General features: G+C 46.1%; 29 protein-coding genes and 2 non-coding genes across 43 annotated transcripts; 16 read left to right on the top strand and 15 right to left on the bottom strand.

Moving 5' to 3' along the window:
- Positions 1-16,426: 16,426 nt before the first annotated feature.
- On the top strand, positions 16,427-16,497 carry Trnag-gcc. The gene has a single exon. It is a non-coding gene; the product is annotated as a tRNA-Gly (tRNA).
- Positions 16,498-19,100: 2,603 nt separating this feature from the next.
- Positions 19,101-21,979, top strand: LOC122613877 (F-box only protein 39). 2 transcript variants are annotated; one of them, XM_043788293.1, is made up of 6 exons: positions 19,101-19,395; positions 19,461-19,600; positions 20,280-20,528; positions 20,583-20,927; positions 21,004-21,438; positions 21,631-21,979. In XM_043788293.1, the coding sequence occupies exons 1-6, from the start codon at positions 19,308-19,310 to the stop codon at positions 21,907-21,909; spliced, it is 1,536 nt and encodes a 511-aa protein (XP_043644228.1). In that variant the 5' UTR covers positions 19,101-19,307; the 3' UTR covers positions 21,910-21,979. The 2 variants fall into 2 exon arrangements, with proteins under 2 accessions (XP_043644228.1, XP_043644229.1); XM_043788294.1 differs by lacking the exon at positions 21,631-21,979 and having other exon boundaries at positions 21,032-21,260.
- Trnag-gcc lies at positions 19,864-19,934 on the top strand. The gene has a single exon. It is a non-coding gene; the product is annotated as a tRNA-Gly (tRNA).
- Positions 21,980-22,155: 176 nt separating the features above from the next.
- LOC122614896 (histidine-rich glycoprotein) lies at positions 22,156-22,344 on the top strand. The gene has a single exon (XM_043789619.1). It carries the CDS (start codon positions 22,156-22,158, stop codon positions 22,342-22,344), a length of 189 nt encoding a protein of 62 aa, XP_043645554.1.
- Positions 22,345-22,702: 358 nt separating this feature from the next.
- LOC122614758 (vitelline membrane protein 15a-3) lies at positions 22,703-23,016 on the top strand. The gene has a single exon (XM_043789406.1). It carries the CDS (start codon positions 22,716-22,718, stop codon positions 22,986-22,988), a length of 273 nt encoding a protein of 90 aa, XP_043645341.1. The 5' UTR covers positions 22,703-22,715; the 3' UTR covers positions 22,989-23,016.
- Positions 23,017-23,467: 451 nt separating this feature from the next.
- Positions 23,468-25,841, top strand: LOC122613259 (leucine-rich repeat-containing protein 18). 2 transcript variants are annotated; one of them, XM_043787353.1, is made up of 6 exons: positions 23,468-24,196; positions 24,255-24,437; positions 24,525-24,672; positions 24,938-25,249; positions 25,535-25,704; positions 25,765-25,841. In XM_043787353.1, exons 1-5 carry the CDS (start codon positions 23,866-23,868, stop codon positions 25,695-25,697), a joined length of 1,137 nt encoding a protein of 378 aa, XP_043643288.1. In that variant the 5' UTR covers positions 23,468-23,865; the 3' UTR covers positions 25,698-25,704; positions 25,765-25,841. The 2 variants fall into 2 exon arrangements, with proteins under 2 accessions (XP_043643288.1, XP_043643287.1); XM_043787352.1 differs by having other exon boundaries at positions 23,469-24,196; positions 25,535-25,837.
- LOC122613260 lies at positions 25,721-26,978 on the bottom strand. 2 transcript variants are annotated; one of them, XM_043787354.1, is made up of 5 exons: positions 26,851-26,978; positions 26,667-26,761; positions 26,471-26,597; positions 26,054-26,409; positions 25,721-25,996 (listed from the first exon to the last, which is right to left on the bottom strand). In XM_043787354.1, the coding sequence occupies exons 2-5, from the start codon at positions 26,675-26,677 to the stop codon at positions 25,843-25,845; spliced, it is 648 nt and encodes a 215-aa protein (XP_043643289.1). In that variant the 5' UTR covers positions 26,678-26,761; positions 26,851-26,978; the 3' UTR covers positions 25,721-25,842. The 2 variants fall into 2 exon arrangements, with proteins under 2 accessions (XP_043643289.1, XP_043643291.1); XM_043787356.1 differs by having other exon boundaries at positions 26,847-26,918.
- A 346-nt stretch (positions 26,979-27,324) lies between these two features.
- Positions 27,325-30,200, top strand: LOC122613257 (EF-hand domain-containing family member C2). The gene is made up of 5 exons (XM_043787350.1): positions 27,325-27,466; positions 27,525-28,078; positions 28,195-28,714; positions 28,784-29,305; positions 29,415-30,200. The coding sequence occupies exons 1-5, from the start codon at positions 27,416-27,418 to the stop codon at positions 30,063-30,065; spliced, it is 2,298 nt and encodes a 765-aa protein (XP_043643285.1). The 5' UTR covers positions 27,325-27,415; the 3' UTR covers positions 30,066-30,200.
- Positions 30,070-32,703, bottom strand: LOC122613258 (2-hydroxyacyl-CoA lyase 1). The gene is made up of 4 exons (XM_043787351.1): positions 32,515-32,703; positions 31,766-31,961; positions 30,459-31,698; positions 30,070-30,395 (listed from the first exon to the last, which is right to left on the bottom strand). Exons 1-4 carry the CDS (start codon positions 32,563-32,565, stop codon positions 30,176-30,178), a joined length of 1,707 nt encoding a protein of 568 aa, XP_043643286.1. The 5' UTR covers positions 32,566-32,703; the 3' UTR covers positions 30,070-30,175.
- A 377-nt stretch (positions 32,704-33,080) lies between these two features.
- On the bottom strand, positions 33,081-34,814 carry LOC122614776 (sodium channel protein Nach). Its single transcript, XM_043789428.1, has 5 exons — positions 34,423-34,814; positions 33,630-34,366; positions 33,450-33,567; positions 33,275-33,384; positions 33,081-33,220 (listed from the first exon to the last, which is right to left on the bottom strand). Exons 1-5 carry the CDS (start codon positions 34,812-34,814, stop codon positions 33,081-33,083), a joined length of 1,497 nt encoding a protein of 498 aa, XP_043645363.1.
- Positions 34,815-35,446: 632 nt separating this feature from the next.
- LOC122612145 (sialin) lies at positions 35,447-42,294 on the bottom strand. 2 transcript variants are annotated; one of them, XM_043785565.1, is made up of 7 exons: positions 42,051-42,294; positions 37,537-37,601; positions 37,069-37,223; positions 36,442-36,984; positions 36,094-36,373; positions 35,789-36,030; positions 35,447-35,722 (listed from the first exon to the last, which is right to left on the bottom strand). In XM_043785565.1, the coding sequence occupies exons 2-7, from the start codon at positions 37,553-37,555 to the stop codon at positions 35,564-35,566; spliced, it is 1,398 nt and encodes a 465-aa protein (XP_043641500.1). In that variant the 5' UTR covers positions 37,556-37,601; positions 42,051-42,294; the 3' UTR covers positions 35,447-35,563. The 2 variants fall into 2 exon arrangements, with proteins under 2 accessions (XP_043641500.1, XP_043641501.1); XM_043785566.1 differs by lacking the exon at positions 42,051-42,294 and adding an exon at positions 41,326-41,470.
- A 145-nt stretch (positions 42,295-42,439) lies between these two features.
- LOC122612144 (arginyl-tRNA--protein transferase 1) lies at positions 42,440-45,287 on the bottom strand. 2 transcript variants are annotated; one of them, XM_043785563.1, is made up of 8 exons: positions 45,092-45,287; positions 44,572-45,006; positions 44,025-44,197; positions 43,675-43,827; positions 43,204-43,385; positions 42,984-43,147; positions 42,770-42,921; positions 42,440-42,712 (listed from the first exon to the last, which is right to left on the bottom strand). In XM_043785563.1, the coding sequence occupies exons 1-8, from the start codon at positions 45,174-45,176 to the stop codon at positions 42,614-42,616; spliced, it is 1,443 nt and encodes a 480-aa protein (XP_043641498.1). In that variant the 5' UTR covers positions 45,177-45,287; the 3' UTR covers positions 42,440-42,613. The 2 variants fall into 2 exon arrangements, with proteins under 2 accessions (XP_043641498.1, XP_043641499.1); XM_043785564.1 differs by lacking the exon at positions 43,675-43,827 and adding an exon at positions 43,481-43,630.
- Positions 45,288-45,638: 351 nt separating this feature from the next.
- Positions 45,639-49,229, top strand: LOC122614926 (hormone-sensitive lipase). Of its 2 annotated transcripts, none has more exons than XM_043789682.1 (4): positions 45,639-45,741; positions 46,170-48,540; positions 48,602-48,727; positions 48,788-49,229. In XM_043789682.1, exons 2-4 carry the CDS (start codon positions 46,177-46,179, stop codon positions 48,938-48,940), a joined length of 2,643 nt encoding a protein of 880 aa, XP_043645617.1. In that variant the 5' UTR covers positions 45,639-45,741; positions 46,170-46,176; the 3' UTR covers positions 48,941-49,229. The 2 variants fall into 2 exon arrangements, with proteins under 2 accessions (XP_043645617.1, XP_043645616.1); XM_043789681.1 differs by lacking the exon at positions 45,639-45,741 and adding an exon at positions 45,805-45,959.
- Positions 49,230-49,749: 520 nt separating this feature from the next.
- LOC122614927 (proliferating cell nuclear antigen) lies at positions 49,750-50,858 on the bottom strand. Its single transcript, XM_043789683.1, has 2 exons — positions 50,610-50,858; positions 49,750-50,551 (listed from the first exon to the last, which is right to left on the bottom strand). The coding sequence occupies exons 1-2, from the start codon at positions 50,715-50,717 to the stop codon at positions 49,877-49,879; spliced, it is 783 nt and encodes a 260-aa protein (XP_043645618.1). The 5' UTR covers positions 50,718-50,858; the 3' UTR covers positions 49,750-49,876.
- Positions 50,859-50,994: 136 nt separating this feature from the next.
- On the bottom strand, positions 50,995-51,796 carry LOC122614928 (DNA replication inhibitor plutonium). The gene is made up of 3 exons (XM_043789684.1): positions 51,639-51,796; positions 51,186-51,590; positions 50,995-51,125 (listed from the first exon to the last, which is right to left on the bottom strand). Exons 1-3 carry the CDS (start codon positions 51,652-51,654, stop codon positions 51,022-51,024), a joined length of 525 nt encoding a protein of 174 aa, XP_043645619.1. The 5' UTR covers positions 51,655-51,796; the 3' UTR covers positions 50,995-51,021.
- A 134-nt stretch (positions 51,797-51,930) lies between these two features.
- On the top strand, positions 51,931-52,858 carry LOC122614929 (40S ribosomal protein S18). The gene is made up of 4 exons (XM_043789686.1): positions 51,931-51,991; positions 52,060-52,094; positions 52,229-52,414; positions 52,484-52,858. The coding sequence occupies exons 2-4, from the start codon at positions 52,092-52,094 to the stop codon at positions 52,751-52,753; spliced, it is 459 nt and encodes a 152-aa protein (XP_043645621.1). The 5' UTR covers positions 51,931-51,991; positions 52,060-52,091; the 3' UTR covers positions 52,754-52,858.
- LOC122614930 (phospholipid-transporting ATPase ABCA1) lies at positions 52,810-59,034 on the top strand. The gene is made up of 9 exons (XM_043789687.1): positions 52,810-53,152; positions 53,236-53,737; positions 53,790-54,932; positions 54,984-55,536; positions 55,595-56,551; positions 56,615-56,846; positions 56,906-57,091; positions 57,149-58,048; positions 58,654-59,034. The coding sequence occupies exons 1-9, from the start codon at positions 52,923-52,925 to the stop codon at positions 58,865-58,867; spliced, it is 4,917 nt and encodes a 1,638-aa protein (XP_043645622.1). The 5' UTR covers positions 52,810-52,922; the 3' UTR covers positions 58,868-59,034.
- Positions 59,035-59,716: 682 nt separating this feature from the next.
- Positions 59,717-62,580, bottom strand: LOC122613101 (putative sodium-dependent multivitamin transporter). Its single transcript, XM_043787108.1, is given in 3 exon segments — positions 59,717-61,262; positions 61,320-61,397; positions 61,400-62,580. Coding segments are annotated over 3 exon segments (1,761 nt in total). The 5' UTR covers positions 62,301-62,580; the 3' UTR covers positions 59,717-60,480.
- An 85-nt stretch (positions 62,581-62,665) lies between these two features.
- Positions 62,666-64,207, top strand: LOC122613102 (sister chromatid cohesion protein DCC1). The gene is made up of 3 exons (XM_043787110.1): positions 62,666-62,805; positions 62,863-64,002; positions 64,060-64,207. The coding sequence occupies exons 1-3, from the start codon at positions 62,768-62,770 to the stop codon at positions 64,157-64,159; spliced, it is 1,278 nt and encodes a 425-aa protein (XP_043643045.1). The 5' UTR covers positions 62,666-62,767; the 3' UTR covers positions 64,160-64,207.
- LOC122613100 (ATP-dependent RNA helicase DDX24) lies at positions 64,032-66,960 on the bottom strand. The gene is made up of 5 exons (XM_043787107.1): positions 65,456-66,960; positions 65,278-65,397; positions 64,768-65,220; positions 64,527-64,710; positions 64,032-64,467 (listed from the first exon to the last, which is right to left on the bottom strand). The coding sequence occupies exons 1-5, from the start codon at positions 66,885-66,887 to the stop codon at positions 64,209-64,211; spliced, it is 2,448 nt and encodes an 815-aa protein (XP_043643042.1). The 5' UTR covers positions 66,888-66,960; the 3' UTR covers positions 64,032-64,208.
- A 180-nt stretch (positions 66,961-67,140) lies between these two features.
- On the bottom strand, positions 67,141-69,180 carry LOC122612817 (phosphate carrier protein, mitochondrial). Its single transcript, XM_043786663.1, has 4 exons — positions 69,027-69,180; positions 68,320-68,530; positions 67,493-68,257; positions 67,141-67,423 (listed from the first exon to the last, which is right to left on the bottom strand). Exons 2-4 carry the CDS (start codon positions 68,510-68,512, stop codon positions 67,257-67,259), a joined length of 1,125 nt encoding a protein of 374 aa, XP_043642598.1. The 5' UTR covers positions 68,513-68,530; positions 69,027-69,180; the 3' UTR covers positions 67,141-67,256.
- Positions 69,181-69,548: 368 nt separating this feature from the next.
- On the bottom strand, positions 69,549-75,011 carry LOC122612164 (VWFA and cache domain-containing protein CG16868). Its single transcript, XM_043785594.1, is given in 7 exon segments — positions 69,549-72,145; positions 72,206-72,745; positions 72,748-72,786; positions 72,842-73,516; positions 73,571-74,330; positions 74,392-74,723; positions 74,788-75,011. Coding segments are annotated over 6 exon segments (4,347 nt in total). The 5' UTR covers positions 74,662-74,723; positions 74,788-75,011; the 3' UTR covers positions 69,549-70,082.
- Positions 75,012-75,603: 592 nt separating this feature from the next.
- Positions 75,604-76,230, top strand: LOC122614764. The gene is made up of 2 exons (XM_043789413.1): positions 75,604-75,615; positions 75,673-76,230. The coding sequence occupies exons 1-2, from the start codon at positions 75,604-75,606 to the stop codon at positions 76,228-76,230; spliced, it is 570 nt and encodes a 189-aa protein (XP_043645348.1).
- A 221-nt stretch (positions 76,231-76,451) lies between these two features.
- LOC122614499 (pro-resilin) lies at positions 76,452-77,566 on the bottom strand (the record flags this gene model as incomplete). The annotated part of the gene is made up of 1 exon (XM_043789065.1): positions 76,452-77,566. A coding segment is annotated over one exon (762 nt), but the record flags the coding sequence as incomplete, so codon positions are not given.
- LOC122613325 (casein kinase II subunit beta') lies at positions 77,499-78,418 on the top strand. The gene is made up of 2 exons (XM_043787451.1): positions 77,499-78,151; positions 78,227-78,418. Exons 1-2 carry the CDS (start codon positions 77,601-77,603, stop codon positions 78,327-78,329), a joined length of 654 nt encoding a protein of 217 aa, XP_043643386.1. The 5' UTR covers positions 77,499-77,600; the 3' UTR covers positions 78,330-78,418.
- Positions 78,419-92,461: 14,043 nt separating this feature from the next.
- Positions 92,462-96,660, bottom strand: LOC122613503 (dehydrogenase/reductase SDR family member on chromosome X). 2 transcript variants are annotated; one of them, XM_043787706.1, is made up of 5 exons: positions 96,555-96,660; positions 94,363-94,582; positions 94,192-94,299; positions 93,035-93,416; positions 92,462-92,977 (listed from the first exon to the last, which is right to left on the bottom strand). In XM_043787706.1, exons 2-5 carry the CDS (start codon positions 94,541-94,543, stop codon positions 92,581-92,583), a joined length of 1,068 nt encoding a protein of 355 aa, XP_043643641.1. In that variant the 5' UTR covers positions 94,544-94,582; positions 96,555-96,660; the 3' UTR covers positions 92,462-92,580. The 2 variants fall into 2 exon arrangements, with proteins under 2 accessions (XP_043643641.1, XP_043643640.1); XM_043787705.1 differs by lacking the exon at positions 96,555-96,660 and adding an exon at positions 96,131-96,402.
- Positions 96,661-97,048: 388 nt separating this feature from the next.
- Positions 97,049-99,277, bottom strand: LOC122614498 (the record flags this gene model as incomplete). Its single annotated transcript, XM_043789064.1, has 3 exons — positions 97,049-97,768; positions 97,845-98,215; positions 98,278-99,277. Coding segments are annotated over 3 exons (1,545 nt in total), but the record flags the coding sequence as incomplete, so codon positions are not given.
- Positions 99,278-105,330: 6,053 nt separating this feature from the next.
- On the top strand, positions 105,331-107,057 carry LOC122612407. Its single transcript, XM_043785998.1, has one exon. It carries the CDS (start codon positions 105,385-105,387, stop codon positions 107,002-107,004), a length of 1,620 nt encoding a protein of 539 aa, XP_043641933.1. The 5' UTR covers positions 105,331-105,384; the 3' UTR covers positions 107,005-107,057.
- A 148-nt stretch (positions 107,058-107,205) lies between these two features.
- On the top strand, positions 107,206-114,689 carry LOC122612406 (tudor domain-containing protein 7). 5 transcript variants are annotated; one of them, XM_043785993.1, is made up of 9 exons: positions 107,206-107,443; positions 108,086-108,316; positions 109,993-110,355; positions 110,428-112,929; positions 112,994-113,112; positions 113,567-113,840; positions 113,897-114,048; positions 114,109-114,257; positions 114,317-114,689. In XM_043785993.1, the coding sequence occupies exons 2-9, from the start codon at positions 108,104-108,106 to the stop codon at positions 114,541-114,543; spliced, it is 3,999 nt and encodes a 1,332-aa protein (XP_043641928.1). In that variant the 5' UTR covers positions 107,206-107,443; positions 108,086-108,103; the 3' UTR covers positions 114,544-114,689. The 5 variants fall into 5 exon arrangements, with proteins under 5 accessions (XP_043641928.1, XP_043641930.1, XP_043641927.1 ...); XM_043785995.1 differs by having other exon boundaries at positions 107,207-107,443; positions 109,993-110,466; positions 110,539-112,929; XM_043785992.1 differs by having other exon boundaries at positions 107,207-107,443; positions 109,993-112,929.
- LOC122612408 (mediator of RNA polymerase II transcription subunit 8) lies at positions 114,543-115,519 on the bottom strand. Its single transcript, XM_043785999.1, has one exon. It carries the CDS (start codon positions 115,439-115,441, stop codon positions 114,683-114,685), a length of 759 nt encoding a protein of 252 aa, XP_043641934.1. The 5' UTR covers positions 115,442-115,519; the 3' UTR covers positions 114,543-114,682.
- Positions 115,520-116,221: 702 nt separating this feature from the next.
- Positions 116,222-119,697, top strand: LOC122612774 (basic salivary proline-rich protein 2). 2 transcript variants are annotated; one of them, XM_043786594.1, is made up of 7 exons: positions 116,249-116,373; positions 116,851-117,118; positions 117,311-118,005; positions 118,081-118,172; positions 118,236-118,602; positions 118,678-119,133; positions 119,198-119,697. In XM_043786594.1, the coding sequence occupies exons 2-7, from the start codon at positions 117,043-117,045 to the stop codon at positions 119,333-119,335; spliced, it is 1,824 nt and encodes a 607-aa protein (XP_043642529.1). In that variant the 5' UTR covers positions 116,249-116,373; positions 116,851-117,042; the 3' UTR covers positions 119,336-119,697. The 2 variants fall into 2 exon arrangements, with proteins under 2 accessions (XP_043642530.1, XP_043642529.1); XM_043786595.1 differs by lacking the exon at positions 116,851-117,118 and having other exon boundaries at positions 116,222-116,373.
- Positions 119,698-132,318: the final 12,621 nt, after the last annotated feature.

The following is a 132,318-nucleotide window of genomic DNA, read 5'->3' as shown; positions in this document are numbered from 1 at the left end:
CAATCATGTCAAGTGTAATAATTTTGCGAATACCAGATACACGCAAAAACCATGCCCGCAGCCTTGGGGAGTTGGGGATTTGGAGAGCTGGAGAACTGGGAACCTGGAGAGGAGCAGAAGAGGACCAGGAGACGGGGCTTAGACCAACATCGCATGTGTGAGTGCGGATATTTGATTTATTGTCGCCATGATGCTCTGATGTACGGTTCTTTCACGCACTGGCAACATAATGTGGCATTATAATGTCGCATGCACCACGGCCATGTGGACTGTGGACTGCGGACTGTGTGGACTGGTGTTTTGGCTCTGGCTCTGCGTCCGTGTGATTTGTTATGAATTTATTATGTGACGGAAGTGGCTGTGGCACGACTAAGCCAACTTGCAACTGGTCAAGCAGGCGAGATGTTTGCATGCCGATGACGATGCCGATGGGCGCAGTTGCTAATTGGCCACGTTCACCTTTCCTCCTCGAGAAATTGTTCTTTGGAAAGAGGAGAAGTTGCTTTTGATATTTTTGACACTCTTTGAGGGTGATAAGGAGAGTGTTTCCATTTTTTAATGCAGTAAATTGATCATTTACTAACGTATTTGCTTTTGATATATACCAACGCAAGTCAAAAAAGAAATTCCTGAAAGGGTATAGCCAGCTTCGGTTTTCAAACTGAAAACTTTATTCTTTACGATTTTCTTAAAAAATGTATTTATTTTGGCAAACATATCCGAAACACTCACTGACAGCGACAGACAGACAATAACACTTCCTTGATAAGTTCTGCCCAGAAAAAAAGGGAATGAAACGAATGAATAAACGTGCAAAAGATAAGGGAATTGCCAAAAGTAATGAACGGAAATCAAAGTTGGTGTTGCGGTGCTGCAACTCATTAAAATTATACCGCGATACGAGGCGATATGATACGTTATGATTTGCGACTCCGCAAAAGGCGAGACTTTCTTTATTTCTTCCACTTCGAATGCGACTCGATCCGACTCGATCCTGGTGGTTAACGCCAGTTGTCTGAGTGCCCTGACATGGGTGCAACACCCAGGCGTGGCAAGGGATTCGCGGCCAGCTCATTTTCACCTACAATACCGCAGGGCGGCACTCAGAGAAAAACTAAGTTAATGGTTATATACAAGTATGTAGTATATACAGTTCTTCGAATTTGTTATGCTACATACAAGGGTTGCTTTAATCTTATCGTAGCTTAACTATGTAAGAAATATTTATACATACTAGTGAAATATAAATGAAAATTGTAAGAGAATACATTTCTCCAGGTGTAGGCAGCACATGTGATATGGTTTGGCCCCAGGCAATTGCTAATATGTGGCCCGATTCCGCGGATTGCACCTGTGGGGGATGTGGACTGGGATTGGGATTGGGATACCACTGGATACCTGTCACCTGGACCCTTCCACCACGCCGGCCACACGAGTCCAGCATTCAATTTGTGTTTCCATCCCAGCTCTTCTTCAAACTCTCATATGCGGGCAGCAATTTCTCCGCCTTGCCGGCTGTCCTTCTTATCAGCTTTCTTCATTTTATGCTGCGTTGCCTTTCGGGAACGAAAAAACAGCGTCGAGCCAGGGAAACATCAGCATCGCAGCCCGATTTTGAGGTCCGGCATTTGTAATACGGTGGCATATAACACTTAAGTGCCTGTTGTTGTTTTATAAGATAAACTCTTGCGGGGCCCACATGCGGCCACTTTGGAGGAGTCGGCGGATAACGCGTTCGCCAATTTCATTTACTGGCACTTTCATTAACCAACGCGAACGCGCCCCTACCATCCATGCCCAAAGAGCGAAAAGCAAAATAAAAACCAAACGAAGGTAAAAAAAAAAACACAAATGGCATCAAAGTCGAATAAAATAAACGAATTGGCGTGTTTTAAAGTTCCTGCTGAAAGTTGCGGGTTGGCCGCAAATATTTGGTCTCTCTGCAATGGAAGGGGATTTCCGCGAACTGTGCTCAAATGAAATGGGCTCGTATTCCAGATTCGGTGATTGCTATCAATCAGTTATATATGGGGAAAGCACTCGAGTGTGCTTCACAGGAATATGGTGGAAAAAGGGAAACAAATTGCCTTTGCCCATTTGATTAGGCCCTTTAAAACTCACCTAAGATGGATTTTTAAAGGTATAAAGTATCCTTGTTGTTACTAGAAAACTCTTCCCATAACCAAACTATCCATTTCAATTTCTCATACTTGACTTCCTGAAGCCATATAGAACCTTTTGAATCAGCAGGATGGAAACTATTGGTGTTGCACTATGAATTATGAGCATGCAACTAATCTTTATAGTTGGTTGTGGCATACTTTCGGGCAGGGTCATAAATAGTGGCCAACTTAAAGCCAATGCAATGCCAATGTGTGGAAATGTGTGGAAATCTGAATCATTTTCAGGCAATATTGATTTATGCGAAAAGTATCCGGGTGGGGAGGAGGGGGAATGAGGCGAGGTTATTGGTTAAATTCAATCCCAGACTCCGGGATGTGGCACTCTCTGTGTGTGGCTTATTCAAATTCAAATTAGATTATATGCAAACACCGGCCACTCTTTCACTTGCCGTTCTTTATTATTATATAGGAATGCCGGCCGAAAGGAGCAAAAACAACGACGGTCTACTAATATTTGCATAATCGCAGGCAGCTCAAACGATGCTGAGCCGAGCTGGCCAACATGCGGCAAAGCAATTATTTCTTTAAAAATAAATTGCATGCACAATTGGTAGCAATAGCAATTGCTGCAAAAGCAGTAGCAGTGGCAGTAGTGGCAGTGGCATTGGTGGTAGTGGCAGTAGCACAAGTTGGAACAACAAAATACCCACGGAGGACCACCAGAGACCAGAGAATGGAATCGCAGTTGGAATATCTGCCCGACGAATTTGGTCAGAACTTCTTTTTTTTTTTGCTTATTTGTTTCCTTTTTTATCTCCTGGCCAAAGGAAGAGGCGGGGGGCGTGGCAAGTCAGCTCGTTTTTGCGATTTGTGTGTACGCCTCATTCGTTTATTTGCATATCGATTTGGAGTTTTTAGTCCGCCAGAACCCACTAGCTGCTCCGGAGAGTTTTCCCCCCAAATACTTGGGCATGATTTTATTTGCCCACAAACAATTGCATAATTGCCCTCCATCGGCAGTCTTTTGGCCAAGCATTTAGCTCGGCCACTTCAGCCTCAAATAAGTATATATGCACAAAGCCTTAAACTCAAGTGCAAATTCAATTTTCATAGCACACTTATGAAATCTTTGTGGCAATCACTCGCCGGGTGACATAATGCCAGCCGATCTGCTCGATAAGCACGTCCCATAATCTTAGGTGGGTTGGAATGCCGATGGGTGCCAAAGTATTAATACTCCGAACGACCTGAATTCTTGGTAAAAGTTTTCAGGGCAGTCACGAAGCCATAACGCGTTGCTAAGTCTATTGTTGTTGCCGGAAAATTGAAAAGTTTTGTGGCCATCAAACCTGGCATGTATGGGTCAGAAGTGCCTTCGCCGTTTGAAACTTTGAAATACCTTCAGTTGTAATCATATTTAAGCTACAGAGTAGAGAAATCTTTCTTTCATCGCAAGAATTTTGTGGATTATTTAAAAAATAAATTTAGATTTTTAAATTGTTTAATTCATTTATGGATTAATATGTTTCCCAACCAAGTGAGCCTGTCTAAGTCTAGGGTGTCTAATAATCCATTAACCTAGCGTTGCACACATTTTCAACTGCCTCGGGAAATAATTAAAATTTTCCGAAAACTCCCCACTGGCTTTTGGGTGTTTTTCCCCCCATTTTCGTTAGCCTTGTTAGCTGCACAGTCAGCCCTTTGAGCGGCCAACTCGGAACCTCCAACTGAAGCCCTCCAAGTCAGTCACTCTCATTATGTCCGCTCGCTTTATCATGTTCCTTGTTGACATTCGCGCGGACGCAAATGAAGCAATTTTCCTGACATGCAAAACGTGCAACAGTTGCGACTGTTGCAAATGGGAATTGGATGGGGAGTGGGGTATGTGGGGTATGGGGAATGGGGAATGGGAATTGAAATTGGAGCAACTGTTGCTGTAGTTAATTTTCGTATATTTAATTCGCTTTAAATTATTGCAGAGCGACCATGACGTTGGTAGCTGGCCGCTCTTTGATGTGCGCCCCGTCACCCATCAACCCATCGCCCCGTCACCCCATTACCCGTTAGCCATTTACCATTTACCATCTACCATTAACCATTAGCCGGGCCAAAAGACGAAACGCCAAAGGTAAGACCAGCAAAAAGGAGCAGTCTGTGCCGCTCAAGCTTCGAGCTTCAAGCTTCAAACTTCATGCTAACCCAGCTCCAGCTCCAGCTCCAGCTACAGCTACAGCTCAGTGATCCATCTGTGCAATTTGCAAGGCTAATCAAAGGCCTAATGAATTCATTTCAATTAAACAAACAAAAAGCGAATCAAACCACAACCGCATCAACGGCGATAGACAGTTTGCATTAATAAATCGTTTAGCTGGGAGCTCCATTCCGTACATACATACTCGTATATCTCCGGGCCAATCCATTTGAACTTGGCATTTGTGGTCGGAGTGGAGCAAAAAGCGGTACAAAGAATCTTATATTAATTGATTCTGATCTTTGAAGTTCGGCCCATGCAGCTGCCAATCGAAGAATGGTGCTTACCTAAAAGGTTACGACTCGTGTAATTTGTGTCCTCTTTTTAATGAGTTGGTTAAGCCAACATAAGAATTAGTATGTAGTAGTAGTAAAACTGTGAGTTTTTTAATTATTGCAAATTTTACTTATTTTATTTATATATTTTACAACCCGCCCATAAATCGATGATGTCTACTTTGTGAACATTCCAGACCTTATTTACAAACAGCTTAGGTTTTGTGCACGGGGTCAGTCACCCAAGTCTCCTCGATTGCTCCCCTTTTTTGGGCCGACAGCCGACTGGCTGATAAGCCTTAAGCTGCTTAATCGATGACCAGAGAGTTGTCAAAAATAATTCACAGGCAGCGGCAGCGGCAGCGACTGAAAGGTAAATACAAATACAGGAAGACAGCCCCACAGCCCCGGCGTATACGTAATGCTATCAGTTGTGCAGATCTACCCTTTGGTGCTGCCTTAATGCTCGCTGGAGAAAATAAAATAAAATAAAAAATAAAACAAAAAAAGGGGGGCATCCGAGGAGCGGCATCCCATCGGATGGCCAAATCAGAGTCGCCTGGTCGCGGGGCCCTTACATGAGAAATATTTTAGCGTACAATGCAAAAATGGTAGCAGCTTCGCAGCAGCGTTTCCTTATCAGTTGCAACTCCGCTGACGGATGCACCCAAAAACAACTGAAACAAAAAAACAGAAAAAAATCGCAAAAATACAACAGAAACGGGGGATTAAGAAGGAAACAAAGCCAGAGGAGGAGCCGAGATAATGCCACAATGAAGACAGCATAACGCGCCGCTGTTGAAAAATCGCTGCTCGAGCCTGACCAGCAGCATCAGCAGATGGATGGAATGGATGGGATGGGATGGAGTGGAGTGGATGCGTCCGCATCAAGATAAACGAGCGTGCGCCCAGGTCCTCAGGATTGGTTCGCATAATAGTACTATATGTGTATATACAGATATATCTGCCACCAGCCACCGTAAGTCGAAAATCAAAGCTATAATAATGCATAAGTAATTTGCAGCAGCCGAGGCGGCGGCGTCGCAATCGAAAAGAGGCATCAGCCCGAGGAGCTCGTGCCACGGTTCTCTCCGTTCCCTCCTTGACGACAGTTAATCAAAATCCGCGGAAACAGGGCCAGGACAACTCAAGCACACTGCCTGCCGGATTTTCTCCATCTCCACCCCGGGCAGTTGTTTATTAACTGCGTAGCATTTATCGGCACATCGTTGGGAAACCGAGGGAAGACCGCCCATATTCATCAGTTGAGGGGCGCATCTTATGTCATTTAAAAGTTAGTGAAAATACCTTTGTATTTATTATATATAAATATTATTATTTTAGGGTTTAATCGCCAATCTGCATTGGCATTTAATTAATAGGCTCACCTTAATGATCGGAACTTGATCTGGGAACTAGCTACATGGAATTCCTGGACCATGAACTCTGCTTTGTGGCTTATGCCACTGCAACTCGCCTAACAAGTTCAACAATGGCCAAGGCTGCGGGGTGCAGTCAAATCCCGTCGCAGCATAGGGCCAAAACCAAACAATGCCACTTGGCTTGTAAAAACACACAGTGGCCAGACCTGCGGACACTGAACTAGATTTCTCATAGCACAGAAAAGAAGTAAAGAGTTAAAGAGGTACAAAACAAACAGAAAAAAGCAAAATACGATGAAATCAGGAAGTGTATTATATAATTTTATAGATACTAAACTCAACTTTGACACAAATCGGCTGAGTGCGGTCTGTAAACATGACATCTGCTGTACACGAATCCAGCCAGGAGTCGCAGCCACAACTTGGCCAAGATGCTGCTGCTGCTGCTGCTGCTGCTGCCTCGTTTAAACCGCTTCTTTAAGCGGAGCAGCAGCGCTGAGTTGAGCCGAAGTTGCTGGATGATGCTTATCGCAAAACGTTCAATTATTTTATTTGGTGCAGATGTGGCTGGCGATAAAAGTGCCTGATAGCAACGGCAACGGCATCGACATCGACATCGCCAATGCCAATGGACCATTGCAGCGCAGCTCCTCCGGGTTCAGTAGCATCGCGAACGGGCCAAGTTAAGGCCGCACTTGGTATCTGCAGTGGCCCTGCTTTGTATATGAGGTTCAATTAAAATCAGTTGGGGCCACAAAAGCAGCGGAAAAAGCAGCTAAATAATTGACACAAGAAAGCAAAGCCGCAAATTTGCCGATCTGCTGCGGCAGCACAAGAGATGCTCGAGAAGCAGGAGCGGCAGCAAAAAATGTGTCATTCGATAAATGTCCGTGTTGATGGTCAGCCTCATAAAATGGTCTAAGCCAAAGGCCACAATACGAAGGGGGCACAGCACATGACCATGGGAATAGCAAGAATAGAAATGCTTCTCTCGGGTGAAATTGTCTTAAGTGTGTGCAGATAAAAGCATATAGTTATTGGGAAAAGAGTTCTGTACTTAAACTCTGCTGTTAACATTTCTATAATAGTTTTCTGTATGTTAGAACATTCTGAAGATATATCAAATTTAATATTTACTCAACTATACAGGTTTACAATGAAAAACTCACCTCATTTATCACCTTTTAGAGTGAAAGCTAAGGCAAATATTTGCTGACAAAATTCCAGCTGAGGCCGCATTGAGCGATGCTGTTTACTAGCTGTTTGCCGCACTTGGCAGCAAAAGTTACAATTAAAATTGTTGAAGCGCAGCGAAGTGCTGACCAGAAGCCAACTGGGCCCGTCGAGAAGCCAAAGCGGATGTTGTGGGCAGCGCTGGCAATTCGTTAGCTCTTGTTGGCGCCATTGCAAGAACAATTAAAATTATTCCATTTGAGGCATTGATGACGAAGGCTTGGCCCCGAAAGTGGGGTCTGCCTCAACGTTGCTGGCAACAGAGAATGCGGAAGCGGAATGTGTGCCATTATGCGACAGCTCGATTTAGTTATCTAACAGGGCCAGAACTAAACTGAACCAAACCGACCGTTTGTGGCCAAAAAGTTCGCAGAGTGTGCCATGCTATATCAAGTGGAAGTCTTTCGGTTGCGGTGACAGCAGCTGGACCAAAAAACTCCATCCACTATAGATGCGGCATGGCTGGTGGGGCAGCCACAACAAGTTGGAGTGCCAATGGTTTTTTCTAATTCCCGCTCCGCGCCAAACTCCGTGCTGAAAACTTTGCACGCGTAACGGACAAATCAAATCTAATTCGCAATAAAATGCAAATTGCCATTAGATTAGTTTACTTGTGGCAGCCACCAAAGACACGCGGAATCCATCCTGTCATCTGTCGCGGCGTCGCAGTGACAGGTTTTTGCCCGCATCTGAAGCTGAATTATAATCTCCCTTTCCCCCTTTGGTATTCCTTTTTTCTTCGAGTGTGGGGTTGAAATGCAAGAAGTGAAAGAAATAAAAGGGCAACGCAGTTAATAACAAAGTGACGGAATAAGCGACAGCAGCTGTCGCACTGGCAAACAGCTTTCAAATGCCAAAAGGTATGCCATGTCACTGCCAAGGAGTCACTACCCCAGGCACTCCTGAATTGAGTCTGAGTCTGAGTCTGATCAAATTAGAGTCTGTGAGGGTGTGTTTGACTGACGCTCCACTCGGGATGTGGGCGTGGTTGGGGGGCGTGGCTGGTGCTGTGGGCGGTGGGCGGGCAAGGGGCGTGCCTGTGGGTGTCCAACAAGTTAAGTGAGTTCTAACGTTACTACCTCCATTTCGGTGGAATAGCTAAATAAAATGGAAATGTTTCACATTGGAGGATCCAAAAGCATTTTAAAAAATATAACGCAAGTGTTGGCAACTGAAAATAAATTATTTAATTTGATTTGTATATAATTCCTTTAGTTAAATTTTTGCTAGAAAAGTGATTCTCTCTACTTTGGCTGCTGGTGCCGCTTAGGCAGCTGAAACTTCTTTTCTTTGGCCACCCACCCGCATTGACAGTTTTCAATTGTTTGCATTACATTTTAGCCACATTTATGCAGGGATTCCGAGCGGGCGGAGTCGAGAAGAACTGGGATTTGGATCTGGGGGCATCCAGTGCTGCCAGTTGCCAGTTGCCATGTGCATGGAGCTGGAGCAGGATGTGGATGTAGATGTGGAGCTGGATGTGGAGGTCGTATTTTGTGGCTGGTGCGCCCGCCTGTGTGTTATGCTTTACTTTTACTTCGATGCACACAAAAGGCCAGGGAAAACTGTCATTGGCAAAATCTAAACAATAAGTTTGTTATTTTTGAGCAGAGCCAACGAACCGAACGAGTTCCTCTGCCCTTTTGCGATAATGCCGCACCCTTGGAGGTTCCAAGGCAATTTTCCTAGACTTCGGTTGACACAATTTTCACTTGGCCTTTATGAGTTCCTCTGACGCAAAGACCTAATTGATTTCTATTTTGCATTTTGAGACAAACTTCCAGGCGAGCAGTTAATGGGGCTAATATCTGCAATTGTTTGCCTAACATGCATTATTGGTTGCAGAAACTGCCAAAGCACGACATAATCAATTTGTCCATCAATTTCCCATTTTTCCACACTCGACACCACATAAATACCCCAACGGTTTCAGAATGTTAGGCAAATTTACATATTTGACTGCCGTGTCATAGCCAGAATTGGAATAGCTTTCATTTTTTCCCTGGCCGTGACACTTTGGCCAACACTTTTTGCACAAATATTTTGACAATTTGACTGGCAGTTGATTTAAAATTATGGTCAAAAATTTCACACTGCACATGCCGAGCAATTAAATGCAAATTGTATTTCATTTGCTTTATTAGATAGTAGGAATAGTTTATTAAAGAGCCATGATGATGGCAAAGTGTTTAGCAGAGTGTTTGTGATTTTACAGGTGAGCTAGCTAAATTATAGTTTGATTACTTTGTGCCTCGCTACATAATAATAATAAATATATAATGGAGTTACGTGCACGATGCGGTAAATGAATTCGGATTAAAGGTGTGAGAAATGAATGATAATTTATTGATGCCTTTAATTTAGTCATGAACGGAACGACCTAAGATAGATACTTCACTATGAAATGGAATTTAATACTGGTCAGTTATTGCAGCCATAAAGAAAACAATTACCAGACATATTTAGAGCTCCTTGTCCATTTGCCCACACTTCCCATTGACCTTCTGTGGGCTTCACTGGCCCGTCGAAAAATTCCGAACTCCCTCTTTGTGTTTGACATCTAGAATGGTTTTATTGGGACACCGTACTAAATTTATGCAACTCAATGTGTGCTGCCAAATTATGTACACTTCATTTCGTGTACAATAACGAAGCAAGCACACGCCATATATTTCGCACTTTCCCCGTGAACAAAAAACACAGGGAAAACCCAGGGAAAACCGAGGGAAACTCGGAAAACTCACATCAGGTGCAGGCGTTAGTTGACCATTGACCTGAACTTGGGGGTCAGTTTATTGTTCACCTATTTCAACGGCAGCAGCAGGAATGGCGAAAACTGTGGACGTGCCAATAGCTACAAGGGGATATCGTTGGATATTCCATGTTCGGTCTTATGTGAATATATAAGCACCTGCGAACTCGACAAATTCGACACAAATGTGAAAATGCGACAAGATTTATGCCAAAGTAATAAATATAAATGCGGTTTTGAGTAGAAAATAGAAACATAGGATCATTTGGCGCACACAAAGGTGCGTTTACATTGTATACTTATACGACTATATACATATATACACATTTGTATGTGAACGGACTGGGGCAGTAAATCATTGCGGTTGGGCTGGCAATTTATCGCACCACCCCCGCCCATCCATTTGGCCATATGTTACAGCAGTGTAAATATTGAAATAACTTAAGGAAGTCGGCTAGGAATTCCTTGACTGGCCGACTGGTCGTGTGGACATCGAGGCGCCCCAATAAATCACACGAAAAAGAGCATTGAACGAAGTACGTAGTACGTAGTACGTACCACCGGGCGCATACGTAATCTATTTGAAAATGGCATTGGCAAACAAAACTGCCACTCCAGCTGCCCCGTGTGTGTGTGTGTGTGTGGTGGGGTAAAGAACTCAATTTTTATACACATTTTCTCCTTTCTTTTTTTTTTTTCTTTTGCTTACCAATCAGGGAGGGCCGTGGGTGTCGGACAAAAATATGCAAAATTTGCAGCTTTCCCGAATTTATGGTTATTTGTGTTGCACCCTTAATGCTATTGAACTTGCACTTAACAAATGGATGGCATGGAGCCCAGCTCGATTCCTATCCCGATTCCGATTCAGATTCACCCAGTTGCACTCCATTTAGACGATGAAATAGCCGTTGCCTCCACTTCCTTTGCCTGCTGCCTGCTGCCCCTTGCTTTTTGTGTTTTTGGCTGTCTTTCAAAACATTTTAGTTACATTTTGTATATTGCATTTCAATATGCGTTTCTGATATGTGTCTGCAAATTGGAAAGCAAAGGCAAACCGAATGGCATTTGTGCGTGTACATGTACATTGGTTATATATTCGGCTTTGGGGGGCCAATCAAAAGTTAGTATTTAAAGCTAAAGCGAATTACTGACTGTTGTGATTAGACAGGAATTTTCCAATATTTCATCGACTTTCAATTAAATGTTACTTGTTTTGCACAGTTATTTGATTTTATTATGGGTATTTTTACTTAACTAACGTATAGGATCACTGCAGTTTGGTTTATTGCCAATTGTGCACATGGCTTATTTACTTCACCTTTATATTTACATTTAGTGTAACCTTAGTTAACCTTAAGGACCATCTTTGGCAAAACTAGCTAAATCAAAAGAGATCAAATACCAATTTGTACTCTTCTGTATGCTCTTCTTAATTTTCAATATCAATACATTTAGATTATGTTTTTATACAAGCCAAAATCAGTGTTGGCATATACTTCCGCCTCCTTGGAGCTACTTAGCCCACAATCACCCTCTAATTAAAATGCATATGCGCCAGCTAACTGAAAATAATTAGCACACAAACGCGCGCAGACAAACACACAATTAAAAGTGCATAAATATGCAGGAATTGTGCATGTTGGCAAAGGTCTTGCCATAATACAACCGAAACGAACCGAACCACTGGGTATAAAAACTAAAGGCATTATAATGTCAGGCGGCTGGCTTTTATGCACACGTCAGGCTAGCACAAGCACACCTCTACCTCCTCCTATTAGAGCAGAGGATGTGCAACCAAAAGCCCCATACCCTGGCTATATAATACCCCCATCTAACCATCTAACCATCTAAAACCGCCTGCTTGTGCGGGGCAAATAGAGCGAAACCATAATTGTTGTACTTGGCAACTTGAGTTCTCTGCACTCGCTTTTTGTGTCGTAGTCAGCAGCCGCCGTTGGGGCCATGAAATATGAATAATGTCAGTCCCAGGACCCGTTCACAGTTGGCCAAATGTGGAGGAGGTGGATGGATGGACGGATAGATGGATGGATGGATGGAGTGGCTGCTGCATGTGCTCGCTCGGCAGTGTGATGTGCGTAATATTTGCTAAACCCATTTAATGAACCCCCTTCCTAATTTCGCTTAATTCGCTGCCAGCGGGCGCTTCGCTCTTTCGGGTGGAGTTGATAGTTTGACTTGGAGAAGGTTTCGTTATTATATACCTAATGAAATGGGGGCAGGAGTAGTCAGTTTCATGGGCTCGTAACTGCAAATTGGCCGTACTTTACAGCCAACATCTCCGATGACACGAGCCGCGGCTCGGTGATGAACACGATGAGGTATTTGCATTTTAGCCCTCACAGTATAATATTTGTTAAGCCACGTGGCGGTAATTAAAATGAGTGGCCAAGTAAGGATGGCTTAGGTGGTGTGCGTGGCAACCTGCTCTGCGTTGATAAAAAGATTTCCAGTGTCTGGAGTAATCATTGCAAAGTCTATTAGCCACAATTATAGCTGAGCATCATTAGTTTTCTTAAGCATTTCAAATGCTGTGGCATTTGCTAACTTAAGAAAAGTAAAAATAGAGAAGAGAAGGATTTTGAAATCACTTATAAAGCTGTGTCAAAGTAAGCAGCCATAAATTAATACATTAATGTATAAAAAGTAAACTCAAAGAAGGCCACAGAAGCTAAGGAAGGCCAAAGAATTGAATATTTGTTTATCCGAGTATGCAATTAAATGTCGCATGTCCTATTGGGGCCGCCCACAGGATGTCCAAGGACCAACATCCTGTCACGAAATGTCAGTCGTCGTGACCCGCCGCACCATTGGGAACCACATGTCAACGCTGATGCGAAAATTGTCAAGGGCGATTCCTGCGTTAATCCAGTGGATGGTGCATACAGAATATATTATGCAAATTGCATATTAAGCTGAATACAGCATTTTAATTATATTTATAGGCCGCACCCCGAATTTTTGCAAGCTTAATATTTCTTAATTATCTTAACATTTTTGGTAAACAGGTCAGTTGCAAACAAAACGCTACTTTTTTAATAAATTTACAAAAAAATACAAATTTAAATTTACTTAGATCTAAATTTAATTTGTTATATTTCCGGTTAAGATGATTTCCGAAATCTGCTTACAGGACGAAGGACATTCATCAACCACTACAAACACAATTCTATGAAATAAATCTCATGAGCTTCAATAATCTTTAATGTATGGAAATACCACCAAATAAACCCTTAAGAAAATAAATTAAATGCAAAATAAAATATTAGGTTTTCATAGATATTAACACTTTATCTATTAATTATTGAAGTGGATTAAACTTTTAGATGTTCAACTGTTTACACACACTTTTCAAGTCGAAGAATTTTAACATGTCAAGGGAGTTGCCGATGTTCGCATGTGTGTGGGCGATGTAATGAAATCCCTTTAAATGTTTATGAAAAATTCATGACGCGTGCAAATGGCGCGAAAACAAGTTGGCCCGCGAGTGTGTGGGCCAAATTGAAGGTGGAACAGAGGGAGGGATACCAAAAGGGGGGATCCGGACGACCTGGCCATGCAGCCATTGCATGGGTGAAAATGATGGCGCCAAGCTCTGCCGGACACGCAGCGTTGCATGCAAAATATGTTATGAAAGGAATTCGGACGTTGTATTGTGTATGGCCAACGTGGTTTTTGCTGCCCTCAATGGTCTGGTGGCCAGTTGGACACGTACATCAGCCGGAGCGCCCAATAAGTGAGCAAGTGCATGGACATGGATGCCTCGGAGTGCACGTGATCACAGAAATGAATCCATTTGTTTGTTAACTCATTTTATCTCAATTATGCGCAAACAATGGGATTAAAGGATAGAACGAGAACACAAATAAATGCATGTGCAATAACGGAAAGCTTGGTAAAGTCGAACAAATTACCAATTACGGCTACCAAAGCTGTCGCAACATCGCATCAACAGCTTACTTTGATTATAGAACGGAAAAATATGTATTTTAGAAATACTTGTTGTGTAACTTAAAAATTAGAAAGTAAAAAAATGAATCTGAAATCCAGATCCATTACAATACGATATTTCATAAGCACTGATATGCATTATCCTTTTCCCATCCCTAGCGATATTTTCGTAGCATACTTATGTGGGAACGCGTCGGTGCGCAAACAGGACGGCAACATTTGAGAGAGGGAGAAGGGGAGAGCGCTCGAACAACTTTGACCGTTTCAATACTAATGAGGCTGTCAAGTGTTTTGCATAAAAAACCGACCAAAAACGAGTCGAGGTTGAGGGAGGGGAAGCGGGGGTGTTCAGTTGGGTTGCTCTTTTTTATGTTAATGGTTAACACACACGCACTGCTGGCTGTGTGTGAGTGGGGCACGCACACACAAGTAAATTAAACTAGGCAGGACGCCGTTTGTAGTGCAAGTCAATTTTTCGATAATTTGAAAAGTTTATTTAATACAAAACGTGATTCAATTACAAAACTGACCGAAAAATACACACGCACTCGGTACATGGTATGCTGGTAAAGGGAAATAGTGTGAGTGTGAGTGCGGGTGTGTGTGCGTGTGTATGTGTGCGGCAGGATGTGTATGTTTCGTTGACTCCTTGCAAAAAAAAATAAAATATCCTAGTTTTCGCTGGTAAAGCGACGAGTGTGCGCCATTTTCGCAGCTGTCCCCTGACTTGGCCATTATTGTTGCCGCCGTTCGTGCCACACAATGGCGCTTTGTTAATGTAACGGAAATGTTGCGGGGAAGTTGGTGGCACATGTTTTGATCCTGGTCATTATGCGTTTCACAGGTTTCGTCGCGGCTGGTCACTGCAATTTCACACCAGATACCTGTGAGCACTTTGCTCGCTAACTTTTATTTGGTGGCCAATTTAAATTAGGTCTCAACATTTCTTAATAACCATAAATAATAATAAATGAAAATGCAAGTCAATTAATAAATATTCAAGCTATTAAGAAGACAAGACAAGACAAGCCAAGCCACAAATATAAAAAACTTTTCCAATTAATTCAAAGTGCCTAATTCACTAAAATATTCTTCGAGGAGAGTATTAACATTTTGTTATCGCAAGGATAATTCTTTTAGCGCTCTGCCGTTGCTACCTTTTTTGTCAACTTGCCGCCAAACCAATGAATTTTTATGCAAATTGCAGTCTCCTTGCAGTTGACAGCGCGAAGGAAGCCGGCGACGCACTCCCAAAACTTTTACCCACCATCCCATCCCCGCCAGAAACACTTGAGGCATCGCCATAAATCTTTGAGCAGTTTTCGCCACCACCCGAGTTTCAACTGGAGGGTTTTTGGGGCTGTTCGGATGGGGTGAAAAAGTCTGAGGCTTGTTTACCTTGTTAGCATGGAAGGACTTGTGGGGGTGTAGACTGTAGACTGTTGAAAAATACTCGAGGCAATCAGACGGAATTTGCATAATTTGACAATTGTTTTCAAATTGCAATAACCATTTTAGCTTAATTGTTTTCCACACGCCAGCGCAAATATTCTTTCCACTGGCAGTGCCTTAATTCCTATTCATTTGATTAGTGGGCCAAAGTTGCTCCTTCTATACACATTTTTTGGGGGCAACTGCCGCAGGCAGAAACTTTTTCAATTCAATTGCAAAATAAATATTTTACAAATAATTGCTTTGCCGCACCCCCTACCCCAAAAATAAAAGAAAATATTTTTTGGAAAAAGTTTCTATTTTATACGCCACTTTTTTAATGGCCACACAATTTGCTGCGTTTAGCAGTCGCCATTTCGAGGGCGGCCAATTCCTTCCGATGAACCGCAGCTGCTGCACAATTAAAATGCATGACTATTGTCAAGGCAAATTGCTTGCTCTGACAATGGCAGAACAATTGAGTCGGTATGGAACTGGAATGGAAACGGGAAAGGAAACAGGGACGGAAGTCGAAAGGGCCATGGAAATTGCTGATGTGATTGAGCCCTATATGTTTATGCAAACTTTTTGGGCTTTAAGTTATCCACTCACCACAAAAACTTTGCATAAGCAGCAGCTGCGCTTTCGGATTTCATTGTTATTTTAGGCAGTTTGAGCTGTCACAAAGTTTGCCGGAAAATGGACAAAACGAACTTCCAAAAAAAAACCCCATGTGCAATCGGATCAAACAAATGTAATCTCGACCCAGTAGAAGGTAAGCAAACTTTTTACGAACTCCTTTAGGAATTAGTAATTGAGTTTGATTCAACATGTAAATATACTCTATAGGTAGTGGATTCTAAACGGATTGCATGAATTGGTCAATTTATTTGTTCTATTTTTCTATATCTATAAATTATTTGGAATACAGATAAGAAATATTTATACTATATAGTTAAGATAAGCCTGAAAATGAAGTGGAAATGTTTTGACATCTTGACTTTCACCAAGCATCGGTGGTTCAGTGGTAGAATGCTCGCCTGCCACGCGGGCGGCCCGGGTTCGATTCCCGGCCGATGCATAATAATTTTTTTTCTCCTTTTTAAAAGAATTTTAAGAAAGGTGCAAAAGTTATTATTTATATTCAATGAAAATATATTCCGCTTTTACATGTCATACATAATTTTCAAACACTTAAGAAACAAGGCAAATCAGTATCAGAACCAAGAACTCAAAGAAGATCAGTAATGCGTTTAGATCCAAAGGAAGTGCCCTCCAAGTAGCCATTAAAATGCAATTCACAAATGCACAGTCAGGCCATACATACATACATCAAGCTTCTTGGTGATGTCCCCCAAGCAGAAGTCAACAATTTACATAACCACATGGCAGAGTGGCAGAGTGGCAGTGTGGCATTGTAGCATAATGGGTCACACCGGGTCGGGGGGCAGTGGTTAAAATGCAACAAAATTATACATTAAATTCCGAAACTTGGCAACATCCGATGGCCAAACAATGGCCCCAAACAGCTGCCAGTGCGATGCACCTGAGCAAGGCCAGCAAAACAAAACGCCAGAACCAACAATAACAGGACTTGTTTGGCCGGCTCCTGCCGGCTTGGTTAGCCAAGCCAACCAGCCACTTCCTGTTTCCCAGTTTAAGCCGCCGTCGACCCACCGGCACGCAGAGCGCAATATCCATATGCATATTTCGACCGGCTAGCCTGACCCATGATTTTCACAAATGCGGTGCCAGAGGTGCGAGAACAATGCGGAAAATTAGAAAAGCCCCATTTATAAAAACCAAAGAGATAATTTCTATTGAGAAAATCAAGAGATAAATCTTCATTTATTCACTTATTTTATAACTAAAATTTCAATAATAAATTCAAAATTATATTTTAGCTGCAGACCGTTAAAAGGATGAAGACTAAATACCATCAGATAAATGTGTTTGCTTTGATTAAGAAAATTCTTAAAATTTTAGGGTAAATGAAAGATTAATATGGTAATTTTTAATATATTAAAGAACACATTTACTTAATGCTTTTTTCTGGTTTTATATCGTTTTTCAACTACCTAGCTCACGTACTCATCTCTAATAGCTGCAGACCCAAGCCATTAAATCGAGTTTACAAACAATTTCGCAGCCCTGGAAAACGCTACGAGATGATGGCCGGTTGCCCGGCAGACACAAATAAGGTTTTTGGGTTAAACTGCAAGTTTTTGTTGACATTTAAATTTGCATGGCAACATTTTGGTCGCCGTCCCAGCCCAGTGCAGCCCAGTACGGGCCGTCATATTTGATGTGTTCGCAAACCAAAGGCGGAAGGGCGCTTTTCCAACTGTCAAGCGGCTGGCGGTGTGCATATGTGTGTGTGCATATTTTGGCGAGCGGCGAGTGTGTTTTAACTGGTTTTAAAATTGTTTTAATTAAGCCCGTATTGCTGCGCATTGTTGCAGCTCTCGCCCCAGCTCTCCTCCTCCCAGCTCCCAGCCAGACGACTCCGAAAATCCCATGCCCATTCCGCCACTCAGCTGAGTTCATTCAATATTCAACATATTTTTAAGTGCTTGGGCGCGGAAAAATTCCGTTATCCTAAAAGTATGCAACGCAGAGAGGAAATTGCAATACGGAAAAGTTGCCGTTGCTGTCGTTTTCGCTGAATAAAAAGTAGAATGGCAGGGCCAAACAGGTGCCAGGAAAATGGCCAAATGCCTTGCTGCATTCTCCTTGGCGGGGGCCCATCAACATAAACAGCTGTTTCCGCTAAGTGTACCTGGACACTCGACCAACTTGGCCATATTACGTATACGTAAGCACAGAGCTGTGGTGTGTGTGTGTGAGAAAATGACAATGCACAAGTGGACAAGTGGAAAATCGGAAAACGGGATAACAGCTGGCTCAGTTGGCGGCATCGTCAAGGAAACGACGTTGGCATCGTTTGGTGGCCGATGGAATTTTCTTCCGCCATCCGCAGAACGGCAAAGTGGGGTCAAGTGTCAAAGGCAAAGAATAAGATAACGTCGGAATTGGTAAGAAGCTTACAGCAGTTTTGCTAAGAGGTAAGGATTGTACATTTGAGCCAATGCTTAGAAGAGTCATCTTACATATGTCCGTAGGTATGCTTTAATAAAAGCAAGGTGATTTTGTTTAATAATTTGGCATATTATTATAGCTGAGAAATATTAGAACAATGAGAACTAGCGAGTCTTCTCTCAGTGCATTATTTTTATTACAACACTTAGCTGCACATGCATCGAAACGCGGATCGATCAGATCACCACAGTTCCAAACAGCTCAAGTGTTTATTTATAATTTACACCTCAACAGCCAGCGGTGGCATCAACAAGTTGCCCCAGTTCCGTGCCACGCAACGGAGGCCCTAAGACCTTGCCCAAAGTGCCGGTGTCTAATTTTAAAATCGGCCAACGAAAACAACAGAGAATCGGAATAACAACAGTTGCCATATCTCGAGCGCAGTTCCAAGCATCAAGCAGACATCAACAAAGAAATAATAACCAAAATAAATCGGAAGGCGCTGCGAAGAGAAGACGAGTGTACCTAACAATTTCGAGCGCGAGAACTGAAAACAGTTTTTCAGTTTTCAGTTTTTTTCGAAAATAGCCAACAGTGCGATTTGAACGAATCTGAAAGAATCCCAATCTATTCGGGAGACAGTCGCTGGCCAAACGCGACGCAACTGCGAGTGCAGCGGACAGTCGGTCGGTCCAACTATATAAAAATAAACCGACAGCAAGAAGAAGCTGTCAGCGCAGGCTGTGCCAAAAAAAAAAATTCAAAATTAGAGTACATATAGTTCTGTGCCGTCGCAAGCGTTGTAAATATTTCGGAAATACGTAAAATAATAATAACAAAAGTCCCACAAACATGAGTGAACTGGGCCTGAGGCGGAAGAGCAGCGCCCAGCTGGAGGTTATGCAAAAGGCGGGCTGGAAGATCGATGGAGACGAGAAGGGTAGGCCACAGACGCCCCAGTCAGTCATCGGAATAATTCAAAGTTTTCCCCACCAAATCATCCAGCTTGCTACATAGATGTGGACGAGGATGAGGACCAGGACACCGAAAACATGATAGAGTCCAACTGGCGGTACCTGCCTGATCTGGTACTCGAGCAAATCTTTACCTACCTCACCCCCAAAGAGCGCTACTATGCCGGACTGGTGCGTATGCTGAAATATCACAAATTTAATTATTTATTATACACTAAAACTGAAAGTCAGAAACTGATATATATATGTATATTATTAATCTAGTACAGCACAAAACAGAGGTCACAATTAGAGATCGTTCTTTTAATAAATTCTTTTAATAAATGAACGTAAAATATAGAACAAAGTCATGATACATCTTTATAGAAGTTCAATTAGTTTTGAAGCCTGATTATTCAGAATTAGAGTTATTTTGAAATTCACCCCTTCACCAAGCATCGGTGGTTCAGTGGTAGAATGCTCGCCTGCCACGCGGGCGGCCCGGGTTCGATTCCCGGCCGATGCATAACACTTTTTTTTAACTATCAACAATTTCTAAAAGCTTAGATTTACGGTAATGTTTTCAAACAACATTTTTGGGAAAAAATTCGGTATGTTTACATTACTTCAGTTCAGTGTGACCTTTAAAGAGCCAAACAAACATATAAGCAGCCGCTGTTCGATATTCCAAAAGATTAAAGAATTTCAAAGCTTACTTGATTTACAACCGCACGAATAGCACGAACATTTAATAGGAATATTATTCTTAAATACATATACAAACGCAAATGTTCTTCATGGCTAGAGTTTTTACATCCACATTCTTACAAGTACCATAATTAAAGTTTCCCCATTTTGTGAACTTTTCCAGGTATGTCGGCAATGGTATAGGGCCTTCTATTTGCCAACTGTTTGGAATAACTTTTTGGTGGATGATCGCACCCTGACCAAACCGAAGTTCAACTACTATTCCGGCTGGCAGTTTTGTCTCGATCACATGCGAACCCAGTTCTGCCTCTCAAGGATCGGAAGATATGTGCGTGGAATCGAGTTTCGGCCGTGGCACAGTTTCAATAACATCTTCCAGTTCATGACCATGCTAACGTGGAACATTGACAAGGTATAAGGATATACATCTTATTAAAAACTATGATATAATTTTAAACCTTTTTAGGGCAGAGAGGTGAATCCAGATACACAGTTCATCGGCATCGGTAGCCGGATACGAACACTGGTCTACCACTTCCCCTGCAATATGTCGCAGCCCAACGATCCTGAAGGAATTAAGCTCTTCGGCACTGGAGGACAACTGCTGAGGGTGCTGAAGGAGCTGCTCCTGCGACTGACAGATCTGCACACACTCAAGCTGGTGGACTTTGTATTGGAACGATACGAGGCGAATCACTTGCTGGACGAGGTCGTTTGCAGCTGCTGCACCAAAATGAGGGTGCTCAACCTGGTGAATGTGACCACAATGCATTGCCCCATCATGCATGTGGGTCTGTTTCTCAATCTGCAGGTGACAGCGATTCAATTTCATTTCTTGCCACACACACACACAAACACACACAACTAAGCCAAATATCTTGATCCAGGTGCTCACCATATCCCCCCAAAACATAGACGATGACGTTTTGTCCCTGCTGGCGGACACCAAGTTGCGCCACCTGCACCTGCTGCAAAACTGCTACACCCCCAATCACCTGACAATAAGTGCCTGCGGCGTGAAGGCCTGGCGAAATGTGAAGAAGACCAATCCGCGCCTGCGCGTTCACCTGCGCTTGGAGAACCTGACGGACGGCGAGGTGGTGATGCAGCCGGAGGCGCCTGTCCACAGCATCACGTACTGTGCGCCCCAGACCCGGATACGGGCCGAGCTGCTCGTCCGCATGGTGGACCACTATAGGAGCACCCTGGCCATCTATGGGCACGAGCTCCTGCCGCGCTTTTCCAGCCCCAAGCCTTTTCACAGTCGCATCGACAGTTTGATGTTGCTGATGTGCCGGCAGTGCTTCAATGTTGACACTCTGGTGAGTTTGAACATGCTCATATCAAAGCTCAGTGCTGAGCTATGGCATATTTTGGAAACGAAAGCACATGGTACCTTATCTCTTAATTGATGATAGCTAATTCAGATTAAAAAGCTTGGAAATCGATGACTAATAGGTGCTTTTCTTAATAATATTGACACTCAATTAACATCTTATTATTCTATTCCCCAGATCATACGCGAGAAAGTTTCCACCTCGACGCTGTTGCTCATTGCACAAACGGCCAAGAATCTGCAGCATCTCCACGTGCGGCGATTCGCTGTGATTCTGCGCTGCGATTGGCCCAGGCATCCGGAGTGGAGCGATGAGTTCTTTAACTGGTTGAAGCGGTATTCCCGATCCTATGAAGCCGTCGAGCGGGAGATCTCACAAATCTTGGGCTACAAGTGGCGCCTGCTTAGCGATCGCGACTTCAAGCAGCTGACTGTGAATGTCAAATCAGGAGCCTAGATGCCAAAGGATTCGACGAACTTTGTATGCCTATTAAGACTTGTGATAAACGGTGTAGAGCTTTAATAAATAACCCTAATATTGAAACCAATTAACACCCTGCAAAGAGGCTATTGATATTTGCATTACTTTTGACTCTGTTTATCCATCTTGGTACGAGGTTTTCAAAAAGCACTTGCCGAATGACTTAAAAGCCAATGCATCCAAAGTAAGTGCATCAGTTTGTTGAATCTCCCAACCAGAATCATGAATGCAGTAATCGCTCTCATCGTACTTTTGCTCATCGTTGCTGCCGCTTTTGCAACGCCACATTTCGAGGTCGATTCCCACCACGATCCCCATTACGATCCGCACCACGATCATCATCTCTATCGGCACCACGATCCTCATGATGATCCTCACTACGATCCGCACCACCACGACGAACATCATTAGATAAGATAAACATTTAAAAAGGATGCAAAAAATATGAACATTTGTTCAACAATTTAAAGATGGATTAATAACAAATAAATACAAACTATAAAAAACACATTTAGTATTCAAAAAGTGCTCGGTAAATAGTGACTTACTAAGCAACCCGAAACTCATATGCAAAATAGCGCAAACGATTGCGTGAATAACTTTTGCGGGGGAAATACATCTCATGGGGTAATTCGCACCTTTCGGCAGGTGAAATTGAATTTAATTTGTTTGTCCACGCCGTGATTGAAATTCCCAAAATCGTAACGCCACCATCACAATGCTTAAAAGCAGATAGCTTCTCCTCAAGTTGGTCAGTCGGTTGCGAAATCTTGCCAAGAAACATGAAAGCTATAGTCGCTCTTCTCGGAATTGTGCTGTTCGCCATTGCTGGAGCGATGGGGACACCTGTTATAGTTGGACTGCCTCCTCCGCTGCCAATTGACGTGGGATTCGGAATACTACCGCCACCTCTACCGCCACCTCCACCGCCACCTCCACCTCCTCCGCCACCTATACCTCAGTCGTACGGATACTATTCGTACCCCCAGCACCACCACCATCATCATAATCATGGATATGGCTACGACTACGGATATGGAAACTTTGGATATTGAGAAACCACTGAGTGGGAGTATAGAATATTATGGAATTTTAGATATAATTTATTAAACTTTTTATACATAAAAAGAGGTTGTTGAAATATTGAATTTGAAATGAATAAGCTGAAACATGTTTGCTTTAGGTGTACAAACATTACTCATTTAAGTACTATGAAGATATAAAGTCAGTGGTTTTTCCGAAAAATTGATGAAAGCTCAGCTTGGTTTTTCCCACCAAGTAAACTTTCCCTAATAGATTTTATGGATGCTTGCCATAACCACTTTCCTTTGCCACAAAGCTCTTGCTGCAACAGCGGAGCTTCGAAAGCTTGCCCTTTGCATTTGGCTTGCAGCAACGACCTTGAGTGCAGCAACAACCCGAAAAAGGGGTGGGCGCGAATCAATGCACCAGGAAAATTCAATGTCAGTGCCAAAGCTCGGAAGGCATTTATTTAACCGCCTCCAAAACGGAACGGTATACTTTCGGGCATTCAGCGCATTACGTATACGCGGCGTTGGTCAGTGAAAGGCGCTATGATGGGTGATTCGCTTCGTTATTGAAACCATAAATAAGTAAGAAGAACATCAAATTCAGAGGCGATGGTGCTCGCCGCCGCGAGAAATTGCGACAGGCCAGTGAGACAAATTTAGCCAAGATAGATAGAGATTCTTGGTGGAGAGCAAACTGTTGCTGCTGATTCTAGTGGTGCTGCCACTGGGCCTGAGCCACTGGGTGGCTGTGGTGGCGCTGGTGGCGGTGGCAGTTTTTGTTTGGCGGGTGGCGGTGCCAAATGATGATCATGACCGCGTAGAGACGCAAATAAATATAATTGAAACTCGACCAAACTATAAGCAAATACGACAATTGTGTAACTGCAACGGTATCGTCAACATGAACAAAACGATTCTGCACTGGAGCTACCTGAACTTCAAGGATGTGCCAATGGATCTCTTCCTCTACGAGGATCTCGAGGAGGTCTATCTCAAGGAGAACTTCATCTCGGTGATACCCAAATGGCTGCTGAACATCACCACACTGAAGTTCATTCATCTGGCGGGCAACAATCTGAGCGAGCTGCCTGCGGACATCTATATGCTGGAGAACCTGGAGTTCCTGGACGTATCCAACAATGAGCTCAAGGAGCTGCCCCCCACACTGGGTCTCCTCTTGAGTCTCCAGCAGCTGAATGTGTCGGGCAATCAGCTCACCGAACTTCCAGTGGGTGAGTAGAATAGATGACAGTACCTACCATGGAATCCATGCACTTCCACCGTTTGCAGAGCTAAGTGGTTTGCGCAATCTGGAGCACCTGAACATCGGCAAGAACCAATTTCGCCGCCTGCCGGTGCAGCTGAGCGAGTGCGTCCGCCTCAACGAGCTGAATGTGAGCGACAACGAGGCGCTGGTCCACATCCCCGAGCGCATCTCCAACCTGCCCATGCTGCAGTCCCTCGCCGCCGATCGTAAGTGCACCCGGGCATCGGTATACGGTATCCGGATCGGATCTACCGATGCTAGAGAAGCGCTCTAATGTCCTCTCTCGTTGGCAGGTTGTGCGCTCGTCTACTTGCCGGCAGCTCTCTCCAAGTTCATGAACCATGTGCGCATCTTCCACAACACTGCTATCAACTACATACCCATGGTCTATGAGAGGTTCTATCAAAACTTTTACGACAACCGCCAGCGGAATACTCCCGTGTAAGTTATTTCACTAACTCTGGCGCTATAACAAAAATCGATCTAATGAAATTGGTACTGCTATGATGAATATTTAATGGATTTATTTGGCAGCCGTTTCGTAAACAAATTTGGGTCTTAATAAATTCGATTTGTTTGTCTTTTTCTTTAAACATGACTAAGGTATTTCTGTTCAACTATAGCAAGCAGAGAAATAACTTATTTTAGGCAGAACTTATTTGTTTACTACAGCGTTTTCTTACAGCATATCACATCCTCTTTCCAGCGCCGTTCATCGCAAGGGTCTGTTTTGGGTCCGCGAGCTGGAGACCAGTACCCGCTTGCTGCTTCCGGTGGGCACTCGCACAGTATTTCCGGTTCCGTCGGCTGACAATAGGGTATCGCTCTACGACGACTGTCTGCACGCTCTGCAGACACTGAACCGCTTCACGCCCGTCTACGAGAATGGTGCCATGCATCGACTGCTGCCAGAGCCGTACATCAGTTCCCACATCAACAACGGACCCATCGCCCGCTGCACAAACTCCACCTGCTCCAGATGTCTGTACACCTCGTACTACTTCATGGTCGTGAAAAGGTGGGTTGGAGTTACGCTAATGTTTGCTCGGCGTTTGTCATGTGGTTATTGTTTTGATACCGTCGAAACCGGTCTGCTTTCTAATTAGGAGAAATGGACCTATCACAATCGCAAGAAATACAGTGAAGACTGCCTACGAAGAGAAGTTTCCTTTCTTTGCTTAGAAAAATGTATCCATATTAGGAAAAAACTTAGTATATATTATAATTCTCGCTTGAATGTTCTATTATTTTTTAATCTTAGCTATAGAAGTTTTAGTTGTTAATGACCAATTACCCCTTTTAGGCGTGGCAGTACGTCCAAGCAGCTCTTCACCTGCAACTTCTGCACCAACCGATGCGGAGTCCTCTGGTTGAACAGCAATGACAAGAAGTACTACCAGTTGGCCTGGCGAGTGTCGGATGATGACGACGACGATGAGGCGGAGCAGATGGCCGGTGGCAAATAGAGCTGCAGTAATTGAGCTGAACACGCTGTATATAATTATTTAGTTACATTTAATTATCATTAATTAGTTTTGTACATGTCATGTAAATGTAATCGAACTACTGACAGCCAGCGCCATTTGTCCAAAGAGAAATCGAGTTCTATGGCTAAAGAAAACTCTGTTTCGGTCCTCGCTCATGAAGGTGTATGTAGTCGTCCAAGACGCAGTGCAGGGCCTCTGGAAAGGCTTTTCGACAGTCAACGCCATGGCGACCCATCCTGAAGGCATCCAAGTACCTCCCGTCCAGCGTTCGATGAGGCCTAATGGATTATATAGGACTATATCTATGACTTGAGCTCACGTGGAAGTCCACTTACCTTAACAGCCTGTGTAGCAGTTGGGGGTAGAGTCCACTATGCTCATCCACCTGACCATTTTCGCAGATTAAACGTTCCAGACAGGCACTACCATTTTGGCCCAACTGATTCATATAGCCCTCGGCGAACTTGAAGAGCAACAGCTGAGGTTCATCCACCAGCAGGCGCGCTGGAACCGTTGGAGGAGCTGGTTGGGTCAAGGGTCCCTTGAGATTTCGGGAACCATCCCAAAGCTTCCACCAGTAGATTGGAGTTTGCGGTTCATTGAACTGATAGTGGAAGTTCATGAGCCAAACCAACTGGCGCCACGCTTTTTTCTCCATAAACGGAACCGGAAATGCACAACCGGAAACAAACTGTAGTGACACACACATTATTGTATAGCGATCAATACTCAATAAATATTTGATGTCCAACCTTGATAACACCGCCATTCTGATAAATCAGGAAACGCTTTTGCCGCCTGTGATGTCGCCACGAAGTGAGATTGGCCTCCAAAGCACTCGCAGCCTCCAGAGTGAACAGGAGCTGTATAATATTCCTTCTATATCAGCAAAAGAGGAGTATGTGTCAGTGGAAACTAAAAATAACACTTCATGGCTTATTAACTCACAACAGGTTCATGTTGTAGCCTCTTGTGTTGCCTGTTCGAGCTCTTGGCAACGTTTACCGCCTCGAATCTTACAGCTTCGGAGCCATGGCTTTGTTCTACGAGAGTTTGTAAGCCGGCGAGATGGGTGTGTGCATGGTGTTAGAGAGAGGTGATAGAAAGCACGTGATCCTATGGGTTTACCTACTTTTGCCTGCCCGACTAATTAGCAGACGCTGCGACTGCGCCACCACGGACCACTGTAAACGATGGCCCTGACTTCGGAAAGTCATTGGACCGCGACACCAATTTAATCACCGATTGAAATGCTTTCGGGTTCAACGGAAACGTCGCTGGGACGTGAGTCAACTACGGGTTGGATTGCCACTTGACGTATTTGTGCATCTCTAGCATGTTAAGGCAAAAACCTTTAGTTATGTATCTATAATATAAATATATGTATTAATTTACATTCTACGTGGTAGAAGCTGACCCATACTTTCCTTGGAAACCGCTACCAGTGGCCAGTTGACTTTTTGGGCTGCCATGGTGAGGTGGCATTGCCATAGCTCCGTTTGTTCCATTTATCGAATAGCAGCGGAAATGTCGAAACACTCAAGCAGTCCAGTCCACAATTCAATTGCGTGGCGTTAACTGCCACATACATAAGTGCTTTTGGCTTCCAGGCAAATGTAACCACAACGATTTGGCAAAGAAAGTGCAGCAAAATTTGATTTTGGTTTAGCCAGAAGAGTACGAAATTATCTGTGAAAATGATGCGACTACCGGGAATGCCCATGCTGCCAGGTGCGCAGTTCTACGATGTAAGTTTTAGCACCGGTATTTATACCCTGCAATTATTAACCCGGAACTCCCTGACAGCGTGGCAAGCGTCGCCATCCGCGGCAGCAAACGCTGATGCACTACCAGGGCATCCAGATGCTGTCGGACCGACGGGAGCCGGAGCTGGTGGAGCCCAATGGCATTGTGGCCGATCCCAAGTGTCCGCCCGTGCCCGCCCAGATCAACAGCCTGTGGGCACCGAAGGCCACCACCAAGCTGCCACCCTGGCTAGCCTACGACAAGCAGGTGCTGTGCTTCAACGCCTACTTCAAGGAGAACCTGACGGAAGTCTATCACGCTCCCTACCAGGTGCGCAAGGTGAGGATCTTCTTCTACCTGGAGGATGGCACCATGCAGGTCACCGAGCCCAAGGTGGAGAACTCCGGCATTCCGCAGGGCTGCCTAGTGCACCGCCAGCGCATCCCCAAAGCTCCACCCACCGACCGCGAGTTCATCTCCATCTTCGACTTAAATGTGGACACGGATGTGCAGATCTTCGATCGGGTTTATCACATCAGCGGGTGTGACATCTTCACGCGACAATTCCTCAATCGAGCCGGCATCTTCGTGCCTGAGGCCCAGCAGGAGCCATGGTAAGTCAGGATATGCTTTTACCAAATAAACTTGCGGATTTCTAGCAAACACTTGTAAGTGAATACTCATATTGCTAAATTGAATGAAACAAAGCCTACTTTAAATTCTTATTTAGTGATCCCACAACGGAGATCCGAAAGCGTTCAGGATTGAAGCAAACGGCTCATACCAGCACCTCGGCTCTGCCCAAGAAACATTCGTTTGCCCAGTTCCTGGAGTTCGACAGGCGAGTACTTAAGTTCCAGGGATATTGGAACGATCGCAGTGAGTTTGGCGACGTGCGAAAGCTGGAAATCTGCTACTATCTGGCCGATGACACCATTGACATAAAGGAGAAATTTCCACGAAATTCAGGGCGAGAAGGACCCACGACTTTTCTAAAGCGAGGCAAGTTGCCAAAGGAGTTCTCTGGACTGCCATTGCCCGGCCAACAAACGGCCATGACATTGCTAAATGTCCTCGGAAACAGTATGCGCGATGTACGTTACGTAGCCGACCCGTTGAACACCGGTCAAAAAGAGATGCAACATTACACCGATCAGGATCTGCAGATAGGCGCAGTGCTAAATGTTTTCGGCAGGTCTGTCGTACTTACTGGCTGCGATCAGTTTACACAGAGCTACTACCGAGATAAGGTAAGGTTAAACTAATCTTACGGATGAATACATCATAAATAACTTTGCTCTCCAACTACGTTTTTAAAGTACGGCATCCAAGAGTTCTGCCCGCAACCGATTCCAGAGCGCAGTGATGTCCGGCCGTACACTCAAGGTGGCATGGGATCCCGCCGACTGCCACCATACAATGGCTGGGGCAGCCACGAGGACTCCGAGGGCAACTGCATCACCGTGGAGCCCAAACCGCCACAGGCCGACTTCAAGAAGCTCTTCAAGTACGACGGCTGCATCCTGCGCTTCGGGGCCAAGCTCATCTCGGCCATTCGGGACAATGGGGAGCGCGACTTTGTCATCAGCTATTTTCTGGCCGATGACACGGTGCAAATCTACGAGTCGTCACGTCGAAACTCGGGTTTTCTTGGCGGCGAATTTCTTAAAAGAGCACGTGTGCCACTGCCGGGTCAGGATATGTTTAGCTCCTCAAGACCCGAGTACTTCCGCGCCAATGACTTCTATATAGGACGCACAATGACGCTTAAGGATCACATTTTCCACATTGTTTCCGCTGATGAATTTACGCTGATGTACATGGAGCAACATCCCAGCGAGGCAAGTCTATCAATTGCTTTATCATGTCTATTTAATCAAGTATCATCCAAATATCATATCGTTATAGTTACAATTCTGTAATACCGCCTTACATACATTCTATTTTCAGTTCCACGTAGCAGACATACGACTAATCATGCAGAAGATCCGCGATGCAGTGCGTCCGGATTACAAGCAGTTTGTGCTACGCTGCAAACCGGATGGCGACCTCGGTGACTACTCAACCGTTAGCTTCGAAACGCTACGCTCGACTCTCCTGTCGTATCTGTCCAAGGATTGCCTGCTCAACCATGAAATTGTGACCGTGTGTCGCTTCTTCTCGGCTGAACAGGCAATGCCTCCCAGCTGCGACAGGAATCGAGTGCGTGCTGCCGCCCAACTGGAGCTGAAGCGCGCTTTGTGGAACGGCGTGGATCAGCTGAACGATCACCTCAGCCACATTAATCCGGCATGCAAGCCGTACATCAGCGAGGGTCAGGTAAGGTCTACTTTGCGAGGCTGCCGGCTGCCCTTCAGCTTGGAGCTGGTGGAGGACATACTGATGGTGCTGCAGCGCAACGGACAGAACGAGATTGAGGTGCGCGACTTCCTCGCCTTCTTCAACATGCGCAACGACCAAGTGCCCGACATTGCACCTCTCAACATTGCCTTTGAGCTCTGCCCCAAGTTGCCATTCCTGCACAAAGGCCGCCTAGTGGACTTCACATGGTTTTTGGACTACCTTGGCATAGAGGAAGAGCTGAAGCGAGCCAACAATTAAGGAGTATAGAAGGCGTATCAAAAATTGCATGTATATACAGAAAAATTCGTGGCAATATAACTTTCGGAATGGTGAACTTTTGTGCTTAAGACCTAAACGTTAATGGTATTCTACAGTTTGGACTCTGTGAGCCAGTTGAAGGACTGCGGCTTGCGATCGGATGACGGGCTGATGGCCACGTTGATGATGGTCGGCCTGTCGGTGAGCTGATTGGCCGCCTTGACAGCCGCCTGCAGCTGTTCGATCTCCGTGCAGAAGTAGCCCTGCATGCCGAACATTTTCATCATCTCCTCGTAGCGCACCTGAACTCCCAATGCCGATGGCGGTGTGCTGCAAGATAAGATTAGCCGTAAGTAGTTGTACTAGATAAACCGATAAGCTGCTAGTACTCACATCTGGGTAAGATCGCCCTCACTGCGAATGGCCTCAAAAGTGTCCTTGTCGAAACCGCCATAGATGCCGTTGTTGTTCACAATCACAATAGTGACGGGCAGCTTATAGCGCACCATAGTCTCAATTTCCATGCCCGAGAATCCGAAGGCGCTGTCACCCTCCACGCACAGAACTCGCTTTCCGGGCGCAAAGTCGCGGCAGAAAAGCGCGGCGGCCACAGCGAATCCAGGTCCCACGCCCATGGTGCCAAAGGTACCGGCATCCAGGCGGTGACGCGGCTGCTCGTTCAGCAGCATGGAGCGACCAATGTCCATGGTGTTGGCGCCCTCACTAACGATGATCGTGTCCTTGGGCAGCAGCTCACGCAGATGGTGGAACACCGCGTAGTAGTTAAGTGGCGTCTCCGTGTTCAACGACATCTTTTGCACAGTGTCCCGGTTCTGCTTGCACTTCACGGCCAACTGCTTCCACCAATCCTGCTCGTAACCGAAGCGGAAGTTAACAGCGTTCATTTGTTCGAACAATTGCTCGGCGAATGGACGGATGTCCGCCTGGATGGCCACCGAAGCCACAACTGAGTTGTGCAGCTCCTCAGGATTGATGTCCACCTGTATGAACTTCACGTCCTTGTCGTAGCGAGGAGCCTTTCCGAAATGAAGAATCCAGTTGAGGCGAGCGCCCAGGAGCAACACCACATCGGCCTTTTGCAAGGCCAGGGTGCGAGCCGAGGACACGCACTGCGGAGCCGTGTCGGACACAACGCCCTTGCCCATTGGGGTGGGAAGGAAGGGCAGGTTGGTGTTTTCGATGAAGTGGCGCAGCGTGTTCTCGGCATGGGCGTAAGCGGAACCCTTGCCCACGATCACCAGGGGTCGCTTGGCCTGTCGCAGCAGCTTGGCGGCCCTGATCACATCATCGTGCGGGGGATAGGCAAGTGGAGGAGCCGGATGGGCCGAAGCCTTGTAGATGCGGGCCTCCTCGGCCTTGGACTGCAGGATGTTGCCGGGGAAGTCCAGGTAGGCAACTCCAGGGCGTCCATAGGTGGCATAGCGCACCGCCTTTTCCACATGCAATGGAATCAGAGCAGCAGTGGCCGGACGGGCGGCGTACTTGCAGTACGGACGGGACAATTCCACCTGCGGGCACTCCTGGAAGCCTCCGATACCCTCGTGATCCTGGTTGGTGGCACCGCCAATGACGATTAGTGGCCAGCAGTTCACCTGGGCGTTGGCCATGCCACCTGGTTGTTCAATGAAATGGGATTAGTAAGGATTAACCCATGCGGGATATCCAATTCGTATTCTTACCCGTAACATGAAGCAATCCCGGTCCGGACACAACCAGGCAGACTCCCGGCTTGCCAGTCAGGTAGCCGATGGCCTGGGCAGCGTAGCAGGCGGCTTGCTCGTTCCGCATACCGATGTACTTCAGTCCGGCGGCCTGGAAGGCCATGGACAGCTCGATGACCGGGATGCCGATGATGCCAAAGACATACTCCACGCCCTGTTCGGTATCACAAATAAAGCGCACGTATTTAGATTCACCATTTAGCCATCAATCAATAATTCAACTCAATAGCTTTGGAAATTTATAGAGCACATCCACTATCCAATGTGCAAACACGTTCTTAAGTGATTTGCCCGGAATCCGGTTAAAGTTTTATTGATTTTAATCTGCCCCCCGGCGATAATCGCCGCTGCAAGCACCAAGGTGTTTGGGTCGTGGTCCCAAACCTTTGGAACATGGTCTTTATCAAATCCGTACCGTCTTTTTATTAACCGGACTAATCGGATGGCCAGTCTCACCAACAAAAACAACAGCATGAACAACAAACACACTTACAGTTACCAAGTGTTTTTGAACTTTGCACAACAAACAGGTGCCTCAAGATAAGAGACCACTCCATTGTTCTTGCCAGCGCCACAGATTCCGCGGCCCCCGCGTTGATAAATGGCATGTATACAATGGTGTTAGCTGGGCAGATGCTCCCAGATGCAGAAAAGTGCAGTGCCAAAATGTCGGAAAAATGGCTGGACGAACCAGGTGATCCTCTTACCTGTTGCTTCAATGACTCGGCAATTATCTGTACGGCTTCAACCTCGGCCATTTTGCGCGGTTTTCAGTGCTAAATTGTGCTAAAAATGTATTATACCCCGCCGCGTTTACTTGCGTACTGGCCTAAGAATTTGTTAAACAAATTAAAATGTAGAGTCCAACAGAAGCGGTGACCGCTATCGATGCATCGGTATCGATGATTGTCTATCACGCAGCACATCGATTGTGCTGGCTATCGTTGCCAACGGCCAGTGTGTACGTATGCGATAGTCATTGAAAGTAAACATATTTTTTCAATATACAAATAAATTCTGTTAAGTAGATGCATTTCATTCAAAACGTTGAAGTGTCAGTGATTTGTAAATATCTGTAACACTCTCATCTCTAGTAATCAAATATCGTAAAAAATACCAAATGTGAAAAAATACCAACAATCATATGAAATCGTTATCGATGCGACAGCCCTATTATCGATTTGGCGCACTATTTCGAATTCTTCTAAGAGACCAACATCGATCCTTATATTAACTATTTTTATTGAAAAGCTTAATTTTATAGTGATTAATTTTATTGCCACGCCTTCCTGGGTTGCTGAGCCTTCTGCAGTTGGTAGTTGATATACAAGCGATACGTACAATAGTAAAAGAACTCAACCACAGAAATCATACTTAGACCCAGACAGAGGTTAAAGATGCCGCCCAAATCCGCTGAAATTACTGGAAATTAAAACACCTGCCTTATAAGACTGTACCCCCACTCACATAGAAGTCCTACCCAAGACATAACCGTCACTTTCCGGATGACTGGAACCACTTGTTTGGCCAAATAGACCCGGAGAACGAAGCTGTCGTTGTTTAGCAGTTCCGGAGAACTGTTTAAACAATAAAGAGTATAAACTAGTCAATAACCCAGCAGGTAACCCATATTTTTACTCACTAGAAGCGGCTTACGGAGTACTGATGCTGGTTGAGATCTGTTTTGTAGGACAGCGTGGAGTAGGTGACATCGTAGCAATTGGGCAGGCACTGATCACAGCGCACACTTTTGAAGTTATCTACACAGCCGAAAAGGGTAAGAAATGTATATAAGGAGCACCTCCTGGAACCCGAGACCCACCATAGTTGGCTGAATAGCAGAAGGTGTCGTTGAGATTGCACTCCTTGAACTTGTTGCCCACGATGGGCAGCAGATATGGATGGCAGCCGCACTTCTGGACGATGGCCTCCGTCTGGCAGGCGAGGAGGCAGGCGGCCTGCCGGTAATTGCTCAACTCCAGGTCGCCCGAGATGAGGCAGTCCCTCTTACGTTCCGAAAGCTCCAGCACCTCCACCGAGGAGCTCTGCACCGTGGGCGAGACCTCCACAAAGCTCTCAGACTGAGCGGTAATGGTCACCGAGGCAGCCGCCTCAGTCACATAGTCCATGGGATGGTGGACCAGCACTATAAGGCCAGTGTTTAGGTTCCGCTCACTGCCCTCCGCACCCACAAAGGTCAGTCCGCCGTCCATGCCAAAGATGTTGGCCGAGAAGGGCACGAAGCTGGCGTTCCGGGGATTATAGTTGAAGGAGCAACAGGGTCCCAGGTACGCAGTGGTGGGAATGAACGATAGGTACTCGTGGCTCTGGTTGCACTGGAACTCCGTGTGGCCCCAGAAGCAGCGCTTCACGTAGTCGAAGCATCCCGGACTGACGGCCATGGCCGCCTCCCAGGTGGTCACGTTGTTCAGCCGTAGGACGGCATCGGTGGCCCGATAGCTTTCGTGTCCCGGCGGCTCAAAGCTCTGATCCGTGAAGGCGTTGAGGAAATCAAAGCCGGCGATCACATCTGCTATGTCGTACTCCTTGGGAATTTTGCTATAAGGAAAGGAAAACTGTAAATGGATATCCTCGAAGATGTCCCAGTTCCTTACAGCGTCTTAACATAGCGATCGACTCGCTCCGAGTTGACCACTTTTGGGCTGCAGATGGTAACGCCCGGGAAGGCGACGTCCGTGATGGAGAGATCATTGGAAATGGTGTTTAGGATGGGGTACGAGTAGAACTTGAGCCACAGCAGCAGGGTGAGGTAGATGCTCAGCAGGAGCAGCTGCAACAGTACCGAGGACCAGATGAACCGGGACAAGCCGTAGGTGCGATTCCGCCGCATTAGCCACATGCCACTCAACTTGGTCCGCTCCGTGTACTCCCAGAATGTGGCCAGTATGGCCGTCCTGAGCATACTCGGTTCCTTCCTACGCTTCCTGCTCTCATTGCCCTTGGAGGTCCTTTTGCCAGGTGATGGCCACTTTGCCGCCTCTATCATTTTGTACTGTCTGTAGGAGCTACTCAACTTGCTGGCTTTTATAGGCCGGGATAGTGTCCTTAATGTGTGGAATAATGGGTGCTAATTATGGGTTGATTGAGTGACTAACTTGTGAAGGGAATGCGTCTCATTTGTTGTGACCATTAGCGGTAAGTTTACTATTCTAAAAGTTTATTGGTGGATTAATTAACTTGTACACACAATGCGTGGATATTTTATTAAATATTTTAGTCATTTATTTTGTTTCTGAATGAATGAATTTCGCACAACTTCTATGACTCAATGTCTTAATTTTGATAATAAATTGAATTTTCACACCCCATAAATTGCGAATTGACTTTGCCGCTTACCTACTAACAACTTGTTGGGCATGACGTTAGTACGCAATTAAAAGCTGATATTCGTTAGTTGAAAGTGTCCTCAAAGTTGATTAGCACTTGACTAATTAAGGGTGTCAATTCCGTTTTATCAAGCATGAATTCCTAATTTTTCTGCAAAGAGCCGCAACCAGTTCACCAGAGAATAATCCCCGACCAGGTTAAGGTCGTTGTGCCAATCCGAAAGAGGAACTGGTTTCGACCTCACCTGACTCGTGAGTCAGAATTCACGTGCGGCGAATGAAACCATTAGTGTTAATAATAAATACACGGCTAAGGCTTTAATAGGACTCTCCATAAAGAAGTACACATCGTCGTTATGGCATAATACTTAAAGTACATAAATCACAGGTGAGATTGCCAGGGCACAAACTACAACTTTGTGTTGACAATATCCTCACGCGACTCGGTGGTCTGCACCTCGTTCCACTTCTGGATCTTGCCCGATCCGAAGACCCAGAAGAACAGGGCGGGCAATATGTAGGCAGCAGCTCCAATGATGAACACCCAGTGCCACTGATCGATTGTGTTCTATGGAGAGTGGAAAATTCATGAATGAAATGGATATTTGGAATCACCTGAAGCATCCACACTTACCTCGTTCTTTGTAAAGGCGGCCACAATCAGGGGCGAGAAGATGCCGGGCGTGGTGCCCACACAGTTGATGATGCCGTACAGCGTGCCCGCATAGTTGGGCGCCAGGTCCTGTGAGTTGGCCAAGTTGGAGGCGGTGGCCGCTCCATTGAAGCCCAGCGAAATGGTCATAATGGCAACGCACACATAGGGATCGCGACCAAAGTAGGCCAGTATAATCAGCATAACGCCGGGCAAGATGTGAGCTATTCAACGTTAAATGGATAGCTGTAGTATACTAATAAGGTGCACAATATAGTCACACTTACAGGGCAGGCAGAAGGCCTTGCGCATGCGGGTTACGGTCAACCAACCACGTTGACGTATCCAATCCGCCACAGCGCCAAAGCCGAAGGCGCAGAGCAGACGTGCCACATGTGGCAGGCTGGACAGGAAGCCGGCGGACGAGAGATTAAAGCCCAGGACCTCGCTCAAGAACTTGGGCGTGGCGGTGATCAGGAAGAACAGGCCCCACATACTGCCGTAGTGCAGCATCATGAGCGACCAGAAGGGCAGCGACAGGACGAGCTCCTTGTATGGCGGCCACTTCTACAAAGGTTGCAACAAATATAAAAGTAAGTACTTGAATTAATGTTCCATTTTATGGGCCACCTTACCTTCTTGTTGCTCAGAGTGTCACCCAAGCTGCTCTCGATGTACTCGCGCTCCTTGAGACTGATCGTGCTGTGCTGGGCCGGAGTATCCGCCACCAGGTAGAACCATATGGCGACCACAACCAGCACGAATATGCCCACAATGTAGAAGGCCCAGTCCCAGCCCAGATTCTCGATGATCACGCCGCTGATGGGCCATGTGATGACAGTGCCAAAGGTGCCGCCCATCAGCGAGGCCACAAACTTGCCCTTCTCATCCGGCGGCGACCACTTGGACACCAGGCTGTGGCAGCACGGATACACCACACCGTTGAGGAAGCCGATCAGGAAGCGCACGGCAAACACCGCATATTTGTCCCAGGCAGCTGCCGCCGGAGTCAAGGCCGTCAGGATGCCGGCCAGCAGGCAACTGTAGCCAGCCACATTTCTGGCGCCCAGCATCTCGGCCAGAGTGCCGGCGGGCAAAGAGGTGATCATGTAGCCATAGAAGTAGGCACCCAGCAGCAGAGCCTGATCCGATTGCGTCCAGTTATAGCGCGGTCCATACTGGAGAATAATAATGGAATGGATTAGATGGGATAGACAGAGGTGTAAGTCTCTAGCTTGACTTTAGTATCGAATATAACTTACATCGGGCAGCGCCTCCACTTCCGTTCCATTCTCGTGGGCGCTCGTGTCCTCCACCATGGCGATGATGTTGATCGAGAGATTCACCCGCATCATGTAGCTGAGCAGGCAGGCCATGAAGAGCATGATCGCCAGGTTGATCCGCTTGGGCACATAGACTGCAAACGACAGTAAATATTGATTATTGACAGATCGTTATTCAATTTTCGATTTCGATATCCGTACAGGCCCCTCGCAGCATCATTAGCTCAATTAGCGGATCGGAAAGATCTCTATTCCCGTTTTTGGGCCATGTCGCAGCTCTCTAATGGGCTGCGCATGGGCAAATCTCAATATTTGAGCTGGATATCAATTTTGGGGTATTTTGCATTTCGGTGCGCGGATCGAAGATCACGTGAGGCTAAGGCGTTATTGATGGTGGCGTGTGGCAATAATACGTATGTATGTATATATGTATATTTGGGTACTTACAGCACGGCATGAAGGCCATTTCGGCGGCTTTTGTTATGGCTCCGTTGCCTTGCGTCGCTTGTCAGCTGAAAAAAATGAAAACAACAGGAAGCTGTTAGCCAGATTTTCGGCACTTATGCAGATCAATTTACGTATAAGTAACGGGTGCTTCCCCAGGCATTCGCCAAAAATTTTTGTGAATTTATTGAATGGGGTTTTAAATGGCAAGTCACTCGGGGCTATATTCGGAAACACCTGATCTCAGGGGGCAATCAATTTCAATAAATTTACATTTATGCTTTGCATACCCATTATTATATAATTTCTAAATTAATTGCCTCTATTTAAAAAGCAATTCATCTCCATAAATACTATGATTATGGCTCGTAAGTTAAATGCATAGAAAGCACTAATTTATGCACCGATTAAATAGATTTTTCACTAGAGTTCTCAAATGTTGCTCTTCGACTGACGAACTTATCTGCCCTAAAACTGATAACTTAATTGGCAGCTTAGTTACGACTGTCATCCAAACGACCATAAAATCACAGTTTAATATACTTTTAAACACCCGGTTCCGTTCATTAAATGCAAACCGCAGATAAGTGCAACAATCTGTTTATAATGTTATATACTTTTAGCAATACATTGACATCCATTGCGAAGGTGATAGCCGTGATTGGTTTTTGGCATGGAGATGTCACAATATGCGGCCAGCAAAAACTCAGCTAGCAAACGTGCACGAGTAACGGTCTATTTGGAATTAGCCGTGAATTTTTGCTTCGGCTTTCGTATCGGTGGAGAGTGCTTTCGGCATTATCTGCGTGCAATGCACTTGTCAAAATTATAAGCACGTACCACTTGGCACTCGAAATGGGGGCACGTGAGGGCGCCGTTTAGTCAAATCGAGTTGTTACGAGCTCGAAATAACAAAATGCATAACTAAATCAAATGCCACTATTTGCGACAAAAGTGTCGAATGGCATTGGCAACGTCAGAGTTTGCAGGTAGTAAGGAAGCAACATGATAATTGGCCACTGGCATGCTATGCCCATTTGCCAATCTAACTATCCCTGGGATATGATCTTGCGATTAAATGGCAACGAAGTTGGCTCATTTAAACAGCTGAACTCCGCTGCATTTCGCACAAAAGATATGTTTGCGCGGCTGCCATTCAAGTTGCCGACATAAAGGCATACATGCATAAAGGCATGGCGTTTAATTAAGCATTATATTGAATTCGAACACTTGTTTGCCCTAATTACTAAATTTCCGGCCCAAAATCGAAAATGCAAGTGCCCTTAGCATCGACTTCCCGTACTAAAAACAGTCTAGAGATTGGCGCCTTAAATCATGAAATCCGATTAAAGGCCTCAGCGTGAAGGGGGCTCATAAATATATAACCACTTTATACGCCATCTGTGATAAGCAATCTCAAGCCAGGCAATGAATTCCCTGAATGGAGCCGAGGAATGGAACAGCAGTAAAAATAGCCCTCTTTCTATGCACACAACTCCATTTATGGACGGGTTTATCGCATTGCATCCTGTGACTAGACCACAAACTGGATTATGGCCAAAAGAAGCAAAAGTAGAGGCATTCTAACCCTTTGGGGCGCCTGGAAGCGCAGTGCATACATATATGGTTTTAATTACGTGAGTTGGCTGTGAGCAGCCGTAGATGGTTTCGCGAGAACTAATTTGGCAACTGGATAACAGTGGGAATTGAATGGGAACTGAGTAATTGCTTTGCAATACGTGAATTGAAATCTCTTAATTATACCTTTGCGCAGAGAGATCAAAGAACGCAGCTAATGACCTTCGCCATTAATTTGGCCTTACTGCTGATCAACTGACTAACTGAACGCCTAATTGCAGGGCATCGTGTTACAGCGATCTGGGTTTTCGATAAAGTGCTGAAAGCCAAAACAAATCATTAGGCTAAGAGCTTGTGGTTTTTGTTTCACACCAAACATGGCACGGGTTATATGGGTTATATGGGGCATTAAGTTAGCGCCAGCTTCTCTTTCTAATCTGCGGCGTTACGCTCTTATCAACATCCTCGCCATTGAGTTTATAAAATCAGCTCGGCAATTTATTGGCCATAAAGTGATGTGTTTTATTAGTTGGCCGACTATGGCACATGGGTATGGGTGTGGGTGTGGGTATGGTGGTGATAAGTTGGCTATCAACTTGTGAACGACCATCATTAGAGTCAGGTTAATCGTCAATTAGCCGCAATCGCAGTGGAACCCGTTAACAGCGAACTGTGTGTTTACCACGTTAAATGATTTGATTTACGATCGGCCAGAAAGGATCCCTTATCACCTATCCCACATGAGCCGTATATATCCACATCTCCATGCAGGTCAGCCACGAATCCGAATATGAAGCAACTGCGTCTGGTATTCACAACACGCGTTCCATTTACATAAGACTCGCTGGCTACCCAGTTGGTTCGTCTCTCTTCGCCCTTTTCTCTGGATCCTCCAGTTCCCCCCAAAATTATCCAAAATGGTATCATACGTAGCGTAGTTCGATTCTGTTATAGGTTTTTTTGTTGTTTGGCATAGAACTCTGCAGGTTATTTGAGCGGCAATCAAGCGCAACTGGCTAACAAATCAAGACCGGTAATGAACCCACTTCGGTTGTCAGTTATTGTAGTAGAACATTGTGTATTTGCGCAAATTGGGTTCTCATAGCCTCACTCACTGGGGCCGAACTGAACTGCCATTTTGCACCAATTCCCATTGAAATCATATAATTTGTGCTTTTTTTCTCTTGTTTTATTTTTGCATTTTTGCACGTTATAATTAAATTTCGGAAAATTACGTGGCGCATGAACATAGCAATGATTGTTAATGCCTCTACGAATTGAATAATGCCAAAATCAATGCGACAATTGCGAATATTGCACGCACATGCTAATACAAATCACGAGTGTGAGATATTGCTATTCACATATTATTTCCTTCCCCTCCCAAACAAAACAAAACCAAACTATGAACTATGTAAGTCCAGCAGGCAAACGAATCGGAGAGTATTCGTTGCATAAAAGCTACTACTGTCCAGCTACTGTCTGAATCTTTTGCGTAGCCCCAGAAACCTGTACCACAACAAGCCAGAGGCTTCTAGGGGCCCAGTTCACCCAGTCCAGTTTGGGTCCAAAGTCTCCTAATCCTGAGCCAACTGCAGGCACTTGTTGCCAAGGCGTGGAACCAACGTCACCCACGGATCACTAGGCATCAAATTGAAATTGTTTGAAACGATTCAAGTCGCGGTTCAATGAATCAAAGTAACGAAACCTGTTATTATTTGGGATGCAAATTTTTTGGGTAACTGAAAATAAAACGGTCAATGCCTAATTAAGCTGGAATTCCAATTCGATTTCGATCTCTCTTTTTTTCAAGACATCCATCCACACGGAATGTTTCTATTTTTATACGTATGTACATATGTACAAATAGGGGGCTTGTCTCGCAAGATTTCTACGCAATCGATTGATTCGTTATGGAAAATTGGCAATAGACCATAGAGCATAGACCACACAAACCACTCGCGATCACAAAACACTCGAAAGTCATCTCCGCTTATCTGCGCTCGTACTTCTTCGTGGCACCAATTTTGCATGGAATTTTACCACAAGCACCGAACAAATGATGGAATTAATATGGCAAAACATTCGCACGTTGCTGCAACATTTAAATTGTTTATGCGAAACTGGACTTTCTCGTCGACAGGAAGGGAGGCGCGTAGGAAAATGCGTTAATAGCAGCAGCTAGGCTGCAACGAGGCGCCGCACTGAACTCACTTTATGTGGCTGCCACTTGTTGATTGTTGGTGTTGGTTTATCTAGGAGCTCAGCGGCCGAAACGGAGTGCTGAGAACGTCGCGCGGCGAATGAAGCTAAATCGGCAGTTGCCAATGGCATATATACTTGGGCGACGATTTAAGCAAAACTTCCCCACCTGCCGCAGTCGCAGTCTCGTTTTTTTCAGCGGCGACGGCAGCACCGGTTAAAACGGTTAAAATTTTTGTTTAAATTTGCTGCTGCTGCCGCCGACGGTTGAAGCTCAACGTCGATTGGCTTTTTAACGCTTTCTGATAGCGTGCCAAAAAATCGCATGCGATTTGCGCAACAACAAAAGTGCCGTGAAATTTGTTAACAAAAAATCTCACAAAATTGTGCTAAAATGTAAGCCAATAAACACAATAATGGTGAGTAATAATTCAAAAATATCACCACATTATATTCATATTACTAATTTTTTGTGTACATCCCAACTAGCGTATGATAGATTAGTTTATGCGGCAGCTGTGTGCACCCTTGTATTAATAAATTTTTGGAAAAAATATCACCATAAAACACGTGCTGTAAAAACCCACTTGACCGTCCACTTGTTTTATAATTTTGTTTAATTAGCGCACTTGGCGAATGCCAGTGAAAAGCCACAGCAGAACAGATACTATTGACATAGGTTTTATTTATAATTAAGCGTTCGTCTTCAGACGCAAATAACTTCGCACACAGCTCACCTTGGATAACGAACTTTCCAGCGCAGACAGTTGGTAATCCAAACCCCTTTGAACACATCCGAGTTTTTCCACAGCTGTAAACGACTGGATTTCACGGCAACAATTGGCTTCCTGGCCAACTATCTCCCACCCTGTGGAGTGCCTTATAAAGTGCTTTATCTCCGAGGTTTATCCGACTTGTACCAACACGGAATGTACATGCTGCCAGCCCATAAAGCTTAATTGATGCATTTAGCTGCTTGTTTCTGATAAGAAGCGATTATGAGTGGAAACTGTCAGCTTTTCAGAATGTGTATGAGTGACGAGCATATTTTGCTTTTACATTCCAGCAGAATTGGTTGTTGGCTGGTGTAAACAGACCAGAGGGAAATGACTATAACTATATGGAATGCATGACAATTATTAAAACTTTTTATATTTTTAACATCTTTGCTGTTTATCAAGCGTAGTTTATCTAGTACATCTTTGCTAGTGCGAAAGGCATATAATTCAAAATCCAAATAATGGCAACTTTACTTGACTACTATTTTAAAAACAAATTAAAATCTGTGGTTGCATATCGTTCACAACATATTCACGTATAGCATGCGCCGGGCACACGCTTTTCCCACCAGCTTGCTGTACTCAATAATGGTATCGACATCGCAGTCTGCGCCCTGAAGCTGTAAATAAAATAAATTGGTATTTTAAACCCCTTATGTTAGGATTAAGAAACATGCCTGCTTGTAGTGATTGTAGTTAGTGCAGGTTTGGGCATCCAAGAGCAGCATAACTTCGTCTAAATGCTCCGCCAAGAACTCATTCACATCCTTATCTGCAGGATCTTCGTTTAAGCGTTGGTACTTATGTTCGTCTAGCTTCGCACGAATGGCTGAAAACATGTGGTTATCTGTAGTACCGAATAAAATCAATGAAATTGTATTGCAAACTTACCATCGGTAAGCGTTAGCCATTTGTAAGTTTCCGGGCACAGCAAATAAGAGGCGGACAACTTGCCCTTGTAGCGCATTTTGGGGCAGGAGTGTATGTAGAAGCCCATATAGTAATACTTTAGAGCATGCACATTCTCGGCGAGCGATTGCACCAAGTCAATTTCCCTGAAAGAATTTTAACTATGTAGTTTTATCTTTCTTTGCTTGGAGTCTTGCTTTACCTGAGTGAACCATATGTGCCAAGCGATAGAAAGCTATAGTCCGGATCGTAGAAAAAGTACACCGAGCTTACGCAACCAGGCAGAATGTCAATTACACCCACGGCAATCAGCTTGTCGTCCAGCCAGTACTGTTGATGGAACGAACCGTAGCCCATTTCAGGACCATCGCTGGGTTTCTCATTCTGCAAGCAGATACGTCAAGGCGATAACAGGTAAGAAACAAAAGTTTAATGTTTGTTTGCAAAAAATAAAGAAATAACATTAGAATTCAGGAAACCTTCATGGGGGTCGACTGCAGATGGTCCTTGTAGGCGGCCTGATCCTTTGGCGGATCGTTGTGTATCGATATCTGATACTTCTTGTAGAGCGCAAAACTCTGGGGCAGGGTCCGCCTGAATTCGTCGTCATGAACGTGCACCAATCGCAGCTGCGAATACATTTTTGGTAAGGTGAATATTCGTTTATAATTACCTTAAGAGGTGATTTAACCAAGAACCGCTGCATACTAGCTAGGGTGAGGCGTGCGGGGTTATCATTGTGAATGGTTATTTGGTATTTGCGATACAACGCGATCACTGCATCGGCACAAGTACGCTCTGTGTCTGAGGAAGCGACCAAAACGATCTGCAAGAACACAAACAGCACAAAGACAGATGTGTCTACATGTAGCGGGAGACTCATACTCGGGGGGACGGACACAGGAAACACATAGGCACAGTATACAATATAAACCCTTAAGAACATACATAGGTTCACGCTATCTAGCTTAGCTTTGCAAACGGTCTAACTAAGTACACTATCAACATTTATCCGCAACGCACCTTTAGCTGATGCTTGTTAGTCTCGCTGTCTGAGTACAAGAAGTCGCGAAGAGTCTTTTCCTGCGAAATGGATTTCGTTGAGGTTGAGGCCGCGTCTCCCAGCTTGGCTCGCCGACGATCCAATCGCATCTGCTTGGCCTTCTTGCACGGCTTGTTTGAGATCGGTGCTGCGGCTGGTGAAGAAAAGAGAGAATGTAATATATAATTACGAAAATGGCTTACACAGTCATAATTGTACAGAATAATCCTAAACGATGTATTGTCTATAAAATAGTCATAAGTACACGAGTTGTAGTCCATTGATACTATTGCTCAGTATGCTTACAGATAAGATTAAGATAAATGCAAGCATTTAACCATATTATATTAAATAGTTCACCATGTGAACCAATAATGAGTTTAAATTTTTCCAGATCATTAATCATATAGACACACGCAAGCTCGTAATTGACAAATGAAGACAGCTTTAACCAAAAGCTGCAAAACGGATGGATGCTTATCAAGAGAAGTGGTATATGAAGAAGCACAATTAGAGAAGCATACGCACATTTGTTAGACCCCAGCGTGGGAGCTTCCATCGCTGGAGCAGTTGCCTGTTTGGTCGGCTTCTTCTGAGCCGTTGCCAGTGACGCAACGTGATCGACATTGATAACAGTGGGACTCTTATCGGGCAACTGGGGCTGCGGTTCGCTGGCCGTGACCTCGGGTGCTCCTATGGCGTCATCGGCATCGGCTTCCCCGTCGCCGTCGCCAGTTTCCGGTTTGGACTCCCGCTTGCCGTCGCGCAAAAATCGATTCATGCGGCGCAGAATGCGCTTGTTTGACTTGGAGAGCTTGAACTCCAGGCCGTCGCATTTGATCGTGTAGCAGGGGCAGCAGGTCTCCTGGTTGCGCAGCTTGTAGCAGTAGTTGCCGCACCGCCGCCAGCCGCGATCGATGAGGTCCTGGTAGTCCTGGCAGTCCAGCCGATAGGCGTGCATACCTGTCATACATGACGAATGCGCGATTATGCGTATGCGAGTGGGTACATTGCACCTGGCTTTTGAACTGGTTTTGCATGTTCTTACCGTGCGACAGGCTGCAGTTCGTTCCCGCGCAGTAGCCGCACTTGCTCTGCTGGCTGCCATAGTACTGCACAATGCTGACGCTCATTATTATGCTCTTTCGATGCCGTTCACAGTGCAAGCATAGTGCATTTAATTACGACTAAAATAATAAAGCTTCAAGCCGCTGTTGCGAAATTTTATATGCACGCAGTGTGACCAGCGTTCGGCGACAAGAAAATACATTCCAAATAATTGGTAATAGGCTGGGTCCACTGCACCAAGCTGTAAATGTTCAAGTTTAATAAAATTATCCTATATATATAGAGTTTTTAACACCAACATCAAACGCAAATCAGATAATTAGAAAACTCGTATGCTAATAGTTTATTTGACTTTTTTTTACTAAGAGAGTAAGATTGTAGATATAGTCATATTTGAATTCGTAAAATACAAAATTTAATAAACTTTATTTTCGAATGGAATTATTGAAAAGCTAAGTTTAAGCTTAACAAAATATGGGAGTACCCCCATTGTATCGCACAAGTCAACACGGCCACACTGGCCAAATCGGTTAAATCGGTGCGTAGTCTTATAATAATAGTAATGTTTGGAGCCGCAATAGGTGGACCAATTAAAAATGTATTAGGCTAAAAGCGACGAGTTAGGAATCTGTAAGTAAATTTGTCAATAAAAGGCAGAGTGCAGAAACACGTCCCATTGACAATAGGAAACGTCAGACAAATCGGTTTAGTGCGTAGTTGTTAAGTGAAAGTTTTTAATGGCTTTTCCTCAGTTTACATTGTAATTACACTGCAAGAAAATCCCAATTCATGACGTTACAACAAAATTAAAAGTGCAATTGTCATATAGGGAAATACCATCAGTAAAAGTATGTTTAAGTATAAAGTTGCCAGTTTAGTGCGTATCAATAAACTGGTTTAAGACTAAGAGCGACCTTCAAACCCTCAAAGTTAGTCACTCTAATCCGGAAAAGCACTGCATTGGACGTGGTTATCACCTGTCGTTGCAGCTGTGCACTTGTGCGATTGTTTTTGCTTTGTTTGCAATAGTTGCCTAACCAAATTGGTTTCCTCTGCAGCCCCACAATGATTGACGCGGCTTCCGCCGAACGGGGAAGCCCCCAGTTTATTGTCTTCAATGACAATCTGAAACTGGGCCACGAGGACGACAACCCACAGGCAGTCAATGGAAAGGACACCCACAACCATGTACCCGCCGACCTGGAGGCGGCCTATGGCACATTGTTCGCCGCCTGCCAGGATCACGCCGCCTTCTTTGCCAGGGACCACACCGAATTCGGTCAGCGCCTGCATGCCGCCCACATTGCCTGGCAGGACTTCATTGTCCTGGCCAATCGACTGGTCCAGCAGATTGACGCCTTCGCCCACGAGTACGACTTCGACGAGCAGACGCCGGGCAATGGCTATCGAAGCTTCATCTACGTGACTAACGCCTGCATAGCACATGGCATTGGCATCTGCCAGCAGCTGACGGCCACCCGTTCCACCATGTTCTTCCGCAAGAAGTTCTACATGAAAGAGGTGGAGGCGTGCTCCCAGCTGCTGTCGTCGCTGTGCACATGTCTGCAGTACCTGCTTATCCTACGCCAGTGGTCGGCTAGCACAGGTGATCTGTTCGCATGCGGAAACCACACTGCCGAGCAGCTCTTCGAGCTGGGCGACACCATCAACCAGTATTGCTTTTACGGACGCTGCCTGGGCTTTCAGTATGGCGACTCAATACGCGGCGTTCTCCGTTTCCTTGGCATTAGCATGGCTAGCTACTCGGAATCTTACTATTCGCAGGAGGGCGATGGCGCCATCCTGAAGACCACGCGCAGCCTGTGGACCAGCGGAAAGTATCTTATGAATCCGGAACTGCGCGCCCGTCGCATCGTCAACATCTCGCAGAATGCTAAGATAGACTTTTGCAAATCCTTCTGGTTTCTGGCCGAGTCCGAGATGATGCACAAGTTGCCCAGCATTGTGGGCAGCTCCATAAAGGTTAATCGCCTGATCGAATTGCCAGCCGAGCCGCTAAAGCTGCCCCGACGAAAGGATTTCAAGGCATCGGAGAATCTCAGCAGTGACGTTAACCAAAACCAAGGCGATGGTGACTTTGTGGAGATACCCGTGCCTACGGCACACTTGGGACCCGGTCTGCCTGTCTCCGTTCGCTTGCTGAGCGCGAGGCGACGTTCGGGAATGCTGGGTGAGGGTCGCTATCGCGGCTGGCACAAGCCCATCCCGCCAAGTCCATCGATTCTTTTTCACTGCCATGGCGGCGGCTTTGTGGCCCAGTCCTCCAAGTCCCACGAACTGTATTTGCGCGACTGGGCCGTGGCACTGGACTGTCCTATTCTCTCGGTGGACTACAGCCTAGCTCCAGAAGCTCCTTTTCCTCGCGCACTGCAGGAAGTTTACTACGCATACTGCTGGCTTCTGAATAATACCGAACTGCTAGGCACAACGGCTGAGCGCATTGTGTGCGCCGGAGACTCGGCTGGGGCAAATCTGTCCATTGGAGTGGCGCTCAAGTGCATTGAGCAGGGAGTTCGAGTGCCCGATGGCCTGTTTCTGGCCTACTGCCCAACTCTGGTTAGCTTCGTGCCCAGTCCTGCCCGCCTTCTCTGTCTGATGGATCCCCTGCTGCCGTTCGGCTTCATGATGCGTTGCCTTCGTGCCTATGCCGCGCCCGCCCAGGAGACACTTCAGCAAAATGCCAAGCAGGTCGAAGATGCCGCCCAGATTCGCAATGCACCGAAGTCGAACGTGGGAAGCCTGAACTCCAGTCGCCGCACTTCGATGGCCAGAAGTCCGCTGACGCCGCTGGAAGCCAGCATTGAACCAGATGACGAAAGCAGTGACACCTTTGCCAGTGCCTCAGCCTCCTACCACAGCCAGACTGTGGAGCGTACCGATCTCCCCAACACCGAAGGCGACAACAGCTCGTGCGTCTCCTTCGAGGACGACTCACAGCCCATTGTTCACTACCCCATCGAAATATCCGCCGACCCACCCAAGGATACCGCCTCTGCAGCCTATATTGACAACTTTTTGGACAAGTATCTCATTGACACGGCCACTGTGGAGGTAACCGAAGAGACGGCACCCGAAGCAGGGCAAGCGCAGGCAAATGGGCATGCGAAGATCAGTTCAGATGATGATATTCTGGTGGAGACCGGTCGAGATCTCGTTGCAATGGATACGCTGCAGGGTCGCCTGCAGGAAGCCGTCAACAACATAACCAACACGCTGACTCGCTGCACGCAGTCCTATGAGATTCATGGCAGCAACGTGGTGGGTCAACAGGATGTGCGCAACATGGACGCACTGATAGCACGGAGTCCCAGCGAGGAGTTTGCATTCGATGTGCCTAAGGATCCATTTTTGTCGCCGTACTGGGCCAGCGATGAGTGGCTTTCCCAACTGCCGGAGACCAAAATACTTGTAAGTTTACAAAGATCAATGATGAATTGCGATTAAATAATTTCATTTGTTTCGGACACAGACTCTTAACATGGATCCCTGTCTGGATGACTGCGTTATGTTTGCCAAGAAACTGAAACGGCTTGGTCGCCAAGTAAACTTGGAAATACTTGAGGGGCTGCCGCACGGATTCCTTAATTTCACCATGGTAGGAAAGCCGCTAACTGCAGAAGTTTCAGAAATCTAATAACATTGTTTTATCGTTTAGCTATCCAACGAAGCCATGGAGGGATCTAAGAAGTGCATCAAATCTCTACAGACGTTGCTTCAAACAGATTCGAAGCTCAAAAACATTGACAAAGGCAACTCGATGGACGACGAGGAGTCCTCCAGTCCCAGTGCGAGTTTAGCCGCTTCATAGGATGAATTTCCATCGGTCTACATGCCTATTGGACTGGAGAACTAAACCCCCGACAATGAACAATAGTAACCGATGGCGGATTGATTGTAAGTGGCAATGGGGTTTCACCATCACTGTAAAATATTGTCACCTGCATATATCCCCATTGGTTTTCTCCTCTCACATAGGCGTGTAAATCGAATTTTGTTATGCGCAGGAACAATTTAAATTGTTCATTGTTATACGCACTTTTCTTGCTTTTTATTATATGTAATCTCAAAGGTTTTTTTATACACTTTTATATGACACAGCTTTCTATGTTTTATATACTCACAAACTAAGTATAGGATATTTAGCTCTTATAAGCAAGCATAAGCAAGCCAAGTATGCAAGTATTGGAAGCGTGTAAACACGCATTATTTATTAAATGTATTTACGAATTATGCTCTTGAATGCAGGCACACACTCGCTTCGAGCTCTTTGTTGCAAAACTCCCGACTATGTGCCTCATACGGATCGAGTACTTATATACAGTGAATAGAATAATCACCCATTACCCTTGATTTCAAACTCCCCAATAGTCTGTCCAGATTTTTTGCAGCTGCGGAGGCTAACGAACTTCAATGTTGGAGATATGCCAAGTTTTTTTGTCTATCCCACGCCACATCTTAATGTATATCTTTGGTACACAAGGTGTTTGATATACCATTACTCTTTATACATATATATGTTTGCAATCTCTCTCCTTAAGCGATTACGATACCCAGTGTTATATATGGAATGCGAATAAATGGTTATTACCCGTAAAATGAATTGTTCAACTTAACCAGTTAACATTACACAATATAGCTTTTATTGATCAAAAAATGCGGAGTTACTTAAAAGTTAGGAATGAATTGTACGTGGGAGGATGAGTGGTGACGATGCGGGAACATAAACGTGAGAAACACAGCTGACTTATGTCTCGTTGTCCTCGATCTTGGGTGCCAGGTAGTAGCGAATGTGACCCAGATCTTTGATCGCATACTCGACTACCAGCGGGACATCAGCGCACATCGACAGCTGCACCTGGGTGGACAATGGCGTCGCCTTTGTGAAGGCGTTCAGGTAACGACAGGCAAACGTCAGCGTCACAGGCTCTTGCATCTCGATGATCACCGCCTCCTCCTCCTTGTCGACAGAGCCGGTTTGGGCTAGCTTAATGTTGGCGGTGCCCACATCGCCGCTGGCCGAGAACTTGACGCCCTCCTTGGTGCAGCAGATCACAACGGATTCGCTGAACTGCGCCAGATCGCGGCAGATGCGTGCGAACTCCATGGCGGGCATGCGGACCACGCACGAGAAGTCTGTCTCTGGGATGCCCAGGTGCTCCTGGTCGAGGTTCATCAGCTTCATCTCGTAGTCGGAGACCTTCTCCTGGTTGGCCGACTCGAACATGATGGTGACGGTGTCGGCGTTATCCTGCGCCTTCATCGTCACGTTGTCCTCGTTGTTGGCGCACTTAAGAATCTTGGCCATGCTGCCCAGATTCATGCCCATGGAGAGATTGCGGTCGCAGCGGAACTTGTCGAAGCCATCGGAACGCAGGGTCAGCGAGACGAGGGACACATGGGAGTTGTCCATGGCCTGCAGCTGTGGGATGAACAAGGTGTTAGGATATCCATGACGATCTTCTTTTGTGCATTTGTACCTGAATTCCGGAGTCGCTGCAATCGAAGGTTGCCTCATTGAGCAGATCCTTGATGGCATCTAAGATCTTCTTTAGGATGGTTGCTTGACCCAGGCGTGCCTCGAACATGTTGACTGTGGTTTATTGTTTAAATACTGATTATGTTCTCTTGAGTTTAACAGCAATAATGTTGCCGCGGCTGTGACTTTCGTATGAATGACGAACGTGGGCTCTTTTTTTTACTTTCAGGCGGGCTAAATGAGCGGGATAGTGATGTGAAAAGCCACGGGCGATATCGATTGCATCGATAGCAGCCAGCGATCGGCCTGCCAACTGGTTTGATTAACAGAACACATATTTATGTTACACTGTTCACAGAATATATTAAATAAATAAACATAAAATTTATAAATAAGTACAAAATTACAATACATTAACGCAGACGATTGTTTATAAAAGTGGGAGGGGAGCGCGCATTATTATTATTTAAACGGCCAGCTGCTTTCATCATGCCACGCAGCTCTGCAACTCCCAGACCTGAAAACAATTTCATTTTCTAGAATTGTAGGATAAAAATATACATGTTTTTTTACTCACCATGCACTGTTTGAGTTTCTTGCACGCCCCTCGGATCCAACTGAGTGAAATACGCCACCAAGGCGGAATGTTTTTGCAGTGTAGCTACACAGAGAGCCGGGATCATCGAAGACAGGTTGAAATCCTTATAGGATCGCCGTCGCAACAGCTCCTTAACCAGCGGCAAGTGGCCAGCATAAGTGGCCAAAGTGAGGGCATTTTGGCCAAAGTAGTTCATGGCAAAGACATTTGCGCCAAATTCCAGCAGCGTACGAGCGCACTCAAATCGCCCCAAATAGCAGGCTTTCAAGAGGGCCGTGTTTCCGTACAAGTCCACTTCCTCGAGTTTCTGCTGCCTGCCATCGCGATCCATGGTGCACAGGATGCGTAGGGAAACGACATCATCTTGTCCAACGCAGCTGAGCGCTTCAATAGACATAATTATATTCTGTTTGCATTGATAATTTAATTTACCATTTATTTCAGCCATTCTGCAAAGCTTTCATATAACGGTGCTCTAGGGATGCAGTGGCACTTAACGTAAGTTGGGTTTGAAATGGAGAATATTAAGCAGTAGAAATATATGTTAAAATGTTTCAGATGTCCACAACAACATTCCTACGGGGCATATTAAAGTTTTTGCATTGAATAAAATGCGGGCAACCTTTGAATTTTTAAATGCGAATTAGCGATGGACCGCAGTGCGCTCAACAGCACTCGGCGAACTGTTAACAGCACTCGGCCGGAACGTGGCAGGCATTTTTAGAACCTTTATTGCGCGTCAGGCAGCCACATTAATTCGACCTTCTTTCTTTTTCCCGTTTCCGGTGAGTGGTGTGCTGCGCGTTTAATTTTGGCCAAAGTTTTAACCAAAATATCTCTTAATTCATTGCAGTGAGGAGTAAATACGAGAATACAAACGGCAAAATGGTGAGTTACGCGAAAATATGTGAAATTCCTACCACCAAGCGACAAATAGGAGGTTAACTGCAGATACCGTTTGGTGGTGCCAAAAATGGCGTGGCTCATATGCATTATATTAATGTTTTGTTACTTTTTTGCAGTCGCTCGTCATCCCAGAGAAGTTCCAGCACATCCTGCGTATCATGAATACGAACATCGATGGCAAGCGCAAGGTCGGCATCGCCATGACCGCCATCAAGGGAGTGGGTCGCCGCTACTCCAACATTGTGCTGAAGAAGGCCGATGTGGATCTTACCAAGCGCGCCGGTGAGTGCACCGAGGAGGAGGTAAGTTGAACCCGCTTAAATGGACTAATCCGCCCGAGATACACACTGACCCAAATGTCATGTTTGCAGGTCGACAAGGTGGTCACCATCATCTCCAACCCCCTGCAGTACAAGGTGCCCAACTGGTTCCTTAACAGGCAGAAGGACATCATCGATGGCAAGTACTGGCAGCTGACCTCCTCCAACTTGGACTCCAAGCTGCGTGACGATCTGGAGCGTCTGAAGAAGATCCGCTCCCACCGTGGTCTGCGTCACTACTGGGGCCTCCGTGTTCGTGGCCAGCACACCAAGACCACCGGTCGTCGTGGTCGCACCGTGGGTGTGTCCAAGAAGAAGTAAGCTGCTACGTTCCCTGCCGGATTTCCGATTCGTCTTGAATTTTTACATCAACCAACACAAAATAAAAGAAAACACGGAAGCCGGAACGTTTTAGTGCGGAGTATACGTGAAGTTTTTGTTATATTTCTAATGTGTCTACGTGTGTTGGCGTCAACAAAATTGTACGAATATGTCCAGTGAGCATTCGCCGGTGGAGCAGCACCAGAGCAGCATATGCCTGCTGTGGCTGCTCATCTGCAAGACGGCCCGATTCCAGTTCGCCAATACGCTCACCAGCGTGATCATCATTGTGGGGCCCATCGTTGTCTTCCTCGTCTATGCGGCGACGGCTCTGTTCCGTGAGCCGCAAGGGGAGACGTCGGTAAAGTATCCGCCCGTCAACATAACAACCAAAGTGCCGTATGTATAAGCCTGTATAAACCTGCCGACTGCCACAATAATCCAGGCCACCCTGACACACTCACGCACACCCAATGAACCAGGTACATTTTCTACTCGCCTAAGAATCTCGTCCTTGCGGGTGTCATCGAGGATGTGGTTCACGATTTGAAGGCCACGGGTAGCGAGGCTTTCTCCAGCGCCGCCGAATTGAACAGTGCGCTGACGGAAAAGGATACATATGGCTGTGTGGGCATTGAGTTTGACGATAGTCTCAGCGACATTAAAGTACTTCCGAATAATGTCACGGTGGGGCTGCGCTTTCCGCTTCATCTGCGCAAGAATCCCAAGATGGTTTGGGACAACAGCACGGTGTTCAAGCACTCCAAAATGGACGTGGATTACTATCAGGTCGAGGGATTTTTGGTAGTGCAAGCCAAGCTCAGCGAAGCGTTGATCAGGGCCAAGAACGAAGCCGCCTTGCTGCCGGAAGTAGTTGTGCAACACTATCCAGATATCTTGGAAGTGGACGGCTTGGATAACCGGGTGGCTTTGGGCGGAGTTGTCTTTCTGCCCTTCACCATATCCGCCGCATATCTTGCCCAAGTATGCATTAAGTTTATATAGTCTGTGCATGGTAGCTTAATGGTATTTGTAGATGATTGTGATGGAGAGGCGCGATCATATCCGGGATATGCTGCACCTTATGGGCGTGAGGGCATGGATATACTGGCTGTCCTGGTTTCTGGTGGCTTTCCTGCTCCTGTCCATTCCCACCGCATTTATTGTACTCCTGCTGCAGTGGCGCTTCTTTTCGCAGAGTGATTTCACCCTGGTGCTGTTCTTTCTGCTGGTCTACAACTTTGAGGTGCTGACCTCGGCCTTCATGATTTCGTCCTTCTTCTCGGACACGGTCGGCGTGCAAGTGGCCATAGTGATCGTGCACCTGATCGGCTGCCTGCCATGGCGCCTATTGCTCATGGACTATAATCCCACCATACCGCGCGCCATATTCGTTTGCCTATTCCTCAACAGCTCGCTGGCCATGGGACTGCAGCAGTTCATCAAGAGCGAGAACCTTCGCCTGGGCATGCACTGGAAGTATATGTTTGCGCGCACCGATTGGAATGAATTTGTGCATCTGGGCCCCATCCTGATCTTCATGCTGTTTGGCTGCCTGCTGCGATTACTTGTCCTTGTTTACATGGAACAGCTGAAGAGTTATCGGAATAGAAAGTGGTACTTTCCGGTGCAGTCTTCCTTCTGGTGTCAGCGGAATGGGCGCTCCCGACCCAGTGGCAGGGATGTCGAACGGCAGGAGACGGGAATCAGAGGACATCCCCTGATTGTGCGGGTCTCAAACATTGAGAAGGTCTTCAACGGGCGGTTTGCAGTTAAAGAGCTCAGTCTGAACTTTTATCAAGACGAGATCACCGTGTTTCTGGGCCACAACGATTCGGGAAAGTCGACCATCTTCATGCTCCTGGCCGGTTTCTTGCAGCCCAGCGCCGGTGAAATCACTATCAATGGCTATGACCTGACCACCGAGCAGAGAAAGGCGCGGCGATCCATGTGCTTTTGCCCGCAGCACGATGTGCTGTTCGAAAAGGTGGAGGCACGATGGCACCTCCAGTTCTACTGCCGCCTGAAGGGACTGAACCGGAAGGAGGCCTCTGCCGAGGCGGACAAGTATCTGGCGATCGGTCGCCTGCAGGACTTTGCCAGCACCAAGGTGAAGGATCTGCCCAGTGGCATTAAGCGAATGCTCCTGCTGTGCTGCAATCTGTGCGGAAACTCCAAGGTACTACGCCTATCTCCTTGGGACTCCTAGTGTATATTTCCTGCCTTGCAGATACTCCTCTTGGACGAGCCCGGCATCGGCATGGATCCTCCTATGCGGCGCAACATGTGGGACTTGCTGCGGCGGGAGCGCAAGGGTCGCTGCATCATCATGGCCACGCACAACATGCAAGAGGCCGAGGTGGTTGCGGATGAGATTGTGATACTGTGCGATGCCCAGGTGATTGGTTACGGCACCACGGGGTTTCTCACCCAGGTCGCGGACACTGGCTCATCTTACCTACTGATCTGCACCAAGATGGACACGTGCTGGGTGGCGGAGGTGACGCACTTTCTGCAGACCCGTTTCCCGGACATCAGGCTGCAGAATGAGTTCGGCATTTACGTGACCTACGAGCTGCCCACCAAGCATGTGCAACAATATTCGGGCTTGTTTCTGGAGCTGGAGGAGGCATTGAACGAACTGAATCTGCTGGAGATCAGTGTGTGTGCCCCCACGCTCGGCAGTGTCTTTCTGCGGATGGGAGAGGAAATGAGGCAGTCCTGGAATCGAATTAGCTCCATTGACTTGCAGCCCAGTCCATCGCCCATGGCGTCCCTGCTCAGTAAGTGGAGTGTGTACATATGTTCGAGCATCTTTATAAGCACCAAAACTATATCCAGATCTCCTGCCCACCTTCGATGTGCGCGAGGACGATGGTCGCGTAAAGTGCTGCAATCAGTGGCGGGCGATCATGGAGAAGAAGGGTCTGTTCATGAGGCGCCACCGTAAGTTATACTGCTTGATCATCGCGACGCCACTCATCATCTGCCTGCTCCTCATCTCCTTTGCCATCTTCATCTTCTTGGTCGACCATCATCTGTCCGAGCTGCTGGTCACGAACGTGAGCATCTACCCCAAGGCGGTGTTTGTGATCGAGTTCCCGGCGGACGGGGATAGGTTCGCACGCCGATACATAGAGAACGTCATCAGGCATGGCGGCTCGGTGCTGAATACGCGGGGAACTCCTCTCGACGACTACCTGCTGGCGGAGATGAAGTCGGATCTGGTGAAGGTGCAGCATTCCTTTTTGGCCGGCGTCACCTGCGGCAGCAACGGGAATTCGATCGTCGCCTGGTCGAACAATAAGCTCAAGCACGGCTCTCCGCTCTCGTTGGGGATGGTGTACGCGGCCATTGGACTGGAGCTGGCCCAACTGGATATCCGGATTGTGAACAAACCGTACGAGGATACGGTTCAGCAGGCAGTGAGCGGACTGATCTACGAAAGCTCCATTGAGTTCGCCGTGCTCGTGTTCCATTACCTTGTCCTGGCCACCGCCATCTTTGCAGTGCTGCCGATCCTCGAGCGAAAGACCTACGTGCAGCACCAGCAATTCTGCAGCGGAATGAGCAGGATCACCTACTGGCTGTCCCACCTGTTTTGGGACTTTTGCCTATTCCTCGTAATGATCGGCCCAGTGATCGTGATCGGCGGCATTGCATTGGGAGCGGTATTGCCCGTGGCAATGCTCTTGCTTGCCTTCGGGTTCTCCGCCATTTCATTCACCTATCTGATGTGCCTGATGTCCAATGATTTGGGCAAGATGTTCAGCATTATATTGTACATTAACATGATAGGTAATTGAGGCTTCATTGCATTCACTTTGTATGCTGTAAGGTATCTTTAAACTTTATTTTCAGGTATTCTGGCCTTTTTCATCCATCCCAAAAGTCCGCAAACTCGGTACGCTGTTATTGAGTTCGTGCTTTCGGTCCATCCGCACTACGCATTATGTTGCGGAGCGGCTGAGGCGATACGTACGACTGGCTACTACAGCTGGAAGCAATTCTTTTACATGCTCTTCAGCGGAGCGGCGTATCTGATCCTTGTCGTGTTCGCGTGGCTTCCGCGCCTCATAAGCTACATTTTCAAGTTATGTTGAGATCAATTGTGCTTACCGTTCATGCTAACCGATTGCCAATTGTTTTTAGGTACATTAAAAACGAAAAAATATACCCAGACTACGAGGTTGAGGATAAAGAAGTGGCCCAAATCCGACGGAGATTGGCCTACCTGACCACCACGCAATACGCTTACTTTCCCCTGATCTTGAAGAACCTATCCAAGCGCTTTGGCAGCTTTGTGGCCGTACGGTCCCTAACACTGGATCTAAATCCGTGAGTGAAATACCAAATTGTATAACTTAATCATGCTTAGCAACAACACCTTTGCAGTTTCGAGTGCGTTGGTTTGCTGGGCAGGAATGGGGCTGGCAAGTCCAGCACCTTCCGAATGATCGTGGGCATGGAGTCGATCACGGTGGGCAGCATTCACATCAAGGGCTACAGCCTGAAGACTCGTCCAACGAGCGCCTTGCGACACATGGGCTTCTGTCCGCGGGAGTCGATGCTATCAGAGTTCATGACTGGCAAGGATGCGCTGCGCTTCTGTTGTTTGATCAACGGCATTCGAAAGGAGTACATCAAAAGCTTGGTCACGTCCTTGGCCGAATGCTTTGAGCTCGTGCCGCACATGAACATGCGTATCAGCACATACAGCAACGGGACGAAGCGGAAGCTAATGATTGCCATGGCCACCTTGGCGCCATCGCTTATGTGCCTGGACGAGCCCACCGCCGGCGTAGACCTACATGCCAAGTACGAGATTTGGAGGATTTTGGACGCCATCCGTCAAGGTGGTCGCAGCATCCTGCTGACCACGCACAACTTGGAGGAGTGCGAGTTCCTGTGCACCAATGCGGGCATCATGGAGAACGGCTCGCTGCTCTGCTACGGCAGCTTGTCGCGGCTGAAGCACCGCTTCAATATGGGCATTTTCGTCAAAGTGAAGATGGGCACCAAAGCGGAAATGGACGATGAGAGGGACACTTGGAAGCGCATCACCATGATGCCCCCAAAAGATAGTGAAAAAGGCAGCCAGATTGGCGCCCTTCGCTTGTTGTTGACGCACTTAAGACACTACAAGTCTCCAGTGGAAGCAGGCAGGAAGTCGAAGCGCATCTCACCACCGCCAGGACCCACAAATTCGGAATTGAATATGCGCAAGGACTACGAGGCACTGTTGCAGAGATTGGAGGAAGTCTTCAAGAAAGACCATCCGTATAGCACCGTCAGGTAGATTACAACTTAATCGAATATCTAATATAGCAGATATATATATGTAGGTAGTTAATGTAGAAACTAGCGTGTTGTATCAGAATATTCGATTGTATGTACACATGTATGTATGAGCTAACAAGTTTTTTGCTCAGATTTCATTTGGCATACGTGCCGTATGAGTAATTTCAAATGAACTTTTTTAACTAACTCGAATAGCTCTCATGTTAAATGTTAAATCAAGATTGTCTAATGTCATCTTAATTGGGTCACGCTCATTGCTAATTAACAATATTGACCACTTGCACCAGCAGATTGATATTTTCAATTCACGGGTGCATTCATAAAGATATCTACATGAATGTTTATTGTTTAGATTGGAAAGAACTGCGGTTTATATACAACAAATATATATATAATATTTTAGACTATCGCGCACACTGGTACAGAATTCAAATAATCTTGTTTGTGTTTTATAAAAAGAAGTCAAGCTTGATTAAGTGAAAGCTATTATTATTATGATAGTTACAAAGCATAAAGGTTAATTGAGTTTATAATTGATTTCAAGAGCTAAGAGTGAAGTTGAAGTAATAAATTAGTAACAAGTACTCCTATTTCCCCAGCGATAAGTACTCCTACCGAGGAATGATCACCTTCTGCATTCCGAAGGGGCAGATCAAGTGGTCCGCGATCTTCAACTACATGGAGAACCTAAAGGAGCAAATGCAGATATTGTACTACTCTGTCAGCCATACAACCTTCCAGGATGTGTTCATGGAGTTTGTCAGGAAGCAGAATCAAGAGAGCAATGAATCCCTTCATGAATCACACACATGAATGCCAACTGGCCAAATTGCGGAACCGCTTATCGTATTACTGAAACTATCTGTGAAAGCTTTGGCTTCGAAATGCTAACAAATCGACCAAATCATCAGTTGGCGTTGCAAAAAGAGGCTAAATAATCATTACTCTGCATATTCGGCAAATCGATACTCTTACATGTAAACCTGTACGTATATATTTTATCACGTTACTAATGAATACGAGTACATACAAATGCATGGAGTTCTCATTGGTAAATAAGAAAAAATCAAAATAGGTAATCTGACACTAAGAGTAAACAAAGTTCGGCTATGCTTCAACTATTATATCCACCGCTTTGGTCTCCTCTTTCGCCAGAACATTTGCCAAAAATGTGTGTCATGCGAGTCTATTGGTACTTTGAACCCCCGATTCCAATCCCAATCCCATTTCTGGAAACTTTCCACACGCAAGACGAGCGTGGACACAAGCTCTATTAATGATGCTTCGACAAATCTATCAATTGGTGTTTGTTTACAGGCGAACCCATTCACATGTTGACCCATGGCTTCTCCAATTTTAAGCAATTTGCTGTCTCCGACCCTCAATTAGACTTTGTTCCCGCGTGGCGCAATAGTCAATTGGCAAAGGTAAAGTTATGGCATTCGTTCCGAAATAGATTCCTCATTGGGTGAGCAATGTGGGGAGAGCCTCGCATAACCTTGGTAGCTGATAGCGTACGGATTTGCTTATCGGAGGAAGTATTCGACAAATCGTGATTTCTGAAAACACACATGCATGCATGAGCCACCCAAAGTAGTTATTGAAATCCGAGCTGCAGCTGGATTACAGGTCTCATGTTTCCGCAGCGAAAAGGCAATCACATTTTGTAGAACAGATTTTTTTAATGATCAGCAGTTTGGTTTTACAATTACACATAACTTTCACTGCTTAGAGTTATTGTTCAATAGTTGATTGCGACACGACACGAGTATATAAGTAGTCTATGGTATAATTGTGTACATATAGAGGTATATAAGTAAACAGAATTCACAATGTGGCGCAATGCAATGCTTCAAGAGCCATTTAGTAACTATTTATAGGCGGTGCTCACTGTAGTGTATATTTAAAGCCCCGACTTCGTTCTGCATGATTACAATGGTATGGTATCTATGAAAACATCTAGTAACTAGGAGGTATGAACATAAATATCCCATTTAAATTAGGCGTATAACTAAATCAATAATTTATGTGAGGCATTGTGGCTGCCAATGCTCAACATGGGAAAGTAGTCGGCCAACACGCTTTTAGGCGCCAAAGTTATTATTGTCGCTCTGTAAAAGTTTATTGAGGTAGTATCCTACTTTTTATACGTTATTGTAAAAAACATTTCACTATTCTAATGATCTGAGCTTGCGAACATTTGCAACACGGCTAATAACTACTAATTATCGTTGTTTATGTGTATATGGAAGACTCTGTTTTGGTCGCTCTGTATGCAAGTTTAGTTCACACAGGTATACAAAAAGGTCACATAGTTATGCACTTTTAGGTACGACATCCGTAACAAGACTAAGCAAATAGCTGACGCCTTCTGGAAATTCTTTTATGTGTATAAATAAACTATATTAAATCTAAGCCGGGCGGAACTACTGCTCAGTTAGTTTGGTGAGCGTTTCGTCCTGGGCAGTTTGGTTTTTTTCTTCTTGGCGTCGCCAGCGACGAGACAGCATGGGTGCGAATAGGTCGTAGTCCAGTTGCTTCTGAGACTTGTCCAAATAGATTTCCGCGTTCTCTGCTCTTCCAAAGTGAGCCAGCACAATGCTGCTGCCATAGCCGACGACCACGGCGATAAGAAAGCCGATCACGCTTAGCCACATGTAGGAAATTCGATATAACCAGAAGTAGTCCGGTTCGCTGGCCACTCCACTGCTCTTTGCGTTGAGCTCGATGGCGTAACCCGCCATTGCAGCGGTGACATTCGCACAGCCCGATGTGCCGAACTCCAAGGGAACTGGAATTGGTTTGGGTCCGCCGAATCCCATCCAGAAGGAAATGATTAGAGAAACGAGGAATCCAAGCAGCACGCCTCTTTGGTTGCTGCGTGTGGTGCAGACTCCCAGGGTGAAAATGGCCAGCAAAGGACCGCCAACCACGCCGAAAATGGTAAGCGAAGCCTGGAGCACACCGCCCATAGAGCCAGCCATAAATGCCAGTCCGATGCACAGCAAGCCAAAGATGCACGCCACAATCTTGGTGGGCAACGTCGACTTGGAGTCGATTAGTGTCCGTTTAAATATCGCCTTGTACAAGGGCTTCAAGTAATCCTCCAGCGTTACGGCCGAGAGTGAGGTAACTGCCGATGAAATCGTCGAAAGACTGGCGGAGAATATTCCGGACACGAAAAGCCCACACAATCCAGGATATTGACCTGCCGTATAAGGAAATCAAATAATGAAATCCCTCATTGGATGTGTTTCAAACTTACCCATGGTGTCCAGTGCGAAAAGGGGCATGACCTGATCTCGCCTCCCGATGCGACCCTCTAGCACTGGATCACAATCCGGTAGTAGTAGAATATAGCCAATCCACTGAAAATGGTGCTGAAACTAAGCAATCCCAGAATGGGCAAGTTCCACCAAAGCGCCGACTGAGCGCTCTTCAAATTGCGTACACTCAAAAGCCGCTGCACTTGCGTTTGATTAACGCCATACAAAGAGAGGTAAGTGACCATGCCGCCAATTATAAGTGACCACCAGGTATGCCGCACGGTGGGATCCAATGAAAACTCAAAGAAATTGACGCGTCCTCGCTCCACAGCCACCTCCCAGATGGCCGCGAATCCGCCGGCTTTAATGGCCGACACGGCAATCACGGCGTAGATGGCGGCAAACATGAGGAAGGACTGAAACACATCCGTGATGAGCACCGCCTTCAGGCCGCCAAGTGTCGAATAGAAGGTGCAGACCAGTCCAATCACCACAATGGCCATTGACCGATGAATGCCGGTTACAGCTTCTAAAGCGAGCGCTGGCGCATAGAGGGCAATGCCCATGTAAAGCACCATTTGCACAGTGAATGCCAGCGAGGCGGACAGGCGGGTGGCCTGGCCGAAGCGTCGCTCCAGGTACTCGTACACACTGGTCGTCCGCATCCGGTAGAAAACGGGAAGGAAGAGGTAGGCGGCGATGGGCGTACTCAGCACGTAGGCAATGTTGATCACACAGAACAAGGTGCCGAATTGGTAGGACTCATTGGAGACGCCCATCAGTGAGATGGCGGACATGAAGCTGGCCATCAGGCTGAAGGAGACCGGAAAGGTCGTCATACTCTGGTCCGCCATCAGGTACTCCTGTGTGGTCTTCTGCTTGCCGCCCGTGTACCGGTAGTAGATGCCAATCAGCGCCGAGACAACCAGGATGCTGATCAGCACAGCCGTATCCCAGGCATCAAACGTTCCCACAGTCATGTTGTTGCTTGTCCTCCGCTTGGATTATCCGGCTCCTCGTCACTTATCACAGAACTGGTAGCTCCAACACGTCCGTCACTGACCCGAATTGATTTTTCCACAAACGTCACCACCAGCGGCGATTGGACGCTCCGCTTGCCCAGCAATGACCTTTGGCGCAGTCAACGCTTTCCAAAGTGCGTCCCAGTGCACGGCGAACAACAAAAACAAGACGCGTGCTCGCGAAATCAATGCGCAAAAAAACAAAACGTTCTTGCCGAAGCTTCGACCGTTAAATAACTGATCAGCTGGACGGCCAGTGTGGCCTTGCCGGGTGTGCGACACAATGCAGCAGTGCTTGGCCAACGCCGTAAGCTAACATGCTTAAAGCCAGCGGAGTACCCTCAACGAAATCAACATGCTGTGCGTTGGTCTCACTACTTTTTCCCGCTCACTTTTTTTGTTTATTAATTTTTATTAACCTGGACATGGAGTCCATGGAGGTGGATGAGACTGCTGCCCAGCTGTGAGTGCCTTCGCAAAGGTGGTCATAACACTCTAATGAAACCCCACCACCCGCTAGCTACGTACGCACGCCGGAGGATGTGAAGGCCATTGTGAAGCACGCCAAACTGGACGAGCGCCAGTTGACCCAACTCACCCAGGCGCTGTACTTTCCGTCGGCGGACGTGGATTCGGACAATCTGCGGCTGCTGGAGCTGGACGGGCACATGCTGGGACAAATCCGCGACGGCCAGACGCTGTACTTCAAGGGTGGCCAGCACGAGAAGTTGGTGCTGTGCACCAATGAGCGAACCTACGATGTGAAGGGTGCGGAAATCTCCAACAGCCTGTTGCTGGTGCCGGACCTCAAGTTTGCCGCCGCCACCAGCACCTCTCCGCTGAAGAGTCCGCGCACAGGCAACGCCAACGCCTCCCTGGAGCGCAGCCTCAACGACAGTGCGGAGGATGAACTGGAAGTGCCTAGAACTTTGGAGCAGCGACCGGTGCTCAAGGTGTTCCACGAGTACTTCGAGTGCCGCGAGATCAAACCGCGCTTTCGCAAGCTGGGCGAACTGCTGCAGCTTACACGATATTCGGGGCCGGAGAACGAGTTTTGCGTGGAGCAGAAGCTGCTCTTCACCTTTGCGCAGCTCCTGGACACGGTGCAGTGCAGTCGTGGTCAATTCATGGAGGGATTGAACCACTATCGCGCCATGGAGTTGGACGGTCGAATGCGCGTGATGGAGTACGAGTACGAATATCGCATTATTAGCATGATGCTGGGATTGATCAGTGAAAACTCCTGGGCTTTGGACGAAGTGGAGCGGGAGGAAACCATCAGCGCACTGAAGGGCATAGCGCCAGAGGAGGTTGTGGCTGGGCTTTTCGATATCTATACCACGCCAAGCGAACGTTGCCCGGAAAAGTTTGAGTACCAGGAATCACTGGTCGCCCGCATTGTGGCACAGAACATTCTTCAGCCGGGCTTGCGATTCCGCAACGAGGAGTTCATGCGCACCTGGCAGGAGGCGCTGCCCGAGGGCATGTCCTGCGACTTGAAGTATCTACGTGGTCTGGGCATTTGCGACAAGGAGGGCGCACAGCCCTGCATCCGGTCGCTGGCTGAGGAGTTACTGCCCACCAACATTAACGATCGCATGCGGGCCCTGTTCAAGACTAAGCAACGATGGACAATGGAGGAAATGGAACCGTACATAGAGTAAGTAATGCTGAACACATGTGTGGAAGTTATTTTGACTTTCGGTTTTATATCCAGGTGCTTTACCACCCCGAACTTGTCCGTTTCCACATTGCTGGCCAAGCACGCACGCTCATTGACAGACGGAGGAGTGCGGTACTTTGTTTCCAAGCATTGATGGCTTCAGCTTTTGCATCTCTTATTCAATAAAACAGCTTTAAGTTAGTTTAGGCATTCCTTTTTCGTTTGTTGCGATCCTTTTTGGCCTGCTTCTGGTCTTCTATGGCCGCCTTCATGGTCTCCACGGCACTCTGCGTGTGACTCGTGGCCAATTGGGCCGCCTCGCTGTTGGGATACTTGAAGCTGAAGCCTCTGGGGAAGATGGGCTGTGCCAGGAGGGCATTAAGCTGGGCTCGTACTGTCTCCACGCGCAGCCGATTGCGACGTCGCTCTATCACAAATGGGTCCTCATCCGGCTCGCTGCCACTGCAATAATAAGTTAGCTATAGACTTCATTTTAATGTGGCCTGGGCTAGAAAACTTACGATTCGTCATTGTAGCCATCAATGATCATGTCCATTTCCTCAGCGTGCTTCTTCATCCAGCCGCGCTCGCTCTGCACGCGCTTTAGCTTCAGTTCTTCCTTGTCCAGATCTCGCGCCAGATTCACACGCTCGCGGACAGCTCCCAGGAAGCGCTCCGAGATAGGAAACAGCGGCAGATCCTCAGCTGAAAAGTGCACCCATATGTATAACATCTTATATTTAAATAGTCAGTTTCACTCACTTCTCTCCAATGTCTTGTACAGCTTCACATAGCTCTTGACCTCTCCCGGCTCCATAAACATGACTGTTATTCCGTGCTTATTCGCTCGTGCTGTGCGTCCCGATCTGTGTACGTAGTTTTCGCTGGTGCGCGGCACTTGATAGTGGATCACATGCTCCACATTCGGTATGTCCAGGCCACGTGCAGCCACATCAGTGGCAATCAGCAAGCCAAGGGGACTGTCACGGAATCGCTCTAGGTTCTTCAGACGCTGCTTCTGGATCATGTTGGCATGCAGGGGCAGGGGATTGCAGTCCAGCAGGCCGAAGAGCGTGGCAAGTCGTTTGACGCAGTCGATGGAATTGCAAAAAACAATAGTGCGGCCTGGGTGGCGCTGAATGAAGTAGTAAAGATGGTAGTCCTTGTGATCGATGGGGCACAGCAGACGGCTCTCGGTCAATGTTTGTGCGGTTTCTGCAATGGAACCTTATAAATCTGGTCTTTAGTCCATGATTTACTGTGAATACTTACGCTGGGAGCTGGTTATATCCACAATCTTCGGTTGAGAGATGCCCAACTCCTCAATAAGACTTTCAATTTTCTGATCCACTGTCTGTTTCACAAACTTCGGGCGCTTACCCACATTTCGCTCTAAAAGTGAAAGAGTTCTTGTCAGTTTATGAAATCTAGTAAAAGCAAATTAACTTACTTTGCATGTGATCGGGAAGATCGTGAACCAACGTCAGAGTGGCGGAGTAAACAAAGTTTTGGCGCTGATGCTTCTTCTGCTCGTCCGAATTGAGAACCTTGAGCAGACTGCGCAGCTCCTCGAAGTGTCCCTTCTCCACCATGCGATCCGTTTCGTCGATGACCAGGAAACTGACATCGTCGATCTTGCCCAAATGGCGATTACCCTGGGCGTACAGTTCCCAGAGGCGACCAGGTGTGGCCACCACGATGTCCGGACACTGGCGAAGTACGCGCTCCTGTTTCGCAACTGCTAGACCGCCGAAGATGGCTGCCACTCGAATGCCCGTATACTTGGCCGCTGCCACCAGGTGATTTTTGACCTGTACGGCCAACTCCCTGGTGGGTGTGAGAACCAGACCGTACAGCGGTGTCTGGATGCGCTGGGCTTGCTCCTCTGTATCACTCTCCTCTTCACTGGCACCCGAAACATGATCCAGTTCCTCCGGCGGCGGCGTTAGCTCGTGCTCATCTGCCGCTGGCTCCGGCTGCTGTCCCTTCACCTTGGGCGCCTTGCGTATGCCAGAGCGAATGTTCCTTTGCTTTAGCTCCATGATGCCGGCCAGCATGGGTATGCCAAAGGCCAGGGTCTTGCCGCTGCCCGTTTCCGCTGCTCCAAGGATGTCCTTTTTGCCGTGGATTGCAGCCGGCAGAGTCAGTGCCTGGATTTGAGTGGGCGCCTTGAAGCCTTGCTCGCCGAGGGCACGCAGAATGGACGCGGGAACACCGAGGCCGTTCCAGGCGGAAACATCTTCGGCTTCGTCCGTGGAGATTGGCACTAATTCAGGTGCTTCCTCGTCGCTGGAGTCCTGCTCGTCTGCCGAATCTTCCGCCTTGGCCACTTCTTCTTCAGCGTCCGATGGTGGTGGCCGGAGTAGCGCAAAGCGATCTGCCGCGTGCTCATCACTGGAGTCCTCACTTTTGTCGTCTTCGTTTTCCTTTCCCTTTGACTTCTTTTGTTTACGTAGCTCCTTGCGCTTTTCCCGTTTCTCCCGTAGTTTTTGCATCTTTTGCGCATGCCGCTCGGCCAGACGGGCTTTCCTACTGGTCCTGGCAGCGATGGCCACTTCATCCTCGCTCTCGGATTCGCTGGAACTCTCGCTTGATTCTTCATCGCCGCCCTTCGATACCTTCCTCTTCTTGGTCTTCGGCTTGCGCTCTCTGTCGGTATTCCGGGATTTGGTCCTCTTCTGCGTGGACTTCACCAGTGATGCATCGTAGTCCTTGAGCACCTCCAGGCCAATTAATCCCTCGAAGCCGCTACAATCGTCGGATATCACGTGGCCCTTGATTTTCACCTTTTGCCAGTTCTCCGCCTTCGGAAGTGCAGGCTCCTTGGCGGCGCCTTTTAGTAGCTTTGGTGGCTTCGCTGTTTTCTGCTTATTTTGCACCATAATTCAATGTTTTAACTTAATAGATGTGAAATAAACATGCAGTTGAAAAAACCGCGTGTTGAATGCTGCTTCTTCTTCCCGCTGTTTGTTGACATTGGACAGGGCTGTTATGCTCAGCTGTTCTGTATTGAAGTAAAAGTGCTAAAATAGTGTTGTAAAATGGCGGGGTGTACACTTGAGTTTGGCGGCTAATTTGAATATTAGTTATGCTTTTTGCTTTACATTTTGTATAACCAATTAATAAAAAAATGCCTAATTTGTGTTTGGTTTTTATTTACTGGCTGGTTTATCTATACAAATCAAGTTTAATTCGATTAACATTCTGCTCGCTCTAAATTTAAAAACAGTTAGCTTATACGAGTATTTGGTTTACTGCTCGCCAGTCACGCCCAGCTTCTTCTTCAGGGACTCGGGCATTTCTGGTGGTGGTGGGCGTGGCATGCGCAGGAACACCTTGACGGCATCGTAGATGAACCACTGGGCGGCGGTCAGTGTGCCGATCATCACGATCCTGGGCACCAAACCGCCCCACAATCCTGAAATGGAAAAACAAACGACAGTTTTCAAATGTTGGTGGCACAGAAGATTACCACAGGAGTACTCACCAGACCAACCCAGCTGCTTGGCCACATCCAGGGCGGAGGCGCCCTTGGCCTGGTTCAGCTTGGACACCACTGTGTCCGCCGGATGCGAGACGATGGCGCAGAACACGCCGGCAATGTAGCCGGCGGCGAAGGTCACCACCAACTGCTCACCCTTGGTGCAATCGGCACGTGGCTTGGGCACCACATACTTGTACAGCAGCTCCAGCGTCCGCTCGAAGCAGGCGAACTTCATCATGGTGTAGGGGATCTGGCGCATCCACAGCGGCACCAGGCCCTTGTAGAAGGCGGCCACGCCCTCCTGGGCCGTCATCTTGGGCAGCGCCTCGCGCAATGTCTTGGCGAAACCGGGCGTGGTCTGGATCTTGACCTTGGCCGCCTCCATGGGCGCCAGGGCGATGTCGGCGAAGAACTCGGCGGAGGCCGAGGCAGCCAGATAGAGTCCGGTTCTGTAGAGGAATGCGTTCTCCTCGCCGATGGCATCGCCGTACACCTTCTTGAAGACCTCGTACAGGCCGAATTTGCACAGACCCTGCATCGAGTAGCCGATGAAGGTGGGTGCCCATCCCTTGGCCAGTCCGCGGACGCCCTCCTCCGCCAAGCTGATGCGGAAACCGGTGAACACGCTCTTGTACTTGGCCGGGTCCACCTGCAGGCGGCACTTGACCAAATCCAGGGGCACCACCATGGTGTGTGTGGAGCCGCACGAGATGATGCCGCCCAGGCCGCACAGCAGGAAGTAGTGGTTCGAGCCGAATTCGCAGGAGTCTGCACAAGATTAACACTGGTTATATCCAACTCATGATGCCAGAAGGGGTCATCTCACTTACCACCCTCGGCAACGGCAGCGGCAGCGATCCTGTGGTTTGGAGTCAGCTGGCGGGGAGCAACATCCCTGAGCGTGGGGGTCAATACCGCGGAGGATGTGGGGGCGGAAGTGGGCGCGGCTGCCTGGCAGTTGACGCTGGTGAATGGCGACTTGAACGTTGAGTTCTGCGCGGCATCGAACAGGGACTTGAACATGGTGCCTGAGAGAAGTGCCTTCGGAAAGAGGGATCAAGGGTTTCGAGAGGTTTAAGGTTAAGGTCATGATGTAACGACATAAACTACCACCTATCCTAAGTACTCAATTATCTACTAGAATGGTTTTTTAATCTATACCTAAATATCTAGTACTTGTGATTATAATTCAGTTCTTCAAGCCTGGAAGATTATTCAATTATTCGAAGATCGCTTCTATTGTTATTATTTAACTATTTAATAACAATATTTTAAGGTAAGCATTATCAATCCAAAACCGCTTGGTACAACACCATTTCTTAAAACTTTCTTTTCTACCGTGTTATTTTTAGATCGGCAATTTATAGTTGCATTATTTTTTACATAACTATTGTTTTTTCGCATTCGCCAAACACTTTTTATGCATTGCGTAATGTTTTCGCCTGAGTACGAATTGGATCACATTGTATATATTTCATTTCGAAAATGTTCAAAAACCGAACGCTTTTCAAAACGCCGAGCAAACTGAAACACTCACTTCAAAGTGCGGGGTATCGCAGGAGGTGGAGTGCAGATAGGGCTGAAATATAGTTGAAGTATAGAGTCGTTGTTGGGCTGAAAAGTGAGCACCCAAAGCAACGTTCGTCGTGCGCCAGACCAGAAAACCAAATGCAGTGGCTGCAATGGAATAGTGAGAGCTAGCAGCTTCTGTTCAGGGTTGTCAGCCGAGTGCGAAACCAACCGGTTGATAACGGTTCCGAAACGGTTGGGTATCGGGTAAAAACTCGCGCAACAAACTCAAAGCAAAACGGTATGAAGAGACTGACTTTTGGCAAAGCTTTGAATATATTGACTACATGGTCCACCTGACAACCCACGAATAGAGATTGTTATTTATAAATTGGCATTTCTTGCCCATTGAGCAGCGTCTGGTTTGCGTATAAAATGTATGGGTGTAAAAATAATTTCATTAACGTGCGGCCAGCTGATCGGAGGACGAGAAATTGGCAGCTCAATCGATTCATCGGATCGCTCTGGATCAAGGTTAAGATCTTGTGGGTTTATGCAAAATTTAAACACTTTATTTGAAACGTACAATGCTATTATAGATGTGTATTACTAAAGTCAGTAGTTAGTAACTCTGTGGTCTTAGGGGCTAATACAAAAAACGGTATACGACATGGTATATCTTACAATCAGACAAGTAAGTACATTGCTGTGGTTGGTGCTTATCAAATAAATGCTAAAAATATCGGAAGTGTATAGCTGCACATAATATAGTAGTAATACTTTTTGCAATAAATTACAGTAAAATACAATACAATACAATACATCGATCAAAAATGGCAGAAACAATGTCATCACTTAATAGTTGGTGTTCGTCTCGTCCTCGGAGGCTCAAATAGATACAGATGGTCCAGATGGGCCTACAATGGCGGCCACCGCGAGCTCTCAAAGCATATTGAAAGTTTGGAATGCGGGCCCAGCATTCTGGACTGGCGGCAGTTGAACTGCCCGTTTTGGGAAACTTACATAACTAAATTGGCAAACAAGCGGACATCTTACGCACTAAAACTTAACAATGCTATGTGGACTACGACTCGGCAGTTTCCATGTGCCGGTGCACCGTCACTGGTGCCAGGATGTAGTGTGGCCGGGACTCATCCGCCTCGAGGGGCAACGTCGTCTGCCCGTAAACACCACCCGCTGGCGGTCCGCGACATGGCGAGGGCGTGGCCTGCACCTGCTTGTAGCGCTCCGTCTTTGAGGTCGGCTGATTGCTCAAATAGGGATGTGTGTTTGGCTGGGAGGAGGACTGCTGGCGATTCGTGGGACTCGATATGGATGTGGAGATGGACATGGTGTCCGACTTGCTGTGCCGCTTGTCATGCAGCAGCAAAGGTTCCGCCAGCGTGAAGCACTGCTGGTCGGAACTGTCCTCGTGCGGCGTCATTGTGCTGTAGCCGTGATCCGACTCCCCGTTGGGTGGCCTGCGATAGCTACTGCCGCTGGATACGTGATAGGGCGAAATATCCGCCGCGTGCATCAGCTGCCGCTGTGCAGATGCGTGGTCGTAGCCGCCACCAAGAGGCGGCTCGTCATGCGCTTTGCAATCGTCAAAGTTGAACCTGGACAACGGCAGGCCATAGTTCTCTTCCTGCACCGAATCCACATAGAAGTGCTCCTGCGTCTGCGCATCCAGATTGTGTCTGTAGCAGTAGATGGCAAAGCCAATCACCATTACAAGGACCACAATCGCTCCTCCGAGCGGACCAAATGCAGAGTATGCGTGCTGCTCTCTCTGCGGATTGTGGGCGGCCAGCAGTTCCATCTCGTCCAGCTCACCATAGGGCGTCAGGGAGGCTAGAACTCCGTTGAAGCAGCTCGCCTGCGACGAGCAGAAGGCGGTCGAAAAACTATTGCCGTCCACATCCAGCTGGCACCATTCGCAGCCCATCACTCCGAGGCATTCCCGTTGAGTGGAGTATGTTTCGCATATGCCAGCGGAACCGGGACAATTCGGCAGTGCACTGAGCAGCTGCGTGGTCGGTGGAAGTGCAATGAAATGTTCACTTGGTGGCGGACAGTACGGGAACTGGCGCGTGTAGTTGACAAAGTACATAAGAGACGATGGCGAGCTGCTGTCGCCCACCATTGGGCACTCGCATGGACACTCACAGTCCGTTTGGTCCATCCGCTTGCAGTTGAGACACTCCCTGTCGATGGTGCTGCACGGACAAAAGGCGCCGCCATCGCAGCTGGAGTTTAGGACGGCAGCGAATAGATTGCTACCGCGGATCAGGGCAATCGCGTACTTGGTTCGCTCGCCATGCACTACGTTGCCCAGGATGCTTGACAGCGAGGTGTTAAAGGCGTAGTAACGCTGCAACGTGCGATTTTGGTAGCTGGCGCAACCGAGTTTTCGCACCAGCTGGCCGTGGTTCAACATGTCGTTGGCCAAATACGATTCCTTGTGTGTGAGGTGCTCGTGCGGACGCCGTTGATTTTTCGTGAGTGTGGCGGGCTGCATCATACTCGGGTGGGCCAACAAATAGCCTTCGTGCTCGAACAGCAGACACTTTATGTGCGGCAGCTGGCAGATGGGAGTGCCCTCCAGGATCAGACGATAATAGAAGGCATATGGAACGTCCAGGGCCACCACAGCTACTGGTCTGTCCTGCTGGGCAGAGTGCAGCGCATGGGCCTTGCCTTCGAAGATGGTGTGCGCGATGGTGATTATGTATCCAGCTCCTCCGGCATCCAGATACGGAGCTGTGCTAACAATCTTTCCCGGCTGCGCCATTGCCTGTCGGAACCATGGCCTCCGCGTTGGATCGTAGCTGCTGCTGAGCAAGCAACCTGGGAACAATTGCAGCACTCCACTCACACTGGCGATGTACCGTCGAATGACATGACTACGCAGTGATCCCCTTGCGTCCTGGTGCCGGCGTCTCAACTGCTGCATCGCCTGGTACAGAACACTCACCTCGTGCCGAATGCTGGGACGCAGCCCCATATTTGCCAGCAGGCCACTAGAGTCGCGAAGATAGGCCATTATAGACTCCACATGCCGCAACTGCGTTCGAGGCCTGTTGTTGTGAAGGAATCCGAACGGAGACTCGAATGCGGCCGCACTCAGGAACAGAGTGGGAGCATCTGGAAGATTTTAAAATACCATGTAACGTTCAGACCTCTTCGTGTATTAACTAAACTCACCCATTGTGGCTATTTGTCTGAAGTAGCGACAGGTTTTGGGCGGGGCACTACCGCCCTGATTCAAGTCCAAGCGGTGATACAGTAGGTCCATGCTCTCGCCGTAGTAACCGGGCTCGTAGTTGGAGACGGTGTCCTTCAGGTTATATCGTTGCGTGGAGGAAACATTGCGCAGAGGGTCGCCTCCACTGCTTACCAGGCACAATACATAAAAGCCCAGCACAGATTGCCAGTGGTAGGTGCGCTGGAGTCGCTGTCTGCCCACATAGACATCCGTAGTGACATTACCGCTCTCCTCGTGTAGAAGGCGGTCGCGTATATGGCTGGAAAAATCCGTGGCGTTTTCCAGATAAGCGATGTTTACGGGATATGAGGTCTCGCGCTGAATGAGCGGTCGCGGAAAAGCCGGATGAGCTAGCGTATTTCCCGTCGAGCGATCGAGTAGAAAGGCATAGCCTAAGCCCTGCTTGGCACTGGATGTAGTACTGGGGTAGTTGAGTAGATCCTCGAGCAGATCCGACAGGTACAAGTTGACTCCTACATACCGTAGGGAGGAACCGCATGCGTGATGGAGACAAGAACATCTGCAGAGAGGCCAAATAATGATTTTGAAATCAAGTTAAATGTTTTCGTACTCACCTCCGCTGTCTGCGTCCACAACTGGCGGATGAACTTCCAGCGTATCGCTCAAATATCGCTCCTGAAAGAGCGGTCCAAAGATCCGAGAACTCGTTTGAGGTAACGACGTCTCCGCGTGCATTTTGCTGAGCACATAGAAGCGTCCAACCAACTGGGACGCCTCCTGTGCACTGGGCCACCAACTGGCCACATCAATCTCGTACTTGGTGTAGTTCTGAGTGGCCACATCGTTAAGGAATTGCTTTTCGTACATAATCCGCTTTTCATCGAGCACCACCGCGCATGTGTTGATGATCACTGGAGCCCTAAGTCGTTTTTGACCATCGGCCACTACTCGCAGTACGGCCATGGCATCAGATAAGTTGGTCAAAAGACCACGAGTGATGTAAACGAATTCCACTGGTTGGTCTGCCGTGTTTATCATTCCCGACTGTTGCAGGCGATGAAGCAGCTCAAAGGAGTACTCAAATCCCAAGGAGTGGTTCGTAAAAGCTTGCGCCCGGCTCAAGTTGTTAATGTAGCTAATTATTTCCTCCTTGTGCGCACGAGTCGCACTGTAAATGCCGTGGCCAGCCTCGGCGGGAAAGGCTTCTAGGGACATAAAGTTCGCCTCACTGGAAACCGTCACCAGTGAAACTTTATCCGTATCCTCCAACAGTTGGAGCATTTCGTGAACTGAAAATAATAACAAATTATTTGTTTGCTTTTCAATAAGAATCAATAGTTTACCAAAGCTTTTTGAGAGGTCGAATAACTCCGCGGTTAGAGCTGAGCCAACGTCGATGAGGAAGAGCACAAATTTCTGCTTAATAGCCGACACGTAGAGCTGACGGAAGTGAAGGCTGGCAGAGGCTCCATCCGAATTGGACAGGAAATATATATGTTTAAAGTGGTTGCCGCTAATTGGCTTGCTATTCGAGTTTTCCGCATCGCTCCGACTGAGCCTGCGCTTGAGTAGAACTAGTTGATTCGATATGTAGCCATTGACAGCCAAGGAACGGGCATTGTTCTCATTCAGGAAGGTAGCGCGTGCATCATCCGACTTCAGATAGTTTAGGATTTGGATCTGCTGCCTGTTGTAGTGAATTGATTGAGTCGACGAGGAGCCGTACTCTACGTCCGTTTCGTAGTCAGGCTGGCAGCTCTCTATTTGGGTGTTCAAGTAGAGCTGCATATGCTCTTCAGTTGGTGAAGCCGTGTTGCTCGCATGTAGATCTTCCAGCTCCATCTCTAGATCCATTTCGCTCTCCGACTCCTCATCCTCGTCGTCGTAGCTGTATTGCCACACCTTGGTGAGGTTGTAGCGCAGAAGTTCGCGCAGTTCCAACACCACGTAAGTGGCTTTCTGGAGTTTCTTGCTCAGACGACTGCTGAATAATTGCAAATCCCGCTGCAGCTGGGGATTGGCCAGGCTGCTATCGTTGCTTGGAGCTTGACGCGTGTTTGGAGCTCCGTTGGCGCTGCTAAAGTGCATGGAGTCAAAGATTTCCTGCAAGGGTTTTTAGTGCATTAAAACAGAGTTCATTATTTATACAGTATAGATAGCCCACCTGGATCTTGGCCACCCTCAGCTCCGTATTGCGAATGTTCCGCAGCTTGCCCTCCATGCTGTGTCGCAGCTGCATGGCATTCTGCTGGTTGTGGTGCACGAAGAAGACGCTTCCCGGCGACTGCTGCAGGGGCATGAAGCCGGGATCCGTAGGCACTTGTTGGTTGCTAGTTGAGTTGGCCATGGCCAGAGGAACATGTTGACTGCTAGTGGGGAACGCCAGCACTGCCAGGATGAGCAGCACGGCGTTTAGGTGGCAGTGGGGCCACATGGTTTTGGTGGTTCCGGCGGGCTCCGTGGCCACTGGCGCATAATATTGCGTTTACCGCATATCTGAAACACAACCAAATGTTAGAATGGTTTAAAATGGGTTTTCTCCTGCGGAATTCTGTATTACCAGGTTCTGCACGAGCTGCACGCTGATTTGTTTATGGAATTTCGTCACATAAATCTCGCTGATTTCTGGCTGTTAGGCATAGTAAGCACGTGCACATTGCTCACTGGCTCTGATACTGCACTTAATTAACATATGTACACATTTATTCTTGGAATTAAGCTATTAAACTAATAGATTTTGTCAATGTTTTGTAGATTTTCTCAAAGTTCCACATGCACAGTGTGACCGTCTGCTGCAAATTATCAAGCCGTAGGTGGAAGACCCAAAATGCTGGACAAAACAGTATGGCTGCATATTACAAATCAATTTGGAAGTGAGAATGTGGGCACCCTAGAAATAACGTATTTTCAAAAATTAAAATTTACTGAGAATTTCAAAAACTGCATTCCCTTAATACTTTTGAAACGCTTAGGCAATTAAGTTTACAATAATTACATTGAAATCTTCTTAGTCTAATTTTTTGTAAATTCTATGGTAAATCAACGCTACTTGTTAAACTTTCCCTTTCACTTTTTAGGTGCATCTATTACAAGTTGCCGACCATTAACTAACGTCTGTGGTCGAAATCAAACTTGAGCCTTTGCCAATTATTCGCTCATCCGCTGTCAAGGTTGTGTGCATTTGATTCTTTTTTGGTTTTGTCGGTTGGATACGTGACAATGTTGTCTGAAGATGGAACAGATGCAGTCCAATTGGTGTCAGACGAACAAGGTGCGTGTCCGGCATGATAAATATTGCAATGGTTCCAATTGTTCAATATAAAAATGCGCAAGTCCCAAATATTGCACCGCAGTTTCGATCGAAACGTTCATCAATATGGTGACAAAGGTATGATGTGGAGTTGTTAAATAAACATTTATACGTAATCTAATGGCATTCCTTAAGTTTCTACTACTATTGCCAATTTTGGGCATTGTACGAGCTGAAGTAGGTTCTGGTGGACGCAGAGCACCATATGCTCCAGCTGGGTGGCATCCGCAGATTCCGTTCAACTTACCTAACGAGTCTGTGCTTCCTATCCGGTCAAGTCATGGAGTAGAAATCACAAAGGCCCGAGTGGACCAGTTCGATCCAGTGGAAAGGCCACAGCCAAATTATATTCCTCCGAAACAACTGGATATACTCAAGGAAGAGATACTTCCCACCGCCCGACCGTCCAACCAGTACGGTCCGCCAGATCCCAAATTTAAAATTATTTATCCCGACGATGAGGAGCCAGGTACTTCGAAAGATCTCGAAGCCAATCAGCAGCCCAAAATCATAGAGGGACGATACTTCGTCATTTCGCAGGACAACAAACTACAGAGAGTTACTTTCAGCTCGCAGCAAAACGAGAATGCAGATGATTTTACGGCTCAATTGACTTACTCCACTGTGGGACAGCTCAAGGATCCTGTATATCGATACAACAGCCAGGGACAACTGGAGAGGGTCCTGAAGTAGGCAGTTTGGATAAAGTTAATAAAGCATAATACATTTTGTCATCAAAATAAAAAGACAGTTTCGTTTTTCTTTTTGACTTTGTTTTATACAAAAATGCTTCTTTATTCATTTAATAATTATTAAATATACACAAAAATCTCATAAGTTCGTTTCACTTTCGAATTTCCATTTTCGTTTAAAAACTAAATACAATCCTTATGCATGTATGTATGAATGCGTAATGGTCATGGTGTGTGTGTGTGAGTGGTGTGTTTGTGTGTGTGTGCGTAGACTTACACAAAATGAAGGCGCTTAAACAAAACAAAAACGGCAAGGAGTTCCAGGCGTAGAGACAGGAAACGGGGGAACGAACGGCAGTGAAACGGAAACGGAAAGGAACGCGCCTGTCTATGGCAAAATGGCGGCCTTCCCACTAATGGGATACACACAGATAGGTACATGGATAGGTATAGACTGACTGCGATCGCTGGCCCTCTGGCTGGATGGGCGTTTAATACTCGGCCAGCGAACCCATGAAGTAGACGAGTATAGTTGCGGGGTCGACCTTAATCGGGCATCCTCACTGCCCCACATCTTAATAGCCGTTGAACTTGCCCTGCTGCGCGTTGCTATCGTAACCGCCACCGTTGCGACCGTTGCCGTTGCCGTTTCCGTTGCCATTGCCGACCTGCTCGTACCGGATGGTTGGGCGGTATCCATTCTGGTCGGCCTCGTACTCGACAATCTGCTTGCGACCATCGGGCAGCAGGACGTAGTAGCGGCCAACGGCGAGATCGCCATCGCGGGACTCCATGTGTCCGAAGTCATTGCCCGACTCGTAGTCCTGCACGTCGTACTTGAACTCGTACTTGGCCGGTCCGTACTGCTCCTCATCCCGCTGTCCGTAGCCGTTGCCGTTGCCGTTGCCATTACCGCCGCCATAGCCGCCGTTTCCGTTGCCGCCCTTGAAGATGGCACCAGTCAGCGCAGGAGCACCATATTGACCCTGGGGAGGAGCGATGGGGGCGCCGTAGCTGTTGCTGGGCGCTCCACCATTGCCGCCAGTGCGCTGGGGAGGCAAGTAGTTGTTCGACGGCGACTGGAAGCCCTGCGTGGGCGGCAGGTAGTTGTTGGACGGCGCCTGGGGCGACTGGTTGGGGGGCAGGTACTGGTTCTGGGGCACTGGTGGTTCCGCTTGGGTCCAGGCAGCCAGGCACACGAGCAGCGCAATCGACGTAAAGGCCTGGGGAAAGGAAATGGATACATTTTTGAGCAAAGCAATCCTTGAGTGAACACTCCGATCCGGACAGTTGTCATTCGAAATTAAACACGTGTTATTGTTAAGCTGGTGGGACTTTCACTGATTAAATTGGAGCTAAAGTGCAGCAGCTATGACCGATTCGGATGAGACTTCCTGGATTCATTGGTTTTGCAAGCAGCGTGGCAACGAGTTCTTTTGCGAGGTGGATGAGGACTACATCCATGACAAGTTCAACCTCAACTTTCTCGATTCGAACGTGACCAACTACAGATGTGCCTTGGAGGTGATCCTGGATCTCAACTCGGGCTCAGCCTCGGACGCCCCTGCTGAACCAGAACTGGAGGCCAGTGCCGAGAAGCTGTATGGTTTGATCCATGCTCGCTTCATCTTAACCAACCGGGGCATCGAACTGATGCTGGAGAAGTACAACAAGGGAGAGTTTGGGTCGTGTCCACGCGCCTTCTGCCAGGGTCAACCGGTGCTGCCCATTGGGTTGAGCGATAATCCCGGCGAGGATATGGTCCGCATCTACTGCCCGAAGTGCAATGATGTTTACATACCCAAGGCGGCGAGACACTCCAATCTAGATGGAGCCTTCTTTGGCAGTGGATTCCCTCATATGCTCTTCATGGTGAATCCGGATGCAAGGCCAAAGCGGACCAAGCAGAAGTTTGTGCCCAGGTGAGTTCGGCCTGCATCCCTACGTTTTTTACTTAAACTTGTAACGAATATGACTATGTTTTTGCATATTTGCAGGCTTTATGGTTTCAAGATCCACCAGATGGCCTACCGAACTCTGGCTGAGATCCAAAAAGATATGACGCCAATGGGAGAAATCGATACCCCATCGCACAACTGATCGCAAATGTAAAATTTCTCATGTGAAACCGTGGTGTACTCCTCGAATAAATAGCCACTGTTTGCCTGGCTGGCTTCCAGCTCATTAAACTCTACTCCAAACAATAACAATAAGTGCCCAGGCTGTGACCCGCTTGACAATCTTTTGTTTGGTTTTGATGGCCTGCGAGCAGGCCCAGAATCGGCTTTGTCTTTCCCATCTCTACAGCATTTAGCTGGGGCATATGCAAATCAGTGGTAATTTGGTCCCAGATGAAGCTCACATCGGATGGGATCGGATTGGTTTGGATTGGATTTGGCTGGGCAGCAAGTGAAGGGCTGATCTCGTGCTTGCGCAATGCGTCTGAATGTTAAGTATACGCCGTGTGGCGCAGACAACCTGTGGGAGAACCTCTTCGGCTCAGGCTTACACAACTTATTTCCGAATCTTGTGCAAAAGATCTTCTGGCCGAGTGCTTAGGCACAGGGCCGTCAATGACTTTCATGCTTCATTGGCGTTAAAATGCTATGCTTTTTGGCTGCGCTTTTGTCTGTTTTTTTGTAGTTTTTGTTTTTTATCGCCGCCTGGTCATCTCCAGACTGCCTTACTTGGGCATGTCCAGTAGTTCTTCTTCCGCCACTTAAAGTTTCTCTAATTTATTCATTGCAAAATGACCCCAGCAGCGGCAGCTGTTGTTGCTTCTGTTTGTTATTCCCACACCCTACAAATGTACTGGGATCGCTGGCTGCAATTGTTTCCCAGGCGGATGCTATCGGTGTTCTGATTCCGCAACCCACAACAACAAAAAACGGATGAAAACAGTAGCTATCCTCAACAAAGTGATGGCAATCTGAAACTTAAACGCGATGATGGCAGCGTATGAAATTTATTATGCGGATCTCCGCTTGATTAATCGCCCTCCTGAACTTGACTTTTAATATGGCTCAAATATTAATATTTCATGTCTTCTCCTTCCGATTGGCTGATTAAGTGCTATGTGAGACAATGAGCGCTTCATTAGTTTGATGAGTTGTTTTATTGATTGATCGATCTATTGCCAAAAACGATTTTAAATGAGGGCTATTGATTGCTTACAGAAATATGAATACAAAACTTGAACATGTTTTAGCACCTTTGCAATGTAAAAACATTATGAAGAGTGACGTTGATTTCATTATTTCAGGAATTTGTAACCTAACTTTGTCTGTAAGTTAGAGCAATCTTGAAAATCCTTCGAAAATTTAATGAAAAAGTTTAACAGTGTCTGATAATGGACCTATATTGAAACTGAACTCTTGAAAGAACTCCCTTGAAATACAGCACACTTGTTTGTTATATAAGTTCTATATCCTTTAGTTCTATCGTTTCCCGAATGCCACATGAGGCATTGTATTTAAACCCATTTATTTGACTTTGAGATCCTTCGTTTTGGCTGCCCATATCCTTTTGTGAGGACATTTTGTTCGCACAGCACACCACTTGACACTTGACTTGAGAGTTCTATTCGGCTATGTACCTTCATTTTGTGTTGTCTTTTGTTTGGGATTTTGGCACACACGAAAACGGTTTTTGTTAACTTTGCTCTGTTGGCTGTGTTCTTCTTGCGAAGATGGTTGACTTGATTGTGATACTGAAACAATTTCGTAGGCCAGTATTTATATTTGAAATGAGCAGCATGCGACGCAGCGGCGTCGACGTCGGCTTCAAAAAATTGCGCGCCAAAATGTGTTTCTTTTTGTTCAGCTTAGTTCGTTATTTCAATTTTCGGTTAGTCGAAAAACAAAAAAAAAAAAACAAAAAAAAATGAGTGCCACAGCCGAACGAGCACTTGAAAAACATTACAAAATAATGCAAAGCACACGGAGCGGAGGAAGAGCAGACTGCTCTCGGTGCTGCCGAGTAGAAGAGGGAAATCGCTTGAGGTGGATTTGTTATAGTAAACTAGTTACTTTGAAAATTAAAGCGCCAAACATTTTGACGAGCTGGCTTCGTATCTGTAGCTGCCGTCGGGCTGAGCGGCAAATGAGCGAAGATGAGTGCCAAACATCCAAACAAATGAGACGAGGGAGTACCGAGTACCGCGCTCCTGCGGCTGCAGGCCATAAACATTTGTTGCCGCTCGTGTAATAGCAGAAACACTTATTTGTAATGGAATTAGTCATGCAGCAGGCAGCGGGCAGCGACGTCGACGGTAGCGTCCAATAGCCAAGTGAGCGGAGGCAGCTGCTCCACGCATCTTCATCGCGGATCGCAGGCTTCAGTCGCGCGGCAGCTTCAGCGGCGGCCGCCTCGAAAGGCGAAGCAGAAAAACAAAAGACTCAGGCAACGAACTTGCTGCAGGCATTGCTGCTGCAAATTGTTTTCCCTTAGTGCGTGGGAGTTTTCGCTGGGTATAGTTCGGTTTTGTTTTGCGGCACAACTAATGAGCTGGATTATGCCCCAGACTTCACAAATGTGTCCGTTTGGATTGGCGTTGACATGGATTCAAGTCGGATAAGCTGCAATTGAGATGTGAGCACAGCGAGGGAAAAAGCGTTTTCAGATACGTTATCTTCCTGCTGGGAAAGATACGCTCTAGTGTCGAAAATGTTGATTGTAGTTAAGCTGAACATTAGTAACAAATTATAGTTGCTATGCGCAAACAAATTACTTCACGATCTCTAGAATGGTAACATTCTTTTAAGGGGAAAATAAACTTTAATTTAAATGAATATATTTACATTTCTTTATTTTAAAGTGTACATTTTTCACAAATAATTTTTAGAGTGGAATAAGTTTTTAAATATATTTTTCAAGAAAAAACATAGTTTTTTTCCATTTCCTGCAAACGTATTTAAATGTATTTGCTCAATAGTTTTGGATATTTATTTATCCCATTAAAAAGTCGATTGCATAACACAAAGGAAACTTGAACTCTTTAAAAATGCTTGAACACACTACTTGACAACAGGGAAAAGTAACTCAATATTTTTATTGCCATATTCCATGTTCATTTAAACAGTGGGCGTAGCATCCATCACGATCTGCAAATATTTCTGTGGTCAATTGTCTTTTGGCTCATTGGTCGAATGCGTAGCAAATTTGAATTTTTTCGCATTTTGTTATAACGGACCCTGCTCATTATGCGATTTGGCACGAGCTGACTTTCACATTCGATAATGCCAAGTTTATGAGTTGTAAATTCAAAGGCCATGCGAAGCCACGCCCCAAATGAGCTGGAAATTAATGAGGGATTGAAGGGATGGATGGATGGATGGAGGGATGAAGGGGTGGCATCGAATTGCTTCCTCGCTGCGTATTCCGCAAAGTGATTTTCTGCAAGTAATACTCGACCTTGCCACAGACCACAATAAAAATAAATTAGAGAATTTACTGCATAGTTTTTTGTAATTACCAAGATCATTTGGAGTTATGTTTGCAAATATGCGAGTGCGAAAAATTCAAATAAGCAAACAGAAATTATAGCAGAGCAGGGAGGACTTGACTTCATAATGGCTAATATGAATCTTGAATTGTAAACAAAACAATTAAATAAAACCTCGTTTTGCCGCATTCCTTGTTTCGGAAACAAAAAAAAAAACTGAAATTCATATTCAATAGCACTCCATGAACGACTTGAAATCTGTTTATGGTTTTCAGTTTTGAGTTTTCAGCGTCTTCTGCTTGTTGTTTTACGTTTGTAATCATTTTTCCAGCACATTAAAAAATCATTTAATTTCCTGCATCGGCTAATTTACATTGAACGTGCCAGACAGAGAGGCCATCTAGCCGAAGTTGGACTTGGAGTTGAACACACACATGGAGATGGAAAGGGAGAGGGTAGCTAATGGCACCCAGCCAGGTGATGATGCGCCAAGTCGAAGACACTGACGATTTGTAATTGCTGATGGCTGCTCTCTAGAGCTTCGAGAGGGGCGGACCTTGAAATACATATGTATCCGTATCCGTATCTGTATCTGTATCTGTATCTGCAGATCCGAATCTATGTTTGCTTTGTAACCTAGAATGCGGACGAGTGGAGCGACGCCAACGTGTAATTTAAATTAAACTACGATAATTTCTGATGCAATGTGCCCCCCAACGACGGACAGAATCAATTAATGCTTCTTTTGATGTAAATTGCGCCTCACTTTGAATATGCCGTGCCACTCTAGATGATGATATTTCGAGAGCGATTTTCGATTTTTATGATCTCCGGCTCTGTGGCTCAGTGGCTCCGAGTTCTTCGCACACATCGACTGCATTTTTGGGCCGACGCGAAGGTCGCTGCCTTTTGCCAGAATCCGGAGTAAAAGTCGATTGACTCACACACAAAATGGACAAACTTTGACATTTCGAACCGTTTGAACATTAAAGTGAACTGAAATGGATGTGAGTAAGCTGGGTGTGGATGACTTATGATGGGGATGACTATAAGGAAATTACGCTTTTCAACAACCGATTCTTGGCAGAACTTATTTATTAAGAACGCTTTTTTTGGTGATACAAAAAGTTACCCTACAAATTCAATATAATGTATTACGGTGCTTTAGAAAATAACCTAAGGAGGCCATTAAATATATCTATAATACTGTCGTTCAAACACCTTTGCTTGTTCAACGTCTTAATTGACGACTTCCAAAGCCAAACTGGCAGTCATTGATAACATTCTGTCCAGAGACGAAGGCACGCGAAGGTCGCACCTGGGAATCTTAGGTGCTCATCCTCCGTGGCTCCACTCACCTGTGGCATTTGAGCGATGGACTCGATCTCCATCTCGATCGCTCTGCACCTCAATGGCTGTCATAAAAGACGCATTCACAGTGCACTCCGTACTCCATAAAGTAATTACACTCTGCAGTTGGCCAAATTGCCAAATTAGTTGCTGCTAGTGCAGCTCCATTCAGTGGAGCTCAACTCGCAGCTCTGGGCTTTTAGATCCCAGTACTCGGCATAATTAAAACGTACGCGAAGCAATTAAACTTGAAACAGAACGGTGGGGCAGAAGAAGCTGGCTGACTGGCTCTTCGAGCTGTGGCACGGGCATTCATATGTGGCTAAATCCGGGGAGTGATGATTGATGCCTTTACACTCTGAAAAACATCGTTGCCCCCAAAAAGTATGTTTCATTCCCAAATGAAAAGTGTAAATCATTATGATGAATGAATTTAAATCGAATACTTTTAAACATTATGAGCCCATGAAGTTTTTAATTATTTTGGTCTGCCAGTCTCTTCTATAAATTTTCAAATTAACGCCATGGATTGCTGTAGGTCTTTCCATATTATTCCTATATTTTCATGTGTACGTACATGTAACCAAAGCTAATAAAAGCTTGTGACTAAACATTGCATTTTGTGGGCGATGGGAGCTCGGGTCCTGTGATTTATTTACGGCCCCAGCGGTCATAAAGATGGTTCCCACTGCCAGTCAAGGCAGCCGTAATGACGATGGTGTTGCAGCTACCGAAAAATTTGCCTTTTGTTCGGGATTTGTTGTTCAGTTGATGTTACACAATTGTGGAATTGGTTTGAGCCACATTAGATGGTCGAAATCAATTGAAGAACCCTCGATGAATGCGTGCCACGTTTGAGGTTTGCCCCACAGGTCATCGCATGAATGGTCTATTGTCTCTGGCCATGGAATGCCGCAGATTGCACAGCGATAATGTGGCGGAGTTCGCGGCTAATCCGCTGGCCAAGTGTGGAGCTACGTGTGGATCAACTCGACGCCACTTGTAAGAACTTCAGCTCCGACTACATCCTCTTGCGTGGGGGTCAACCTGTTTCTGTTTTTTTTGTTTCTGTTTCTGCTCGTGTTTCGGGGGTGGTGGGGGGTTGGGGTCTATTTGATTGGCACTTTCTGCGGGCCTACCCACATCCACATCAGCACCTCGATGATGAGCATGTATAGTGCTCGCGGATACCAAATAACTGAATCAGCACACCTTTTAATAGACAATAGGCAAACATGCTTACTATTCTCGAGCGTTGCCATATCGATAAGCACTTGGATCCAACTTCCGCCTTCCCAGCGAACTCTGCTCTGTGAGATCCGCAAAGAAAAGGTTGGGCCAACTATATCTCCACCATCTCCACCATCTCCGCCATCTACATCTGTATATCTATATCTATATCTAACCATGACACTGAACCGCGGCGGCCTCATCCTTAGCTCGCAGCATTGACATTGAAACTCTGACACGCTGGAACGAGCCGGCAAATTTGATTTCGCTTGTAATCCATCTCAATTGAACCCTAAGCTTGGGTAGCACAGTGGTGTTAAACATCGAAAGTAATAGGATAATGGTCTATGTGCAGTATAGACATGTAATTGGTACTTTTGCACCACTGTGGCTTTTGGCTATTAAACAATTAAAAACCAACAGCGAAAACAATAACATGCCCCTCTGCTACAAGACACCGAAAACTTTAATAAAGAGCATCTCGAGTTGTGGAATTTTTCAAAGCTACAAGCTGGCCCAGAAGACAAAATCTCCTACCATCGTAATGGTATGGCAGTAGCAATGGTAACACTTTCAAATTCAGCCAGTGCGATGCTGATGATTGTGCAAGATGTTGGTGGTTCAGTGGGTCGGTAGTGTCCAGGTCGGGTCAGATCCCCAAGTAGCAGCTGGCCCACCTGAGCTCGGACTTTTACCGGCGCAGAACACGTCTCGTTATGGGAATTATATCTGCTGGCTGCTGGGAAAAATTGTGGGAGCCACCAACTCGGCTCATAATTCCTGTCATTTGCATTGGAACTGGAACTGCACTGCTGGCCACACAGCGGAGACTCTCAATTGGCATGTGAATGACGAGGCTGTCATTATCACGAATGCAATACGCCGAAAGCGGAGATCCGTCTTTGAGTCAGTTGAGGGGGAGTCGATCGATCATTATCAGCATTATCGAAACGCTTCGCGGCTGTCGATCTTCATCTGCTCGTGGCAAATGTCAAGGCACATCCTTTCTTCTTTTGCATGTCGCCTCGCAGAATGCTGCACAATCTAACCCCCAAACAATTATTATTAATAAGTTGCCCCACAATAAGTGCTTTGCCGCTCAAAAACCGAGCGAATGCCGCGAGGCTTGTTATTTGTACATAATATAAACAGCGCTTTACACAGGTGGTTTTTATATGGTATATAATATATACATATATATTTCTATATCATGATATATCTGATTCCATTCACACTGAAACTCGCTTGGCACTTGCTTTTTGTAGAGCAAAAAGCAATTTCGGTTCAATTTGGGTTCGAATTGAGCGCCTTTGGAGATCACCCTCATCATTGAAGCAATTGTCTTGCCGAAAATTAATTGCTTGGCCCCAAATCTCGAAAGCTATCCGACGGACTCTCTAGGCCGCGATTAGTTGTGGTCCTAATTTTCGGACATTATGGTGTTGGCAAGTCGCGAAAAGTGGCAGAAAATCAGCGATAAGAGCCGGCAACCTTGAGGGATTCAGGCTGAAATGAAAACGCAGCACTGACAGCCAAAAGATACTAGATACGAGGCACTTGAGCAACCAAAACTGGGTTTTCAATTCCACTTATAACCGACAAGCGATGGTCATAATTAATATGAAATGGGCATAGGTTCCTTTGGCATTTCCTATTGGGAGTTATAAAGCTTATCTGTGCAATTGATGCGCCATCGAATTCAATAAACTCCGGCACAAAATGATGCCACATTTTGGGGCATAAATCAAACGCATTGTTGCAGCAGCCGCGAATTCGCTTCCTTGATTCCATGCCATACCTACTATACCATACCAACTAGATATCTGCGCTTTTGAGAGTGGGTGACGAGGATGAACCGCAAACGGGATGTTTTGCAACGCATCTGCTGCAGCGCGGCTCACGAATTTCGGAATTTATGATTTTCTACTGATGTAATAATAATCATGCACAGCCCCAGACGACAGGTGAAAAATTGTTACAATTTGATGGCTGCTCTGCCAGTCGCAACAACGTGATGCGGCACCGCAGCAAACTGCGGCACTTGCAGATGCTTGTAGATCTACGTACATGGGGGTCGCTTTTTTATGGGCCTCAAAATCTCAAAATCGCTTCTTTATTGCTGAGACCGCCGCTGTCGCTGTCGCTGCTACAGATTTCAAATGGGAAAAGATTTTTAGAATGGGAAGTTCGCTGGGCTAATTAGATATGCACGTATTGGCTGGCGCATTATTTATTGCACATTGCAGTTTTGTGCGGTGGATCTCTGTGTGGCTGCTTACTTGGAAAACTAAAAATTGTGAACTAAGTCAAGAGAAAAATTGTGTCGAAAATGTAACAAAATTATAAAGAGGGTATTTCTATTTGTATGCAAGTGTATTAATTAATGATTTATTTTAATAAATTATTTTAATTGTGCTTGTGTTTTATATTTTATTAATGTCCAATGAGCCCGCTTTTGTTACAAATTGCCTGCTGAGTAATGAAACTGATTTCAAGCTGTCAATTGTTATGAAATTTCCAAGTTATATTGTCGGCTTGAATTGTAATGCCTATAAATTAAGTAACTAGATAAGTGCTATGTGTGCTCCCCCATTATCGGCACCTCTGGCCATTGGAAGATGTGAACTTCTGAGGCAAATTCAAGATACAAAATGTGAAGGTCAGACTGCAAAATGCTCCCCTTTTTTCCCCAGTCTTTAGCAGGCACTCGACGAAGAGCGCTAAGAGACATTCAATCATTCTGACGACCTTGTCGCCTTGACGTTGAAACCCTAAACTTGCTGGCTTCTGTGTGAAAATGGCAGTTAAACAAATAGCGATCAGTGTTTGGCGTTGAGTCAGTCAATCAGTCAGTGTGCTCGCAAATGAGATAGATTACAATGGGTTCTAGGCTGAAATTGTTCTATGGGTCTTAGGCCATCAACCGACTCAGACAAACAGACAAACAGAAAAACAGACAATGAGTACAATGAGTGTATCGTAAGAATGCCAAATGTAAACCGAATTGCTGACGGCTGTTGTCTGGGCCGCCGCTTCTGCTCAAGTGGCATGCCACCAGAAATACTGAAGATTAAAGACAAAAACCAAAAATCAACGACTGACTTGAAAGCACCCATCTATCCATGTATCTATATATCTTTGTATCTATCTATCTATTAATGCTAGCGCCAATGCAATTTCGGGCTTCATCTTCGACTTGTAATCAAAAGTCGGGGACTCTCCACGTTACATTGCTGCAACACGCAAAACAAAAATAAAAACAACAACACCAAAAAATGGTAAAAAATCGAGGAAAAAATCAAAAAAATGAGACGCCAAAGCAGATTAATTATGAAGCCGAGTCTCAGCCAGAGTTTTGAGTCTGAGCTGGGCCGACAGCCAGAAGGAAGCTTAGGAAGCAGCAATCTTGGCTCAGTTTTGAGGCAGGTGAATGTGCTGAATGCCACCAGGCACATGGGCACATGGGCACATGGCAGCGTCTATTTTTGTTGAGTGTTTGACATATGATTTTTGCTAAATGAAAAACCTTTCGAGTCTCTTCGACTTGCAGTTGGCAGAATTTTCGTAATGGGTTTTCGGGGCTATTGCGAAAAAATCTTTTATTTGCCGGTTAGTCGGTTCTTTCACAACCCATTCGACTTGTCTGAGCTCTCCTCCAATCCTCATATCTAATCCCCCCCACCTGCCACCTGCCCGAGCAGATCTGATTGCTTGCGAGCAATAAAAGGCTGACAAGAAATCAATGAGCATAAATAAGATTAGAGCGGAATCGACGGCCTCCTAATACTGGGCACTAAATAGCAGTTTAATTGGCACCCATGATGGCAACAATGGCTTGGATTAGGCGGCCCAATTGCCTGGTGCTTGGTGGCTGGTGCTGCACCAGGAGTCATCCGGCGGAGCAGGCTGGCCCACCATTGGCACATCGCATAATTGTGGCCATGATGCGGCAAAATCCAACCACCTGAGCAAGAGGAACGAATTTGGAAATCGGCAAAGCATCTGATTTTAGCAAAAGTGTATGCCCTTCAAGAGATTTTTGAAAATTCTATTCATGGCTAATATATTATAGAGAAAAGGTATTTTTTATGGTCAGCAAGGTGTAGCCACACCTTTACACTTGCTTTATGATTCCGCAAGCCAACCTAATCAAAATGTTTTCCTTTGCCGAAACAATAACAAGTTAACAATTACAGCAGCGGATTCAATTAGGTGAGTCTAAACTGGTGTTGCATAAGTGGCAGCTTACTTAATTAAACTATTCAAATAAGTTCGAACTGCTGCTGCTCGTGGGAGCCGCTGAAAAGGGTCTTTGCTCACTTTCTAACTCGCATTTTGCTCTCAATACTCGAGTACGGGTATTTTCGAAGCTGCGTAATCGCGGCCCCAAAACCAAAACCAGACCCCATCCCACCCCAATAAAACCCAAAACCAAAAACAAAAACCAAAAAAAAAGATGAAACTGAAGCTGAAAACCAATCCAATTCAATTCCAATCCCAAATCCACTCGCGCTCATGTGTCTTCTTTGTTGCTGGCTGTTGGAAATTTTCTGCGGCTGTGTGTTGCCACAAGAGTTCGACATGTGAAGTATCATAAACATTCACTTTTATCTACGAAATGCAGCGACGAATGGAGCGTCGTCACCCAATTTCCTGCTGCTACTTGATACAGTTTTTTCAACGTGGACAAGGTCGTTGGAGAGCCGCCTGTCATTCAGTCCTAACACACATTTTTTTCCATTCGGCCCATTTGTTTGTTGCGGTTTATGCAATAGGCAAACATCACAACAATGGCTAAGGGCAATTGATGCCACGCTGCTAAGTCAGCCAGTGAGTTAGTGGCTCTAGTGGCTCCTCAATTCCTGTCAATATGTCATCGCTCCACAAACTCTCATTTTCCGCCAAGGAAACGGATGCCTGCCCAGCACCAGGTCCCATATACAATATACCACAAGCGGTGTAAGTACTTACGATTAATTGCTCTTGAGTTCAGCAACTCAATGGTCTCGATGGCAAATTTCTTTGCTGCCGAGAGTCTTTGGCCTTTATGGCCAATACAATACCACAATAATGGAGCGTTAAATGGGTTAGCAACGCCACCATCATTATCGGGCATATGCCACATCAAAGTGGCGCCAAAGGGCATTGAAAATAATGCGAATATCCGTATCTTCCGTATGTACTTATTGTTTCTTTCTCACAAGCCGCCTTTTTGGCAGGGCCAAATTATTCAAGTGCTTCCAAAAATAATCCCATAAACGGCGGGTGATGGTGGGGAATAGGTGTCAATATGCAAATTGGCAAGGGTCGAATTGATCGATCACCTCTCCAAGTAATTATGCATAATAATCTAGCGAAATAAGCGAATCAAAGCGGCGATAATAAAATGGTAGCCGGCCACGGGGCGTATACGTGATGGGAAAATAAAGCAGTGGTAATTGCTTCATAAAATAAGAATACCATACCATCTATAGATTTTGCTTCCAATTACACTGTAAATAGAGTCCAATATATTTTAGGATAATAATTTTGGCATACAACTGGACGTAGTCCTATGATTTATTTCTGATGATATTCTTATTCAAATGTGTTTTACGATGTACAATATACTTTCTAAAAATATTTTAATATTAATATGCAGAATTTTGTGGTTAGCTGAGATTAACGAAACTCGCGAGACACCTGATATTGCCTTTCGGTTTCGGATCTATTGGCCATAATCACCTAAAGAAACTATTAAACACCGTGTATCTTGCAATTAAAGATCTTAAAGTCAACCGTTAAAAAGTGCTTTGGACGGATAATTATTATTCGCTTTTCACTTCGGCCACTTTGCGCCAAGTTGAGTGCGGTCATATAATTACCGCAGTCATATCCATCATCCTAGTAACTCGCATTCGTATGCACAGCTGGAGTTCTCGGCCGCAGTCGCATTCCCCAGCGGATCTCCAGATGGATGCCATGGATCTCGAGCCATTAATTGTGCAGAGAGTTTCCTAATATCGCACTGGTCATCTGCTTGACCAACCCTAATACCTAACTCGCTCTCCCACTTAATGTGCTTTTTATTTAAATGTGCTGCTGAACAAAAGAAGCAGCAGCCGCAGCAATTTGGTTGCACTCAACTGGCGGCGAATTCTTAGCAACAATTTGCTGCTCCAATTAAATTCCCAACTGCGAACTCGGAGGCTTCTTCTGGCTGCGGCCAAGTGTCAGTACATTAATCATGAGGTGATTTATGGCGCCCACTCCATCGACGCATGTGCTCACGTTTTTCCCGCCGCCAGCAGCAACAGCAGCAACCTCAGCGCGTGTGGGCAGCCCACCGCCACCCACCCACTACCGCTCCCACGGCCACCACCTCCTCCTCCGCCTCCTGCAATCCACATGCATTGTTATGCTCCGTTAGCCGTTTTAGAAGCGTGTGGCAACTAAACGATGTGGCAAGAGTCGACCAAATTGCTGGTGTGGGCGTAGGAGCTGCAACACCAGTAACAGCAGCCACTGCAGCTAGTGCAGCAGCATCAGTAGCATCCCCTTCCGAAAACTTCCTCGACCAGGTGTCAAAAGCCAGCCACAACGTAGCTGAGGAATACAGAATCCACAATCCCCAGTCCAAATGCCCATTGGTGCCAGGCCAGCCGATGAGTTTATTAAGCTCGCACTTGGAACAAAAATGATTGCTTATCTATAAATTCACATTTTAATACTTTACATACATATACTTTGGGAAACCAAACATAAGTGGAAAATAGGTAATATTTTCTATATATTATTAACCTGTTATCTTTGAACAAATGGGCATTTTCTTTCGGTGCAGCAGCTGCCGGCGGATCGTTTGAGCTTGTCAGGTGAGGCACGTTGAGTGTTTTAATTACAGCCGGTGCAACGCGAACTGCGCGATCGGTTGCATCCGCATAAACCGGCAACTGTGGCCAGGTTTATTTGATTTACGCGTGGTCATTAGCCATTGCCAAGTGGCTAAGAAGTCTTAGTCCGCCTGTCGAGAAATGTCAAAAGGTTAATTGGATTGTGGCAGCCGTAGCCGGAGATGCCACCGAAATTGAATTGAAAACTGAAGCTGAATCTGAATCTGAAGCCGGCTTCAGCCCAGCCAAGAATCTTGTTGAAAGGGGAATGCCAGAATGGCTGGCCATTGACCAACCAGAAATGGTCAATGGGTGCTCGAGTAAGTGGAATGAGCTCCAAAAAACAAAACTGTCTGATTAAAATGGTCTCTCTATGGCATAATCATAAATTGTTTTTGATACAAAATGCAATTATAATTTTAAGTAGCAAGCATCAACTATTCAAAAATAGATCATTGTCCAAAAATAATTCTGAGAATTTGTATACTTTCATATTTCTCCGATTTGCTTATCCTTACTGCCTAACTGCGAGAATCCAATCAAGCGGCTAATGCTCGCCAGGCATGCAACTGCTGAAAAGAGCCGCAGAAGATGAGTTCATTTGGTGCTCCAATCCGCATCGAAGACAGCCTGGGAATCTGGGCCGTCTTCGTCCACTGGGGCTTTGATTGATGACAGCGCCCACCGCATCGGCAGCTTCACACATTGAGTTATCGCCGGGTCTATCTCTTCATATAGCGATAGAGTCTTTTTTTTATGGATATGCATTAAATATGAGATTGTTTTTTTTTGTTGGTTTTTTTCAGCCATCATGTCGTTCGCTTTTAAGCGTTCAGTTCGCTTAAGTGACAGCCCAGCGGAGTTGTAGTTGCTTCGCAGTTGTTTTTCGAGATGATGATACACCTACCTACCATACCTGCCCACCTACCTGAGTTCCTCGTCTCCGTGCCGCTCTCCTGGATCGCCCATGTTCCTGTGCCCGTAACTGAAGTCGATTAAAATTCCTCCAAAATGTTGAATGTTAATCGCTCATTGTTTGAGGAGGCGCACAAAATTAAATTGTTTGCTTTTTCGAAAATTTGACATACAACAGATATGACATGGTTGTTGCTGCTGCTATTGCTGTTGTTGTGGTTGTTGTTGTCACCTTTCAAGCTGCCGCCGCCAACAGCTGAGTGCATTTTCAAAGAAAAGTTTCTTGCAGCTCTTTTAATTGCATTCCCTCGCCCCACGATAGCAATCAAGCGAAGACAAGTTAATTAAAACCTAGCACAGCAATTCGACTAGATTAGCATCAGAAGTTCAGTTCCCCGTACCCGGCCACAGAACACCAGCTGCAGTTCTATATAAAAGTGTTTTTATACAAAAGAAATCGATTTACAAAAAAGCCGACGGTATCTAGAAAAGTACGTTGCACCAATGGAAGGAATGTGAGATAGACTTAGCAGGTGAAGTTCAATTAGAGTTCGCCATTTCCGTACTGCTGGATCTTCAGCAGGTCGCAGGAGAACTGGAAGAGCTGCTCGCACTTGGCGGGCTTCCTGGCATCCGGATGGAATGGCCCCTTTCCGCCGTTGGAGAGGTAAGTGCCACCCTGACCCTCGATAGAGGGATCGATGGCCGCCAAGACCACCGTGCGGGATCCCCGTTCAGGGGTCTTGAAGAACAGCTTCTTGAAGATGGGCACCGATGTGGTGGCCGAGTGCTCGAACAGATCCGTGTCCACAATGCCCGGATGCACCACATTGACCTGCACGTGCGACTTTTCTGCATCCAGCACTGTCTGCAAATGGCGGGTGAACAAGATCTGAGCAAGCTTGGACTGACTGTAGGCGGTTCCAGGGTAGTAGTGTTTCCTATAAAGAGTAAAACCTTGTAAATAATGAACTACGGCGTGAATTACTCAAACTAACGTTCCGTTGATGTCCTTGTAGTTGATGCGTCCAATGAGATTCACGCAGGAGCTGACGTTCACGATCCTGGCGTTCTTTCCCTCCTTGCCTGCCGCCCTCAATTGAGGCAGAAGCAGATGGGTGAGCAGAAAGTGGCCCAAGAAGTTGATGGCAAAGTGCGACTCATAGCCATCGGCGGTAAGTTTCAAGGGCGCAAACATGATGCCAGCATTGTTCAGCAGCAGGTCCACTTTTGAATACCGCTCCTTGATGAGCTGGGCAAACCCCTTTACGGATTTCAGATCGCCAACGTCCAGTTGCTCGCAGATGAGCTTGCCCTTTGTAGCTTTTAGGTCCACTATAGATGCAACCGCGGTTTCCGCACTTTTGGGATCACGAACGCCTGCAATAAATCAATTACATTAATTAAAATGAGCATAAATTGAATTTCCGCATCAGCCTGTTAAAGAGTGCGTTACAAAATCCTTTCTATATTTATAAATATCCTTTTAAATGTTTTTACATAAAATCAGTAGGGAATTCTACTTTGTAAATTACACTATTTTACACAATGCATACAAGCAATAACGACACCTGGCGCTTGCATACAGTACTTCAAGTTTTGTTTTTACGTGTGTAAATTATACATATGTCATATGTAAGACATAACAGTTGACTGTTAAGTGATAAAACTGATTTTTACATTTACTAACATTAACCATTATATATAACAAAAATAACAGTATTTTCATGATTTTTTAAAAGCGTAAAATATGTAGATGATTGCTAAATTCATTTAAGTAAGAAATGTGAAAAGAAGTTATTTTTGAAAGCGTGAGGCGTGAACATAGAAATTATTTTTCGTGACCCTTTTCAATGAAATGTAAAATTCTTTTCCCTGACCAGTCAATGAACTCTTATCGCTCGTCTTCCCCGAAAATCGAGGCTTCTACGAGACTTGGTTAGATAATGAAATCAGGCGAATGGGTCATGATTTCTGGATCGCATTGACAAGGGTGGGAATGGATCTGCATTTCGACGATCGGTGCTTCGGTGTTCGATTTTAGTTTGCCGAGCACGTGCACTGCAGCACGACTAAATGTTTGTGGAATTCATAAGCAGATCGGCGAACTTCGGATAGGGCTGAAACAAGTTGTTTGGCGGATTGGTCAACTCACCCATGACGACAGTCATGTCGCAGGCCAGCAGCTTCTCCACGATCCGCAGTCCGATGCCGCGATTGCCTCCGGTGATGACAGCAATGCGATCCGGTTGTTTATAAAGTGCTTAATGGATAATGTCGACAATTAGCGATCGTGGGATAAGCATCGGCTAGCGAAATTACTTACCCACTCGATCCCGTGCCTTATACTGGGCATCGTGGACGAGACCGACGATTCCGATGTACTGATAACGAAACTCAGTCTTCCACTCGAACCACGACTTTGGGAACTCCTTGGTGGTCTTCGAGAAGAGGAACGCGCACAGCAGCAGGCCGGCGAAGAAAATCCACAGCAAAGTTCCCAACATTTTACGCTCTTATCGATCCGTCGCCGTCTCTCCGGAACTCTGCAAAGGGAATACGGGTATTGATAAGAAATCGAGTCTTTTGCGGTGCAAAGTGCGGCGACTGATAAGGAACCCCAAACCTGGTTCGTCACAGCCATTAGCCGGCAACATTATCAATATTGGCGGGTAAATTCGCCTCGAGTGCACTTTGCGAAACTCTTCAACTGAGTCAGCAAGATTTCACGTTCCAAGTGCCAGCGGGTACATCTGTTGGCCAAATTCGTTGGTGATTCTAGGTGTGCTGGGTATACATACATATATACATGTGTATATACTAGCCACATGAATATTCAAGCTTCCACAGGTATCATGCCTTTATATTATCATGTTGACCCAGCAGTAGAGGGATATACTCAACGCTTTTATGGATCAACTAACCACTAAAACATTCAATTAAGTTAAAGTGCTCGAACTTGATCTTTGCTATCAATTATAAAGGCTTTTACACAAACGCTCATCTTAATAACAACATATTTTGACACCTGATCATACTAATAACAAAACATTTTGAGTAATGAAACAACAAATATGTTCAAAGTCTAAGAATTTTGCACTGGAATATCCATTTCAGGCGAAGAAAACACATAATTAATAAACCTATTAATGCTTTTTTTATCAGCTAGTGTGTTCCGAAATCGACTTGACCCCATTGGCCGTCGAAAAGCCTGAGTTGTTGCCTCTTCCCCAGTGTGTTTTTCTTGTTTGCCCAGCAATTTCGAGCGTTCGCTAGCCGGGCTTATAAAGCTAATGCGACTGTTTGACCACCGATATTTGCAGTGCATATTTGCCACCTGCACTTTGAGCGTTGCACTCGAATATTATTATATTATTTCTGACCGGGCGGGGGAGCAATTAAATTAATTAGACGGAAGATAGTCGGGCGCGTTTAGTAGTTTAGTAGGAGCAACGTGAGAGCGAGAGAAGTGGCTAAGGTGTGCTCGTAAAATGCAAATTAAAAACCCAAACAGCGGCGGAATGAAAGTTGAGGAACCGAGCTTAGAGCCAAAGCCAATGAACGGGGCCAAAATAGTGAATTTGGGGCCAGCGCTGAAAATGACTGAGGCGCTAAACAGCAGCAACTGGGGTCGGTTTCTTCGCGGGAATAACTGTGCGGACGACCTAGCATAGTACACTGAGAAAAACACGTTGCTATTGGTGTAGAATACAAATGGATCTACCTATTGTATTGCAACTTAAATTGCAATGTTTTTTAGAAAGCTAAGTAATTAAATTGAAATGCTTTTCTAATTGCATTTACCCTTGATTAAGAAAGGTCAAAAATTTTATAATTAAAAAAAAAATTAAAAGTTTAGGATAAGCTTTCTAAGGATTTCTCATCTTTCACCGAAAGTGCTCAGATTTTCTCTGTGTGTACGCATGACACCACGAACGTGCAGCCAAGAGTTTCGACTTCCGTCAACAAAACGCAAAAGCTAAGCAGTTCGACTGTTGTCGCTGTCGTAGCCGCGATCGTTTTTAATTTGACTGCATATGGTTAACTTTCTTTTTCTATTGTTGTTGCCCTTGCAGGGGCTTTTTCAGTTTTACCTTCAAGTTGACTGTCGCAGGCGAAAATGCACCTGTAACTCGATTTCTATGCTAATATTGACACCCTTTTTCAATTAAAGGCTGTGGCTGTGGCGGCTGCGGAGCTTCCTCGTCGTTGGGTTTTCAATCACGTTTTCGAGTAAAATCAATCGCTGAAGTTCGAAAACCGGTTTTTCCAGCGGGCCCTTATATTTGCCACAACCGCTCGGCGAGAAATTCAAAAGCGAACTGAACGTTAGGTTTTAATTGCGCGCCTTTCCGCCAAGAACTTGATCAACTATTGTTGTTGTTTTGTTTCGGCTTGTTGCCGTTGGTCAACAGGTGAATTTCACCCACTTGCCGGCTGATGGCGCAGAAAAACAGCTGATTTTGTACAATCAGTTGGTTATGCAACGGCTGGGCGGGCTGGCCGGCGTGTAATTACCTTTGTGTGCACTCACAAAATGACTGATTTGAAACAATTTAATTGAAATAACTGCAGGCGAACGAAAAACCAAGTTGGATATACATCGATGGCACCAGGGCTGCACTTTCTGTGTTTTGAATATCGATTGTTTCTATGATTATCGATATGTGCTTCATATGCATTTTATTTTAATTATACTTTACTGATTGGTTAGTCATAGAGAACTAAACTGTCTTCAAACAAATTTGTTAAATAATTCCACAGAAATAGTGTGCAAAGGCAAATACCAAGAAGTTAAACTAAGCTTATTAACATTAAACATGCTATTAACATTTTATGTTAATACACTGCTATCAAACTTATCGATAGCACAGCCATTTTAAATCGAAATTTAAATTTCTGCTATCTTTTTATGTTATTTAACTTTAACTTTAAATATGCCATGTTGATTTAGTCAATGTGAAATTTTACAATTCATTCGTGAAAACCAACCTCCCAACAAGATGCTGTTCTTTTTTTGCTAGCTGATTTATTTATTGAACCGAAATAGTACAGTGCATTTAAGTGTTTAAACGGAAATATGTTCGTACAACAATTACAATTTATGTTTTGCCTTGATACCAGTTATAACTAATTTTGCCTTTATATAGTTGCGCATAAGTATATACTTAGTTTGAAATTAAGAGAACCTAAGCGAAACTTTGAAGTCTAGGCTTTGCGCTTTTCCTTTAAATATATGTAATAAAATTTCGTTTCGCTTTCGATTAAATCATTCAGTTGGGATTACCATATAGAGCGTGTTGTCGTGTGTATAGGTGAATACATATTTTGAAATATATACTAGACTAAATTGAATATATACTTGAATCGTGTGTGCTGGTGTAAGAGGTGCCTATTAGCTACTAAAAAGAATATTACTGTGGAAAGGACAAAGTATTCAAAAGGGTCAACGGTTCGGAACTCTAAGTTGCAGCTGCGTTGTCAGTGTCTTTTATCGTCTGTTTCTCCATCTTCGTTTCCGTTTCCGTAGCAGCGACATCCTTAGGCTCCTTTAACTGTCAATTCTCCACGGACATGTTGCCGATGTCATCGTTTATGGCCAGCACCTGGCTAATGAAGCTCTGGTCGGTGACCACCTCGGCCAGGGATTTGCACAGTTCGGTCAATTCCGGCAGCGGCATCTTCAACTGCGGCGCCAGCCTGCTGAGATGTTGACCCACATAGTCCGGCAGCTGGAAGGTTGATAATAATAACTGGGTTAGTGACCAATAGTCCAATAGTGTGATCTCCAATGAGTGATCCCCTTACCTTTCCCTTGCCCACTTTGAACGCGCTGAACATCAGCTTGGTGCGCACTCGCTGCTCATTGGGTCCGTCGTAGAAGATGGTGAGGTAGGCCTCCTGGCCATTGGCCACCAAGGGGAAGTAGATGCCCGCATAGACCTGGCCCTTGGCGTCTCGGGAGAGCAGCGACCGGAAGTTGTACACCAGATTGCGGCGCACGGTCACATCGATGGCCGTGATGTACTCCTGGGCCACGTAGATCAGCGATGTCTTGTAGCTGGTATCCTCGCCGCGGATCTCGCGCTCCTTCCACTCCACGAACTTGCCATTCTGCTGACTGTAAGCATAGCAATAATCACGCTGCAGATGCGGCTCCTTGGATTGGGTGAACCAGCCTAGAAACATTTGGGAGCCATGAGTATACATTATAATTGGCTATTTGGAGGATGCAACTCACCAGTATGCGGATAGCTTTGATCCTGCATAACAGTCACCGCCCTGCTGACATGGTAGCCCGGGTCCAGGATCATCACACCACGTCGCTCGCCGATGGCAATGCGCATGGCCACCATGACGTGCTCCTTCTCCACACCCGCGTCCACCGAATTCAGGCCGCACTCCTCGTCCAGCTGCACGTAGTCGTTGCAGTCCATCACCTGCTCCTCGCAGGACACCACGTACAGGTAGTTGGCCAGCACCGGGAACATCTCCACCATCCTGGCCATGATCTCAAAGGCCAGGGAGACGCACATGTGATGGCGCCTGTTGATGGGCACATCGTAGAACTGGAAGAAGCTGCGCAGATCGGAGCGACGGGTGCGCTTGAAGCTGCGATAGAAATCGACGAACAGGTTGACCGTGTTGTAGTGCGTCTCCTCCAGCATTCGCTGCAGCGTGGTCTCCACTATTCCGTTCAGCTCCTCATACTGCCAGACGTTGTCGAAGACCAGGGTGCCCTTGCCAGCGGACTCCGAGCCAGTCGACCAGTCGGGCAGCGGCAGCGGATGACCCAGGGGCCACACTCCGTTGACCTGGTTGAAGGCCTCCAGGTCGTAGCCGTCCTCCACTATCAATTGGGCGCCGGAGAGGCACTCCAGCGCAGCTGCGACGGGCTGCTGTCTGGCCAGCAGCTGCCTGATGTCGGAGTAGCGCTCCGATCTATCCACCGATGTCAGATCGGGCGAAGGCACCAGCTCATGGTCCTCGAGGTCCTCCTCCTCCTCCTCCTCGCTGGAGGTGGAGGGTGTGCGACGGATGGCGCCAGTGCCATGTGCAGTTGGGTGCTCAGTTGCGGATAAATCAGATCGCGTCGTAGTCAATCCCAATCCCATTCCGCGCACCACCGCATCCGCCAGCTGCTGATCCGCCGGGAGCAACGGATCCTGGGCAGCGGCGGCGGCAGTGGCCTCCTCATCCGGAGAGGCCACTCCCCCATCCCGTCGGTGACTGGCGGCAACGGCGAGTCAACTCGGCCATTCGGAGCCCCAGCGGCCCACGGTGGGCACATAGCCACTTTCGCAATCATTGAGTGTGGCGTCTAGTTGAATGTTGGCGAACTGTTGTTGGCTTAAGTGATGCAGTGATGGTTGGTGGGCAGCTTGGCCAGCCTGGGCGGCTCCAGCTCCAGCACTGATCAGACTAATCCGGCCCTGCGCTCGCTTGAACAGGAGGTCCGGCTCGTCTCCAAATTTCGTCGTTGGTTTAGACTGATCTGTAGTTTTGTTGGGAGCGTGAGATGATAGAGAAAAGTCTTTTAGAAGCTGCATTTTTGAAAACTAAACCTAACAACTGACTTTTAGTCAAGACTGAACTACAGGTGCCTAGATAGCTTATACTATATTCAAATATGGATTATAACACATTTTAAAAGGTTGTTATTTTCTGACTTCCAACGTTTCTTCTTTCTAGCCCAAGATAAGCTAGGTTCCATTAAGCTACTACAATTAAGTATCAATTATATAAATTGCGCCTGCTCCATATGTTTTTCAATCTCGCGCGCAATCTCGAGACCCTTGACCTGCACCCTTGATGATCCCGATGATCCCTCGGCTGATTAGGATTTCTGAATCCCTCCAGCAATTAGTTTACAACGCAGCTCAGCAGGTAGCTGTGCCCTTATCAAAGTCAAGTCCCATGTAATTAGCCCTAGGTACGCAAACGCCCCCTAACCATCTGGCTGTCTAGTGCCCAGTTTTTCGTGCAGTGTGTTGTCACGTCGTCCGAGATCTATGTAGATGTGTACAGTCGCTCGGCCAGCGGGCAATAAACAATAGCAATGACCATACGTAAGTACTTGTTATCAACGGGAGGCAGGAAGTGGGCGGGCACTGCTAAATGGGTTCCAAGTGCTGATTGCTAACTTTCGTTAGTTGCAGGCAATAAAACACAGCAAGTACGAGTGCGAGTACAAAGGCAGAAGTGTTTTTCCCCCCAGAGAGTGTCCACGTGCCAGATGCCATACTACGCCATTATATACATATAAGAATATATATATATAGCATATATAGTTTGAAGTGGAGGTCAGGTCATGCCGCATGTGACATGGCATGCTGAAAAATCACGCCTAGAGACATGCGCTTATCTTGTTTGTGTTTTTGATTAGACATTCTGCGCTGCGAATTCGCTTTGTTTGTAATATGACTCAATCTGGAGCACCCAGTTGTGGCTCCACATATGTATGTATATATACATTTATTTACATACATATGTGCCACATTGAAAGTGCCCGTATTTGTGTATTCAATCGCAGGCACGCGCAATTGTTGCTAATTGCACGTGAATCACCGGATGTGAGAGTAGAAGTTTATTTTCCCTGCTTTGCGCACAACAATGTGTGTTTATTATGCCGTCTACACCCGAAGAAAAGCAAAGTAGTCAAGTCCTATTCATACATTTTTGTTTACCCATACCATAAACAATTGTGGGAGTGTAAGATGAGGTGATTTTCCTCTTACAAATTCCTGGAACTGAGTAATCTTCTTTGTTCCGCGTCTGCCGATATCGTTTTTCGTCTGTTCGCATGTTTTCCTACTAAAATGCCTGTCTAATATTCGCGATATTCGATTTCCCAGATGCATAACTTGAGGATATTCTATGTTTGGAGGTATCTGTATCTTTCAGTTTTATATATCTATCTATCAGTAGCGCCCCAGGATGCGTTCGATTACTTACCCATACAATGGCCTAAGCCCTATTGACGAAATCCTTGTGTTCCTGTTAAGATCTCGCTTTTGGTTCGCTTTATTTCACACAAATCTCTGTATGCTCGACGGCTTTTGTGTGTTACCACTTGGAAAAGTATGGCTTAGATTGGCTTCGTTTCGGCTGGTAGAATGCAACAGTTGCCTTTCAACTGTTGATGTTTTCAATTTGGCTTTTCCTCGACGCGCGTGCGTGGAAAACCGAACGGAAGGAAAATAAAATAAGGAGAACGCGAACTAAAAGCAAACAACTTGTTGTCTGCACTTCTTTGCTTTGTGGCTTTGTCTTTCTCTACTCGCTTCGATTATTTAAACAATTTGTGTGTTGTTTGTGGTTTAGTACTGGGGGACTGGTCGCTTTTGCCTGTTCAATGCAGGTCCGAGTTTTTCAACGATATTGGCGAATTAATCGACATCGAAGTGGATTTTGTGCGACACTGGCCAGCGCGTTACTAGATATGCACACTTGCACTGCGCTATTTTCAAACTGTTCCGATTTTCCCCCTGAGGTTTTCCGCTTTTCTTCGAAGGCCTGAGCTCCGCTGAGAACGAGAGACGCGTTGCGACTGATGAAAATCGCTGGCGAGCACGCCGCTATATAAACGATCTCTGCGTTTCTCGGCGTTTGAGCGACGTCGAGGCTCTGCCGACGTCGACTGCGTTTGGCGTTTAGCGCGAACTCGAAAATATTTCAATTTATGACGCAAAAAAGCTTGAAAAATTCCACACAAAAGTGAGATAAGGGTGGCCAAAACTTGAACGCGATTTTTGTTTTGCTCCAACGCTTCGCAGGTAAACAAATCGGATGTTATTGTTTTGGGACGGGTACACTGCAATAAATACGAGAGCAGGGAAAGTAATATAATATGTATATATTGCACTTAGTTGTGATCGGGCATAATTAGCATATTAATTCGGTCTGGTGAAAACTCATGATGAACACCCATGATAAGCAGTCAGTCAGTCGGTCACGCAATCAGTTGATTTGCTTACTTTGATTTTAGTTACTAAGCCTTATCGCACTGAGTCAACTGTTGTTTATGATCTATTTATATGAATAGTGGTCGCTCCCCTTTAGAATGGAGAACCTTGAATTTTATGACCGACAGCGTGGAAAATTTGTCACCGGAGTCGGTCTCCGCCCCCCGCCCACCTTTTCTTACCACCACACAACTGGATGCACTTCTCAGATACCCTGGCATTCTGCAAACTTCCCCTAAATCGGATGAGGCAGAGCTTATGTCCCACTCGAAATGCCAACTGTTTGCGGGCAGCCAAGGTCGCTGGGCGGCCAAGTGGGCGGTGGAAAGGGAAAGGGAAATTCAGGCCCTCAAAGAACGGCTGCCATTTACGTATACTTGATATTATAAATGCTTACGCGGACGCAGGCTTTTGCAAGTGTCACCGACTAATTGGCATCCAATGGGATTTGCCTGGTTACACGATGGCAAAACAGCTTGTTTACACAAACAAAAGATTTAATTACAGTGGATTATCAGCACAGCATAAACATAAAACTAGATAATGACAGGTGAAAAGAGTATTGCTTAGAAATGCTTTCATATTTATTTAGCTAGTGCCTAATTGGTTATATAAATGCCATTTATACACAACCTTATGGTTAACATTTTCTAGATTGTTGGCAGGAAGTTCACCAATTCGGCTCTACACTGTTATCAAAATCGTAGGCCTAGGGCGCCTTTGGCAGCTGCTCCCATTTGTGATCCCATTTCTCGCGAGGCCCCACCATACGGAACAATGCCAACGCTGTGGCGCTTTTCACTTGTTTTCTGTTTACGTATACGTATTGTGCCAACCAGGCCGACTGCCACGCCCCCTGCGCCCTGCGTACCGCCCCCCGTCGGGTTTTATATAGCGGCCATATAGTCGAGATCTGTATAACTGCGCCGCAATGAAATTCTCGCCGTGTTTGCCGAGATGTAGACAAACATTTTTTGATGGTGCAATTTAAATTTGAATTTAGTGTATTGCACCAGTCCAAGGTTACTCAAATATGCATGAGAACGAAACTAGAAAAACTGCAATTGCAACACGAGGAGGCAGTTTGCAAACTGTGCACTTTAATTAAGTTTATCTTTTTGGGGCTTGAAGAACACTCGGTTCTTTAGAGTTAAGAAGACTGCGCACTTTCGCAAGGAATTTGCTGATTATTCAGCTATTTTTAATGGTTTAATGCCACTCAAAACATGATTTCTTATCAGCATGATTATTATTACTATTATTATTTCTTAGTAAGGCACCATAGTTATTTGTTTTGCTCCAGCACTCAGCTTATAAGGAAACTTGGTATCAAATGAGTTGTGCGAATTCGATTCAGAGGGCAAACTTCACATAAACTATTAAACAAATTCATAGTTATTAATTAGCTAATGAATGCGCTGCGCAAAAGAAGCTCATGGCTGTGTGGCAGACGATATGCGATTCACGGTTCACGATTGACGATTTACGAGGCAGCCCAATACCAATTGGACGCAAATGCTATTGGATGAGTTGGGTTTTTTTATTGGATCGGAAGACAAAGTTCGGAGGTCGAGCTGACAGTCCGACGGCCTTATTGGCTTAGTCCAATGTGGCTTTCTCCATTGACGTCACTGGAGAAATGTGAGCGATGTGCTGATGAAACTAGTTCAATGTCGCTGGACGGCGATGACGTCACCGTTGGCAGACATTGCTCATCCGCCACGTTGGCCCAGCCAACCCAGTTATACCAGCCATGCCAGCCTTCCCTGCCGGCCGGCCTTTCGAATGGGGGCATGGTAACTGCTCGAAACCCCATTGCCCATCCCACCCACTATCCCCACCATCACCCACCATCACCAGCCCTCTCCCGCTGCCACCCACAAGTTGAGGACTTCCAGGAACGACCCTGCACCACGTGTCGCGTGTCTGGCGTGCGTGTTTGTAAACAACCGCACTCGCCTGCTGATTTTATGGGCGAGCGCAGCCATGTCCTTTTTACTATCAAAACAACAGGATGCCAAGGCGCAGGCGCTGGAAGGCTGTGCACATTCCAAACACGGAACAGAGGCTGGAATTGATGGAAGCAGGAACTTGAACACAGTGCACTGCTGCCCAACACTCCAGGGCCATCAAATATATTAATTCTACTTGAATATTGTTAAGTATTATAGAAATATTTGTTTAGTATTATAAAAGTATTTGTTAAGTTTTATAAAACATCATCTATAGAAATATCTATCTGGTAGAAACATGAAATTGTAACATTGCTACTAGCTAACTGTGCCTATTATTCTGGTACACCACTGTCGCGTTGGGGATGCCCTGCTCTTGCGCACTTTTATTGACAATTTCTTTGTTGTCTGCCGTTGGTGTTGTTATTTGGCCCAAGTTGCCTGGTTACCGCAGGCGGTTGGCCAAATGGCAAAATCAATAGAGGGAGTTTGGGAGCCAAAAGGCAGGAGGCAGGATAATTGAGGCAGGTGAAAGTAGCCAGGAGCTGATTACCTTATTATAATTGAGGTTCGCAGGACGGCACACACATGAAATCAAACGCCGCCTGCCGAAGGGGAAAGATGTACGAGTATTTTAGTGCCAGGAGCCTCTTACAGCTTTTTACTCCAGTTGTAGGAACCGTTGTAGAAAAATAAAATCAATATTATCATTTTGGCGTGCATATTGAGGACAGTCATTGCACTTCGGTTTCGCAACACGATTTTCCGCTCGTATTTAAGGCAATAACTTTGGTTTTTGGATTTGGACGTGGCCCGAACGATTAGTTTTTGTGCCTTTTGCGTTTGAGTGTCATTTAACTACGAGTTCGGAACTCATGAAAGCCGCTTATAACACTAAACTTTGTTGGAGATATGGCAAATCTTTGATTCCTTGATCAACTTCACGGATTTCAATTTATTCTAATTTAATATGCATTTAATGTGTTCATTTATTTCGAGGATGTGCTGCACAGTTGGACGTGAAAAACTCGACTGTGGCTAAGGAACTGAATCAGCAGAGCATTTCCACTTTCCAGTCCGATTTCCAATAACCTTCCATTCGCTGTGTCCCGTTGCGCTTTGTTGCTTGGACAGGAACGTGTCCTTAGAAGTTCGTCCTGTCCTCGTCCTTTGTTGGGCCTGTCTTTCTTCGCCAAAGTAATAAATAATTTCTTAGCTAAAAACCATTAAAAAATAGGGGGGTTATTGATTAACCAGCTTACTTTAAATTTATTCCTTCCCTTTAAACTTTCTTTGTATAAATTTAAAAGAAAATTCAAACATTTTGAAAAAATAAAAACAAGTGAGCAAAAGACGTCATTGAACTGATTTTAAAAGTACAGAATTTTATAAACATGAACTGGGCGATAATTCCAACAAGATGTTGTGCCAATGAGAACAATGTCAATGCGGATTTGGAGCCACGTCGCAGTCGGTCTTTCACTACAGGCATTGGCAATCCTGGCGAGCGTTGGACAAGCTGCCGGCCGATCTGATGGAACATCGGAACACCGGACCCCATATGTGGATACTTCGTGGCCCAGGCGGCAATACAGCAGCGAGCGAAGGGATAGCCAGGACCTCAGGGAATTGGCGCCATCGGGGCCACGTTACTTTTCCGATCCCGAAGTCCTTTTCCAGCGGTTGGACGACATGGAGCAGAAAATGGGGACACCTGAAAGAAAAGCTTCCTCTGGCAAGTTGAAATCTGAAAAGTATCTGGTCGGACCTAAGAATATTGCCGCCCAGCTGTTCAAAGACAACCTATATAAATTTCCCATTGATGAGAGCGATGATGGTGTGGATAAGCAGGAAGAGGAGGATCCATTCGAGTCCCTGGCCAGGATGAACTTCAATGAGCAGTTGAAGGAGCGAAAGCCCGATCGAGAGCTAAAGAGAATGCTGGGTGGCTTCAGGAACAACCATCGGGATGGAAAACCAGCAGTGGCCACCGCCAATCTGCTGGCCAAGGTGGTTAGCTCCAAGATCGATCAGCCACGGAAGTCTGGCACTTGTCGTGGCACCACAGGTCGCCCAATGTCCACCACGAAAAGCACTACGACTCATCGGACGACTGTTAGTACCACAACCCGTGGTCCCACCACTTTCTGCCTACCGGAACCCATCTCCGATGCTCCTTTCAAGTCGCTTCCCACACCCCCACCTACACCACGTCTACCTCCTATATCACCATCCCGTCCACCAACCACGCGAAAACCTAGTTGCCCAAGGATTCAGCCCAACAAAAGTCCCTACTCGCCGCAATCTCAAAAGCCAGGAGCTGCCAAGGTGCTGATGGAAATTATTTCGGCCACCAAGCAGCATGCCCTTGCGGTGCTCAAGAATCTCAACTACCTGGAGATGGAGCTGCTGAGTCGCTCAACGGACGACGATGTGTGTGCGGAGTCGGAAAACCCGGCTAAAGAGAAAGAAGCACCCACAAAGACGGGTGAACGTGTCGTGAATCCCGAGCTAAGGTCCCATTTTCAGGTCTTCTCCTTTGGCATACGACCTGCGAGCCAGAAAGAGAGCCTCTACGATTTGGCACTGGCCAAGGAGGAGGAGCTGAAGCTGGAGGATCGGGTGTGGGAGGAGCACCTGCAGCAGATGAAGCTGAAGAGGCCAATAAAACCAAAGAGGTTTGAGGCTGCTCCGGCGAACGCTGCACGCCTGGAACCTTTCCAGGAGCCTCGAAAGCCCCTGAAGTCCTTGACGCCCATGGAGCAATTGGCTCCCCCAGAGCCAGAAATTTCTACTGATAACAGACGCATCAATCTGGAAGCCTTGAGCGTGGTTGTCAAACCATTGTCTTCTGTTCCCAGAAAGGATTCCCCTAACTCGTCGCCACGGGCACAAATGAATGCCATACAATTGGAGGGCAACAGCGATGAGCAACTGCATCCAAGCCATAGATTTCAATCGAGACCAAGAAAGAAGAAAAAACACAAGTTGTACGCCACGGAACAGCAGACACAGGCCAGAAAGCTACCCATTGCTGGCGTTTTTTATTAAGTCATTTGTGTAAATATAATAAGAGTTTTAATCAAACATTTACTCAACATTCAAATATATTTTAGACATCAAAAGTTTGAATTTTGCCGCCAATTTGTAGGAGCATACTTTTGGTATATACATGCGACTTGCGGTATTTTCTGACATCCGCCTCACGGTCTCACTAGAAGGCGCCGAAAATTTAGAAACGTCAAACGGAAAAGGAACTTCGCTTTTATTTTAATTGTGTTTTGTTGTTGATACGTTCGAGTTCAGTTGAAGTCTGATAGTTGCTAATAAAACTAAATACGTTAGTTACAAAGAAAGTGAAATATTATTATCGCGTTCGGGATCATCGGAATTTTCCTATTCGCAGGAAAAACTCAAAAAAGTCTCTTTTATGCAGTTTGCAGTGCATATCTAGCTGAGACTTTGTTTTTATTTATTTTTTAATAGATTGGTAAGACAAGACAACTAGAGTATACAGTTCACAATATCGCACAACGGCACATTGTTTATATGCGCCCATGCGGAAAATAGTCGATATTACTACTTAAAGTTTAAAATCTTAATAAAGGCGGGAATCGAAAATTCGACACGTTGCTAAATTGTTGTGCTTCATTTCTGCTTCTGCGCCGCCGCTTTCGTTCATCTCTTTCGTGCTTCTGTTTCTCTTTATTCTTTGTCTCTTCCTTTTCCGCCTTATCTCTTCTAGCCTAGTGTTTGCCAATTTCATTTGGCACACTGAAAGAAATTGTTGATAATTTTCAGTTGTTTGCTTAAATGCGTCAAAGTAAACGCCGCGATTTGATGTTTGTTAAATAAATTAAACCCTTGCTTTTTTCTTTCTGACCGAAATTAATGTACATATGTAAATGTGATTTTGGAGTGTATCCGATTTAAGTGCATAACTCATATAACTTCTCTTTTATTCGCTTTGTTTAAACACCTTATCAGTATTTAAATTTTTTTGGCGCATTTTTTTTTTCCGTGCATGCTTAATTGTTGCTGATTTGGGGGTGGCGGTGGGCGCACGCATTCCATACCACTTGAATCACGCTCAATGGGTTAACCTCTCTCCGCCTCTCCCTCTCTTTGGCAGACTCGTTGATCGATCGCAATGGAACAGCAAGAGGAGATCCTGATGCACGTGGCCAAGGTGGTTAGGGCACTGATCACGTCCGCAAAGCCGCCGGTCGAGCTGCGGTCCATCGTCAAGGATTACATGGACGTCGAGGGTGAGCCGATGCCCTTTCGTCGGATGGGCTACTCGAATCCCCAAGAACTGCTCCAGGATACGGAGGAGTTCAACTTTAACTGCTACGGCAATCAGGTAAATGCCATGGGTCACTCATCCATCCATTTATCCGTTACATATATATATGTATGTATTTTAATCGTTGCCAAGATTCTTTGCGATGTATTGCATATCGCAAATGTCAGGGAGAGAGCGGCTCTCTCCCACCCACTTTAACCGCTTTCTTTCGCCCACTTCGCCTGAGCTTGCTCTCTGGGTGTTTCTCTCACGTGCGCAGCTTTCGAGTTGCTCTCTGTTGGTGTCAGCACAGCTGTTAGCTAAAAATAGCTAGATATTTTATGCAATTTAAAGAACGTGCAAAAAGTTAGGCTTAAGATCTTTTTAATGATTCTAATTGTAAGCGCTCTTAGGTCCACACCACTATGTTACCTAGTTTCCTTTAAAAACTGTCTAGTATGTAATGCAAAGATTACACTTTTTGCTTTGACCATTAAAACCGCTAGATTTGTCGTGAATTTCGACAGGTAACCATCTCCGCTGACTACCAAGCTTTTCGCGAGCGGCGGCCACCGCTTTCAGTTCGATTCTCTGGCTGAACGCGTGCGGTGAGCCGCTGCTGCTGCGCTGCTACCTTACCGCTCCACTCTGTGTGTCTGTGTGACCGCTCGACGGACCGTTCCCGCCCCGCTCTCTCCGACGAAAAGGGGCCGCCCGCCGCTGAAGGGGCAACGTGTCAACGGCGTCTTCTTCTTTTCATCTCCGCCGTGAAAAGTGTAAACAATGGATCTTACTTAGTCTAGTTTCGTTTTCGCTTTGGCACTTGCACATATTAAATGCGTGCTGATTAAGCGCTTTGCTTTAATAAGTGCAACGACAGTCAAAAACAAAAGTGTATAACGCGAAAATCGAAAAGGCCAGCAATTTAAGATTGCCTGTGTGCTTGTGTGTTTGTGTGCGATTGCATGTTTGCATGGTGAAAGTGAACGAACGTTCGCATTTCGTATGTTTTTTTTTTTTTCTCTATAAATGCCAGTCCATCTGGACGTATTGCACTTGAACTGTGTGCATTATTATTCTTGTTGAGCCGTCTGTTTCCACACCTGTGGGCGAAAGTGGGCGTGTGGGCGGGTTCTTCCGGCCAACGCTTGTGCATTGTTTGCCAAATCAATAATCGGGCGACCCAGAGATGCGGCACGAAGCCAACGAATGATATTCACTTAATTGCAATTATGTATTCTGTATCTAGCATTCCGAGCTCTCGCTCTGCACCATTATCACGTTTGGGGGTTTGAAAACCCACTGCCCATATCCAGATCGTATTGCTGCTACTACTTGGCGCTGTGACCCTATAAAGATGATTGCAGCAGCGTAACAGCTCGACTCAATGTGAATCATAAACAAAAATTCAACTTGAGTCCACTCGAATTTCCAAACACTTAAGTAAACTCACTGGGCTGGGCTGTAAAATAGCTGACTCTCCAGTTTAATGGGGCATATTGGATTTCCAAACTCAAGAGTTGTTCGAGCGGAGCAACTTTCCCCTTTTTAGAAGTGGTAAACAATATACACAGTATAGGGTTTCCTGGTTAAGTGACAAAATCTGGAACTTATGCATTAGAAAGATTTTATACCATCTCAAGTTCTCGGCCAAATCGAATTTAAAGTATTCCTATAACTATAAACTTTGCTATTCACTTAGTACATATTAAATGGTTTCAAAACTAATTACCTTCACATCTTTCATGTTACAGGTCTTCATCACAGCGAAGTATAACGCCAAAACAGAACACATTGCGCGTTTGGTACGCCAGCAGAAGTCCAGCAAGTCCAGATCAATATCGAAGCCCACGCCAGCTGCTCAGCGAGCACAAAGTCAGAAGACCAACTACGGCTCTAACTTCAATAACTATCAACACCAAAATAAGCAGCAGAGTTATCAGCAGCCGCAGGACCGGTATTGTCAGAAACAGCCACAGTACTGGCAGCCCAATTACTTCCAGCAGCAGCAGCAGGAACAGCAGCTACAGCAGCAGCAGGCACAGCAGCTACAGCAGCAGTACTATCAACAGGCCCAGCAGAAACAGCAGGCACAGCAGCAGTACTATCAACGGACCGAGCAGCGTCGGAAAAAGGAACTTGAGCTGCAGGAGCAGGCTAAACGGAATTGGAACCGGCAGAAGGAAGAGGAGCAGCGTCGGAAAAAGGAACTTGAGCTGCAGGAGCAGGCTAAACGGAATTGGAACCGGCAGAAGGAAGAGGAGCAGCGTCGGAAAAAGGAACTTGAGCAGCAGGAGCAGGCTAAACGGAATAAAGAAATAAAGGAAGCAGCTGAGCGCGTTAAGCAGGCGAAAGCCAATCAAGAACAAGATCTAAAGGAAATCATAGAACAAGAGCTGAGGGCTAAGATCAAAAAGATTGAAGAAGAGTTTTCCGAACAGCTGCAGACTATCAAGAAAAATCAGGAACAGGAGCTCAAAAGGCTAAGGAACGAGCTTAAGGAACAAGATCAAGCTCAAAGAACGAAGGAAGTCGAAGAGCAGACGCGCGTAGAGAAAGATAACCGCGTTCAGGCTCAGGAGGTTACCATGCGAGCTGCAAAGTTGGATCAGGAAAAGATCCTTGTAACAATTGCCAACAACAAGGCACCAGCCATGAATGGACACGGTGCAAACCACGTTAAGGCTAACGGCCAAGCCAAATACAATGACGGCAAACCTCCGCTGCGCGCAATACTAGGCAACAGTGCTTCGCAGCGCCAGCAAGATACAAGCAGCGTATTCCATACCCCTGAATCCACATTCAAACGGCCGCTTCATCCGCGAGTAATGCACCCTGGTCAGCCACGCTCAACGGGCGTCTCTGTGAATCACCGACTGAAAGTAACGCCGCAAGCGGATGCACTCACGCCAGCGGGAGCGCCCATTACTCCGCCAGCTTCGCCGGAAAATGCTCAAACGACATCCGCTGCCAAAGCGCCGTACAAGGAAGATAGCCTCCGAGTGAACGGAGGTCAGGTTCAAACAGGCAAAGTTGTTACAAAGCCAAAAGCCAAGGTGCCACTTAAATTCGATCCTTCCTTCGACCCCGTCTCCACGCTCAACCACTATTGCGAGGCAAATGACTTTGAGAAACCTGCGTACAACATATTCAACAAGCCGCCGCACCTACACTGCTCAGTGCGGATCGCTGGCGATGTTTACAGTAGCTATCCGCAGGAGTTCGCTGATAACGAGACTGCATGCCAGCGCACAGCACAGATCGCCATCCAGCGTATCCAGCATGCCGAGTCCCACTTAAAGCGCTCTGCCTGCACCTTTAGCGATGCAGAGTTTATCGACGGATTGTACAAGGAGCTGTTGAAATACCCACATGGCATATTGGGTCACAAGCTGGAGGATTGGTACGGCAGCACCTTCCGGCAACACCTGCCCAGTCACTGGTACGATTTGATAATCGAGTCGAATAAAATTCGCGTTGAGCACGGCATTGATCCAAGGATCATATTGTTTGCCAACGATCCTGGGTCACCGGAGCCGGTCCGCATCAGCACGAACACCCTGCCACAGCTGGTGCTGCCATGGCAGTCCAGCGAAGGAGGATCGCACGACTGGAACATGTTCATCAGCTACTGCGACTCCACCAAGCGAGTGTGGGCTCGAATGATCGATCAGATCGCAAACTTTGAAGAACTCACGAAGCATATGGGACGACAAATGGAGTCTCCGCTTTTCCGACAAAAGGTATTAAAACCTCATGTTCAGGAAGTGTATCTGGTGGAGATTCCCGATGGCTGGAATCGTGTGCGTGTGATTTCCGTCGATGAGGAGACCTGTTCGTGCCGTTGCCACTTTGTGGACTTTGGCGATGTGGCAATGTTTCACTTTGAAGATCTATTCCAGTGTCCACCACAGTTCATGGTGCTCCCGGCCCAGGCCGTGTGCCTCAGCATGTACGCCTTGGATAAGTTTGAGGATCATCCGCACGCTCAGCAAGTGTTAACGAAGGAGCTGGATGGCCAGACGGTTGTCGCCCATGTGCTCACCACCGAGAAGCAGTTCTTGGAACTGGGTGGAGCCGCGCAGGGGGTGGTGGAGAACGGTAAGCGGCGGGCGTGCTTGGTGGCCACGCTGTATGATACCTCCACGGCTGAGGACATTCATTTAAACGATCTGGTTGCGAGCAGGATAACCAAGTGCACACCGGCACCTTCGCTATGTGACGAGAAGAAGATCGGCAAGACCACTCCTATTCTTGTGTCTCACATCAACGATGATGGTGATCTAATGGTGCTGCTACGCAATGATGACTTTAAGTTTGTGGAGCGCAGTATTGCGCAAACTGTGGCTGATTTGGGCGCGCAGGACCGAGTTAGTTATTCCGATCTGCTCCACGACCGCCATATTTTTGTGTGCGACGAGTCTGTCAATGGCGTGAAGCAGTGGTTCCGCGGTCGGCTGGTCACCAGACCACTCAATCCGGAGGAAGAGACTTTCGATGTCTACTACGTGGACGATGGACGGCAGCGTAAGACGCACATCTCTAATATCTACCGCCTGGAGGCTAACAACAGAGCTCTGGCTACGTTCCCGCCACAGGCCATACCCGTTCGCCTGCACGACGTTCCAGAGATCGCGGGTCAGATGCTGGGTCGCCTGCGAGGTCTGATACCATCGCGCACCGAAGCTCTGGTAAGTGTTCTATATGAAGGGATGTGTTGAAAGCATGTCTAACCCGTAACACCTTCTCCCGCAGCTAAAGGTTGTGGCCAAGGATGGTGCAAAGCCTTTGGTAAACGTATTCATCCGTGAGGACCCGGAGTCCATGTATATGTGCGTGAATATAGGCCTTCGCCTGGAGTTTGAGATGGCTAGGTAAGTGGTTTCATTAAAGCTTTTGTGCAATGTCTATTCATTCTATATCATTATGGTCAATGTCATCTAATCACATCGTCATCAAGCTCCTTAATCAACGACATATGAATTGTGACTGGTGCCCTATAAGTTAATATTAACAATATAATTGATCCTTTGGTTAATGCTGTCTCTATTAGTGCTTCAATAAACTGGAACTGACTTGATAAGTTATCGCTAACACAAATTCGATCTACGTTAACGAAAAAACCCCGAAAAAACCTTATGTAAGCTAACCCTAAGTCATGCACATCTTTGTATATAATATGGAAAATATACTCATAAGTTGCCACATTACTGTTCTACCCAATAAGCCCGAAAGCAATCAGATTTTTTAAACCATGAAACCAACAATTGACCCTCCTCCCCCAATCTGGCATGTTCCCGCCCCACCCTCGATTCCCCACCCGCACAGCTCCATTCATCCGGAGAAGTATGATCATACGCTCCAGAGCTCCAATGTCCAGCTGCCCAGACGCGGTAGCTTCAGCTCCGTGCTCTCCAGTCAGAGCAGCAGCAGCGACCTGGTCGCTACCACACCCCCGGTGACGCCACAAAAGACACCATCCGCCAGATCGGGAGCCAGCACCTTCTCGTCGCTCATGCTCAAGGATTATGAGGCAATTCCGGCTGTGGGTGCCTATTTCGAGGTGCGCGTTGCCCTCTCCATCAATCCCGGTCACTTTGCGGTTAGTCTATTAATAGCAAATTAATGACTTGAATTTAATGTGCGATTGTACCGCAGGTTCAACCTTATAAATGTTATAACCAGCTGCAGACTTTGATGAAGAATTTACAAGAGCATTGCCAACAACCTGCAGCCAAGGGAGTCCTGCCCTCACAACTGGCCATTGGAGAGGCCTACGCTGCTCCTGACTCCGAAGGCGTGTACCATCGGTAAGAAGTAGTTGAGGTCTTGCAGAGAAACGTATTCATCTAATCCTGATTATCTTGCAGCGTAAGTATTCACAAGATTTACGATGAGATTATACACGTGCGCTTCGTCGACGTGGGCGACGATGGAGTAATTGCCTGTGATCAACTGAAAACCCTAAATCCAGAGTTAAGAAAGCTGCCCAAGATGGCACTGCCAGCACAACTATATGGCAAGTAGAAAGGAACTTCAGCATTTGGGCTTTATAAACTTAAAACAATTTCTTCTCAGGCATACAACTGACTGATGTGGTATGGAGCATGGAAAACTGCGTTCGATTCCGCCAACTGTCGCTGGGTCAGAAGTTTATTGGAATTGTGCGGCGCATGACCAAGCTAAAGGATGGCGCACGGGCGCTGTGCCTGGAGCTGATGGATACCTCCACGCCGAAAGATATTAAGCTGCACGAGATTCTCATCAACGAGAAGCACGCACAGCCAGAAACCAAGGAAGTCTGAGTCGGAGGAGACGATCCATTTGAATTTGTTCATGTTTATGTTTGCTTAATCATAGTTTTAGAATTAGAGATATATAACTTATTACGACGACACATTCCGCCACATGGAACCGATTATAGCCAATAAACTGCGGGTTTTTCTATCGAGAGAACGGATGTACTTGATTGGCGGACTTGATGTTCGTTTTCACAGCCGATGGCGCCTTTCCGAGCTGCTGCTGTACGTTGCCGGGACTCATAGCGGGGCCACCCATTGGCGAAGGTGCTCGAATTGAAGGCGGAACCATCATGCCAGGCCCGGGTCCATAGTTGGTCAGCTTCAGTCCTTTCCCCATTCCCACGGCGGCCACCAGAAGCTGCGTGTCGGCCATGCTACTCGTCTGCTGGATGCCGGTGCGCGAGGAGCTCTCGATTTCCCACTCCTCGCGCGCTTTGCTGACCATGTCGAGGACGTGGGAGACGACCTTGTTGTATTGGGTAACCTGTTTCATTGCAGCGTCGTTTGTTAGGTTGGCCGCCTTCTGTTCGTTTTGCAGCATTTTTTGTTCCGTAATTGGATCCGGCCGGGTCCTAAGATAGTCGGGAACAATGTCGTGTGAAAAGACCGGCACCCGGCCCTCTGTTATGTTGATGAGGGTGTCATCCCGGTCCATTGAGACCAGCAGTGGCAGGACTGTTCGGTTCCTGAGTGGCGGACACTGCTCCTTTGCCAGAATTTTAGTCAATCCCGTCAAGTGACTTGAGATAATGGCAAAGTTGTCTAGGAAAGTCGGCCAGTTGATGGTCTCGTACTCTAGCTCTAGTTTTTGGATCATCGAGAGGACCGCCAGCTTCAGGTCGTTCAGACGTTGAAGGACCGTTTCCAGCGTGAGCTCAAAAAGCTTTTCGTCGCGCTGCATTTCGGCTACTCCTAATTTAACTATTATATTTAACTTTAGTCGGATTCACACAAAGTCAGAAGTGTGACCGTGTATCATTCAGATTTCTACTTTTCTGGATTACTGCTCTACCGCGCTATCGTTAACGGAGCGTGTGTGATAGCAGCGAGCTTGCGTCTACACTATGATCAATTCATAGTAGAGTTTAGAGGTGAACAAATAGCTATACAAATTTATTTAATATATATATATAATATATAGCCAAATAGGCAAAATGTTCGGCGTAAAAATGTGAGCTTGCGTCTACACTACGACAAATAGAGTTGAGGTGGGCACATAACCATTTAAATTTAATAAATAAAATATATATACACAATGTAATGAAATTACGAAACTTTTTATTTTTTCTTACATGTAAGTATTGGAAATTAAAATGTATACGGTTTTGATTAGCGTATTTGGCAAATGGAAGCCCTCACTCTGAATACACTGAAGAAGACGTTTACTGAAGTTTTCGTGAACTCTTTGGAGCATTTTAATGGGTAGTTTAGCAATGTTGGCTCTGGTGTTGTTCTTGAGGGCTTTTAGGGTCGTGGGACGGTCATTGTAAGCCTTGGGTTTGAGGAAGCCCCACAGGAAAAAATAGCATTGGGGCAAATCTAGTGACCTTGCTGGCCAGTTTAAAATTTAAACTTTAAATCGACGGGCTTGAAATACCAAAATAAGTATGTTCAAGAAATAAAAACTAAGCGGATAGAATGTTTATCCGACAATAGTCTAAACAGGCCTTAGACTACCGAAACCAAGCAATCGATTGAGCTCCGACATATCGATATTACCAACATGGCCGTCGAGAAAAATTGAAGTGAACGCAACGCCGTGTTTTTCATTTGCCAATAAAACATTAACACCTCACGAAATTTCGTAAAGCGTGCCCGCAAACGTCGCCAAATGTAAGCAAATTAGTTTAGTGCCTGTTTTACATCGTTCACATAATCGCCAGAGCTGAAATTCGGAATTTAGTTGCTGTCGTCGGGAGTATCGCCTACTTTTGCCTCACTCTCTCTGTCTCGCTCTCGCTCTGCATTCCTCTCGTGCTGACAAGGCAAATATATTGGTGCTGGTGTGAGTGAGTGTATGTGTGTAAAATGGAAGAAGTGGAAAATGCACATGTGAAAAGATATACGCGCAAGCCGATTAAAAATCGGCTCTCGCACGATTTTGATTGGGACCACAGGTCCCCGACCCCCGCGCCGCGATATGGGTTAAATGACAGCCGGAACGCGTCCGCGATTCTCTCTGCGTTTTCAGCTCTCTTCGCTCTATACCCCTTCTCTATAACTCCGCTCCTGATATTGTTGTTGCTTTGAGTTGGCCATTTCTAATGCTCTCTTTACATGTTTCTATATTCAATTGTAATATATTTGCAGCTTGTTGTGTATGTTTTTGAAATGGTAAAGTGTGTTGTCGCGTTCGCCAAACCGAATCCGAAACAGTAAACCAAACCCTAACCGATTGGGGGTAATAAACACTGAAACCCGAGTACATACATACATATATCTGTCGCGCGATATATATACATACACATAGTTGCCAGAGCGAGAGATATCCGAAATCCCGCGATGGCGTCGCGCAGGCGCGCCGAACTGAATCCCAAACTGCACATGGACAGGCAGCCGACAGCTGCCCGCATAACAGGTACCTGAACTGAAACTTCTACCAACTACCAGCAGCAACTGCATGGAAGTGGGAAAACCCAAATGCCTCGCCGGGATTAGCGATGTCTAAGAGCCCATAAACCCATCAGCCGGTCTTAAGGGCTTCCCGGAACTAAGCACCACCCACCACCCCTGCCAACCGAAGCTGACCTCTTAACTCTCAACCTTCCAGATCCCTCATTACCCGCTGGAAAGCGACGCGAGATCGACAACGTGATGAAGAAGGCGCGCGCCAACACCACCAACGATTACTGGGACAAGAAGCTGATCGAGGCCGAGGAGAAGGATCCGAACCGATGGCGTCACACAGGATACAAGAAGATGTACATCCAGGGGGAGAGCAGCTCCGGCGAGAGCGAACGCGACGGCCGCGAAGGTCGTGAGGGTGGAGCACCGCCCTACGGTCGTTATCCGCCCACAGGTGGACCGCCGCCTGGTCCACCGCCTCCGTCGCAGCGTTACGGACGCTCTCGTTCACCGCATTCGCGCAGTCGGTCGCGTTTGCGCAAATCGCCACCGCTTTCACCGCCTCCGCGTCGCCGCTCACCGCCCATGGCAATGCACAGTGGCATGGATCGCCGTGGTGGACCCCGGTCGCCGCCGATGCCACGATCGCCCAACAATAGCCACGATGCCCTAATGCGTCGACCCGGAAACGGCCACGGCGGCAGGCCGCGATCTCCGCCGGAACCCAGTGGTGGCTCGTCGTCATCGTCGTTGCGACGCAAGCCAAACGCGTCGCGTTCTCCGCTCGGACGTCGCCGGTCTCCACCGCTTCCTCCGCCCTCGTCGTCGGTAATGGAGAAGCGAGGTCCAGTCGCCCACATCCTGCCGCGTTCCAAGCGACCACCATCGCCACCGCCGAGGGTGAGTTTCCAACCAGATGGATATTCTCTCAATAAGAGCCATACAGAATATGAAGACTAATTACTTAATTTGCAGCACTCGATGCGTTCGCGGTCAAACAGCTCTATGAGCACCAGCTCCGATGATTCCTGCTCCCTATGCTCACCCAGTCATCGTCACAGATCTCGGTGAGTAACAAGGATGTGTGAATTGTTTCTCTATTCCTATGAACCTGTTTGTTTTCCTTACAGATCCCGCGGTCCGCGCTCGCCGCCACCCAAGCCACGTGGCCATTATCGTACGGGGGCGCCTCCGCCCCCACCGTCGGAGTCACATGGCCGCATCCATGGTCGCCCCACCACTCCACCACCCGTGCGCGGAGGTGGAGGCAGTTCGGTTTCCGCCATGGAGAAATACCGCCAGGCGAAGTTGCGTCACATCGGTCATGAGCGTGTCGCCTCGTCAGACGCCCACATGAAGATCGCGCGGTCCTCGCGCCACTCGCCTCCGCCGGAAGATCCGCGTCTTAAGCACCGTCCGCCAGAGCCACCAGAGCCGGCGACAGCGCCAGCTGGAGCACCGACAGCACAGGCGAAAAAGAAGAAGAAGGAGAAGGAGGTAAGCATTGACCGAGGCTAATAATGCAAATATACTTTTGAAATCATATTTAACAATTCATTTATTTTTCATCAGATAAGGCCACGCATCAAAATTGAAGGTGAGAAACGCAAAAAACATCCGAGCGGAACGTCCAGTGGCACCGGAGCTAACGCGGCAAACTCCTCCTCGGACTCGGACGATTCGAACGGCTCCGACAGCGACGAGGTCGGCACGTTGCCCACATTCTCGGCTACCACGCGGCTGACGCTCTCGGAGCGATTCGGCAAAATGGCGCAGTGGAGCATCGATCGCAGCAACATGGAGAACATGCGCATCACCAAAGACTCCGCCGGTGGGGCCCTCAAAGTGATGATTGAAGAGGGCCTCGAGTCGCCGCCGCGTCGCTATTCGTATTCGCCGGCACCGGCCGGGCACTTTCCGGAGGAGTTGGCCACCACAGCACCGTCGGGTATGCTGTCGTGGGACGATGTGCGCGTCCGTTACGAGTACTACAAGAGTCGTGGTTATCTAAGAGACTTGGACCTGAAGGTAGGTGACTTTTGAATCAACAATCCAGTACAACAAGTAACATTTATTCATCGGTATCTTGCAGGACTATATCAAGTGGGAGGAGTGGTGGTATAAATATCAGGAATGGTTGAAACAGGAACGCTACTATGAGTACTGGGATCGCAGTCAGCAATTGCGCAGACGACGCAAAAAGCTGCCGGTAACTCAGCGCTTAAATTGAGTGCCCCCATCATCTGCATCATCTCATTAACTCTTCTATTTCCCAACTTCCAATTCAGTTCATTTATTTGACCTACTATATCCTTTCCTTCTCGTTGTATCTTAATCATTTCCCCATCCCACAATCCCCGTTTGTACATTTAAAATGTATGAAACTGCACTTGTCAACTTTTATATTTTGATAATCAATATAATTAAAAGCCAAGCACCCGGAGATGGCTGGCTATTGGCCTCTGACATCCTGCTGTTGGTGTAGGGCTTTCATTAACACTGAACTTTGTAAGTTTTTTTTGCGAGTGCATGTTGTTCAACACAACACACCCATATACTTGTAAACGCATTAAATAACAGTCGGTACATAAATATTGTCTTTTACTGGGCCTGGTCATTTGATTTCTCTACTTGCACGACATTACTTAATACATTTGACGCGATTTTACAGATGTAACTTACGCTCGTTAGAAATAAAAAGCTATTCAACGCCATCTTTGGACATTTTCCCGAAGCTGACTGGAGCTTTTCAAGGTCAAATACAATTTTGAATAAATAAGCTGCCAGAAGATGTCTGACGACATTGCGAAAAATGTCGGAAATGAGGAAAAAGTGGGCGCCACGGCCACCCAACTGGATGTCAATAGCGTGATGTGCACGCAGCGTTTATTTGACGGCATATAAATTGAAAAATTCACATAAAAATGTGTAATTATTTGGCATATTTTCAATTTGCACAAAGGCGATAAGGCAAACAGTCGGCTGGAGGTGACACGCACATGGGTGAGGGCATCGGGTAAATCCCTGGATATCCATCCGTGCTCCTGGGCGTGATTTCCGTGCACAAATTAGCACTTTTTCACTTGCTTTTTCCGAGGGTGGCTGATAATCAGATTATGCCCGGTGCACAGGGGAGATGCTAATGTGTCGATATCGAGCTTCTGCCAAGCTAATTGCGGTTGAGTGGGGCATCATTTGAGGGCGGGGCGGGTGCGGAGGCTCCACGGATTAGCCATTGAAGCGGTCTATAATCCATCTTGAACCCTAAGGGCGGCTCCCATTCACCCCATCAACTCGGCCCACAAAATTGGCGCCCGATCCCCGATCCCCGTGACCGGGCTCCTCCGTGTCCCGGCACAATTAAGCTCTAAATAACAACAGCGTTAAGATGGCTTTAAGGCCCGATTTGGCCCCCGGCCATCTGAAAACCCTTCAGTGGAACTCGAGGAAAAGTCACGTCTAATTACACACATCTTGAAGCAGCTTTTTGACCTGGTTGACTTGGCGCTGGCTTGACTTCGCTGTTGGCTGTTGGTCGGACGGTTTTACCAAATTGGTTTTAAAAGCCACAGGGGGTGAGGGCGCTGAGAGCGCGTGAGAACGTGAGCAATTACTACGGCGTAGTGGGGTGTGCTCGAGAAGTGGGACGACTGGGGCCATAATCCCTTTATAATCCACACAATGCTATTATATGCTCAAAATGACAAATAAGTGTCACGAATAAATACGACAAATTCTACTGCCGGATGGCGTCCGACAGACGCCCGCTGGCAAACCAGTAGTGTTTAAATATTCCTTCAATATTATACATATATTCATGCATTCCTTGCAAGGATTCCTTTGGCTATAATTAGGCTATTGGTTCAGTTTCCTTAAATTTAAAGCATTGCACCAATAATCAAATCTCCAATTTTAAACCAATAGGTTTTATGAAATAAATATATACCGCTTAACAAAGATGCATTCCAATTGGTTATTTGTTTTGGTTTTTATTAAACAAATTTACTTGTTTTAGGCCTTTTTTTTTGACCAACCTGACGAATGAAGGGAGAAGGGGCCACAAGTGTTACTTTTCCGAATGTTCAGCAGCTGTACAGCCAATTACCCACAAAGGACGAGTAATCGAGCAAAGGGATGGGGTCCTGTGTGAATTAACAATTCCTTTCAATTAAGTGCGCAACCGACAAAAAAGAGAAGTTGTGCCTCCCCCCAAAAAATGGAGGAATGGAGGAATGGCGGGCTGGAAAACTGACGAGTTGAAAAGGAAAGGGGAGTGTGCTCCAGCGATATTTTCCTTTCAATAAAAATCAGTAGTAAACGAGGGATGTTGGAGGGGGTTATCCTGGAATCGGGTGGGTAAATGAATACGTTGCATATGTGAGGGCGAGCAATGTACATATGGATGTACATATGTGTACATAAATAAACGCCGACAGATAACAGACAGAAAACAGAAACAAAGGGGCGGGTGGCGAAAAGTCAGTTGCAAGGGGGCGTGGCACGGTCTAAAAATCAGCAGCAACTGTAACAAGTTTCGTATTTCTTTTTACACTTTCTTCGTTACAGTCAATCAGTTTTGCATGAGCGATTTCTTTACTCGTTTGCGCCACCCTGCAGACAAAAAGCGGACGTAGTGCGGATGGATCCGAAAAATGTCCGCTAAAGATATTAAATACGGACGTAGAATCGGAGTTTCCACACTAGGTTCGTTGAATGCTTAAAAACGGACGCTAAAGCGGACAAAAATCGAAAAAGTCCTAAAAAGTATTGCTAACGGACACTGAAACGTACAGTGGGCGGGCAAATAGCGGACTTATAAATAATATTATAAAAGTATCGCAAAAGATACCAAATACGTCCCGTAAATAATATTAAAAAAGTATCGCGAATGATATAGAAATCGGCCCGCATTTGATATCGTTTTTGGATCTGAAATCGGACGTTTTGTCCGCCTAAAGTCTGCAAAACTATCGTTTGTAATATCATAAACGAAGTTTTTGTCTGCTGGGCAACTCTACAATTTACTCACACACATACACGCTCACTTTTGGGGGACTCCCCGAATTCTTTTTTTTTTAGCAAGGAAGTTAAAACGAGTTCCCTGCACTCGATGATTTAGCAATGAATTCGCTTGTTTGTTGCAAACTCTGTGCTTATTTGTTTGTTGCTGCACGGAAAGAAAGTTCAAGCCTTAAATGACCAAAAGTGTTTTATTTTAAAAGACTAATAATGATTTTCCCATAAAGAAGTATTCTTTAAAATTGTGGAATAAACGAAATATTTTTGAAACAAATGTTTTTGATTGGATGGATTCACTCATTAACAGGTGTGCATCAGGGCAAAACTCAATTGCCATCCAAAATGCCAGCCCAATAATAACACCCGCATCCATTGCCAAATTGGGGAGCTTCATCCGGGCAATCTAAACTTCATTGTCTGCTTGTAAGCCCTTTCTGTAATTAAACCGAACTTGATTCGAACGGAGACCCAGTCAAAACTCACAAACATTCGAACTGTGTGGCAAGGTACACTTTGCTACACAGCGTTTATTCAAGTTGGCTAAGTTTTCATTGTATCCCAAAAACGGAGCTTGTCTTTGATTTTCTCTGAAGTTCAAATGCGAACGACGTGATATTTGCTTAATTTTTCCCCTTCTACCAACTACTTTTGTTTTTACCCCAAGGGAACTTTGGGGGATTTGGGTTTGCACGAATAATTATTTGCCCATTTGAGGGTTGAAGTTTTGCCACGACTCAGGTAATTTGCACAGACACAGGGCGATTACCACTAGACCAAAACAATTAGAATCGGAATCAATCGAGGCAAGACGGAAACAACACCACCACACCCACTGCAATCGGATATCAGGAAAGTGATTCCACTTGCCCATAAAACATTCAGATACCTGAGGTCCAAAATCAGGCATCACGTTCGTTTTTTTCGCCAGTTGCTGAAACGTTTCAAAGTCAACCGCAGGATAGTTTAACTGGTTTCTTTAGGATCTTTACTTCATCTATGGAGGAGGAAAATCAGCAAGATTTCGGAACTCTAAATGTCAAAGTATTGAAGAGAAGAATTTAATTATTGACTACCATCATAATATCATAACTTTTTTCAGAGTCATATTCCTTATAATATACATATAGTAAATATATTTCTACTGGCTGCTTTGTTTAAATCTCTTACTTGTTTTAACGTTCCGTACTTGTTGTTCGCTTATTTCATTATTGTAGAAAATTTTCAGAGTCACTTTCTCCCAAACATAAAACAGAAGCAAATCTCATACAGATATAAAGCAGAGCTCATCTGCCACACACGAAATGTTTGGGAAATATTTAATTTCATTATGTTTCCTGGAATCGCCTGCAGCACAAACTGTCAACACGAATGGCATGCCGCCCCCTCAGTTTTCCGCCTCCCCCTCCTCACATCACATTCTGTATTGCCCCGCCCACTTTTCTTAGCCCGCGGGCGTTGGCAATAACGGTTTACTTTCTTAATCTCCGTACATAATTTTTGCGACTTCATGTTACGCAATGTATGGCGCATTCTTTCCGCTTCTGCGGAATAACATACGCTTATCTTCAGCTGCCATTTGAGGTAACTTGGCTTATCTGAAAGCTTCGGCAATTTATTTAATTGGTAAATATGCCTACTTTCGTTTAATGAAATCCAGTTCATGACGTATTCATTAAGATGAACTACTTTCAGTGCAAGCAGCTATCTTTACATATGTAGGTTAAAAAATCCTGATAATAATTAATATACTTTCCTAGATGTATGAAAAGCAAATTTTCTTATTTTAACAATATTTCATTACAAGGTTCACTTCCAAGATTTAAATGGCAAGAAAGCTGAGTATTACTTATTGTTTTCCCTGCTTGATTTTCACCTGAGCTCGGTGGCCTTGGGCCTTTACCGCCCACTTTGCTGCGTATATGGCTGACTGTCTTAAGATATTTCACTTTCCGACTATCTGCAGATGCTGTTTCTTGAAGGGTGCTGACATCTTCTGTGGCAAGTACCAGCAAAAAGGTTTTTCCTCTCTCAAGGAAAACGCACTTGGCCGAGAGGTAAACGCCGAGGAACAGCTTTAAGAAACCCTTGGCAGCGCTTTCAATTACCAACTTAGCGCTGATTACTTATTCGTCAGCGTCATGACGCAAAATCCAGGAGATGGCTGGAGGGGGGGCGGCTAAGCTGGCCCAGGCCACAAGCATATTAGTCAAAAGGAGTTGACTCCTCCACACTTTCACTCGACTCCGAGACCGACTTCTACTTGGACTTGGACGTGGACTCCTCTACTCGACTCAACTCGACTCGACTCGGCTTGGCCACTTAATCTCGCCCTTTTGGTATGCACGGACTGTATTCAAATGAATTCTGATTGAATTCATTGAAGCTCATCAGTAAGAAGCGATTTTTTTCTATCTAAGGCAGCAGATGAAGCTGGAAGCAGCAGCAGCAGCGGCAGAGGCAGGAGTCCTGCTGCGACGACTGGGCCTTGGCACATCCTTCAGACATTTATTTTCAGTAATGGAAAAAATGTGTTCTGCAATTTCGCTCATTTTTATACATAAATTTGCCAGGCAAAACCCACGAGTGAGGCGGTCCGGCCGGTCCAAGCCAAAGAGAAAAAGAAATGCGGGAAATATAATGCTAAAAAGTAAAGTAAATAAAGGATAATGCAGCAAGGATATAAATTACATAAAGCAGCGCGAGATGACTAACTGTGGCAGGCAAGAGCTGCTCCACGACAACGGAACGTGGCCGGCATTAGCTGTTCAAACAAAGCTGCAGAGGGTCTTCATCGGGGGCTTGCGATTGGAGAATGAAAGTCTCAGCACTGAGAGAAAATTTCATATATCATATGTATCAATATATTACTTTTTATGCCAGCATACCATTCTAGAACACCATTGCTTGCCTTTGTTTAAAATGATCTGTTTAATATCAATTATAAGTATTACTGTTGAACTGAAAGTTAAGAGCATTTTCTCTCTGTGCCAACGGAAGCCAAGGCGGCGCATTAGAAAATGGTGCGCACAGGAAACGGAAGTGGAAGTATTTTTAATGATTGGTAAATTTTTTGACGGCTCCTCTCCAACTGCCCCCCCTCCACTCTTGTCCCCAAAACGCATCGACTTCGGTGCGAAGGACTTTTTGGGGAGGCGCTGGGCAGGATATCGTCGCCGTCTAATATTCCTTTGTGCGGCCGTTATTATTGATGGAAATGCAAATTGGATTTTCAAATTTACTTCCCTGTTTGCTCTGCCAATCGACACACAAAAGTGTCGGAAGAGGAAAAGCGCAGGGTGCAAAAGCGCTAAAAATTCGCTGGGGATTTCTCACTTTTACCCGGGATTTATGGAAAATTATCAAGGACAGCCAAAAAGTAGCATTTATCAATGAGCCTTCGCTTATCCAGATAGGGGCTTATATTCTGGGAAAATTATTTGCAACAGATTTCCCACAGCTGTACATCACTGAATCAATAAGGATTAATTCTGAGTACTGATTCTAAAAAGCAGTTTATGATTTTACCTACTATAATATACTATTATATAGTTTCAATTCGAAAGCTAAGCAAAAGGAGCAAATTGCTTAAGTTTAAGTTACCTAAATTTACACATTTTGGTGCATTCCTTGCTATTGTTTTCACCTAATTCTACGGATCGCCATCAGAGTCTCATTCAACTCTTTTCCAGCCTGTCGCTTCTCGATTCCACTTGCTAGTCGCTTGCATTTTACTTCAAAGTAATTAACGCCGATCCAAAACAGACACCAATTTGCATAGTTGACCCCCGTTCTTAAGCCAGATATCCAACTACCAACTACCACCCACCGCCCACCACCCAGTTGCCCCTTTTCGGATTGGAGAACCTATTACTCAAGACGTTCAAACACACACTGATGGAGTGAAAAGGGGGGGGAAATTAAAACAAAAACTTGCAGCCTCTGAAAACAAAACCTCTTGAATTTTAATTAAACGTTTTTATGCAAGAATTCCGACTCGGCTCCTTTCTAGACCCCACTCCCCTCCCCATAACCGCCCGGTTTTTTTGATTCATTTTGTTTGGCCATGGTGCTGCATTTGAATTTTTGCCTTTGCCTTTGGATTTGGCTTTGCTTTTGTTGTTCTCGCAGTGTATAAGCGATTGCATTTGCGAATATTTTTCTGGCAGCTGCTGAAAACTTAAAGAGGGCGCAGAGGGAGCTCCTGATGAAGGCGAATTGAAATTGCAGGGTTAAAACTGCCATTGACTGCACTCTGTAATTCAATTATCGACTCTTGGCAGTAAAAAGTGTTAATTATTAGTTTCCTTTGCTGCTTTCTCTCGTGGCAAAAGAGGGAGGCAGACTCACAGGCTGAGAAAGAGAAAGAGAAGGAGAAAGAAAAAGAAAAGGAGACAAATATTCCAGCTAATGAAGACGCTGGATAAAATCAACTGAAGGCGGAAAAACGAAACGGACACGGAAGTAAAAAACCAGTCAGCAGCTTAGTTCATAAAATATTCTAGGGGGTCAAGATAAACTTGGATCGACTGGATCTTAGATCCGTACTCAAATTATATGAAAGCAATGCTTGGTACTTACACTTCGTATTCTAACTACATTGATCCTGAAAACTAAACGTTTAATTACTCTTAAATTTATTAGGTAAACATAAAGTCTATACAGCTGTTTACCGAATGCAAACACAAATCCCTGGAGCTACACCGCTGACCCATTGCCACTTTGGCATTGATGACACTCGCAGACGCCGCGCGGAGTTAACCACTTGATCTGGCCTCCATTGGCGGATCCCCCGAGTGTCGCGGCGCCTTGGATAATTGATATTAGTTTAATCATAATTCTGTCAAGTCAACTTGAGTGGTTCGCTGCTAATTAGCAGGCAGCGCCACTGAGTGGGTGGTCATTTGCACCATGTTCTTTGTTTTCAGTACACTTGGTGGGTGTAAAACTAAGCTAAACTCGTTTCAAATTACAAACTTTAACAATGTATACCTAAAATATGGCCATTGTTGATTAACTTTAATAAATAACAGCATGTTCCGAGAGTTTGTTTGATGTGGTTTACTTGAAAAGCGAACTATTTTGTAAGCATAGTTTATTAAACTATTGATTTAGTAATTAAATGCAACTATTTTTCGAATCTTCTAACTCAATGCAATGTTTTTTGAGTCTTTGGGACTCTTGCTGTAGCGCTTGTGGCAAGACGAATCGGGCGGCAGGCCAGAAAGGCGGTGGCTCCATCTACATGTCGTTCCCGCGTCGAAACAAGGGGCAGACGAAGAAAGTCGGGGGAGAGCTTTAGCATAGGAAGAGGCAACATAGGCAGCTGTCAAATTTCGGCAAATACCGTAGGTTTGGCTGGAGAGAGCGGAGATAGCTTCCCAGCTAGATCAACTCGACGCCAGCTTTCTTTTCCAATTTGGCTGTCCACAAGGTTAGTTCCAAGTTAAACGGAACCAGGAGCAGGCATATACGGGAAAACTGGCGAAAGAATCTTATAAAGGAATACATCTACAGGCAGCGCTGAATCCAGTTTCAGGGTAAGCAAGGCCGTGGAAAAAGCGTGGAGTTTGCGATTGTGCAAGGTGCATTTTTTTTTATCTAGGTTTGGCGCTAAATATATAGCGCAAGTGCGAGCCAAACGGACGGCTTAACATCGAGCCAGGTGGCAGACATTTTCCTCGGAGAACGACGGATCGCTCAGCCCAGGGAGAAACGAAACGGCGGCTCGAAACTCCCGTAGCGAGGAGCTGCATTTAGCTGATTACTAATTAATAACCTTTGAATTAGGCTTCTGAATGGCAGAAAAGGGTTGCAAGCAGGCATAGATACGTCCCAATTAGGAATCGCGGCAGCACACAATTTCTTTTCCATTTCGGCGGACTCTTATTTTTGGTTAATTACTCTTAGAGAGCCATCGATGACGTAGAAATCTCCACGTTCCATTTTGTCGCCATGTTCCCCTTGCGCACTTAAAGAAGGGAACGAGAAGAGGAGGAACGAAAAGGAGAGGGGAGAATAACCAAGTCCAGCAGTTGCAATCGCGGTTTCTTGTTCGGCGGGCGAGCAAAAGTTTTGTCGCGCGTTCTGGCCGTAATTTGGTGAATCCGACCAGAGGAAAATCCGCTGATCGACGGCGCGGGAAAAACCCCCTTAGTGAGCGAGAAGGCCGGAAAATAGTGGAGAGATTTTTTTTTTGTATAGTGGAATAAGTTATTATGTAAGTGAAAAGTGGCAGTGCGAAGGAGAGAGGGAAAGATAAGGAAAAGAGTCCATCATTTTTTTTAGTGTCCCTTATGTGCTCCGTCTTCTTCTTCCTTTTTTTGTTTCTTTTGTTCAGTTTTAGCAAGCCTATGATTAAGCAATAAGGCACAGTGGGTCAAAGACCAATACAGAGAGTGAAAAAATATTTAAGTTTCCCACAGGTGCGGCAGACTCCAACGGAAGCGCTTTCGTCGGTGGAACTCCGGATTGTTGGTGAGTGATTAAATCACGTAATTGCAATGGCAATGATCAATGAGGTATACATAATTTGGTGAAAAAGAAAGAAAGTAATTACGTCTGAATTTTCGATTCCTTGTCCCACTGTCCGCCGCGAGCGAAATTAGGTCGAAGTTTTAGAGCCTCTGAAGAAAAGGAAGAGGAGGAATGCGAATTCAAGGCCAAGGCCAAGAGTGGAATGTCGGAATTAGAATCTGATTTTTTTCTGTTTGTCCGTCTCTCTTTAACTCTCGCACATATGTATGTTGTTTTTGCCACCAGAGCAGCAATCGCTCTCTTTATTTGATTTGTTTAATTTTAATATTCTTAAGTTCCATTTGGGTGCCTATGGCACACTCGAAATTAGTGGAGATCTAAATATCGAAATTTTCTCTATTATTCGACTCGCATACAATTCTGATAGTTATTTAAGGTCCCACATTTTTTCTCGCATGCGATTTTTACTCATTTTTGTTTACGTTTTGTTACTGGCGCATGCACTTGTTGCTAGCCTCCATGCTGAATTACCCATTTGTTAGCTGTAAGAAAATTCTCTTAGTGTGTTAAGAATAAAATTTATAATGTGCTAGAAAGCTTTTCGTTTGCCTATGGCTAGGATAACTCCCGTGTGAATATGTGTTAGTGATCTTAAAAGGGGCCGTCCGAGTATATTGTGCAATGCAGATTTTTGGAGAAAGGCGGCCAAGGCAGGGCGGGCATTAGCGACCTCGAGGCCATCAGAGGATCGCAAGGAAGATGGGGAAAAGTAGTTGTCGTCCGATTTTCTGTTTTATGTTGAACTCTTTCAGCCCTCAACCAATTCTTGTCGCTGCACGCGAAGTTATTTGAATATTTAGAGGAAGATCAGGCTGAGGTATAGGGACAAGACCACCACCCCAAATAGCCGACAAGGAGCAGCTGGACCATTGCGCGTGCGTCCCAAATACCTCCCATCACCACCCAAGCCGAGTAGCAATCCGTTACATTGCATGAATCACCCTTATGAGCCTTGTTTAGAGTGGAAAGCGCGAGCCGTCTGTGTTTTGTGAGATGTGGCCTAAATCAGGACGCAAATTCGATTGTGTTCAGTCCGAGTCTCCATGACCTTTTTCCGTTCGGCTGCACCAGTTTTGGGCCAACGGAGCAACTCTTGTTGCCGTTTTTGCCTGCTAGCACGCGGATTGATGATTGAGCAGCCAGTTCGGCCGGTTGGATGCCAAATTCCATGGATAAGCTTGGATTGCTACTTCCGCCACGGCAATTGAGCCGAGGGGACGGTGTTTTTTGGGGGTCTGGGGATGCGGAACGGTTCAAATTGAATGCAGTGGATTGTAGGGGGGAGAAAGAGAGAGAAAGCACGAATGGGAGCCAGAAGGGCATCAGATTGCAGCTTCTACCGCGCGCTGCATAATTTATGGCACCCAGTGTGCCCCCGACTACCGAATTCATTTCTTTTTTTGCAGCAGCCCGCTTTAGCTGTTGTTGGAGCTTCGAATTTGTATGTTGCCTTTGACACCAGCTAAAGGGGTTACGTGTCTGCCACTTCAGAGGCATGCTGCCACGCCCCCAGAAGCTCGGACCGCCCCACTTCTATCGCACAAATCCTTCGCCGCTCGTGTCTGCGTCTGTTTTCGAACTTTGCAGTTTTTTCGTGCCTGGGAGTTTCACAGTTTTCTGAGGGGTTTTCCCCAACTCCACGGCATCCCTGGCCGGCATCTCCCATTGCTTTGGCCGTTTTTCAAATGTCTGCGCCATGTGCATGCGAAATTTCCCAATGGCATCCAAGCAGGGGGGGTTTTGGGGGGCTTGCCGCTACACACACACACAAACACCCAAAAGAGCACAGAGTCGCAAATTTGGGGCGGCAGACAGCGCGATAACCTGTGCTAATGAAGTGTGATGTTGGCCAAAATGCGATTCTCTTTGCCGCTTCCATGTGTCTATTTCAATCTCCGGATGCGCGATGAATTCTAATTACCAGGTGGACAACTGCTACCTCCAAAGAGGATTCAGTTTTTTTGTTTAGTTTCATATTTCAATGAAATTTGTTCAATATTTTCATTTAAAACCTACTATATGAATGTAATATGGCATTCATATTGAATAATAACTATGATAGGACGGATGTATAATAGCTATTAAACATTATTTATTACATTTTATTTTATTTTATTTTATTTGGCCTGATGTCCGAATTAATGGACTATATTAGAACAACTTATAACACGACATGAATATAAATAAGTGCGGTGATGCAGTCTTTTGCTTTGAAATCAAAAATCATTAAATAAAATTTCAAATTAAATTTAATGTAAGGCAGTGGAACGAAAAATAGCATTTAAATATATATACTCGTATATTACTTAAATGCTGTTTAATAACCTCTGCTTAAAGGAAATTGTAATGGTTTAGATATTTTTATAGATGTATATTTTCTACCTATAGTAACATGTAATAGTATATATTTATTTACTCTACTCGTGGTCTTCCTATTAGTTCACCTTCCTCTTTTTTTACATTTTGAGTGCTTTCAAAGTGCAAATTTATCAATCATACGACACGTATGCCCGCATAGTGCTTGTGTATGTGTGTGCATAATAAACTGATTTCAGTGACTGCCAGTCTTTATGCATTAATTTATCCCATATTCGGCTTACCGCTCATGCTACCCGTTGTGTGAAATATAATTTTTAAGTTTTTTTCCCATTTTTGTATACATACATACATATATGTACATATATATATATATAAAATAAAATTCACATCACGCTGATGCGTTGTTGCTGCTTTTGTGGCTGCCGCTGTGTGTAACATTTAAAATATGCACAGTAACTAAAAGTATTTTTCACACAAATTGAGTTTGAGCCCCGGCCTCGGTCCCAGTGCCACGCCCACCAGAAAAGTCGCCTGCGCCGTCGCTGCTGCTTTGGAATTGCCAATTTTGCTGCCAGTCAACGGGCGCGGCAGCGTCCTTGATGTCGCTGCTGCTGTTTGCTGCTACTGCCACTGGCGACATGGAAAATTTGCTGCCACCGCCAGGCGTCACTCAGTCAGGCTGTAAAACAGGCATCAAGGCAACAAAAACAGCAGCAGCAGCAGCATCAGCATCAGCAGTAGCAGCAACAGCAGCATCACAAAGAGGCAGCCATCCATACACCGAGGTGGTGGCATAATTTAATAGAGTTGGTAATATCAATAAATTTTAAAAGCCTTTTAATGCGCATCGATAAAAATAAAGCAGACGCATTTTCAGCGGCATAATTATCCAGAAATGAGCGGCTCAAAGCGGCGCTGTCGTTCCGTTCGGTTTTTGGTCCCCATAAATTATCCAAAACCATCTGATGGCGGCACTGCAAGTCCAAATTCAATTATGCAAATCGCATGTGAGAAATTCAATTGAAATACGATAATTTCACAGGGACTGTGGGCAGTGGAGTGAGGGTAGAGTGGGTGGTCTCAGCACTGGGCTTTAAGTTACTGAATGTTTTACAAGTGTATTATGTCGCTGCGAAATCAGCTCAACAGCTGAACACAGCTCGAAAACTTCGAGGCTCTGCCTCCCCATGGAAATTTGCGCACAAAAGCCAAGAAGGCGAAGAAAAATGCTATAATAAGTGGCAGAGTGGAGCGATAAAAAGTGTGGAAAGCTGTCGTTCATATGCAGCCGAAACAATGCAACAATGCAGCCAGCACCAGCACCACCCAGCACCGCACCAC

This window comes from Drosophila teissieri, chromosome 2R, assembly GCF_016746235.2.
Source record: "Drosophila teissieri strain GT53w chromosome 2R, Prin_Dtei_1.1, whole genome shotgun sequence".
Taxonomy (NCBI): domain Eukaryota; kingdom Metazoa; phylum Arthropoda; class Insecta; order Diptera; family Drosophilidae; genus Drosophila; species Drosophila teissieri.
Note: the sequence above shows the minus strand (reverse complement) of the source record. Positions and strands in the feature narration are given on the sequence as shown.

Bases quoted from the DNA above. Each gene is read 5' to 3' on its own strand.
- LOC122612406 (XM_043785992.1), top strand. From the start codon at position 108,104: ATGGAACAGCAAGAGGAGATCCTGATGCACGTGGCCAAGGTGGTTAGG. The intron at 108,317-109,992 runs GTAAATGCCATG...TTCATGTTACAG, and splicing joins TTAACTGCTACGGCAATCAG to GTCTTCATCACAGCGAAGTA. The intron at 113,113-113,566 runs GTAAGTGGTTTC...CCACCCGCACAG, and splicing joins CTGGAGTTTGAGATGGCTAG to CTCCATTCATCCGGAGAAGT.
- LOC122613260 (XM_043787354.1), bottom strand. The intron at 26,410-26,470 runs GTTGGACATCAA...GTGTCACTACAG, and splicing joins AGAATGGCGGTGTTATCAAG to TTTGTTTCCGGTTGTGCATT. The intron at 25,997-26,053 runs GTAAGTGGACTT...ATAATCCATTAG, and splicing joins CTGCTACACAGGCTGTTAAG to GCCTCATCGAACGCTGGACG.
- LOC122614776 (XM_043789428.1), bottom strand. From the start codon at position 34,814: ATGATAGAGGCGGCAAAGTGGCCATCACCTGGCAAAAGGACCTCCAAG. The intron at 33,385-33,449 runs GTGAGTAAAAAT...TTGTTTAAACAG, and splicing joins TACTCCGTAAGCCGCTTCTA to TTCTCCGGAACTGCTAAACA. The intron at 33,221-33,274 runs GTGAGTGGGGGT...CAGTAATTTCAG, and splicing joins GTCTTGGGTAGGACTTCTAT to CGGATTTGGGCGGCATCTTT.
- LOC122614928 (XM_043789684.1), bottom strand. The intron at 51,126-51,185 runs GTGAGTAAAAAA...AATTGTTTTCAG, and splicing joins AGAAACTCAAACAGTGCATG to GTCTGGGAGTTGCAGAGCTG.
- LOC122612408 (XM_043785999.1), bottom strand. From the start codon at position 115,441: ATGCAGCGCGACGAAAAGCTTTTTGAGCTCACGCTGGAAACGGTCCTT.
- LOC122612407 (XM_043785998.1), top strand. From the start codon at position 105,385: ATGAGAACAATGTCAATGCGGATTTGGAGCCACGTCGCAGTCGGTCTT.
- LOC122614927 (XM_043789683.1), bottom strand. From the start codon at position 50,717: ATGTTCGAGGCACGCCTGGGTCAAGCAACCATCCTAAAGAAGATCTTA. The intron at 50,552-50,609 runs GTACAAATGCAC...TTCATCCCACAG, and splicing joins GCAGCGACTCCGGAATTCAG to CTGCAGGCCATGGACAACTC.
- LOC122613259 (XM_043787353.1), top strand. From the start codon at position 23,866: ATGAACAAAACGATTCTGCACTGGAGCTACCTGAACTTCAAGGATGTG. The intron at 24,673-24,937 runs GTAAGTTATTTC...TCCTCTTTCCAG, and splicing joins CGCCAGCGGAATACTCCCGT to CGCCGTTCATCGCAAGGGTC. The intron at 25,250-25,534 runs GTGGGTTGGAGT...TACCCCTTTTAG, and splicing joins TACTTCATGGTCGTGAAAAG to GCGTGGCAGTACGTCCAAGC.
- LOC122614758 (XM_043789406.1), top strand. From the start codon at position 22,716: ATGAAAGCTATAGTCGCTCTTCTCGGAATTGTGCTGTTCGCCATTGCT.
- LOC122612774 (XM_043786594.1), top strand. From the start codon at position 117,043: ATGGCGTCGCGCAGGCGCGCCGAACTGAATCCCAAACTGCACATGGAC. The intron at 117,119-117,310 runs GTACCTGAACTG...TCAACCTTCCAG, and splicing joins GACAGCTGCCCGCATAACAG to ATCCCTCATTACCCGCTGGA. The intron at 119,134-119,197 runs GTAGGTGACTTT...GGTATCTTGCAG, and splicing joins TAAGAGACTTGGACCTGAAG to GACTATATCAAGTGGGAGGA.
- LOC122614929 (XM_043789686.1), top strand. The intron at 52,415-52,483 runs GTAAGTTGAACC...TCATGTTTGCAG, and splicing joins GTGAGTGCACCGAGGAGGAG to GTCGACAAGGTGGTCACCAT.
- LOC122612145 (XM_043785565.1), bottom strand. The intron at 36,031-36,093 runs GTAAGTGTGACT...AACGTTGAATAG, and splicing joins CAAGGCCTTCTGCCTGCCCT to CTCACATCTTGCCCGGCGTT. The intron at 35,723-35,788 runs GTAAGTGTGGAT...CACTCTCCATAG, and splicing joins CCGCCTTTACAAAGAACGAG to AACACAATCGATCAGTGGCA.
- LOC122613100 (XM_043787107.1), bottom strand. From the start codon at position 66,887: ATGGTGCAAAATAAGCAGAAAACAGCGAAGCCACCAAAGCTACTAAAA. The intron at 65,398-65,455 runs GTAAGTTAATTT...TTTCACTTTTAG, and splicing joins TCTTCCCGATCACATGCAAA to AGCGAAATGTGGGTAAGCGC. The intron at 64,468-64,526 runs GTAAGTTTTCTA...TTATTATTGCAG, and splicing joins GATGGCTACAATGACGAATC to TGGCAGCGAGCCGGATGAGG.
- LOC122613102 (XM_043787110.1), top strand. From the start codon at position 62,768: ATGGAGTCCATGGAGGTGGATGAGACTGCTGCCCAGCT. The intron at 62,806-62,862 runs GTGAGTGCCTTC...ACCACCCGCTAG, and splicing joins GATGAGACTGCTGCCCAGCT to CTACGTACGCACGCCGGAGG. The intron at 64,003-64,059 runs GTAAGTAATGCT...TTTTATATCCAG, and splicing joins GAAATGGAACCGTACATAGA to GTGCTTTACCACCCCGAACT.
- LOC122613258 (XM_043787351.1), bottom strand. From the start codon at position 32,565: ATGGCCGAGGTTGAAGCCGTACAGATAATTGCCGAGTCATTGAAGCAA. The intron at 31,699-31,765 runs GTAAGAATACGA...TTGAACAACCAG, and splicing joins GGGATTGCTTCATGTTACGG to GTGGCATGGCCAACGCCCAG. The intron at 30,396-30,458 runs GTGAGTACTAGC...CTTATCTTGCAG, and splicing joins GAGGGCGATCTTACCCAGAT to CACACCGCCATCGGCATTGG.
- LOC122614926 (XM_043789682.1), top strand. From the start codon at position 46,177: ATGATTGACGCGGCTTCCGCCGAACGGGGAAGCCCCCAGTTTATTGTC. The intron at 48,541-48,601 runs GTAAGTTTACAA...TTTCGGACACAG, and splicing joins TGCCGGAGACCAAAATACTT to ACTCTTAACATGGATCCCTG. The intron at 48,728-48,787 runs GTAGGAAAGCCG...TTTATCGTTTAG, and splicing joins GATTCCTTAATTTCACCATG to CTATCCAACGAAGCCATGGA.
- LOC122614896 (XM_043789619.1), top strand. From the start codon at position 22,156: ATGAATGCAGTAATCGCTCTCATCGTACTTTTGCTCATCGTTGCTGCC.
- LOC122613325 (XM_043787451.1), top strand. From the start codon at position 77,601: ATGACCGATTCGGATGAGACTTCCTGGATTCATTGGTTTTGCAAGCAG. The intron at 78,152-78,226 runs GTGAGTTCGGCC...GCATATTTGCAG, and splicing joins AAGCAGAAGTTTGTGCCCAG to GCTTTATGGTTTCAAGATCC.
- LOC122613877 (XM_043788293.1), top strand. From the start codon at position 19,308: ATGAGTGAACTGGGCCTGAGGCGGAAGAGCAGCGCCCAGCTGGAGGTT. The intron at 20,529-20,582 runs GTATAAGGATAT...AAACCTTTTTAG, and splicing joins TAACGTGGAACATTGACAAG to GGCAGAGAGGTGAATCCAGA. The intron at 20,928-21,003 runs GTGACAGCGATT...ATCTTGATCCAG, and splicing joins GTCTGTTTCTCAATCTGCAG to GTGCTCACCATATCCCCCCA.
- LOC122614930 (XM_043789687.1), top strand. From the start codon at position 52,923: ATGTCCAGTGAGCATTCGCCGGTGGAGCAGCACCAGAGCAGCATATGC. The intron at 55,537-55,594 runs GTAAGTGGAGTG...AACTATATCCAG, and splicing joins GCCCATGGCGTCCCTGCTCA to ATCTCCTGCCCACCTTCGAT. The intron at 57,092-57,148 runs GTGAGTGAAATA...ACACCTTTGCAG, and splicing joins CTAACACTGGATCTAAATCC to TTTCGAGTGCGTTGGTTTGC.
- LOC122612817 (XM_043786663.1), bottom strand. From the start codon at position 68,512: ATGTTCAAGTCCCTGTTCGATGCCGCGCAGAACTCAACGTTCAAGTCG. The intron at 68,258-68,319 runs GTAAGTGAGATG...AATCTTGTGCAG, and splicing joins CGCTGCCGTTGCCGAGGGTG to ACTCCTGCGAATTCGGCTCG. The intron at 67,424-67,492 runs GTGAGTACTCCT...TTTCCATTTCAG, and splicing joins CAAGCAGCTGGGTTGGTCTG to GATTGTGGGGCGGTTTGGTG.
- LOC122612144 (XM_043785563.1), bottom strand. From the start codon at position 45,176: ATGAGCGTCAGCATTGTGCAGTACTATGGCAGCCAGCAGAGCAAGTGC. The intron at 44,198-44,571 runs GTGCGTATGCTT...TTTCTTCACCAG, and splicing joins CACGCTGGGGTCTAACAAAT to CCGCAGCACCGATCTCAAAC. The intron at 43,148-43,203 runs GTAAAGCAAGAC...AAATTCTTTCAG, and splicing joins GGCACATATGGTTCACTCAG to GGAAATTGACTTGGTGCAAT.
- LOC122613503 (XM_043787706.1), bottom strand. From the start codon at position 94,543: ATGTTGGGAACTTTGCTGTGGATTTTCTTCGCCGGCCTGCTGCTGTGC. The intron at 94,300-94,362 runs GTAAGTAATTTC...TTATCCATTAAG, and splicing joins TAAGGCACGGGATCGAGTGG to CACTTTATAAACAACCGGAT. The intron at 92,978-93,034 runs GTTAGTTTGAGT...TACTCTTTATAG, and splicing joins TACAAGGACATCAACGGAAC to GAAACACTACTACCCTGGAA.
- LOC122613257 (XM_043787350.1), top strand. From the start codon at position 27,416: ATGATGCGACTACCGGGAATGCCCATGCTGCCAGGTGCGCAGTTCTAC. The intron at 27,467-27,524 runs GTAAGTTTTAGC...ACTCCCTGACAG, and splicing joins CAGGTGCGCAGTTCTACGAT to CGTGGCAAGCGTCGCCATCC. The intron at 28,715-28,783 runs GTAAGGTTAAAC...ACGTTTTTAAAG, and splicing joins AGAGCTACTACCGAGATAAG to TACGGCATCCAAGAGTTCTG.